The 144179-nt window shown below is 41.5% G+C and overlaps 1 protein-coding gene across 2 annotated transcripts; it reads right to left on the bottom strand.

Moving 5' to 3' along the window:
* Positions 1 to 59705: 59705 nt before the first annotated feature.
* On the bottom strand, positions 59706 to 120915 carry lmo3 (LIM domain only 3). Of its 2 annotated transcripts, none has more exons than XM_041977585.1 (4): positions 120459 to 120915; positions 105607 to 105820; positions 69027 to 69152; positions 59706 to 61202 (listed from the first exon to the last, which is right to left on the bottom strand). In XM_041977585.1, exons 2-4 carry the CDS (start codon positions 105810 to 105812, stop codon positions 61097 to 61099), a joined length of 438 nt encoding a protein of 145 aa, XP_041833519.1. In that variant the 5' UTR covers positions 105813 to 105820; positions 120459 to 120915; the 3' UTR covers positions 59706 to 61096. The 2 variants fall into 2 exon arrangements, with proteins under 2 accessions (XP_041833519.1, XP_041833518.1); XM_041977584.1 differs by lacking the exon at positions 120459 to 120915 and adding an exon at positions 115302 to 115637.
* Between the last annotated feature and the right edge of the window lie 23264 nt (positions 120916 to 144179).

Below are 144179 nucleotides of genomic sequence, written 5' to 3'. Positions count from 1 at the left end.
CTGCTCACTCCATGGGTATATATATACAGAAGGACAATCGAATAAATAATACAATTTACATGTTACCGTTCTTTATAAGGTGCAAGAAGGGCAACCACATTTCTTTAAAGTCCTCAAGTTTCCCCTTAGCTATGTATGTCAGTTTCTCTAGTGCCAGGTTGCTGGACATCAGTTTAATCCACTGGTTTATCTTTGGTCTGTCCATTTCCTTCCAATTCAAAGCGATTACATGTTTTGCCTGTAACAGACAAAAGCTAACAAGCTTTCTTTTCTTTGCAGACCCTTTAAAGCCATTAGGGAAAATGTGGAGCAAACAGAGTTTACCATCAACTGGTATATCGCATTCAATCAAACGAGAAATAAATATTGTAACCTCCTTCCAAAAAATTTGAAGTTCTGTACATTGCCACATACAGTGAAGAAGAGTACCCTTTTCAGCCCCACATCTAACACATTCATCAGGGATATTTGGGTTGAAGTGGTTAAGTTTAACAGGAGTAATATAAGTTCTGAATAACCATTTATACTGTAGCAATCTAAACCTGGTGTTAATAGTTTGCGTTTGCGCCAATAGGCATGAGTTATTCCACTCATCTTCTGAAATTTCTATTTGCAGATCGGTTTTCCATGCTTGTAAATAGGAAAGACTACTTTCTTTTGATGCTAGAAGTAAAAGATTATAAAATTTGGAAAGTAGGCCTCTACTCTTATGATGATGAACGGCTATGGTTTCTATACTAGAGAGTGGGGGTTTTGCAGTAGATTTTAATAGAGTAGTAATAAAACTTCTGACCTGTAAATACTTAAAAAAGTGAACTTTACTTACTTATTGATCATGTCTTTGTCTTTCCTTTGTTTTTTGTGAAATAATACTGCTTCTACATCTCAGGGTGACAAGCTGTAGGATAAAAATCGCTTTTCTTTCTGTTTCCTGCAGCACACACTGAATTATTAGACATGGTACATCACACGTGCTCATCAGAAGACATTTTTAGCTCCTGTATTAGTTAAACTTGGCTCTATCTCCTCATATCATGGAGTGGAGGTTTGAGCTTTAGGAAGATGAAATTCAAAGATAAAACGATTGGTCCTCACTCTGAATTTATATTAATGATGCATATAGAGCAGCTTTGATTACCTCTCTGGCAGAAACAGGTAGTGATAGGTCATACCTGGAGACTTAACTAGTGTCAGTCTGATCCCTCTGATGCTGCACTGACACCCCCCCCCCCCCCCACTCATGCCAGTTTCCCATGGTGCACCTGGTGTGTGAGCGCTGACTTTGCTTGGAGGCTCCCTCGTGGTGAGAGAAGAGAAGGAATACATGTTTGGAAGATCAAAACGAGCCAGGATCACCTGTCTGCACAAACACCTTCAATTCAGTTCAGCTTTATTTCTGTCACACCAGTTCACAACAGTCATCTGAAGAAACTTTCCAAACACAATCTATTCAAGCCAATTCATTATAATCCAATGAAACCAAATCCACCATATGGTCCACATTAGTCCAGTTTATAAAAACTGTGTTCATATAAACCAGTTCATAAAGATAATGATCTAGCTAAGGAAACCAACGGATTGGATCAGACCTTCTCTTTGATTTAGTCCTGCATGAAGAGACGGTGGAGAGCAAAACCCCCATCAGAGCCTCCATGTTTTAGTTGCCTCTTTTACTACTATTTATTTATATAGTGTTTTTATTGTTTCTTAGTATCATGCATTTTTAGGATGTGCCCATGTGTTGTATTTCTTTAGGCTTGTGTTTCTTATGTTTTATCTGCTAAATGTTGACAGTGCACCTTGAGCTCTTTGCAACTGTTTTCCAATGTGGTTTCTTATACTGCAAATGGCAAATAAATTGAATTGAACTGATCAAGGGAGCAGTGTAAAAGCTTCCGGTATTTTCAAAATAAAAGACTCTGTGCAGATTGTACTGCTGAACCATATAAACATGTCTAACCAGTCAGGGGGTCTCGGTGTTTTTTTTTTTTATTTTTTATCATAGACGACGACACGTTTATCCTGGAAGTGGAGAATCACAAAATTCTCCCCTCCTCCTGTGATTTTGTGGTCTCGCGGATCCTGCTAGGTGGACTGCACTCGCAGGCGCTCCACACCTGACACGGTCCTGGTATAGAATGCTGCTCCACGCAGGTTGGAACAAAACCGTGGCTCAGCCATAACGTGCCACACACACACCCGGTATAAAACGGGTTAGCTGCTGCCATAAAACAAAATAAAGCAATTATAGGAGTTGACCCAAAAAATATAGAACATAAGATAAATCTTTATGCTGATGATGTATTACTTTTCCTCCAGAACTAAACGACATCTCTCTCTCAGACAATCACACTCATTAACACATTCTCCTCAATATCTGACTACTCTATTAACTGGTCTAAAACTATAGTTATGCCCATTAACTGTGACCTACAAAACACACCCAATACTACAATACAGTCTGGAAACATTAGATATCTAGACATAAACATTTCCCCCAGGTTATCAGAACTAACAAGCTGCAGTATATCTCCAAATGGCTTAAACCTAGCAGTCTGGATGAATCATGGTTAGATGTAGAGCAAGCATTGTGTGAGGATGTGTTTATCTCTGACCTGCCATTCATCAGCTCAACCATCAAAACACATAAGTGTTTTAAAAGCATTAATATCCTTTCCTCTTTAGTGGCTTGATGGGATTTTCTAAAAATAACCAAATCCTCACTTTTTCCATGTAAGTTTACACCCCTCTGGAACAACCCTGACATCCTGCAAAACAAAAAGTTGATTAACTTCACTCAATGGGAAAATAAAGGAATAAAACAGGTAGAACATATAATGTCATTTAATATTCTCACTTCACAATATGGAATCAGTAGCAAAACATTTTTAGAATATCACCAGCTTAAATCTATTATATGTAAAAAATATACCATTAATCAATTAAACTTACAGCTACCTATTAGGGTGGCAGAATTCATGAATTTCAATGCCCCAAAGCTATTATCAAAAACATATAGACTATTATCCAAACTAGAAGACTCAATCTGTCTTCCAACTTCAAAATGGGAGGGTGAGTTATCCAGTAACTTTAATAAAGATAAATGGTCACAAATATGTTTAAACACCTTTAAAATGACTAAAAATTCAAATATGCAACTAATACAATTCAAAATTCAGCATAGAACTCATTATACAGGACAAAAGATGATCAGGATGGCTCTGTCACAATCAAACATCTGCACACACTACAATGAAAACACACCAGACAACTATCTCCATGCCTTGTGGTCCTGCACACCTGTCCGCAGGTTCTGGCTCCAGGTATGTGAAGACATGTCAACATGGTTTAAATTTAATATTCCTGCAAACCCCACACTGTGTCTACTGGGTGACTTTGGTGACATTAACTTGGTGTTGGGGACCTCTCACACCTCTGTTCCCCCTGTGTGTGGCTGGGGGTGGGCGGGGGGGGGGATGGTTGCCCCGGGGCCGGGTCCCGGGGTGGCTGCGCTGGTGGGCTGCTGGCTCTGTGGGTGTTGGGTCAAGGGGGGGGGGTGCTTGGGGCTCGCTGTCCTCTGGTCCGCCGGGGATGTCCCCCACGGGGCATGGTGGGTGGGTTGTGTGTGGCGTGACTGTGTGGTGGTGAGTGCTTGTGGGTGCGGCGAGGGGGAGGGTGTGAGTGGGGGGTTAAATAGGGTGCAGATTGGAGTAGGGGGAGGGGGCCGATAGCACCCTGGTTCCCGGGGTGTGTGGCTGGAACATCGGGGTGTGTGCTGGCCTACGCCGGGTGGCTGTCTGGGGGGGCCTGGTCCTGCTAGGCATGTTGCGGGCCCTCTGCCTTTGGGGGGTGGGGCGGCCGCCTCTGGGCTCCTGGTGTCCTGGGCCCTTCGCTTGGGCTGCCCAGGGTGGCCGGTCCCTGGCTGCTGATCTTGGCCCACTGGGACCTCTGCCCCGGGACTGTGGGGGGCTCTTGCTGGGGCTCTCCTCTGCCGCCCTTCGGGTGGGGCTGGAGTCGTCTTTGTGGTGGGGTAGCTTGGGTTGGTGCTCCGGGTCTGCTGCTGAGGGCCCGGGCCTCTGGCCCTGGTCTGCCTCTGACCTCCGTGGAGGCGTGGTCGCATTTGCATGATCTCACTCACCTCTCTTCATCACTGATCACTCCTCTTCCTCATCCTCTGCATGCTGACACAGTCACTGAGTTGTCCAGTGGGTTTATATACTAAGAGATAATTCTTCTTTTTATTTTTCCTGTGAGTTAGTATCTGGTCGCTGTTATGTCTTTTTGATTTGGTTATTATTTAAAAACTCCTAGCAGCTCTGTTTTTTTTGTGTGTGTGTTTCTGCTTTTGTAAAAGTTGTAGGAAATTTTCTGGTGTGTTCATGTACAGGTGTAACAGTTTGTTGTCTGGTGATCGTGTGGATTGAAGGGTCGTTTCCTTCTGTCTGTGATCTTTTTGTCTCCTTTCTTCTTTCCCTTTTGCTCTTTTTGCTCTTTTCCATCTTTGTCTGTCCCCTCCGGTCAGGTCCAGCAAGATTACATAGATTCCGTGATTCAAAGTAAATAAATAAATAAATATATCACATTATCAAGAGGAGCTTTACCCATAGACCGCCCCTTGGCAGAGCAAATTTGTTCAGCACGATACAGAAACCAGGTTATCATTTTGCTGCTATGATGCTGGACAGGACAAGTTAAAAAAAAAAAAAAAAAAGAACCTCTAGGAACCTCCAGTAAACCTGCAGTCTGAGAGTGAAGCTCTGATGGGAAAATCTGGACCTCTGAGATCTTTAAGATCCAGAGGGTCCTTGGTCGTTAAGAGTTTTATATGAGAGGAGAAGAATTTTAGATTCTAGAAACCTGGTTTATGTGTGAGTGAAAGGGAAGATCCTGGTCAGAGCCTTCACAGATCAATACCAAAACTGATCAGAAGTGATTGAACACAGAATGAATTAATCCATCTACCAGCTGCTGCATGCACACAGTCTCCATGGAAACGTATTAAGAATAATAAAACACATATCAACCCCTGTTTAGGGATATATGGAAAATGTTCAGTGATGAATTGATACCACAGGGGCAGTAAAGACAGACTTATTGATCAGTTCATTGATTTTTAAGGTATTTAAAATAAATCAGTTTTCATAAATGCTGTTTTATTTATCAATTCAGACTGTAATGAGTTTAGTTAGATCTTGTTTGATTTGATTAGTCAGTCTGTATCACCAGGCTTGTTTTTTTTATCTTCATAGTGTCTGAAACGTGCAGGTTCTGATCACAAAGATGAGTTTATGAAGATGTGCATGCGTACGGTGAGATTAGTCATCTATAGAAGGATTAAGTGTGGACAGCAGGGGACAGTAAAGTCCTGCCACTGTACACGTCACACTGCACGTATCATAGATTCTCACCATTTAGGTTTATTGAGGTCACATGTTTTGCCTCTGAAGGAAGAAGTGTTTTTAATTATTAACTGCATAATTATTCAGTTGCTATTAATAATGAGCCGAATCAACGGGCTGATGGTGTTTCTGTCTTTGTTCCCTGAGAAGAACTTTAATGATGAACTTCTGCAAAAATTCATTTAAACTTGCTGTTAATACGTCCACAAAGTTCAGTGATTTTATTCTAAAAGGAGATTCTTATTTTTACCTCCAGATCATTTAGTGACTTCCAGGCTTCTGTAGATCACTTTTATTCAAGTAGGCTATGTACGCTAGTAAATCATATTGGATTTTATTGGACCTCCTCCAAGTGCTCCTTCACGCTCTGGATGCAGCAGTCTGTCTCTGAAGGAGCTCTGCAGGGCTGTCAGTGTTTGAGGTGGGGCTTACCCATTACTTTCTTCTCTTCCAACACCTCAACTGGTGGGTCCAAGGGGCATCCCAGAGCTGTTCATACTGGGCCTCAGTACAGCAACGGATGCAAGCTCACATAAGATCGAGCAACATCCATCACTGATCAGTACTTCCAATTTTACTTCTATCAAGTCAAAGGCTGAAATTCTGACATCTCTGACTGTTAAGTTTTAGCAATCACTCATTCACATAATTACACATCTACACCATGACCTTAGCCCCTCCTATCAGCTGTCATGGGGACCGTTTTAATCAATGAAATCAGGTGTCACACGTACTTTAGCCCACCTTAATCATCTTGTTATCTCGAGAAAACAAAGTCCTTCTTTTTTGTGATAACGAGATAAATTATCCCGCTAAGTCCTTGTTATGTCAGGATAAAGAGAAAACAAACTCATCTCAAGATAATGATTAAAAAAAGAATAAGAACCGATTACAGCCACTCTCGGCTTCCATACTGCTGAGGAAATAGCCCTATTTTTTTTAAATCAGAGGTTATTATTGTCCCTGGCATCCATGTCCATCCATGTGGTTTACAGAGGACATTCCAGTCTGTGTTCTCAAAGCACCTCTCAGACCGTCTTCAGCTTCATTTGACCAGGTTTTAATAGCCTGTGTGATGGCTGGTTGCTGCTGAACGATGGGCTTGTAGGTGGAGGTGAGAAGAAGATTGTGGTCTGATCTTCCTAAAGGAGGCAGGGGAGAGGAGGTGTGACCGTGTGTGTCATGGTCAGCTCAAAACCATGGCAAATCAAAGAAGGCTGCACATAGAAGGATGGATTTATTTAGAAATGAACACCATCAGATTAATTCAGTTTTCTGTGAGAAGAAAACATGGCTACCAAAAACATCGGTAATGCTTGCATGTCTACATGTGACTGGTGCTGGATGGAACCGAAGCCTAACTGGAAGTGAAGGGAAGCACAGAATTTACTGAACCCATCAGGAAATGGCAGAGGAGGGATTATACTGGGAACACTGGGCCCTTCTTTTCATTTATTTGGTTTATTTGACCATGTACATTATACACAGGGTAAGATGCTCTGTACCAGCTTGTAGTGTTCTTGCTAATTTCCATCTATAGTTGCAGGCAGAAAGAGAATCTCTCTCTCACACACACACACACACCAAGAAAAAAAGAAAAAAAAATCCTATAAAAACAAAACAAAAAACACATCTACACACTAACATGGTCTGATCCCTCAGACTGTTTCCACAGTAAATAACACAGAAATCATGGTTATTCAGAGCACAACAAAATGTGAAAAGCGTGGATCCATCCATCATACAGCTAAATGTCTCTAACCAAACAGAAAGCACCCCCTTTACCTGGTCAGCCTCAAGAAGACCCCCCAAAACCTGTAGAACCATGGATAGTACCTCTGGAGCTGTCCTGATTAAAGATCTACAACAACAAAGAAAAAATAAAACTTACATTTTCTGGACTTGTTGAAGTAAAAAAAATAACGTACCTGCTCAGACTGATCCATGGTTCTACTGGTATCTGATGACTTTACTAAAAATACTGTTATGTTTTGAATCTCTTAGAATAAAGCATTAAATTACTCACCGAAGATCCACATACATGGCTGCAGCCACCATTTTTACTACGGTGTCTTTGAATGCACAAGCAACTCGGAAAAACCAGGTTAGCCAACATGCCTAACTAACCTGATAAAAGGAGATAATTGTTTATTAATTTTGTTCATTTTATTTTATTCGTCAAATGTGGAAAATTCCTAGGCCACTTAAAGGCAGCATCTCATGTATTGAATCAGCTAGCCAAGCAGGTAGCAAACAGTCATCCAACAGCCAGTTTGAGGGCAAGTGCAGTCCAGACTGGGAAGGAACTTCCCGGTTGTGTTTACTTCCTGTTTTGTCTCTGCCGTTGCAGCGAAGAGCACGCACATGAGGGGCATCGAGGAGGAATCCGAGTCCTGGAGTAAGCAGAACTTGTTTTTATGATGGCGAAGCGTTGATGACCGGGGACCGGACCATGCGGATTGTCGACCTTTGAACTCAGACAGATCAGAACCCCTCTGATCTGAAATAACTTGACTTTCACTTTAAAAGCTCTTGAACTGAGAGACAACCTAAGAAAATAAGACTTTTATTTCTTTAAAGGGCCCATTAATTTGTTTTTCATGCAAATGTTATTTCTTTGTAATACATCACAATTTTCTGTTTGCAAACTAAAATTTGTTTAATTAAAAGTGCGGTTAATTAAAATCGGTGCTGTTGATGTGCTTATTGCACTCAAAGCCTTGCTCCGTATGAACCTAGAGAAGTGTGTACATTCCAGGGGTGGGTTATAGGGCCTTTAAAACTGAAGTAGAAGCTTTGTTTTATAGAAGCTAGAGCACCGTCTGGGATAAATAACACATAAAAAGCACCATAGAAGAAGATAGTACACCTGTAGATGCCTGTAGTGCAGTCATCGCTGCACCTGAGGCCGCTGGATCCACTCACACATGAAAACATCTTTATGTGTGGAAGAAGTTTGGCCACTGACGGCCACCACACATACATTTACTGCTGTACTATACCCATCTTTACCACTAGATGTCAGTAATTCTCACACACCGGTCTCTGGTTCTGGTTCTGATGCCCCATCAGATGCTGCAAAGCAGTCTGAACTCTCCACCACAGACTGACAGAAGATCCGAAACATCATGGTTCAGACATTGATGGATCTCAGCTTCTTCCAGAAGCCGAGTCTGCTCCGTCTTTTCTTCTACGTGCTTCTGTGTTGCATTCCCAGTCCAGTTTGATGTCCAGCTGAACTCCAGAGGCCTCATTTATCAAACTGTGTGTAGCAAAGCAAACTACAGGCAGCGTCTGCTGCACAAAAAAGAAATGCTGCTCACTTCTACTTTCTTCTACTTCACGCACGTCCTACACCTGTTTCCGTTCATAAATCAGAATCAACTCTAAAGCAGGAGCTCATGAGGCAACGCCTTCCCACGCCCACATGGTGGCTATAAATGGTCAGGTGGACGCCTGTAATACATATTCATCACATCATTTGCATGATGGCTCGGGAGGGAAAAGGAGTTAAGAATTGTAATTTTTCGGGGTATGAGACAAAGATCCTGATGTACCACATTAATAAATGTAAAAATGTTTAATTGGTGGGCACGGCGTGGTGTGTCAGAAAGGTGTAATAGTGGCAACAGGTGGCAGATGCTGTCATAGCAGCGTCAGAAGGCAAAACACGCCAGTGGATATCTCAGTCGGTAGAGCATCCGTCTGCCATGCAGGAGGCCGAAGTTCGTTTCCCAGTATGGTGAATATCTTTGGAGAAAAGCATCTGCTAAATGACAGTAATGATAGCTGTAATTTGTTTTATTTATAAAATATATATGTACAGATACATCTGAGATTGGTAGCAGTTTATTTAGTGTTGAATAATACTTCTTTCTTACTTGGTACTCTAGCTGGGTGGGCGGTGCTCCAGCTGGGTGGGTTGTGCTCCAGCTGGGTGGGTGGTGCTCCAGCTGGGTGGGCGGTGTTCCAGCTGGGTGGGCGTGGTGCTCCAGCTGGGTGGGCAGTGCTCCAGCTGGGTGGGTGGTGCTCCAGCTGGGTGGGCGGTGCAGAGGGACACAATCACCCCTATTAACCAAGGACAAGGAATTGCGGGAAAAAAAGACCATCTGGACAGAAATTGGGACAATTTAAAAAAAGCATTGTGTAAGAATAAATAAATAAAGGAAATCCTCCTCTTGTGTGTTTCATTAGCGTAGCATCACTTCTAGACCTCCAGCCTCCAGTCTGGTCCCGCTCAGCTGGAATGAAGGACCAAAGCTACTTTCCACACTGACTGCTACATGCTGGCAGCAGACTGGCTCCTTATTTATCTGGATGGGTTTTATAACATGAAGTTTTGTTTCACAATAACAGAACATGTTTTAGTGGTTGAAGTTCTTATTATTATCACCTCCCTATTTATTGAAAATCCTCTTTTTTCCTCTTAGGAGAATTAATCGAATGTATGTCCGGGGGTACTCCGGGAGTATGGAGTGCCGGACTTGCTTGTAAGAGCTGTCCGGTCCCTGTAAGACTGGTGTCAGAGCTTGGTCCGCATTGCCGGCAGTAAATCAGAATCGTTTCCAGTGCGGGTTGGACTCCGCCAAGGCTGTCCTTTGTCACCGATTCTGTTCATAACTTTTATGGACAGAATTTCTAGGCGCAGCCGAGGTGTGGAGGGGATCCGGTTTGGTGGCCTCAGGATTGGGTCTCTGCTCTTTGCGGATGACGTGGTTCTGTTGGCTGCATCCGGACGTGATCTTCAGCTCGCACTGGAGCGATTCGCAGCCGAGTGTGAAGCGGCTGGGATGAGAATCAGCACCTCCAAATCCGAGACCATGGTCCTCAGCCGGAAAAGGGTGGAGTGCTCTCTCCGGGTCTGCGATGGGGTCCTGCCCCAAGTGGAGGAGTTTACATATCTCGGGGTCTTGTTCATGAGTGAGGGAAGGATGGAGCGGGAGATCGACAGGTGGATCGGTGCGGTGTCTGCAGTGATCTGTATCGGTCTGTCGTGGTGAAGAGAGAGCTGAGCCAAAAGGCAAAGCTCTCGATTTACCGGTCGATCTACGTTTCTACCCTCACCTATGGTCATGAGCTGTGGGTAGTGACCGAAAGAACGAGATCTCGAATACAAGCGGCCGAAATGAGTTTCCTCCGCAGGGTGGCCGGGCTCTCCCTTAGAGATAGGGTGAGAAGCTTGGTGATCCGGGAGGGGCTCAGAGTAGAGCCGCTTCTCCTCCACATCGAGAGGAGCCAGATGAGGTGGCTCCGGCATCTGGTTACGATGCCTCCTGGACGCCTCCCTGGTAAAGTGTTCCGGGCACGTCCCACCGGAAGGAGGCCCCGGGGCAGACCCAGGACACGCTGGACAGACAACATCTCTCGGCTGGCCTGGGAACGCCTCGGGATCCCTTCGGATGAGCTAGTGAATGTGGCTGGGGAGAGGGAAGTCTGGGTTTCCCTGCTTAGGCAGCTGCCCCGCGACCCGACTCCGGATAAGCGGAGGAGAATGGATGGATGGATGGATGGATGTCTTTATTTATTTCTGCAAACAGCTTAAATATCTAACATGTGGTGTGAAAGGTAATAGTGGATTGTGCAGAAATGTCTCACATTTCACATCATTTCCTTGATTTTATTCTGGACCGTTGGTGTTGCAGTTTCCTGTTTTACCATTTTCAGTGCATACGTCTGGGTCAGAGTGTGAGTGGACGTTAGGAACATTTTCCTGTCAAGTTTGGTTTTTATTAATCCTAAAAGTTGACTATATTTGGCGTATGCTGGTTTTTGTTCCTACGCAGGCTTAATAAATGAGGCCCCAGGTATCTGTAAAAGGAGAACACAACAGGGTTCACTAATTTTTGGAGGTTTGAGGTGGGGAATAAGCTGATTTATCCAGGTATCACTAACTGCAGGAGATACACTGCAGGTCCAGATACATAATCCATGACCTTTCCCTCCAACAAATAGCCTCAAGTAGGAGGTAGAAGAGAGTGAAATGACTGAGGAACAGCTTCTACCCTGAGGCAGTCAGAATAATAAACATCTCTGAAGGACTACTGCCCGAGAAAATGAAAAATAAAAACAAAAATGTTCCAGTTTAAAATGTATAAAAATAATATAATATTGATAAATATAAATGCAAGTTTGTAAAGTCAACCTTAAATTCAGTATTGAGTTTATAACAAACAAAGACATCTTCAGATGATGAAAAGTGGGGGAGACGGGGGTCACTTGCTCCATTCAGTTAGGACTCATCTAATTCACTCTGCATGGGTTCACTTTAGTCCTTAGTCTGCATGTGAAAAAGTTTTGCTTTGAGACAAACACAGCTAAATTTATGAGGGAAAATCTAATTTTGAGGTAAGAAAGTAATTTTTTTGCCCAAATAATTTTTGTGACTACATAGCTTGGTTTGTTGAACTCATCAAACACCTCATGCGGATCATGTGTCTGCTTATAGCTTTCCTTTAAGCAGGTGGTAATGTTTTAGTTGTTAGCTGGATGGCTAGCTAGCTCATGGATAATGCACTTGGGGACAGCTGTAACACCCTTTCATGGGGTAGGTTGTAACGATTTAGAAAATGTGAACAGAATGACATAATTTTATCAGTGATTAAGATGTTAGCGTAGTTTAAAGACTCACAGCAGAACTTTTGCAATGTTCCTAGTGAAGCGCCTCCCCAAAAGTGGCTAATCCAGCATCCATCTTACATCCTACCTGTACTGTGAGCTCTCTTCAGCCAGCAAAAGACAGTCTTATCTTGACTCTTGTTTTGTCCCCTTCTGTCTTTCTTTTCCTCTCTTCCTCCGATAATGTCTTCTTGCGTTTCTTTGCTGAATCAGCCACGGCGCATATTCAAAAACGTCCGGTGTGTTTGTGTCCGTTTGCTAGCGTGTGAAGCAAAACATGCGGCGTTCCGGATGAAAAAGTTGCACAGTGTGATTTCTCAGCTTTGGGATGCTGCTGGGCAACGACGGCTCCAGAAATTGGTTGGAAACTTACATAATTTGTCTTCTAAGCAGTGGGACCACAGCATTGTTGTTTAAAAGTTTTGAAGACAAAACTTTCAGTATCTTAAGTCACTGTCATTTCATGATGTTACATTTCACCAGAAGGCATGTTACAACCCAGCCTGACTTTGGGGTCAGTTAGATCAAGCCATGCATTTTCTGTTTGTGCTGGACAGGCTATTTCCAGGCCATTCATTACCAGACACCTGACGCTGGTTTGCTTAGCCGTTTGAACACACTGGGTTAAAAGAGCTCAAAGTTAGAGACAGAAATATCATAATTGTTACTCCCCTACCAACCTGGAGATGATAAAAAAAAGTAATGTCAGAGCTTCTGTGGAAATCTGAGCAGCGCAAACAGAGTTTCAAGAAGTGGATCAAGTCTCTAAACTCAGCAACTGCTGCAGGTTTTGTTGCAGCTCAGGATAGATGGTCCGGCTGTTCACTAGCAGATAATACAGGAAATAGTCATTTATTAGAACATTAGAGCATCTATTCTTGGACTTAGTGAGATTAGAGACACATCTTTCTCCACAAACACTGTCAAGGACCACAACGGACAACAAACATCTGGACTCTGTAGACGGATTCAGCTCCAGCAGACTGAGTCACCAGAGATGAGTCGAGCGATGTTGGAGATCAGACAGAGATGTTCAGGTTTAGCATTTTCTTTAGTCATGACTCACAGAAAGCAGTAACACGTCAACAGTAATTCTTCAGCGTCAAAAGGGTTTTGTGAATCTAAGCTGTGTTGATTTGGTGGGAGAGGTGGTAAAAATGTCTCCTGCTTTAGATCTGTAGAGTCTGGTTTGTCCTGGACGTAACGAAAGAAAAGGAGGATGCAGCACATGGAGCAGACAGCAAAGGTCTGAAATCTGATGCAGGAGTTTTTTTCTTTTAGAAAAAGTGAAATTGTTTTCATTTCTCAGCTGATTCCGCGTCCTCGTCTCGCTGTATGGTGTCTCTGGTTGGCTCTGTGTGAACAATCAACACCTTTTTTAACCTAAAAGCCCGTTAAACACAACAGGTGATGAGGACGGAAACAACAGGCTCAGATGACTTCAGTCTCAGGTTCTCACTGGTTCTTCTATGGAGATGAAGCAGACAGGGGAGGTTTGGGCTGAAGAGACAGAATCTAACTTGGTGAGTGACTCACCAAAGGTTTGTTGAGGTCTTTTCAGGATAACCAACCGGATCTGCAAGCAGAGAGCTACAGGACAACAGGAGGAGGAGAGGTGGGAGCTGGAAGACAAGCTGAGGTTAACAGGACATCTTCATCCTCTCTGTTAACCCCTTAAGCCCAACGGACCCACCGGTGGGTCCAACAGGTGTAAACACAAGTTCATGTGTGTAAAAAAGTTACTTTAGTGATGTTAGGATATTTTATTTATAATGTGTCTTAAAGAAGAAAACCTAATGCCACTAAATCAACTCTCCAACTGCATTTAGTCAACAAAGAATTTGTTTAATAACAACTTTAAAATAGGTATGCCACAAACAACAGCGCCACCATAACCAGTAACACCCGAAACAAAATGCAACACAACGCGTCATCCGTTCACTCCACCCCAACATATCGGGTATCAAATGAAACTAGAAAAGCTGCACTTTCATATGATACAAACATAAAAAGATATTCGCCAAGCACCTCACGTCAGTCTCAAAACAAACACAAAGCTAACCTTCACATATTACAGCAGCCTTATCAGACAGCATGTTTATCACCAAATACACTAAATCCCAAACATATTCTCACAAACAGCTATATTTTTTATTTTCTTACCTTTTTGTGGTCATTTTCAGTCTGTCCACACTGTTCTTCGACCAAACCTCACAGCGTAGTAATCCATAATCATGAAGTTGCGTCATGCGCTAACATGTCATTTGCTCTCACTCACAGCCATTTTGTTGTCTTGTTGTGGGCAAGGCCGGCTTTACGCAGGGGCAAGAGGGGGCAGTGCCCCCTCAAACAAACATTCTGCCCCCTCAATCAAATGCGCCGAAATGGGCAAATCTCTCCAAACGCTCTCTCCCCTCTGTACTGAACTCTGTGTGTCGGAGCTTCACAGGATCCATTGTACTGTCTTCAACAAGTCCTTCCCACCACCACAGAAAACAACCAATCAGTGTTTAGTATGCAAATGAGTTGACATACAGCCTGATCTTGCGGTGTCATATTTCTCTCCCTCGTAGAGAGAGCGGCTGCTGAGCTCCAGCGGTAAAACTTATAGAGTAAAGCTCTGTTAAATGTGTTGTAGCGATACTGAATAAATACTTATAATAACAGACGTATTTATTGCATCTATTCTGTCAACTGGGGTTTGTTTCTGTTCTATTTAAACGTGTCTACGCCTGTTAGTAGGAGCAGTGATCAATCACGCACGGGCCATAGATGTGACTGCCTCCTCGGTACAATACAGACTGAGGGAAAACGAGCTGCGCATATGAGACCCCTCAAGCTCCGCCCAGCCTTTAGTTCAGCATGCTAGTTTGAAGAAAAAAATAACAGAAAGTTTCACTCTACATTCCCGCTGCTTTCAGCAGTTCAGCTCAGAGCTTCATGTATGCCTCAGCTTAAACAGACGACAATGTGCATTTCCGATCTTGGAGAGTTGTAGTTAGAAAAAAAAAAAACTCCGGCCACAAAACCCACTTTGGAAAGTTTCATTCAGTCCTCCTGCATGATGCATCCATTTTTTAGAGCTTTTAAAAAAGGTAGTGCTGATTCTTTAATCATTATGGTCTATATACAGACAGAAACAAACACACAGATAGTTGAGTTTATTGTTATTAGTTTCAAATTTATTCAAAATGCTTAGACATCTAATGGCTGTCCAATAGGGCAATTGTTATTTTGTTGGTTGTTAAAGCTTTGATAATGGATCATTCTTTTCTTTTTTCTTACTTCATTTTGTTATTGATATTTTCTGTTCCCCCCCTGAGGGATTGCCACCTTATTGTGGTCAGGGGGTTTGCGTGCCTCAGTGACTCTAAGAGCTATACCAGCAGGAGCTTTGGTTTCAGGTGGGACACCCAAGCTGGACAGGTCTTAGAGTAGAGGCCTGACAAAGTGCAATCCATTTCTTTGAAGTTGGACTCCACTAACAGCACAGTTCCGTTAAAGAAACACTTAAAAAACAACAACAAGAAAATGCTGAAGTATGTACTCATAGTGCCCCCTTCAAATTTATGCCTGCCCCCTCATGTATGCATTCCTAGAACCGGCCCTGGTTGTGGGTCTTGGCAGTGTAAATAAAGTTTGGTCGAATTCTACATCTTACGAGCTTTCCAACGATATTTTACTCTTGAATGAAACTTTATCTGTCAGGTATAAATGCTTGTGCGTAAACAAAGGAGCTACATTGCCATTTTGCTGCAGTTACGCACGTGGGCGCACCGGAAAGAGAGAATATCGAACAGCGTTCATTTCTTTGCTTCATTATAACTTTTTATCCATTTAGAACGAAGGATAAAAGCCATAAACATGTCCAAGAAATTACAAAGAACCAAATACACCGTGTTAGAAGCTCTGGAGGAAATACAGACACAGCATAATTTGGCACAGTTTGGGGATCCAAGTGGCCAAACGGAGAGTCCGCCTGGTCCTATCCACACTAAAACCTGCATAAAAGCTATGAGCTTTGTTCTGTTCTCATTAAAGTCTGTAGAGTTGTAGTCAAGGAGTTGCTGAATGCATGCAGTGGTATCTTTATGCACAGAATGATTTCTGTCATGATGTTTTCATCTGTGTAAAAACAAAACAAAAACAATGAGGCGAGGATAATTTTTTTTATTTTTGCCTATGGTTTATCACAATTTGCGCAGGCATATGAACATTCACAATGTTTCTGACACTGGGTTTATATTCCATAGGGGCTTATCTATCCACTGAGACCAAGGTTATTTATATTGACCTGAAAATTACAGTTATTGTTGATTTAATTTGGGTAGGTCTGTTCAGGCGAACTACACCTCCAAAAACCCCTCGGGTTTAAGAGGTTAAAATCATTTTTAGTAATTTAACTCAGTTCAAATCCAGTCAAATACCAGCAACACAGAGAAAACCGATGATCAGAGGCTAAGAAGAGGAGAGACTGCTGCTTCAGGCAGGACCAACACAGGTGATCAGAACTGGAGCATGAGGCCTTCAGAGGTGGCTTGGAAAACTCAAACTTCATTTAAAGCCTGACACTATTACACCTGGCAAACACAGAAAAACGGATGAGTGAAACTTAATTACAAAGACAAACTGGTGCAACTCTGCCCCCTGGTGGTGGACATTTGACAAATCAGGCTCCAAACATGACAAAGTAGATTTAGATGCTGAATATCCCACAGAAAATATAGAGAACTGATAAACACATAATTCCTATGCCTGCTGACTGCAGGGCATCGGGAACATTAACACACTGATTATTCTCCACGCTCTGCCAGTGTAAACCATCACAGCCAGCCATCAACTTGAATGGGGAAAGTCTGATCAAAAGAAAACCTGACGTCACAGCAACTGACTGCTAAAACGTGTAATAACTCAGTTCAATAAAAGTTCGCTCTGGAATGAGAAATGTTCTCACTGCAGGTTTAAATGTTTATAGATGCAACATCTTCACTGACAGACAGCAGGTTAGGATGCTGGAGGTCAGCTGATACCAGACCTGCCTCATACATAGAGCACGTCAGACAGTCTGCAGCTAAATCTGCTGGTTTCCTCCCGTCTGACCTCACAAAAACCTAAACCACGTGTTTATTTTCAGCGCTGATTTCTAAGTTTCAGTTTATCAGGATATTGCTGCTTAATGGGGCAGCAAGGACTGGGCGATATATCGTATATACTCGATGTATCCCGAGAAGTTTTACATGCCACATATAAAATGTCAGTATCGTGAACATGTAGTACAAAGTGACACGGCAGCGTTTAAAGCGTCAACATGGGATTTTCTTTGTAGTTTCTCTCAGTCACAGCAGACAGGCATGCTCCACCTGCTTCTCCTACTCCACCTGCTTCTCCTACTCCACCGGCTTCTCCTCCACCTTGTCTTCCACCGGCTTCTCCTCCACCTTGTCCTCCACCTTCTTCTCCTCCACCTGCTTCTCATCCTCCACCGGCTTCTCCTCCGCCTAGTCCTGCACCTGCTTCTCCTCCTCCACCGGCTTCTCCTCCACCTCGTCCTCCACCTTCTTCTCCTCCTCCACCGGCTTCTCCTCCACCTTGTCCTCCACCTGCTTCTTCTCCACCTTGTCCTCCACCTTCTTCTCCTCCTCCACCGGCTTCTCCTCCACCTTGTCCTCCATCTGCTTCTTCTACTCCACCTGCTTCTCCTCCACCTTGTTCTCCTCCAGCTGCTTCTCATCCTCCACCTGCTTCTCCTCCACCTTGTCCTCCTCCAGCTGCTTCTCATTCTCCACCTGCTTCTCCTCCACCTTGTCCTCCGCCTGCTTCTCCTCCTCCATCTTCTTCTTCAGCTGCTTCTCCTCCACCTTGTCCTCCTCCAGCTGCTTCTCATCCTCCACCTGCTTCTCCTCCACCTTGTCCTCCACCTGCTTCTCCTCCAGCTGTTCCTCCTCCACCTGCTTCTCATCCTCCACCTGCTTTTCCGCCACCTCGTCCTCCACCTGCTTCTCCTCCTCCACCTGCTTCTCTTCCACCTTGTCCTCCACCTTCTTCTCCTCCTCCAGCTTCTTCTCCTCCACCTGCTTCTCCTCCCCCTTGTCCTCCAGCTTCTTCTCCTCCACCTTCTTCTCCTCCTCCAGCTTCCTCTCCTCCACCTTGTCCTCCACCTGCTTCTCCTCCAGCCGTTCCTCCTCCACCTGCTTCTCCTCCACCTTGTCCTCCACCTGCTTCTCCTCCAGCCATTCCTGCTCCACCTGCTTCTCCTCCACCTTGTCCTCCACCTGCTTCTCCTCCAACTGTTCCTCCTCCACCTGCTTCTCCTCCTCCACCTGCTTCTCTTCCACCTTGTCCTCCACCTGCTTCTCCTCCTCCAGCTTCTTCTCCTTCACCTGCTTCTCCTCCACCTTGTCCTCCACCTGCTTCTCCTCTTCCAGCTTCTTCTCCTCCACCTTGTCCTCCACCTGCTTCTCCTCCAGCTGTTCCTCCTCCACCAGCTCCTCCTCCATCTTATCCTCCACCTGCTTCTCCTCCAGCATCTTATTATTAAATCAGAGCAGATCTTAAACCAGATGTTTCTGTCTGATTTACAGGTGGTTGATGCAACTATTTCCTACGTGCGCTCTCTCTGCTGGTGGGAGTGTAGCTCACCTGTGTGCACGTGGCAGGTAGATGTAATTACATGACAACATGAGAATAAGATCAATAAAACCAGGCTGTTTAGTTTTTTTAATAAAAGGAGCAAATATGAACCTGGTCTAGAGGAAAGGGGGCCTTAGATTGCTTCTGTGGGGATCTGGTGCAAAATAAAATATCCTAAAAAAATAAAACATTTTAATATGAAAATATCTGAATAATAATTTTAATTAAGTAATTATAGAAAATAAAATAAACTTGATCTTATAGGGATGGTGGGAGTTGCTGTTGGGGGTTGGGGCGCCCCTCTAATATAACGGTTGGGAAACACTGGATTTTATTAAATGTTTAAAAATAGGTTCCTGGTTCAGAATAAAAAGTTTGGTGAAAGGGAAAAATCACAAGATAAATTTCTGAGCTTATCATACTGGTGCCTTATACTGATAATGTTAAATTCAGTTTTACACTGTGTTTTAGAGGAGATTTCAAAGCACCGGGATGTATCGGGATAATGACCAAAAAAATCTTGGGACAACAGTTATAGGTCATGTCACCCAGGCCTAACCTGGCAGAGACAAAGTCAAACTAGCTAAAAGCCTCAATGTAAACCCTGCACAGGTGATCACCAGACGTTCATCCCAATAAATGCTTTCATGTGGCCCCATTCTGGAAAATGCAAATGTGTAAAATTTCAGACGACAAGGAGAGTAAACTTATTTTCTGAGTTGAGTCTCTGGTGGGGTGGAGCAGACGGAGGAAAACCATGCTCCAGTTCTGTCACCGTCAGACTCTGACACCAGCATTTCCTCCGCTGCCTCTGTGAAGTCACACAGATCCCAATTCCTCCACATTCATTTTTAAAGGACACGTATTCCTTCTAGAAATGTTGGTTGTTGAATATTCTACAATCCAGGAAGTGATGTCTTTTTTTCTTTCAGCTTCTCTCAGATACACAGCGCTTTACTTTTTACATTACATCACTAATAATTTAAACAGCTTTTTAAAAACAAGTCTGACTCTGAGATTAAAGAAGAAGGAAAAAAGTTTGCAGAAAGTTTCAGAGCAGACTCCAACTTCTGCTCCGGTTTTTTTAAATGATAAAACCTTATTTAAATCACATATAAGTGCATAAAATACAGACGAATGAACAACATTGAGGACAATAACAAAACAAATAAGTAGACATTTTAAATTGATCAGTATTCAATTCATAAACAAACAGACAATAGAAGATAAAATTGAAAATGACAGTAATAGATGAGGCACATATTAATCAGTTCTATTAAAAATATTTTCATAAAAATGAAGAAGTCTGCTATTTTTCTTATCATTTCTAATGAGTTTAAGAGATCTGATAAATGAGTCGACTTCTGTCTGGAATGAGGTAAAAGTGGTTGTTTTAGGTATCTTTGTTTGTGAATGAAGTATTTTGCAATTAAAAGGAAAAAGTTAACCACATGTTCCAGTTTATTTATTAATGGGGTTTTCATAGTAAAAGATTCTATCTATTAGTTTAAAGGAGTAAACTAGATTCAGGTGGTCAAATAGGTAAGTTTTGAGAAGAGTTAAGAAAACTTTGGTTCTCTCACATTCAAAGAATAAATGTGTTAGAGATTCATCTTCTGCCTCACAAAAGAAGCATTTATTATCTATATTCATATATTGAGAGATTACAGCATTAACTGGGTAAATATTTTGAAGGGTCTTAAAATGGATTTCTTTTGTTTTGTTGGGGATGCAGAATTTACCAGGTAGACGCCAGGCTTTCTCCCAGCTGACATCTTGAATCTCCAGAAAAATTTACCACGTAGACTGATGCTTGTTTTTGTATGAAATGTCTGGAGAATATGTTTGTTATTACAGTTTCTATCTGTTATCGTAATACCATCGATAAGTAATGTAGGTTACAGGTATATGAGATCCAAAGGATAAATGATTTTTAATGAGAAGAATTAATCCAGGAGGAACAGCTTTCATTAGGACATTAAAAGTTACAGGAAACCCACAATGTGCAAGAAACTGTTCATAAGTCAGCATACTGCCAGTTACATCTAATAGTGATATATTAGAGATACTGTGGTCAAACTAATGTTGGAAGAGCAGGGATCTATTTTTCACAGTTATTTCCAAATTGTTCCAGATGATCATGTTGTGACGCGAGAAGTTGTGGGAGAAACGTAGTTTGCAGGCAAGGACACACTGTTGATGAAAGAACTATTGCACTTTAAATGTAGGAAAGGTCACCAATCATGTTAAATATGTTATTTGTAATGAAAAACCATAAAGAATTAGGGTTTATAAGACATTTTTAATTCAGTTGACTATAAAAGTATTTACAATATCTACAAAATTAAAAACATCCACCTAGATTTTTGCTGGCTGAGAGGACATCTGTTTTAAGCTTGTAAGGTTTGTTTTTCCAAATAAAGTCTAGAAATAGTTTTTTTTTTTTTTTTTACAATTTTGTCATTAATACATAAAGAGAGGGATAAACAAAATGGGCTTTAGAAAGAATTATTCTACCAACCATACTTAGGTCTCTCTGAAGCCAGGAGTTTATTTTAGATTTAATATCTTTCCAAGGAAGTTGGAAAGATAATTAAATATTTAACTGAATTTTTAACTGGGATGTTTTCTAAATGGGTTTCAATACATTCAAATATTGGTCACATTTGGAAATATTTAATGAAAGGCCAGAAGCCATGGAAAAAATTTAACCACTTTAAGAGTCTGTGCCAACTGAGATCTTAATTTTCCTTTCAAACAAAGAAATCCCTTTAAGTTCAGGTTGATTTAAAATGTGTGGAGCTAAAAATTCTGTAGCAAGCAAAAATAAAATAAAAAGGGAGAGACTGGATAACCCTGTCTACCCCTATGTTTGACCATAAATCTTTGAGATGTTTTATAATTAATTATTACAGAACTGTTAATTCCTTTATAAAGCATCTCAGTTGTGTTAATAAACGGACCAAAACCAAATGATTTAAGAGTTTGTAGAAGGAATGGATGTTCTATGGTGTCAAATGCTTTAAAAAAAGCCAAGAAAAGGATGAGGGCATCAGATTGCACAAAATCAGCGTAATCCAGAGTAATATTGTTAGTTATATGTCGACTCTTAAGAAAGCCTGACTGTGTTTCTGAGATTATACCATCTAAGCCTTTGAACCAGTTTGTAAAAACTAGAGCTAATATTTTGTAGTTGATAGTTAAAAGAGTAAGGGGGCGCCAGTTGTCAGCACATCTTTTTCAGGTTTAAACTTCCGCTCTGATACTGGGGGAAGATCCGCTGCAGGCTTTCGTCCTGCATTCCCAGCGTCTGCCTCCAGCATGTGTCTGTGGAGGACGATGGACAGACTGAAGACTTCTGTCCTGCCACAGATTTACAGCCCGAAGACGGTTCAAATAATCCAGATTCTGTCAGCAGCCAGTGTTTCTGGTGGATTCCTGAAGTTACCAGCTAGTCAGAGTTTCTATTGCACACGGTTTGGGAAAAAGTTCAGCTGAGTTCATTTAATCAGACATTTTTCTTTTAATTCTTTTTTATTGATGTTTTTCATGAAAATACAGAATAACAACAACATCCTCGTTTACAGCAAGGAACCAGGTAACATGAAGCAGCTACTGACCAGCTACTTACCAGCTACTAACCAGCTACCTACCAGCTACTAACCAGCTACTTACCAGCTACTAACAATAGTTATAAGCTACTAACCAGTTACTAACCAGCTACTTACCAGCTACTTACCAGTTACTAACCAGCTACTAACAATAGTTATAAGCTACTAACCAGTTACTAACCAGCTACTTACCAGCTACTAACCAGTTACTAACCAGCTACTAACCAGCTACTTACCAGCTACTAACAATAGTTATAAGCTACTAACCAGCTACTAACCAGCTACTAACCAGCTACTTACCAGCTACTAACAATAGTTATAAGCTACTAACCAGTTACTTACCAGCTACTAACAATACTTATAAGCTACTAACCAGTTACTAACCAGCTACTAACCAGTTACTAACCAGCTACTTACCAGCTACTTACCACTTACTAACCAGCTACTTACCAGCTACTAACAATAGTTATAAGCTACTAACCAGCTACTAACCAGCTACTAACCAGCTACTAACCAGCTACTTACCAGCTACTAACAATAGTTATAAGCTACTAACCAGCTACTAACCAGCTACTTACCAGCTACTAACAATAGTTATAAGCTACTAACCAGTTACTAACCAGCTACTAACCAGCTACTAACCAGTTACTAACCAGCTACTTACCAGCTACTTACCAGCTACTTACCAGATACTAACCAGCTACTAACAATAGTTATAAGCTACTAACCAGTTACTTACCAGCTACTAACCAGCTACTTACCAGCTACTAACAATAGTTATAAGCTACTAACCAGTTACTTACCAGCTACTAACAACACTTATAAGCTACTAACCAGTTACTAACCAGATACTAACCAGCTACTAACCAGTTACTAACCAGCTACTAACCAGCTACTTACCAGCTACTAACAATAGTTATAAGCTACTAACCAGTTACTAACCAGTTACTAACCAGCTACTAACAGTATTTATAAGCTACTAACCAGTTACTAACCAGCTACAAACTAGTTACTAACAGTAATCATTAGGGGGAACACTATAGGGCAGCAGGTTCCTCAGCATGTTGGGACGGAGGCCGCGCAGCGTTCACGCACGTTTAATTATAAGTTTGCTAAAGTTCGCTTCTCCAAAACAGACGTGTGTGGAATCCAGCAGGCGTCGCCTGGCGGCGTGAGCGTCAGTAAACGCTTCTGCTATAGTTGATGATCCTCTTTGCATTTTCATGGTCACTGATGGTGGTTTTGTTCTGTTTTTCTCTTCACTCACTCATTCTTGCAGGAGTCTTATTTTTCCTCTTCACTTTATGGAGGAGCATACTTTGCGTTGTATATTTCATGTGAGGACTTTTTAAATTTGTCCACAGTTGGCTCAAGTTTGGTTCTGAAAATCTTGGTATGTATGATTTAAATTGAACAAAAGTTTTTCATCTCGCTTTTTAAGATGCTGCAGACGGGAAGTTTGAAGGGTTCTTTGCAGTCACACCAAACATGATGATAAAATGATTTTCTTTCTTATTAATCTGTTAATAGGGCTAATTAGTAAATTAGATGGGTGACCTGGGTCTTTAGGATCAGTCTGCAACACTAAAGACATACAGAAAAAGAAATGTCAGTTCTGCTTAAACATTCATGCTTATTCATCCAAACTAAAGAGCTGAATGTGAAGAAAAGCAGCCTGCAAAATCTGTCTGAATATTGAATTTATGAATGAATGAAATACTTAGTTCCTGATTTATGAAAAGTTTGTGTGTATAAAAGCATGTGAAAACTTCATTACATGTGCAAAAACATGTTGTAGTTGGTTTCAGTGGCGTGCAGACATTTTGAGGAGCAGATGCTCAGTTTTGAAAAAACAGCGCGTGGAACAGGCTTCTATGTTTAACTATAGTGTGAAAAAAACATTACAGGCTTTTATGTACTTGCAAACGTATTGAAATATGTTACTGTACATGAACCTGGTACTGATCTGACACTGCTCTCCCCATCTTCCTCACCTTCCATGCTGGTAGATGGTCTACTGTGGGACAGTAGAAAGAATAGAGATGCATCTTTGAGTAAAACTGCTTAGTGAAGTCAGTGCATTACACCACGAAGACTAACACCAGTCTGCAACCGCCATAGTCTGACTTCAATGCCTCACCACTAGCTGTGGTCTGAAGACAAATTCTAACTGGGTATTTATGATGGTCAACATTTTATGGTTGGCTTGTACCAGATTTGGCTGCCAAACCACATTGTGGACACTTTTACATGGTTTAATAAAATTTGTGGACGAGTTCATTTTTAAAAAACCTGACGTCCCCCAATCATTGTAAAGCGCTTTGAGTGTCTAGAAAAGTGTTATAGAAATGTAAGGAATTATTATTAATTATTAAAAGTCCTTAAACAGTTAACATGACTCTGGTCTTGGCTCTGACCTTTCTCCTTCTTCCTCTTCCTCCTCATCCTCCTTGCTGCTTGATGGCTTCATCCAGGCCAGCAGAGAGCAGAGAGCTGCTGGTGTAGCTCCTTTAATGTCTGCTTTCTTAATCTCTCTTTTCTAGGCTGCAGTTGATGAAAGCCGAGGCTAACAGTGTTATAGACTGCTTAGAATAACGCTGCTTGGAATAAAGAAAAGATAATTTTTTAAGCCAACTGCTTTTACTGTTTAGCAAATTCTTTTCCATACTGAAGTCTTTCTGGTGACGTTTAGATTTCTTAGATGAAGCTCAGCAATATTTCTCTTTGCATCTCCATCGGGTCGAATTTCATTTTGCATTGTGATCATCCTGCTCGGATTCTAAACTCTCCATGGCAACACTTAAATAAAGAATTAAAGCAATTAAAGGATATCCTCTTCTGACTGAGTATGCAGCTATATAGAACTTTTTTTAACCTGTCCTGTCCAGCATCATAGCAAACAGAATGATAGTCTAGTTGCTGTATTGTGCCAAACAAATTTGCTTTGCCAAGGAGAGGCTCATGGGAATAAGGCTCCTCTTGATAATCTGATTGATTAATTTATTTATTTACATTGAGGGGACAGGAGAAGAAGGAAGACAGCAAAAAGAAGCAAAAGGGAAAGCAGAAAGAAGAAAGAGGAGACAAAAACACCACAGATAGAAGGCAACGACCCTTCAATCCTGCTACGTTTGTACATAAACACACCAAAAAATATCCTACAGCGTTTACAGAAAAACAGAGCTGCTAGTGATTCTTAAATAATAACCAAACCAAAGAACATATCATAAATGTATCACAACAGCAACCGAAGTACCAGATAAAAACTCACAGAGAAAAAAACAGAAAAATGACCTCTTAGTGTACAAACCCACTGAACAACTCGGTGACTGTGTCAGCCTGCGGAGGATGAGGAATAAGGAGTAATCAGTGATGAAGAGTGGTGATTGAGATCGTCTAAATGCGACCACGCTGCTACGGAGGTCAGAGTCAGACCAGGGCAGCCCAGAGACCCAGGCCCTCAGCAGCAGCCCCGGAGCACCAACCCTATCCACCCCACCCTGACTGAAGGGCCGTTGCTTCTTTCTGTTGTATCTCCTCTTTCTTTTCTCTACCCTCCTTTTAATTTCAGTTCACTCTTCTCCTTTTTCTTCTGTTCCCTCCAGGCAGGTCCAGGAATATTATGTAAATTATGTAATTCAAAACAAATAAATAAACAATAATTTAAATAAAAATCAGATTATAAAGAGGAATCTTATACTGATAAAGCTCTCCTTAGCAAAGCAAATGTGTTCGGCACAATACAGACGATTTCCAGCATCTTGAGGAATGATGCAATGAAAGCCATCTTTTAATGTTGATGAACATTAGTACTGAAAGTACTAATAAAATAATTTTTACTCATTTAAAAAAAAAAAAAAAATCAGTCACTGATAAACTGGTATTTGCAAATATCACAGAAATTCCAAATAAACACTCTCTTCCCAGATTCCTGGTTCCAGGTTCCAGGTTCCAGGTTCCAGGTCCCAGGGTCCTAAAAAATGACTTTAACTGTAAGTATAACACATAATCCAATATTTGTACATTATTTACTTTCTTTCTTAAAGTAAATGATAGTAATAAAATAAAACAAAATAAAATAAAATAAAATATAGAAATATAACTGATTATAATGATTCAGGTGGATGGTGTTATAAATAATATGGAAGACAGAAATGAAGCAAATTCTGGAGTTAATAAGGAGAAAGTTTGAGTTTACTGAACATTTCCAGTATTTAGGGTAAAATCCTCTGTTTATGCTGGACGTGGAACAGTCAGGAAGTGACTGATGAGGAAATGAAAATGTATTTTATATGAGACAGAAGCATTTAGTCTCAGCTGAGCTCCTCTTCATTCGGAGTCCAGAATCCATGAAATGCAAGGACTTAACTTTCAGCCTGACTGAAAACACTTTCACACAATGTAGCTTTGGTTTCTAATAAAGCTCAAGCTGTCCGTCCGGTTTGTGCTGGGAACTAAATATGTGAAGAATGGAAGTGGATTCTCCTTCATTCTATGCAGATTCACTAATGAGCTTAGTCCAGGAAGTGAAGTGCTGTTTCCTGTTAGGAAGTGTCTGCTGCTGCTATGATGAATGTCTCCTTGTGAACATGAAGGTGACTTCCTCCTGCGCAGAGACAGCAGTGAAACCCATGGCTGGGCTCTGTAAATAGCCCAGTGAAATTACCATGAAGGCTGCTGTGGGCAGCTTCTTGTCACCACTGTGTCCTATCCCTGTAAAATAAGAGAGGTTTTATGGGAGCTCATCTGTTCAGGACCCTTGGCCCTCCAGGGCCTCCCTTCGCTTGGACCAGTCAGATGTTTTACAGCTCAGGTGGAAGGGGGTGTGGATGGGGGTTTCTGTAAGCATCCTTTCTAGTGTTGTTCATGTTTTTGATCAGCTGATCTGCTGGATGGATCACCCAACCCTGGTGTTACATCCACCTAGACATGGTCTAAGGATAAAATGGCATGTTTACTTATACATGAAGAGTTCATGAAACCTGTGGGTGAGGAAGGGGCATGAGGTTGTGCCAAATCCATTAAATCATTCTAACGCAAGGCTGCACTGAAAACCAACCAAACAAAAACCCTAACTAACTTATCTAAGAACAGTGGCACCAACCACTGACCTAGTGTGTCTAGACTAAAGAATAAACTACGTACAGAACATGTAACTCATCTGGTCCACAACTTTCCACCATACACTTTTTAACATATCATCAACGTACCTCAGGACAAAGGAGCAGAGACTAGAGGAAGAGGGGATATAGGCTTCCCAGGTGGTCATGGTTCTGATGGAGGTTTTCCTTCCTGGTCCTGGTTCTGATGGAGGTTTTCCTTCATGGTTCTGATGGAGGTTTTCCTTCCTGGTCCTTGTTCTGATGGAGGTTTTCCTTCATGGTTCTGATGGAGGTTTTCCTTCCTGGTCCTGGTTCTGACGGAGGTTTTCCTTCATGGTTCTGATGGAGGTTTTCCTTCCTGGTCCTGGTTCTGACAGAGGTTTTCCTTCATGGTTCTGATGGAGGTTTTCCTTCCTGGTCCTGGTTCTGATGAAGATTTTCCTTCATAGTGCTGATGGCGGTTTTCCTTCCTGGTCCTTGTTCTGATGGAGGTTTTCCTTCATGGTTCTGATGGAGGTTTTCCTTCCTGGTCCTGGTTCTGATGGAGGTTTTCCTTCATGGTTCTGATGGAGGTTTTCCTTCCTGGTCCTGGTTCTGATGGAGGTTTTCCTTCATGGTTCTGATGGAGGTTTTCCTTCCTGGTCCTGGTTCTGATGGAGGTTTTCCTTCATGGTTCTGATGGAGGTTTTCCTTCCTGGTCCTTGTTCTGATGGAGGTTTTCCTTCATGGTTCTGATGAAGATTTTCCTTCATAGTTCTGATGGTGGTTTTCCTTCCTGGTCCTTGTTCTGATGGAGGTTTTCCTTCATGGTTCTGATGGAGGTTTTCATCCTGGTCCTTGTTCTGATGGAGGTTTTCCTTCATGGTTCTGATGGAGGTTTTCCTTCCTGGTCCTTGTTCTGATGGAGGTTTTCCTTCCTGGTCCTGGTTCTGATGGAGGTTTCTCTTCCTGGTCCTTGTTCTGATGGAGGTTTTCCTTCATGGTTCTGATGGAGGTTTTCCTTCCTGGTCCTTGTTCTGATGGAAGTTTTCCTTCATGGTTCTGATGGAGGTTTTCCTTCCTGGTCCTGGTTCTGATGGAGGTTTTCTTTCATGGTTCTGATGGAGGTTTTCCTTCCTGGTCCTGGTTCTGATGGAGGTTTTCTTTCATGGTTCTGATGGAGGTTTTCCTTCCTGGTCCTGGTTCTGATGGAGAAGTTTTCATTTCCATTGTGAATTGAATGACGGAGATTTGATCCAAGTCATTATTTTATAGTTGAATTATTTTGTTCATATGAACACAGTTATTATAAACTGGACTAATGTGCATCATATAATGGATTTGTTAGAAGTGGGTTATATCTGAGCAACAATAAACTGGATTGAATTCGACTGTCTGTAAAAGTGCCTTGAGGTGAATTTGTTGTGAATTGATTCTGTATTGAAAGAATACATACATAGCATTAAACTGAACTGACCATGTCTGCTGTGACCTGCCAGCTCTGCTCTCTTCTAGGACTGGAGAATATTTGCTGTTAGCAGCGCATTTGCGAACGGATCTTGGCTGATCTCGGCTTGGCTGCTCCTAGTGTTTGGCACGTAGGCCACTCATATTGATGCAAGGTAACATGTTGTGTGTGCGAGTTGCAATATTGACTTCAACGCTAGAGACGCTCATGCGAACAAGAGCATGAACACGACAGATCCGATGTAAACACAATGGCGGACAGTTTTGAAGGCCGTCTCTTGGACCTTGTCCACAACTGCCAGCATCTGCATGATTTTTCCTCCCCGGTGCACAATGGTAAACAACTTTAGCCATTTTCTCAGTGATGCGCCCCCTATCAATGGTTAATCCAGCATCCATCTCGCATCCTGCCTTTACTGTGAGCTCTCTCCAGACAGTGTCTCTGGCTCTCTTTTGTTTCCTCTCTTCCTCCAATAATTTCCTCTAAAGTTTCTTTGCTGAATCAGCCATAGTGCATGTTCAAAATGGCCGATTTGTTCATGATGCTAGCATATGAAGCATGCGCAAAGCGAAACTCAGCTGCAATGCAGCTGATGAAAACGTTGCGTAGTGTGATTTGATGTTGTTGGACAACGACGGCTCCAGATAATAGACGTCCCTGAACCATCAAACGAATCCAGAAGGTGGAGTTTTAAGGTCGAAAAGTTACGGTCTTTAATAGTTGGCAACAAATTGCAAATGTTTTGGGGGTTGATGCCCCAGAAATACAGACTGGCCCCGCCCATCTGGGTGTCAGGCCGAACCTTTTCCTTGGTGGTGGGTGGGTGGCTTGCAGGGCCCTGGGTTTTGGCCCTGACTCAGGCGCTCCCTGACCAGGGGGCGGGGAGTGCTCAGGCCTTCCTCTGCCTCCTTCTGTCCGGGCATGGGGCCGTTCCTGCGGTGGGGTGCCTTGGTTCGGTTCTCTGTGGTGCCTTTTCTTTAAATTTCACCTCAAAGTTACCTCTGACTTGTGGTGGGTAGTGAGTGCGATTTGGATTGGTGAGCCTTTAAGATGCTAAAATGACGACTTGATACATACGCATGTTTAAGTGGTTTACAGTCTTTTGTTTTAAAAAAACATACAAGCAATTATCCAAACTTCTACCAAATTGACAGTAATGAAAGCAACCAATGTATGTGTCAGAGCTCCCAGAGTTATCAGGACTTTGTTGATGGTTATCCTTGAGTTGAAAGTCATTTTGTTGACTTTTTGGTAGTTTTCTGGTGGAAGGGGAGACGGAACAAGTGGAAAAGAAGGAGAGCAACAGGAGCAGGTGAAGAGATGAACTGAACTGTATTTGTTTATACTTCAAATGTAATGTTCTAAAACACAAAACATCAGATGTTCAGTCTAACATTAGATGCAACGTTATACATCGTCATGCATTAGATGGAAAATACCACTGTTTTAACATGCATGCATCATTTAGGTACTCTACAGTCTACTACTGTGTGTACCATTGTCTACTATAACACCTTTTTTATATTTGAAAAAATATTTGCTCCTCTTTGAATTTACATCTGGTCAGCTCAGGGACTGCTGAAAGGCTGCGAACGCCCCTGCTGCTGCTGATGGTCTGCTGTGTCTGGAAGCCTTTAGGATGTTTCCTGGTTGCACTTGCTGTGGTTTATTTTCTACCTTTTGGTTTTGTTCTCCCTTTATCTATCTTTACTCTTGCTACTTCTCCGCTACCCACCTTTTTCCTTCTGCTGTTTCTTCAGTCTGGTCCAGAGGGTATAAGCAGAAATGGCAAAAACATATTTTAATATAATAAAGAATAACAATATTAAGATTCAAAGTAAATTTGTTCAGCACAGTACTGCAGCCAGACCACCATTCTGCTGACATGATGCTGGACAGGATCAAACTGAGCTAGAATAGCACATCTTGTCCTGTGGTTTATATACTGAGACTGTATTTATTCACATCTACTTTTCTTTAACTGTTTGATGTTAATTATTTTTGTGACCTGAGGGCAAGTGTGATGATTGACATCAGGTGACATCGTTTGTTTCCATCCATACAGATGCCTTGTGAGAGCCCTCGTTTGTAACCACCAGCCCCGTTAGCTCCTTCAGCGGCTTGTCGAGAAAATGACTCCAAGCTGTCAGACGTGTTGAGAACATAAACATAGATGATGAGGAGGCTGTGTTCGTTCAGACTTTCTCAGTGTTTTTATTGCCACATTATTTCTGCAGATTCATGGCTGAAGAGGAAAAGAACATCTAGACACAAACAGGTGCCATTTAACTTCAGCTTGTTATCTTCTTGGGAACAACCGATTGCCCCAGAAATCATTAAAATAGTGGTCTAAAAGGTAGTAAAAGTTCCTAAATAAGTAGAGTTTTTACATGATGACAACACAGTAAAGGCAGCTGACAGAGTTCCCTGTAGACGTAATAATCTTGTGGTTCAAGGTTGACAAATAAAATGGTTCTCTATATAAATGGATTCACAAAGGAGCTTCCATCTGAATTTTATTTATCACATTTTATTGTTATTATTAAATCTCCTTACAGTTAGTTTCAGTTCCTGTTTGGCTCACTTCAGCCTCCATGCTAGCCTCAAACAGGCCAAAAGAAGTGATGTAACCATGAACGAGCGATCATAAGTCAGTCTGGAACGGTAACAACGAGCGGTGAATAATTTAAAGTCTCACAATCATTTTATTTCTGTTTGTGTGAGACAAAACGTGTTTTTCCTTTTCATTAAAACATATTTTTCTGATAACTCCTCTCTTCAATAGACATCATTAATAATCAACTTTTGCACAAAAAGCACATTAAAAAAAAGCTAATTACACTCTCGGTGTTTTTAGATAATGCATGCAGAGTGTAAATGAAAGACTGGGACTGACAGAAAAACCATGATTCTGGCAGGCTTTTCATTAAAATATTTCCAAATCTTTTTCATATCTTCTTCATTAAACTGAGGCATAATGAAAGACTACATCCAGCCCTTGTACCAATTAATTAATGGAGAAAACCTCCTCCTGGGAGACAGTACATTCTTCATTTTTCATCCTGCACAGCCGGTCCTTACCGGGTCACATTTTTTTGTTTTAATATTTTAATGTTCCAAGTTGAGCTCTGAATTCTCTGCAGGTAGAACACTAGATCATCTTGACATTTCAAAGTAGTAAAACTATTGGAATAAAGTGTTTTTTATTAAATTCAATCAATTTAATTTATACTCGTCAGGAACTCCACCTAAGTGGAGCCTGAGCTGGGGTTTAAAGGAAGACTGAAGTCCCATATTTCATCTTCTGGTCTCCTCAGAATAGGTTGCTAAGACACATGTGACACAGGAGGTGATGATTAGTGCAAAAGAAAAACTGCCCAGAAGTCAGCATCATCCCTCACACATGACACAAACCATAGGGAGTATTTCAGGCGCATTAATATGTAAAGCCGAACAGACACACCACGTCAAAGATTTAATCAAAAACATGTTCAGTTATGACTGTCATCTTTCTTTTTGCCCTCTCTGTCTATGCAGAATTTACCCAAACACCTCGCTCTGCTGGACGAGGAGGTGCAACGGGCATTCGTATTTCTAAAAAGTGGAACTTTACTTCTCTCCGTCCTATGGCTACCTGCTCATCACTTGAGTATCACGCAGTAAAGGTCTCTGCAGCCATCACTGCATACATTCTGGTCATTTACCGTCCTCCAGGTGGAAATATAGATGATTTTGTCTCTGAAATGGACATGATCTTTATTCCTGATGATGGCACGACACTAAATGTCATGGGAGACAACTAAATATAAATATAGCGACTTTGTTGCTATATTTAGCGAGTTTTCAGACCCCTCTAGCGATTTTTAAAAATTTTATTTATTTATTTATTTTTCACAAAAGGGACTAGCGACAAATCTAGTGACTTTTTCTGGTAGGAGACTTTTGGAGACTGACGTGAATGAACATAGTTTACTCTTTTCAATGTGGAGTCAGTGCTCACAGACCCCTCCCCCGTCCAAAAGCACTCAGAAGAGGCTTGTTGCTAGCAGCAGCACACAGCTCTCAGCTTCAGCCACTTGGTGATGGAATTGTGTGTGAAGTTGAATTTATGCTAACTTAAATACGTTTCACTGGTCGGGCAACTATGTTTTCAGTTGGATTGCAAGTTTAATTAAAGCAAACAGAAGTATGAGCTAATCTAGGAGCTGGAAGCGAACTATAGTGAACACAAAACACCTGGGCAGCTACACATGGATACAAACTAAAAACTAAAACGTGCTAAAACAAATAATCTAGATAAAATAAAATAATACACCACACTTAATTCAAAACAACTTTAACCTACATTTTCATACATGAAGTAGCCTAAATGTGGTATAAAAGTAAGTAAAATTGTGTTTTGAATGTCTGGAGTCGCCAGAGTTTTGTGATATCAAAATGGGGTTCCAAGCTAAAAAAGGTTGGGAACCACTGCTCTAGGAGTTTCATCCCACTGTATTTATGTGGTGACATAAAATGCTGTTCTGTTTGTCTTCAGGTTACCATCACAAGGACATTTGATTTGAATTTGCATCAATATTAATATAAATAAATGCATGTAAACATAAAAATGCCTGTAATTATTTCTGCCTAAAATAGGATAGTTATGTTTTAAGTATGAGTTTTAAATGGATTGTTAAATGTAGTTTAACAATGTTAAACTTCATTTAACAATGTTCGACTAACTACTAACAATGTAATATACTACTAACAATGTAATATACTACTAACAATGTAATATACTACTAACAATGTAATATACTACTAACAATGTTCAATATTATCTGCTAACAAAAAAATAAAAGGGTAAAATGTTTGTTCTGACTAAAACTAAAACTAAAATACTGACTGTTTTTGTTGACTAAAACTAGACAAATAAAAATATGTTTTCTTGGACTAAAATAAAGACAAAATGCTCGACTTATAGTAGACGAAAACTTGACTAAATAAAAACGGGATGAGGATGACTAAATGTGATAAAAACTAATAAGTGCGATTGAAACTGGACTAAAACTGAGACTAAATTTAAAAATGGCTGATAAAATTAACACTAGCCACAGCCGACCTGTCCGTCACCCCGCTGCACCTCTCAGACCACTTCCTGGTTAAATTCTTGGTCTTCCTTCCTCATGTCACTCAAGCAGCTCTAAAAATGGTGTCCTACCGCAGAAACTTGAGATCCCTCAGACCTACACAGCTGTTTACTCTACCCTCCCTTCCCACAGAGTTCTTACTGTCTGTTAATGAGGCTACAGAAACACTCTGCTCCTCTCTCGCCTCCTCTCTGGACAAATGTTTGCTTCCTACTTCACTGAAAAGGTTGCTACCATCAGTAACCAATTCACTGAGCCTGACCAACTCAGCCTTACCAAACCAGCTACTGGTGCCTCACTCTGCTCCTTCTGCTCTCTAAATGAGGACCAAGTCTCTAAACTTCTAGTCAACTCAAAACCCACAACCTGTCCTCTTGATCCTGTTCCCTCTGACATCCTGCAGAGCATTTTACCTACAATCAAATCTGCAGTAAACGACATTATCACCTCCTCTCTTAAATCCGGTGTCTTTCCCTCTGCCTTCCAGCAAGCTCTCCAACCGTCTCCATGGTGATAATTTCTGTCCTAAAAGCAGCAGATATGACGACTGAAGTTAAACAGCCAACATTGATGAAGAAACTGATAAAACTGATGCTCTGGATGAAAACAGTTTTTCCTTTTATCATTAAAGTGTGTGTGTTTGTGTAACAGTGATAAAAGTCCTACAGCAGCATCACCCAAAGTAAACACCTGCTGATAAAATACGTCATTGGCTGCTTGTTTTACTAGTTTTTCTGTACTTTTTACATCAGATGATCACTTTAATTTTAATAATCAGTTCAATAAAATCATAAAATCATAAAATTCATAAAATCTAGATCTAAAAGAAGGTCTCATCTGTGCCCCCCATTTCCTGGTCAGTCCCCCTGCCTGGCCCCCCATCAGAACTTTTCTAGACCCGCCCCTGCATAGTTGAAGTATAAACCCGGTCTACCACCGGTCTGTGTTAGAGAAGGTCCTGCCAACAACACCACTTTAGGGTAAATATGTGACGTGTGAACATGAACCGCTAGTTTCCTCCTTCTCAGCTGATCCATAAACACACACAGCAAGTGAGAAAAGCCGATCAGCTGATCACCGACAGCCGTCATGATTCACAGAACAACATGAGAGGAGAGGGAGGAAGCAGCTGCTGCACAAACAGACGAGCAGAGATCCTCTAGAGCAGCCATGTTGGAGCAGAATGCAGGAAAAGTTAAAAGAAAAAAAAAAAAAGGGGGGGGGGGGGGGGGGGGGGGGGGGGGCTCATCTTTTCCATCTTGCCTCTTCACGTCCTGCCGTCATAACAGAAAAATGATGGATGGCTTGTCATACGCTAACTGCATTTAAAATGTTAATACAATTAATTACATAAATTTGTTACTGCTGTTAACACGTTATTTTGACAGCCCTAATATATAAAACCTGGAGGAGAATGAAATGGACGAACTATCATGGGAGGACAAGCCCCTGCATGGGATGTACCACAGACAGATACCTGGAGAACCATCAGACATCTCCATCCAGAAGAGAGCAGTCCTAGGAACAGATTTAACTTCTGAATTATATGTAGAGCTGTAGTCATAGTAACATCCAGTTGCCCGTAGATGGTCTTTTAGCCTTTACCTTTAACATGCTGGTCTATGATTTTTTTCTAATCTCCTGAGTCAAGTCTCTTCTTCGAATTCTCTGGTCCTTTGAAGACATTGTGTCACCAGTGTCAGAGCAGAGAAAGTTAGCTGTGAGAACCTTCCTGTTTAGTGGTGAATGTTGTGCCACACCCTTAGGAATAAACACCACCAGCTCTTCTAGTTCCAGCAGAATCCCATATCTGCTTCACCATTGCTGGGTAAAGTGAAGGGAGCTAAGCCTGAATCTAGCTGCTGCTTCACCCAGGAGAAATCACCTCTCCTCCACCTCCCGACCTCGGTTTGGAGTTGGAAGCAAGAACATTTAACAGCTGTTTCTGTCTGAGTTTTAACAGATAGTGGAGTAAAGAGACCAGATCAGTGCATTTACTAAACCCTCAGAAATGTTGCTTCAGGAGCAAAAAGACTAGATGAAAGGCAAAGAAAATGACTGGTTTTGTTGTTGCTGAATGAACCTGTGTTTAGTTCACCTGGTCAGGGTCAGCCCTGGGCCTGTTGGAAGGGGCACCAAATTGCCATAAAAAAAAAAAAATAAAAATAAATAAATAAAATGCTAATTTGATTTCCATTCTGTTTCCTTGTAAATAATAACTACACCAAACAAATTATAAAAAATTAAAGAAGTTACAATGCTCTATGATAATGGCGACCTCGCCTGACCTGCTGCTGCTGGCAGGTGAGAGTAGAGGGAGGCGAGCAGCGCATCCAGGTTCGTAATGATAATACTGATGGACGACATCACCTTGTCGTGTGTTGCCAACAAGAGAAGCATTAAAAAAGTTTATAATGAAAAGACAATCCAAGCTGTCAGGTGCTGCGCACAGAAAACGTAGGAAGGAGGCAAGACGGGCCCAAAGTAGAGGCATGTCTGAGTTACTGAACATGAACTTTTCATTCTGACATCGACAGCGGGCTAACGCTAGCTAGCATAGACGCACCCTAATAATTAAAGTACCACCAATATTATATAAAAAAAACAACCAAAAAGACAAAATCAAGCATGTCATAACGTCAAATGACATAAAGTAAAGGTTTGATCTGACAAAAATGTTCTAATTGTATTTGCAATACAGTTTATTGTGAGGGTAGGCTACTGCTATTTAATGTTACTGCTATAAAATTGAAAGTAATGTGTTAAATTTGTATTTGTCCAGATGAACTGAGAGAAGTTTTGCAGCCACAACAGGAGCCTGTAGAAGCTGCTAGAGAGGAGGCCTCAGCCTCAGGGTCTTCACCAGAGGCTCTCAGACAGGAATGTAGCTTAATTCAGCAAAGAATGACTGCAGGACATTTTATAATGTGTTTTTATCTAACAATTATTAGATCATATATAATATGATCTATTACCTAATGATTATAGCAGCAGATCTAAATGAAGATGACTGAATCCAGACAGACTGTGTCTGTGTGTCTGGTGGCTGGAAGGACATGAGGGATTATCTTAATAACTAAACTTTGTTTTACAAGTTAAACATGCTTCAAAAACTAAACTTGACTGCTTGATTGATTTTTTGTTTTACACAGTGGCACTGCTTTGTTTTGTTTATCATAAATGTAGCAGTTTTTTATAGTTTGTGTGTGTTTTGATGGCACCATTTTACATTGTTTTAGGATTTGCACCATTTCCTGGACTTTTCCACTAAATGTTATTTATTTTTAACTAAATGTAATTTTTTTGTGCTATTTATAATTTTTGTAGTGGTTTGTTAAGTTCAGTGTTTCAGTGTGACTTTATTTTGTATGTTAATAAAGATACAAGAGTTTGTACATTAGTTACTAAATGTGTGCGACGGAGTGATGTAGCTTTAGTTTAGGTAAACATTTAGCCGTGTAGGATAGGGCAAACCAGGTTCAAACTGCTGTCTTCCTGACACACTTTCTCATCTACCTGCTGAACAACAAAGTTCACTTGACCACACAAAATGTTAAATATATAAGATAAAAAGAAAAACTCACATATGGAACACACGCATCATACAAATAACATCTCACCCGTTTTACACTTTCTCTTTGGAGAATTTTTTTTAAATTTAATTATTGATGATGTCATCATGACATCACAACTATTTTCACATATTTATGATAAATATATGAAAACAAGTATTTACAGTGTGTCAGTTCCTTTTATCTTGCTCACAGTAAATTTTCTGGTCATTTATTATCAATGGTAATATAATGCTGAAATTAACTGTCTGGCTGTTTCTGTCCAACCTGAACTGGAGGTTGTTATGACTTACTGGAGATACTGGAAATTGTTTTTAATTATTATTTTCACTTATAAAAGAAAAAGATGTGTCACCTACGTGCTAACATATAATTTGAATCACGTTTTCCAAACCTGACAAATCCTTTTCTTTCCTATCTAAACCTAATCAGATGAAGGAGAGAAGAAATGAAGGATAGAGGAGGAGGATGTTGAGAATGCTAATGATGCCCTGTAATGATTTCCCCAGAGGAAATCTGATCCATTGCTAAAGGAAAGAAATGGAGAAGAAAAGCCTGGGGGAGGGACAAATGCTTCACCATTTCATGCAGAAGCACCAAAGCCATCAGGGACAGAGGGAGGTGTTGAAGGGGGATATCTGTGGGTGGCTTCTTTCCACATACCGCTCTATATATCCTGTCTTCTACTTCTTTTCCATAAAAAAGAACTGATGACAAAAGGAGGAATGAATTTCAAGCTAAAATGAAACAGTATGACTGAACAAGGTTCAGTTAGAGTGACGTAAAAATTAAATATGGCTGAAACAGGAAGTCAGGAAACAGAGGCAGAATGAATCCCTGCATCATCTACTGATGATGAAAGAAATAAAACCACGATTCATTTATTTTGTGTAACATTTATTAATTAATATGATTGACGATGATTTATTTAAATTTATTCATTAATTACCGATTATGTTGTGATTTTAGAACGACCACTGTTATACTAATATTATACTAATGTTCTACTACTATTCTAAACCTACTAATAATGATGGATTAGATTTCTATAGCGCTTTTCAAGGCACCTAAAGTTCTTTACATTGTATCCTTTATCATTCACTCCTCATTCATACCTGGTGATGCTAAGCTACACGTGTAGCCAAAGCTGATCTTGGACATACTGATTGGAAACGTGGCAGTCGACTCGCGCCTACAGTCTCACTGACCAACATTCATAATGTACTAATGTTATAATACTGTTCTACTACTGTTGTACTACTGCTCTACTACTGTTCTACTGCTGTTCTACCACTGCTCTAATACTGTTCTACTACTGTTCTACTGCTTTTCTACCACTGCTCTACTACTGTTCTACTATTGTTCTACCACTGCTCTAATACTGTTCTACTACTGCTCTACTACTCCTCTATCAGTGTTCTAGTACTGTTCTACTACTGCTCCACTATTGTTCTACCACTGCTCTACTACTGTTCTACTACTGTTCTACTACTGCTCTGTCAGTGTTCTAGCGCTGTTCTACTACTGCTCTGCTGCTGTTCTACCACTGTTCTACTACTTTTCTACTTCTGCTCTATCAGTGTTCTACTACTGTTCCACTACTGCTCCACAACTGTTCTAATACTGCTCCACTACTGTTCTACCACTGCTCTACTACTGTTATACTTCTGTTCTATCAGTGTTCTACTACTGTTCTTCTACTGCTCTACTACTGTTCCACCACTGTTCTAAAACTGTTATACTTCTGCTCTATCAGTGTTCTACTACTGTTCTTCTACTGCTCTACTACTGTTCCACCACTGTTCTAAAACTGTTATACTTCTGCTCTATCAGTGTTCTACTACTGTTCTAAAACTGCTCTACTACTGTTCTACTACTGTTCTACTACTGTTCTACTACTGCTCTATCAGTGTTCTACCACTGCTCTACTACTGTTATACTTATGCTCTATCATTGTTCTACTGCTGTTCTACTACTCCTCTATCAGTGTTCTAGTAGTGTTCTACTACTGCTCTCCTGCTGTTCTACCACTGTTCTACTTCTGCTCTATCAGTGTTCTAGTACTGTTCTACTACTGCTCTACTACTGTTCTAATACTGTACTACTACTGTTCTACTACTGCTCTATCAGTGTTCTACTACTGTTCTACTACTGCTCTGCTGCTGTTCTACCACAGTTCTACTACTGTTCTACTTCTGCTCTATCAGTGTTCTACTACTGTTCCACTACTGCTCTACTACTGTTCTAATACTGCTCCACTACTGTTCTACTTGTGCTCTATCATTGTTCTATTACTGTTCTACTACTGCTCTACTGCTGTTCTAATACTGTTCTACTACTGTTCTACTCCTGCTGTATCAGTGTTCTAGTACTGTTCTACTACTGCTCTGCTGCTGTTCTACCACTGTTCTACTACTGTTCTACTTCTGCTCTATCGGTGTTCTACTACTGTTCCACTACTGCTCTACTACTGTTCTAATACTGCTCCACTACTGTTCTACCACTGCTCTACTACTGTTATACTTCTGCTCTATCAGTGTTCTACTACTGTTCAGCTACTGCTCTACTACTGTTCTAATACTTTTCTACCACTGTTCTACTACTGTTATACTTCTGCTCTATCAGTGTTCTACTACTGTTCTAAAACTGCTCTACTACTGTTCTACTACTGTTGTACTACTGCTATACTACTGCTCTACTACTGTTCTAATACTGTTCTACTACTGTTCTACTACTGCTCTGTCAGTGTTCTAGTACTGTTCTACTACTGCTCTGCTGCTGTTCTACCACAGTTCTACTACTGTTCTACTTCTGCTCTATCAGTGTTCTACTACTGTTCCACTACTGCTCTACTACTGTTCTAATACTGCTCCACTACTGTTCTACTTGTGCTCTATCATTGTTCTATTACTGTTCTACTACTGCTCTACTGCTGTTCTAATACTGTTCTACTACTGTTCTACTACTGCTCTATCAGTGTTCTAGTACTGTTCTACCACTGCTCTACTACTGTTCTAATACTGTTCTACTACTGCTCTATCAGTGTTCTACTACTGTTCCACTACTGCTCTAGTACTGTTCTACTACTGCTCTGCTGCTGTTCTACCACAGTTCTACTACTGTTCTACTTCTGCTCTATCAGTGTTCTACTACTGTTCTACTACTGCTCTACTACTGTTCTAATACTGTTCTACTACTGTTCTACTACTCCTCTATCAGTGTTCTAGTACTGTTCTACTACTGCTCTGCTGCTGTTCCACCACTGTCCTACTACTGTTCTCCTTCTGCTCTATCTGTGTTCTACTAATGTTCTAATACTGCTCTACTACTGTTCCAATACTGTTCTACTACTGTTCTACTACTGCTCTATCAGTGTTCTAGTAGTGTTCTACTACTGCTCTGCTGTTGTTCTACCACTGTTCTACTACTGTTCTACTTCTGCTCTATCAGTGTTCTAGTACTGTTCTACTTCTGCTCTACTACTGCTGTTCCACCACTGTTCTACTACTGCTCTACTTCTGCTCTATCAGTGTTCTACTACTGTTCCACCACTGCTCTACTACTGTTCTACCACTGTTCTACTACTGTTATACTTCTGCTCTATCGGTGTTCTACTACTGTTCCACTCCTGCTCTACTTCTGTTCTAATACTGCTTTACTACTGTTCTACTACTGTTATACTTCTGCTCTATCTGTTTTCTACTACTGTTCTACTACTGCTCTACTACTATTCTACTACTGTTCTACTCCTGCTCTACTACTCCTCTATCAGTCTTCTACTACTGTTCTAATACTGCTCCACTACTGTTCTACCACTGCTCTACTACTGTTATACTTCTGCTCTATCAGTGTTCTACTACTGTTCAGCTACTGCTCTACTACTGTTCTAATACTGTTCTACTACTGTTCTACTACTCCTCTATCAGTGTTCTACTACTGTTCCACTCCTGCTCTACTTCTGTTCTAATACTGCTTTACTACTGTTCTACTACTGTTCTACTACTGTTATACTTCTGCTCTATCTGTTTTCTACTACTGTTCTACTACTGCTCTACTACTATTCTACTACTGTTCTACTCCTGCTCTACTACTCCTCTATCAGTCTTCTAGTACTGTTCTACTACTGCTCTACTACTCTTCTACCACTCTTCTACCACTGTTCTACTTCTGCTCTATCAGTGTTCTACCACTTTTCTACTACTGTTCTACTACTGCTCTACTACTGTTCTAATACTGTTTTACTACTGTTCTACTACTGCTCTATCAGTTTTCTAGTACTGCTCTACTACTACTCTAATACTGCTCTTCTACTGTTCTACTACTGCTCTACTACTGCTCTACTATTGTTCTACCACTGCTCTACTACTGTTCTAATACTGTTCTACTACTTTTCTACTACTCCTCTATCAGTGTTCTAGTACTGTTCTACTACTGCTCCACTACTGTTCTACTACTGTTCTACTTCTGCTCTACCAGTGTTGTAGTACTGTTCTACTACTGCTCTACTACTGCTCTACTACTGTTCTACCACTGCTCTACTATTGTTCTTCTACTGTTATACTACTGTTATACAACTGCTCCACTAATGTTCTACCACTGCTCTACTACTGCTCTACTACTTTTTCTACTACTGTTTCTACTACTGTTGTACTGCTTTTTTCTTGTTGAACAAAGCTTAAACCTTTTCGAGAATAAATGGAACCTGAAATGAATTCCGCTGTGACTCGGGGCTGTATAGAAAGCAAGATCAAAATGAATTAACATCATGTTGTGGTTGTGGTGGTGGGTATCGTAGGGAGGGCACCCTGCCAATATAATGGCAGGGGGAAACAATGAGTTGACAAAGTGTAAGAAGTCTGACATCTAATGCATCTCAGTTCCTCAACACTATGAGTGTTGGGATAATTCTACATATTGAACAAACCTATAGGAATGATGATCAGCTCCATGTGCATGTTGATTTATTGTAGGTGAATTCTTTAGTACCAGAAACCAGAATATCTGATTCTCAGTTTCTGATTTCCTCCGCTTTATATTTGGCATGCTGTACATTTGTATTGGTACAGTTTATAAATGACTACTTTTATGGTGAGTTAGCAAGTCTCTTGTTTCTCTTTCATTGGAAAAAAACAAACACATGCACGTATGAAAGCAAAAGCACAATAAAAACACTAGAAAATTTCAAAGAAATTTTGATGGGTGCCAATGCGCCTGTCGCCCCGCCGCCTCCCAGGCGTGCCGGCTGCGCGGCCGCCGCGAGGGAGCCAGCCAGCGCGAGGGAGACGGCGTGAGACGGAGGCAAACCCGCCCGCGAATGCGATGCCGTTAAATATCCCGTACGGCCACTAGGTGGCGCCGCAGGCGCCGGGCGTGCACGAGCGTGCTCGGATCGGGTGTGAGATGAAAACTGCCAAACGTCAGCGTGATCGGAAAATCTGCAGAAATCAGGCAGCCCCTAGGTGGCGCTGTAGTCATTGTTCATGTGCAGAAATGTTTGCATAGGGACTTTTAATAAAACTGCCAAGTTTTAAGTTCTTTGCTCAACCCAGTCCAGAGTTAGAGTCACTTCATTTTTCCAGGGGGGGGGGGACATCTAGATGTGTCCAGGATGAAAAGTGACAGAGAAAAAAAAAGTTTAATCTCAGCATGATTGCAAAATCTGCAGATTGACAGGTATGAAAGGGATAAACAGTGGCAATCTGCAGAATGACAGCAGCAGAGAGTGCTTCCATGGCAACCGAGCCCCCACCCTTTCCCCCCCGACAGGCAGCAGACAGCCACACATGTAGGGGCTCAGGTTACACATACTCACACAGAGCCAGGCTGCTGTAGAGCACAGGGAAATCACTGTCAGCAAGCCTCCGAACTTCTTGCTGCTGACAGCAAACCGTAATACATATCAAAATAATTCTTTCACCGTTGCGTGCAGGAGGCTTTGAGGAACAAGAGGATATAAGTCTTGTCACTGTACTGCAAACAGAACTTAAATGGCAGCAGTTTGAAAAATGGTTGCATCTCAGCAGAGTCAATGGGGATTTTGCATGGGGAGAGAAAACTTTGGGTCTTTCTGAGCCTCATAGCTCCAAATCTGTACATCCTAGCCCAAAAAGAGCTCCTAATAAATGGAAGCCAACAAAAAAACCTACGTTTTGATGTAAAAATTGTGTCTGTAGAGCAAAAACTCTGGCCGTGAGAGAACTTTGTTTAAGAAAGTCTTGTAGAAGCAAAAGCTACAGTGAGAGGAGAGTGGAGCAGAGGGAGAGGATTTTGGCACTTTTTGCTAAAACTTAAACAGTGATTGTGAACAAACTGTTAGAGATATGAAACTGCCCTTCAGACCAGTTATAGATTTATCTTCCGTGACCCGTTTAAACTTTGAATGGTGTTTGTAGGTGAATGTATGGCTGAGCTGTAGGCTTCGAAAGTGACCTATGTTTTTGGGCTGATCTGACCCAAATCCCATTCATTCCAATGGGACCAAGAACCGCGGTTTATTGCGATTTACTCCAGAACCGCCAGACTTTTGTACGAGAAAAGTCATACCTAACATGTCCCGATCGAGACGCACAGATTGATGTAACTTTTGTGGGGGTAGAGTGAAAGCTGTAGGAGGAGATAGCCGCCAAAGTCCGGGCGGAAACGGAAGAATTATAATAACTAGAAAATTTCAAAGAAATTTTGATGGGTGCCAATGCGCCGGTCGCCCCGCCGCCCCCCTGGCATGCCGGCCGTGCTGCCGCCGCGAGGAAGCCAGCCGGCGCGAGGGAGACGGCGCGAGACGGAGGGAAACCTGCCCGTGAATGTGATGCCATTAAATATTTCGTACGGCCACCAGGTGGCGCCGCAGTCGCCGCACGTGCACGAGCGCGCTCGAATCGGGTGTCAGATGAAAACTGCCAAATATCAGCGTGATCGTAAAATATGCAGAAATCAGGCGGCCAGTAGGTGGCGCTGTAGTCATTGTTCATGTGCAGAAATGTTTACATAGGGACTTTTAATAAAACTGCCAAGTTTGAAGTTCTTTGCTCAACACAGTCCAGAGTTAGAGGCACATCCTGTGTTTGTGTGTGTGTGTGTGTGTGTGTACGGGGGGGGGGGTATGGTGTTGACAACCACTGGACATGCAGATGTGGTCTTTGGTCAACCCAGTCCAGAGTTAGAGTCACATGCTCTGTTTGTGTGTGTGTGTGTGTGGGGGGGGGGGGGGGGGGTATGGTGTTGACAACCACTGGACATGTAGATGTGGTCTTTGCTCAACCCAGTCCAGAGTTAGAGTCACTTCATTTTTCCGGGGGGGGGGGTACATCTAGATGTGTCCAGGATAGAAAAGTGACAGAGAAAAAAAAAGTTTAATCTCTGCATGATTGCAAAATCTGCAGATTGACAGGTATGAAAGGGCTAAACAGTGGTAATCTAGAGAAAAAAAAAAGTTTAATCTCTGCATGATTGCAAAATCTGCAGATTGACAGGTTTAAAAGGGCTAAACAGTGGCTCCTTGCAATGACAGCAGCTGCTTCCATGGCAACCATGCCCCCACCCTTTCCCCCAATCAGCAAACAGGCAGGCTCAGGTTACAGACAGAGACAGAGCACTGTGAAATCACTGTGTGCAAGCCTCCGAACTTCTTGCTGCTGAAAGCAAACTGTAATACATATGAAAATAATTCTTTTACCGTTGCGTGCAGGAGGCTTTGAGGAACAAGAGGATATAAGTCTGGTCACTGTACTGCAAACAGAACTTAAATGGCAGCAGTTTGAAAAATGGTTGCATATCAGCAGAGTCAATGGGGATTTTGCATGGGGAGAGAAAACTTTGTGTCTTTCTGAGCCTCATAGCTCCAAATCTGTACATCCTAGCCCAAAATGAGCTCCTGATAAATGGAAGCCAACAAAAAAACCTACGTTTTGATGTAAAAATTGTGTCTGTAGAGCAAAAACTCTGGCCGTGAGAGAACTTTGTTTAAGCATGTGTTTTTGAAGCAAAAGCTTGAGTGGACCAGAGTGGAGCTGAGGGAGAGGATTTTGGCACATTTTGCTAAAACTTAAACAGAGATTGTGAACAAACTGTTAGAGATATGAAAATGCCCTTCAGACCAATTATAGATTTATCTTTCGTGACCCGTTTAAACTTTGAATGGTGTTTCTAGGTGAATGTATGGCTGAGCTGTAGGCTTCCAAAGTGACCTATGTTTTTGGGCTGATCCGACCCAAATCCCATTCATTCCTATGGGACCAAGAACCGCGGTTTATTGCGATTTACTCCAGAACCGCCAGACTTTTGTACAAGAAAAGTCATACCACACATGTCCCGATCGAGACGCACAGTTTGATGTAACTTTTGTGGGGGTAGAGTGAAAGCTGTAGGAGGAGATAGCCGCCAAAGTTAGGAGCGGAAACGGAAAGCGGAATAATAATAACTAGAAAATGCTGTTATTAGCATAACAGCAAGTGTGAATGCCTTTCATGCTGAAAGATTCTACTATAATGCTGAAAGATGGCTGAAGATGGTTTAAAAAGGCTGAAATGTCTTTTTTGAAGAAGCATTTATTAAGCTGAAGTGAAAAGTTGAAGGATTTAAAGCTCAAACTGGAGTTAAAACCTGCTGAAAGGCTGAAAAGGGGAACTGAAATGTGCTTAAGATTGCTGAAGATGGCTGAAAAGGGCTGAAACATGGTTGTTGAAGAAGCATATATGAAGCCCAAGTCAATAGTTGGAAGGATTTAAAGCTCAAACTGGTGTTTAAATGTAGTTAAAATGGTGTAAAGTTGAAGTAAAATGTGCTTAAGATGGTTCAACATGGCTGAATATGGGTGAAGTGTGCTTGCTGAGGCATCAACTGAAGTAATCATGAAGCTGATGTCAATAGTTAAAGTATTTAAAGCTGAAACTGAATATTAAAGGTGCTGAACAGGTTGAATGTAGCCCAAATCACTGTAAAAGAGCTGAAACAGAGTTTCAGCAATTCTCAACATGATTGGAAAATGTGCAGAATGGCCACTAGATGGCGGTCTAATCCTGCTTAATGGGCAAAAATGTTTACATGGAGACTTTCAATAAAACTGGCAAGCTGGTGTTTAAATGTAGTTAAAATGGTGTAAAGTTGAAGTAAAATGTGCTTAACATAGTTCAACATAGCTGGAAATGGCTGAAGTGTGCTTGCTGAAGCATCAACTGAAGTAATCAGTAAGCTGAAGTCAATAGTTAAAGTAATTAAAGCTGAAATTGAATATTAAAGGCGCTGAACAGGTTGAATGTAGACCAAATCACTGTAAAAGGCAGAAAGTTCTGAAACAGAGGTGAATTGGCAGCCGAACCCCAGTCCATCATGTAAGTGAGCCGCAAAGGACATGATGGGGGGACAGACAGAGGAGGAGAAATAGAGGAGGACATGTGGCCTGTTGTCATGAGAAGGACAAGGAGGAGACAGGAGAAGAGGACAGAAACATACCGGACTCAATAGGAGGACTAAACCTGGTGAGAAGTCCATAATCTGGATCAATTGGACTGAATAAATTAGGTGAAAGTTTAGCTGGCTCCTCCCAGCTGAGAATGCTCAGTGAGTTGTCATGACGACGGCCCCCACCTCAGCTGACGCTCACACAGACTGAGAAAGGAGCAGAGCAGAACTGCCGAATCGCTCTGCGCACCTCCCGAACTCCTCGCTCCTGACATAAAACCATAAGAGTTATGAAAATAATTCTTTCACCGTGAGCGCCAGGAGGGTCTGGGGAACACAGGGATGTAATTAATTTGTCCCTACGTGGAACAGAATTTAAATGATGGCGAGTTTAAAACACATGAAAAAAGCGCTTTCAACCAGAATCCTGCCTCTGATTTATAATGGGAGTCTATGGGGGGAAAAGTAGACTTTTGCTCACTTGGAGAGGCATAGCTCCAAATCTATAAGTCCCAGCTCTGTCATTCTTGGTTCTGCTCGAAGCCAACTTAAATTCCTCCGTTTTGATGTATAATTTATGTCTCTACGATGAAAATTGTAGGAGTTATGAGAATTTGTTTGGAGTAGTGGAACAGGCTAAAAAGTTACAGTGTGCCAGAGCATGAGTGACTTTGGTGAAGATTGTAAAAGTTATGGTTTTTTAAACTGCCATAAATCATAAACCGTAAAACACATCGTCAAATGGAGTCATTTTTAAATAGCCCAATCCTTTGTGAGTTGTTTAAAGTTTGAATGGTGTTTCTAGCTGAAAGTATGCGGAAGTAGTAGGATTTGAAAGAAGGTGAAGTTTTTCAATGAGCTGAAGTGATTTCCCATTCATGTGTATGGCAAAATGTGAATTTTTCATAAATTCATATAAAATACAGTATAACATTGCCACATGCCAAAAGTCATAGCACACATCTCCTGAACGAGCAGGACATTTTGATACCAAAATTGTTGAAATTGGTCAAAAATTGCGGCCTGTGAAAAGTGCCAAAGAAAAAAACAGGAAAACTATAGTGTGAATGCCTCAAGGCATTCACACAACTAGAAAATTTCAAAGAAATTTTGATGGGTGCCAATGCGCCCATTGCCCCGCCGCCCCCCTGGCGTGCCGGCCGTGTGGTTGCCGCGAGGGAGCCAGCCGGCGCCAGGGAGACGGCGCGAGACGGAGGCAAACCCGCCCGTGAATGCGATGCCGTTAAATTTCCCGTACGGCCACCAGGTGGCGCCGAAGTTGCCGTGCGTGCACGAGCGCGCTCGGAATGGGCGTCAGATGAAAACTGCCAAACGTAAGCGTGATCGGAAAATCTGCAGAAATCAGGCGACCACTAGGTGGCGCTGTGGTCATACTCCATGTGCAGAAATGTTTACATAGGGACTTTTAATGAAACTGCCAAGTTTTAAGTTCTTTGGTCAACCCAGTCCAGAGTTAGAGTCACTTCCTGTTTTTGTAGGGGGGGGGGGGGGGGGGGGGGGGTATGGTGTTGACAACACCTGGAAATGTAGATGTGGTCAGGATGAGAAGTGATAGAGAAAAAAAAAGGTTATTCTCAGCATGATTGCAAAATCTGCAGATTGACAGTTTTAAAAGGGCTAAACAGTGGCTCTTTGCAATGACAGCAGCTGCTTCCATGGCAACCGAGCCCCCACCCTTTCCCCCTGACAGTTAGCAGACAGCCACACATGTAGGGGCTCAGGTTACACACACTCACACAGAGCCACACTGCTGTAGAGCACAGGGAAATCACTGTCTGCAAGCCTCCGAACTTCTTGCTGCTGACAGCAAACCGTAATACATATGAAAATAATTCTTTCACCGTTGCGTGCAGGAGGCTTTGAGGAACACGAGGATATAAGTCTTGTCACTGTACTGCAAACAGAACTTAAATGGCAGCAGTTTGAAAAATGGCTGCATCTCAGCAGAGTCAATGGGAATTTTGCATGGGGAGAGAAAACTTTGGGTCTTTCTGAGCCTCATAGCTCCAAATCTGTACGTCCTAGCCCAAAATGAGCTCCTGATAAATTGAAGCCAACAAAAAAACCTACGTTTTGATGTAAAAATTGTGTCTGTAGAGCAAAAACTCTGGCCGTGAGAGAACTTTGTTTAAGCATGTGTTTTTGAAGCAAAAGCTTGAGTGGACCAGAGTGGAGCAGAGGGAGAGGATTTTGGCACTTTTTGCTAAAACTGAAACAGTGATTGTGAACAAACTGTAAGAGATATGAAACTGCCCTTAAGAGCAGTGATAGATTTATCTTTCGTGACCCGTTTAAACTTTGATTGGTGTTTCTAGGTGAATGTATGGCTGAGCTGTAGGCTTCCAAAGTGACCTATGTTTTTGGGCTGATCTGACCCAAATCCCATTCATTCCTATGGGACTGAAAATCGCGGTTTATTGCGATTTACTCGCGAACCGCCAGACTTTTGTACAAGAAAAGTCATACCACACATGTCCCGATCGAGACGCACAGTTTGATGTAACTTTTGTGGGGGTAGAGGCAAAGCTGTAGGAGGAGATAGCCGCCAAAGTCCGGGCAGAAACGGAAGAATTATAAGCGGAATAAATGCAGAGCGATAGTAATATGTTGCCAATGCCTACAGCATTGGCACCCATAACTAGAAAATTTCAAAGAAATTTTGATGGGTGCCAATGCGCCCGTTGCGCCGCCGCCCCCTGGCGTGCCGGCCGTGTGGCCACCGCGAGGGAGACGGCGCGAGACGGAGGCAAACCCGCCCCTGAATGCGACGCCGTTAAACATCCCGTACGGCCACTAGGTGGCGCCGCAGTCGCCGCGCGTGCACGAGCGCGCTCGGATCGGGTGTCAGATGAAAACTGCCAAACGTCAGCGTGATCGGAAAATCTGCAGAAATCAGGCGGCCACTAGGTGGCGCTGTAGTCATTGTTCATGTGCAGAAATGTTTACATAGGGACTTTTAATAAAACTGCCAAGTTTGAAGTTCTTTACTCCACCCAGTCCAGAGTTAGAGGCACATGCTCTGTTTGTGTGTGTGTGTGTGTGGGGGGGGGGGGGGGGGTATGGTGTTGACAACCACTGGACATGTAGATGTGGTCTTTGCTCAACCCAGTCCAGAGTTAGAGTCACTTCATTTTTCCGGGGGGGGGGGACATCTTGATGTGTCCAGGGTGAAAAGTGACAGAGAAAAAAAAAGTGTAATCTCAGCATGATTGCAAAATCTGCAGATTGACAGGTATGAAAGGGCTAAACAGTGGCAATCTGCAGAATGACAGCAGCTGAGAGTGTTTCCATGGTAACGAAGCCCCCACCCTTTCCCCCTGACTGGCAGCAGACAGCCACACATGTAGGGGCTCAGGTTACACACACTCACACAGAGCCAGGCTGCTGTAGAGCACAGGGAAATCACTGTCAGCAAGCCTCCGAACTTCTTGCTGCTGACAGCAAACCGTAATACATATGAAAATAATTATTTCACCGTTGCGTGCAGGAGGCTTTGAGGAACAAGAGGATATAAGTCTTGTCACTGTACTGCAAACAGAACTTAAATGGCAGCAGTTTTAAAACACATGTTTCCATCTGAGTCAGAGTCAATGGGGATTTTGCATGGGGAGAAAAGACTTTCTGACTTTCTGAGCCCCATAGCTCCAAATCTGTACGGCCTAGCCCAAAATGAGCTCCTGATAAATTGAAGCCAACAAAAAAAACTACGTTTTGATGTAAAAATTGTGTCTGTAGAGCAAAAACTCTGGCCGTGAGTGAACTTTGTTTAAGCATGTGTTTTTGAAGCAAAAGCTTGAGTGGACCAGAGTGGAGCTGAGGGAGAGGATTTTGGCACATTTTGCTAAAACTTAAACAGAGATTGTGTACAAACTGTTAGAGATATGAAAATGCCCTTCAGACCAATTATAGATTTATCTTTCGTGACCCGTTTAAACTTTGAATGGTGTTTCTAGGTGAATGTATGGCTGAGCTGTAGGCTTCCAAAGTGACCTATGTTTTTGGGCTGATCCGACCCAAATCCCATTCATTCCTATGGGACCAAGAACCGCGGTTTATTGCGATTTACTCCAGAACCGCCAGACTTTTGTACAAGAAAAGTCATACCACACATGTCCCGATCGAGACGCACAGTTTGATGTAACTTTTGTGGGGGTAGAGTGAAAGCTGTAGGAGGAGATAGCCGCCAAAGTTAGGAGCGGAAATGGAAAGCGGAATAATAATAAAAAGCGGAATAAATGCAGAGCGATAGTAATATGTTGCCAATGCCTACAGCATTGGCACCCATAACTAGAAAATTTCAAAGAAATTTTGATGGGTGCCAATGCGCCGGTCGCCCCGCCGCCCCCCCGGCGTGCCGGCCGCGCTGCCGCCGCGAGGGAGCCAGCCGGCGCGAGGGAGATGGCGTGAGACAGAGGCAGTGAATGTGATGCCCATACGGCCACTAGGTGGCGCTGCAGTCGCCAAGCGTGCACGAGCGCACTCGGATCGGGTGTCAGATGAAAACTGCCAAACATCAGCGTGATCAGAAATACTGCAGAAATCAGGCGACCACTAGGTGGCGCTGTAGTGATTGCTGATGTGCAGAAATGTTTACATAGGGACTTTTAATAAAACTGCCAAGTTCTTTGCTCAACCCAGTCCAGAGTTAGAGTCACTTCATTTTAGAGGTGTGGGGGGGGGGGGGGGGGGATCTAGATGTGTCCAGGATACAGAAGTCATAGAGAAAAAAAAAGTTTAATCTTTGCATGATTGCAAAATCTGCAGATTGACAGGTATGAAAGGGCTAAACAGTGGCTATCTGCAGAATGACAGCAGCTGAGACTGCTTCCATGGCAACCAAGCCCCCACCCTTTCCCCCCGACTGGCAGCAGACAGCCACACATGTAGGGGCTCAGGTTACACACACTCACACAGAGCCACACTGCTGTAGAGCACAGGGAAATCACTGTCTGCAAGCCTCCGAACTTCTTGCTGCTGACAGCAAACCGTAATACATATGAAAATAATTCTTTCACCGTTGCGTGCAGGAGGCTTTGAGGAACACGAGGATATAAGTCTTGTCACTGTACTGCAAACAGAACTTAAATGGCAGCAGTTTTAGAAAGGGTTGCATGTCAGCAGAGTCAATGGGGATTTTGCATGGGGAGAGAAAACTTTGGGTCTTTCTGAGCCTCATAGCTCCAAATCTGTACGTCCTAGCCCAAAATGAGCTCCTGATAAATTGAAGCCAACAAAAAAACCTACGTTTTGATGTAAAAATTGTGTCTGTAGAGCAAGAACTCTGGCGGTGAGAGAACTTTGTTTAAGCATGTGTTTTTGAAGCAAAAGCTTGAGTGGACCAGAGTGGAGCAGAGGGAGAGGATTTTGGCACTTTTTGCTAAAACTGAAACAGTGATTGTGAACAAACTGTAAGAGATATGAAACTGCCCTTAAGAGCAGTGATAGATTTATCTTTCGTGACCCGTTTAAACTTTGATTGGTGTTTCTAGGTGAATGTATGGCTGAGCTGTAGGCTTCCAAAGTGACCTATGTTGTTGGGCTGATCTGACCCAAATCCCATTCATTCCTATGGGACCGAAAATCGCGGTTTATTGCGATTTACTCGCGAACCGCCAGACTTTTGTACAAGAAAAGTCATACCACACATGTCCCGATCGAGACGCACAGTTTGATGTAACTTTTGTGGGGGTAGAGGCAAAGCTGTAGGAGGAGATAGCCGCCAAAGTCCGGGCAGAAACGGAAGAATTATAAGCGGAATAAATGCAGAGCGATAGTAATATGTTGCCAATGCCTACAGCATTGGCACCCATAAAAAGCGGAATAAATGCAGAGCGATAGTAATATGTTGCCAATGCCTACAGCATTGGCACCCATAATAATAATAATAATAAGCGGAATAAACGCAGAGCGATAGTAATATGTTGCCAATGCCTACAGCATTGGCACCCATAATAATAATAATAATAATAATAAGCGGAATAAACGCAGAGCGATAGTAATATGTTGCCAATGCCTTCAGCATTGGCACCCATAATAAGCAGAATAAATACAGAGCGATAGTAATATGTTGCCAATGCCTACAGCATTGGCACCCATAACTAGAGCGATAGTAATATGTTGCCAATGCCTACAGCATTGGCACCCATAACTAGAGCGATAGTAATATGTTACCAATGCCTTACAGCATTGGCACCCATAATAAATGCAGAGCGATAGTAATATGTTGCCAATGCCTACAGCATTGGCACCTATAACTAGAGCGATAGTAATATGTTGCCAATGCCTACAGCATTGGCACCCATAACTAGAAAATTTCAAAGAAATTTTGATGGGTGCCAATGCGCCGGTCACCCCGCCGCCCCCTGGTGTGCCGGCCACGCGGCCGCCGCGAGGGAGCCAGCCGGCGCGAGGGAGACGGCGCGAGACGGAGGCAAACCCGCCGGTGAATGCGATGCCGTTAAATATTCCCGTACGGCCACTAGGTGGCGCCGCAGTCGCCGCGCGTGCACGAGCGTGCTCGGATCGGGTGTCAGATGAAAACTGCCAAACATCAGCGTGATCGGAAAATCTGCAGAAATCAGGCGGCCACTAGGTGGCGCTGTAGTCATTGTTCATGTGCAGAAATGTTTAGATAGGGACTTTCAATAAAACTGGCAAGTTTCAAGTTCTTTGGTCAACCCAGTCCAGAGTTAGAGTCACTTCCTGTTTTTGTGGGGGGGGGGATATCTAGATGTGTACAGGATGAAAAGTGACAGAGAAAATTAAAAGTTTAATCTTTGCATGATTGCAAAATCTGCAGATTGACAGGTATGAAAGGGCTAAACAGTAGCTCTTTGCAATGACAGCAGCTGAGAGTGCTGCCATGGCAACCATGCCCCCACCCTTTCCCCCATAGCAGCAGACAGGCAGGCTCAGGTTACACATACACACACATGGCACTGTGAAGTCACTGTGTGCAAGCCTCCGAACTTCTTGCTGCTGAAAGCAAACCGTAATACATATGAAAATAATTCTTTCACCGTTAGGTGCAGAAGGCTTTGAGGGACACGAGGATATAAGTCTTGTCACTGTACTGCAAACAGAACTTAAATGGCAGCAGTTTTAAAACATGGTTCCATCAATGGGGATTCTGAGTGGGGAGAAAAGACTTTGTGTCTTTCTGAGCCTCATAGCTCCAAATCTGTACGTCCTAGCCCAAAATGAGCTCCTGATAAATTGAAGCCAACAAAAAAACCTACGTTTTGATGTAAAAATTGTGTCTGAAGAGCAAAAACTCTGGCCGTGAGAGAACTTTGTTTAAGCATGTCTTTTTGAAGCAAAAGCTAGAGGGAGGCAGAGGGAGAGGATTTTGGCACTTTTTGCTAAAACTTCAACAGTGATTGTGAACAAACTGTAAGAGACATGAAAATGCCCTTCGGGCCAGTGATAGGTTTATCTTTCGTGACCCGTTTAAACTTTGAATGGTGTTTCTAGGTGAAGATATGGCTGAGCTGTAGGCTTCCAAAGTGACCTATGTTTTTCGGGCTGCTCAGAGCCAAATCCCATTCATTCCTATGGGAAAACAGGTCTCCAAAAAATCGCGGTTTATTGCGATTTACTCGAGAACCGCCAGACTTTTGTACGAGAAAAGTCATACCACACATGTCCCGATCGAGACGCACAGATTGATGTAACTTTTGTGGGGGTAGAGGCAAAGCTGTAGGAGGAGATAGCCGCCAAAGTTTTGAGCGGAGAAAAAAAGGCAATAGCAATATGTTGCCAATGCCTTACAGCATTGGCACCCATAATAAATACAGAGCGATAGTAATATGTTGCCAATGCCTACAGCATTGGCACCCATAATAACTAACTAGAGATTGCTAGTTTGGGTTAGCCACATGTTTACTGCTGATCCCAGTTAAGTACTGAGTTTCTGAGTGTAGTAAAACAGTCTGCACTCTACCGGCTGGAGATTACCAAGCTGGAGCGCAAAAATTTGAACCTGCAACCCTAAACCTGAGGAGCGCATCTATCTGTCTGTCTGTCTGTCTGTCTGTCTCTCTGGCTGGCTGCCTGGCTGAATCAGTATGTCCACATTTTGACCCTGTCAAGATGTTATCCAGGAGGAAGCTCAGCCCCAGGTTGGTTTCATGATGTGGTCTTCAGTGTGTTTAAGTGAATGTTTTAAACTCACTTTACCTGATTAAACTTATTAGTTTACTATTTAAAAGCACACACATACGAGGCGCTGAGCAGCCTCCGTCTGGTCTGTATGAATTACCAGAGGAGAACGATGGCGGCTCGAGGACGACATCTGGTTTGTGATATAGTATGACAGAGCTCAATAGTGTTTGCAAAAAATGGTGTTTGTATAGAAGAAAATGTGCGGTGTGTTTGAAAGTTGAATTGCAGTCATTTTCTCTGGACGGTTGAGCTGGTAAACTGAGGTTAAAAGGCCTAAATGAACATCTGTTAGACTTTACCCTGCTACATGAAAAAGAAGATTTCTGAGATCCAGCAGCGTCCTGGTCTCCTTCATCCTTATCAGTCCTGAATCTTGATGCTTTGAGGTTAATGACGGACACATTGATTTGAACCGAATCCTTGTGCTGGGTTAGTTTGGTCCCAGGCAGGACAGGAGAAAGTTTTAAAGAATGAGAATAAGACAGTTCAAAAGGCACTGCTGCTAGTTCAGCACCTACCATACTTCTTATTACCAATATATTGATAGTAGGAGAAGAAATCATACGAACCATTAGTGGGAGTAGCCTGGACAGACACAGTATTTTCTGAAACTGGGACTGTATCAACACTTAGTCTGAAAAAGACTTTTCAGTTACAAACTCGTCCGGATGAGGTCTGTTTAGGACAAATATAGAGTAACATGAGGAGCGAGGAAATGAGGAAAGAGGAATGAAGAGAAAGGAAATAAGGAGAGAGAGACTGGGGAGAGAGGGAATGAGGAGAGAGGGACTAAGGAGAGAGACTAAGGAGAGAGGGAATGAGGAGAGAGGGACTAAGGAGAGAGGGAATGAGGAGAGAGGGACTAAGGAGAGAGACTAAGGAGAGAGGGAATGAGGAGAGAGGGACTAAGGAGAGAGGGAATGAGGAGAGAGGGACTAAGGAGAGAGACTAAGGAGAGAGGGAATGAGGAGAGAGGGACTAAGGAGAGAGGGAATGAGGAGAGAGGGACTAAGGAGAGAGACTAAGGAGAGAGGGAATGAGGAGAGAGAGACTAAGGAGAGAGGGAATGATGAGGGAATGAGGAAAGCAGGAATGAGGAGAAAGAAACTAAGGAGAGATGGAAAGATAAGAGAGAGGGAATGAGGAAAGAGGAATGAAGAGAGAGGGAATGAGGAGAGAGGAATGAAGAGAAAGGGAATGATGAGGGAATGTGGAGAGAGGGAATTAGGAAAGCAGGAATGAGGAAAGACTAAGGAGAGAGGAATGAGGAGAGAGACTGAGGAGAGAGGGAATGGAGAGAGGGAATGGAGAGAGAGGGACTTAGGAGAGAGATACTAAGGAGAGAGGGAATGATGAGGGAATGAGGAGAGAGGGAATGAAGAAAGAGATTGAGGAGAGAGGGAATGAGAAAAGCAGGAATGAGGAGCGAGACTGAGGAGAGAGGGACTGAGGAGAGAGGGACTGAGGAGAGAGGGACTGAGGAGAGAGGGACTGAGGAGAGAGATACTGAGGAGAAAGGGAATAATGAGGGAATGAGGAGAGAGAGAATGAGAAAAGCAGGAATGATAAGAGAGATACTAAGGAGAGAAGAGTGAGGAGGGACTGAGGAGAGAAGGAATGATGAGGAATGAGGAGACAGGGAAGGAGGAGACAGGGAAGGAGGAGAGAGGGAATGAGGAATGAATAAGGAGAGAGGGATTTCTGAGAAATGGAATGAGAGGGGATGAAAATGATCTTCCAGCAGTTTAAGTTAAATCAAAGATTTTCTTTAACCTTTTTTTCATCATGGGATAAATAAATTACTTACTTTAACAGGACTTAATTCCTGTCTTTCAGTGGATATAGGGTCAGTGTTGGGAGACTTCACCGGTTCCTTAGAAGATGCTCACTAAAGGAAATTAATGTTATGAGATATAAAAAGATCCAACATTAAACAGCTGGAGACGTGAAGTTTGCTGATGGACTTTGTCGCAAAAGAAAAGGTTTGCTGGGAGACTTGCACTGACAGAGACTTTCCTTGTATAAAATAATGCTGGAGCTTCATCTTAAACACACTCATACACTGTAACCAGTTTTTAAAATAGCTGGGAAACTGTGTAAAAGTTGGTAGAGTAGCCAAACGCTGTAGATTTACGTCAAAATAACATTACTCAAGTAGATGTAAAAGGTAATCATCCAAAAATTGCTCAAATGTGAGCAATAAAGTATCTGTTGATAAGATTTCTTCAGAATTGATTAAGTGTTTGATTGTAACGTCTGATTTATTTATATAATTTTAAACAGACGGACAAGTTACCAAAACCATCCTGATCATTACTGATTCATTCTGCTGTATCAAACATCATATGTCTGATCAACTTACCCACAATTTAACAACATGTAGGTTCCTATGAAATCCAGTTTTCTTTTTCATTATTGAAAATAAAAAATCCAGACTGGGTTTTTTCAATTTAACTGTTCATAAATCGCATCAACCTATGAGTCATTTAACCATTTCCTGGAAAATATGAGCACATCTTCATCCATCTGACCACGGAACAGGTTTCCACTTTGCCTCAGAACATTTTAAATGAGCTTTGGTCCAGAGAAGACGGAAGAAGCTGGTTCTGGATCCTGTTCACATCTGGCTTCTTCTCTGCATGATGGAGCTTTAACCTGCATTTGTGGGTTTCAGGGTGAACTGTGTTCACAGACAGTGGTTTCTGGAAGTCTTCCTGAGTCCATGCAGTGGTTTCCAGTAGAGAATCATGTCTGGTTTTAATGCAGAAGATCACCAGCAACCAGCTTTGTCCCAGCACACAGAGATTCCTCCTGATTCTCTGAATCTTCTGGTGATATTACTGTAGATCAGGGGTAGCCAATGTCGGTCCTCGAGGGCACCAATCCGGCAGGTTTTCCAGATTTCTGTGCTCCAACACACCTGACTTAAACTAACAAGTCATTGTGAAGATCCTTATAGGCTGTTGGATCCATTTAATTTGAGTCAGGTGTGCTGGAGCAGGGAAATCTGGAAAACCAGCTGGATTGGTGCCCTCGAGGACCAACGCTGGCTATCCCTGCTGTAGATGGTGGATCTTCAAAGTTTGAGTAACATTTTTCTAAAATTGCTCCAGTTTTATATCTAGTTTGTCTCAGATTGGTGAACCTCTGTTCTAGAGATGTGATATTCATGAACAAATCGATTCTTTTGAACAGCTCTTTTTTTTTTTTTTAACTTGTCCTGTCCAGCATCATAGCAGCAAAATGATAATCTGGTTTCTGTATCGTGCTGAACAAATTTGCTCTGCCAAGGGGAGGCCTATGGGTAAAGCTCCTCTTGATAATGTGATTAATTTATTTATTTATTTACTTTGAATCACGGAATCTATGTAATCTTGCTGGACCTGACCGGAGGGGACAGACAAAGATGGAAAAGAGCAAAAAGAGCAAAAGGGAAAGAAGAAAGGAGACAAAAAGATCACAGACAGAAGGAAACGACCCTTCAATCCACACGATCACCAGACAACAAACTGTTACACCTGTACATGAACACACCAGAAAATTTCCTACAACTTTTACAAAAACAAACACATTAACACAAACAGAAAAAAACTAGTCATTAAGAGTTTTTAAATAATAACCAAATCAAAAAGACATAACAGTGACCAGATACTAACTCACAGGAAAAATAAAAAGAAGAATTATCTCTTAGTATAAAAACCCACTGGACAACTCAGTGACTGTGTCAGCATGCAGAGGATGAGGAAGAGGAGTGATCAGTGATGAAGAGTGGTGAGTGAAATCATGCTAATGTGACCACGCCTCCACGGAGGTCAGAGTCAGACCAGGGCCAGAGGCCCGGGCCCTCAGCAGCAGACCCGAAGCACCAACCCAAGCTACCCCACCACAAAGACGACTCCAACCCCACCCAAAGGGCGGCAGAGGAGAGCCTCAGCAAGAGCCCCCCACGGTCCCGGGGCACAGGTCCCAGTGGGCCAAGAACAGCAGCCGCCACCCAGGGCAGCCCGAGCGAATGGCCCAGGGCCCCAGGAGCCCAGAGGCGGCCGCCCCACCCCCCAAAGGCAGAGGGCCCGCAACATGCCTAGGAGGACCAGGCCCCCCCAAGACAGCCACCCAGCGTAGGCCAGCACACACCCCGATGTTCCAGCCGCACACCCCGGGAACCAGGGCGCCATCGACCCCCTCCCCCGACCTACTCCAATCTGCACCCCATATAATCCCACACTCACACCCTCCTCTGTGCCGTACCCACAAGCACTCACCACCACACACACACGTCACGTCACACATAACCCACCCACCATGCCCCGTGGGGGACAGAGGACAGCGAGCCCCAAGCACTCCAGGTGTTTCTGGTTTGTACCAGGTACTTTTCCAGCCTTTTGTTTCTCCTGTTTCAACTTTTTCCAGACGTGTTGCTGCATCAGATTCACTATCAGCTCATATTTTCCATCAAATGGTAAAATGTCTCAGTTACATCCTCTGACATGTTGGTGATCTTCTACTGGAAATAAAATATGACTTGATGAGATCTGGAAATCATTACATTTTAATTTTAGTTATATTTAAATGAACATTTTCAGCTGAATTAAATGTGTAAAATAAGACACCAAAGTCTTTGGTAACACAATAAAACTTTATTACATTTGTGCTTAAAATGGTTTCAATTATATTATTTACAAGAGTTGTCCTAAAAATAACCATCTCATGCTGGATGACAGAAAAGCAAAATCGTCAAATAGCAAGCAGAAATGAACATTTCTTTTATGTACAGCCACAGTTTAAAAAATGAACTCAGAAATGATGCTAACATGCTGAAGTTTCTCTCCTCCGCAGCCTTTAAATGATCGCTGCCTTTAAAAACCACATTTTTAAAGAAAATAACCTAAAGAGTGAGTCAGAAATCCTCTGATGGATTCAAGTATCAGAACAAGGTATTATATCTGGACAACAGGTGATGAACTTATCAAATAAATAGTGTAGAAAAGGTAAGCAAACATCCTCCCCACACATCTGTACAATGTGTACAACAACCTGCCTCCAACATCATTTTCTCTCTCCTGGTTTCTGCTGCGGAAGCAAAGTTTGGATGACTGGAAATCAACATGCAGCCTCCTTTGGAACCAGACTGCCCAGATATTTGTGACTGCAGCTCTCACAGTTTTATAATGAGCCTTAAAGAGCTCTCCCAGCTCAGTGCTGCTGGTCCAAAATGCTTCCAGCTGACAGGTTTCTGACCCCTTGCAGAACAAACAAGAAGCTTGCCCTCCAAAGGAAATAGTTTTTTCCTTTTTTCTTATAAAATAGCTCAACATCTAGATGAGTATTTTCACATCTGACGGAGAACAGCTTCAGCAGCTGTCTCCTTTTCCACCGAGTCACTTCATCTGGGTCAGCTGATCAGGATCTGAATGGGAACTTTACTGTCGGTAGAAACTGTTCACTTACCTGAAAAAGTTTTTAATTTATTTTTTTAGATATTCAAACAGCCAATCACAGGCTGCAGACGGTGACACCAGAACCGGGTCAACAGGACCACCGCTCAGCGGTCTGGGAGCAGTTTAGGAATCTTAAACATCTGCGAGGTCTTACAGGACAGAGATTTCATGAGAAGGGGATGCGCACACTTTAGTTTCTGAAAGAGACGTGATGAAAGGAAGCATCTGCTGAGCTGTGGAGTCAGATCTGTTCATGAAAGATTAAATGAGACAAGTCTGGTTTTAGGACATTTCTTCCAAACCAGGACCAGCACTTGTTAGAAACTGGTGTGGAACCAGAGCTCACTGGAAGCAGCGTCTGTCTTTAACACTAAATAAACAAACATGTCGTGATCAGTTCCAGGACCTCCCGCCTCGTGGCTGTTCTGTACAGAGTTCCTCTGCGGGGGCGTAGTTATGTACATGTGGAGCTGGACAGGAGGCATTAGTGCATTTTGTTGTGTGATTGCATGCTCTCCTTCAGTCTCTCTTCCTCCCACTCCTCCTCTCCCCCACCTCGGCTGGTGAGGGTCAGCGAACCTGGGGAGCATAGCCCTCCTTCATCAGCCCCTCCTCGTAGTCGGTCTGGCATAGAATCATGTTGTTCTTCAGGAAAAACTTGTCTCCCACACAAAACCTGCAGGACACAAACAAACAGAACGGACGTGTTCACATCAGCATCAGTGTTCACGCCGCAACATAAATGGCAAACATACACTCATCATACATCATTTTATAAACCCCCCAACACAAAATTAAGAAGTAAAAAAAGAAAGACAGAAAGAAAAGGTGGAATAAACAAAACTATAAATAAATAGGCAAAAAAAAAAGAAGAAGAAAAGAAATAAGAGGAGATTTAACTCCAGGGAGGTGGGAGGCAGGTACACCTGGACAGATACACCCCGACAGGTACACCTGGACAGATACATCCAGACAGATACACCCGGACAGATACACCTGGACAGGTACACCTGGACAGATACACCCGGACAGATACACCCAGACAGGTACACCTGGACAGATACACCCAGACAGGTACACCTGGACAGATACACCCAGACAGGTACACCTGGACAGATACATCCAGACAGATACACCCGGACAGGTACACCTGGACAGATACACCCGGACAGATACACCTGGACAGGTACACCCAGACAGGTACACCTGGACAGATACACCCGGACAGATACACCTGGACAGGTACACCCAGACAGGTACACCTGGACAGATACACCCGCACAGATACACCCGGACAGATACACCCGGACAGATACACCTGGACAGATACACCTGGACAAGTACACCTGAACAGGTACACCTGAACAAGTACACCCGGACAGATACACCCAGACAGGTCACCAGTCCATTGCAGGGCCGAAATTCAACTAATAAGTACTTAAATAAAAGAAAGAAAAGAAAGAAAAACGTGGAATAAACCAAGATAAAGTCATTGTAATTATGAAAAATAATTAAATGAATAAAAAAAGAAAAATACTTCATTAATTCCTGAGAGAAATCGTAAATATTAAATAATGATCCAGTAATCATTAATGTGTTCAGATATTTCAGTCTATCCTGCACCACATTAACCTCTGGAGAGCTGAGCTCCATCCATTCATTTTCTATACCACTTTCCATACCACTCCATTTCAGAGTTGCGGGGGAGCTGGGGCCTATCCCAGCAGGTAGCAGGGGAGAGGCAGGTACACCTGGACAGGTAGCCAGTCCATCACAGCCATCTTCTACAATGTATTGTAAAAATTATATTTAAAAAAATTGTCCTTCAACTAAAAGCTTATTGCTTCTAAGGGACTGAACTTCATTGTGCTTCGATCTCATATGCGTGTAGGTTCAGTATCCAGTGAAGAAGAAAACATGTCTCGGATTCAGTGAGGGCAGTTTACTGCTGTGGCCTGAACACCAACTACAGAAAGCAGGATCTAGGGACCTTTTCTTCTGAAAGATGTGATCAGTTCTCATGCACACCAAAAATCAACAACAAGGAGGCGGTCAGAAGATGATGAAAATAAAAACCTTGATGAATTTCATGTTCTCCAGAATGTGGAAGCTTTTCTGTGGGCAATCAGAGCTGCTTTAGGTCCTCCGTTCGGCTGCAGAGCTACTAAACAGCTCAGGATGTGGAAATCCATGACATGAGGGGGGTGCTGGTATGTAGCAAACACATTATGTCTGTTTCAGCTGTTTGCTGGGGAGGGGTTGATTATGCCTGACCTTTCACCAAGTCTAGATTAATCTGAATGCAGAGGGGGGTCCTCTGGTTGTATTGTCCTGAGGGCTGCTTATCTCCCTGCATGTGCAGGTTGGACAAGAGCTGCAGCTGCAGAGCCAATGTTAAACAGAGAGAAGGGAAAGATGGGGGATGGCCTGGCCTCTGTTTGACTTCCCTGGGAGTTGCTAACAGAGAACCTCAGGTATCCGATGAGCCCATTCTGCTGGGCTGGCAGTGTTTAACCAGGACTCCAGGCCACAGAGCATCATTTCTCACATCCATCTGAGGCCAATTACAATGATTCAGCTAAACCTCTGCAGCTCATACAAAATACCAAAACTAACTGGATATTTCTGAGAAAAAAATTAATTTCTAAAAATGAAAGATTTAAGCTATATATATATACAGCATCTCACATAAGTGAGTACACCCCTCATATTTTTGCAAATATTTTAGTATGTCTTTTCTTGAGACAACACTATCTTGCCTTCACCTTTTCTCCAGTTTCTTGCAACCTGCTGTGAGATGCTGGATTGTTTCAGGGGCCTCTGCACAGCCTGCACCTGGGGTCCTGTCTGGTGTGGTGGATCTGGGGTTCTGCCTGGCAGTGGTCATAGCCAGTCTATATATATATATATATATATATATATATATATATATATATATATATACATACATATATATTAGCGCTGTCAAATGATTAAACATTTTTAATCAAATTAATTAATCATGATTAATCACCATTCCCAATGTTTAGTGTTAATTGACCATCCCTGGGGTAAACATCAGATGTCCAAGGATCAGTAAATGCAGCATGTAATGTACTTTATGCAGAATTCATACAGCATCATCTCACCAACCTTATATGTTATCACATGATATATCTGTCATAAAACCGCCAGATGTTGACAAATTAAATAAAACAGCTGATACTGATGAAGAAACTCTGATAAAACTTATGATCTAGAGGAGCTAAAAACACAAAGGTCTCATTTTTGCCCTCCTTTTCCTGGTCAGTGCTCCTGCCTTGTCCCCTATGAGAACTTTTCTAGACCTCTGCATAGCTGAAGTATAAACCCTGTCGACCACCAGCAGCTACTGTGTTAGAGAAGGTCCTGCCAACAACAACAACACTTTGGGGTAAATATGTGATGGTGTGAACCATGAACCACTAGTTTCCTCCTTCTCATCTGAACAAGAAACACACGCTACAAGAGAGAAAAGACGATCAGCTGATCACCACCAGCGTCATGATTCACGGACAACATGAGAATAGAGGAGGAGCAGACACAGAGAAGACCAGAGAGCAACTTGACCAACCATGTTTGTGCTTAACTCAGGAAAATAAAATAAAAAGTGCGGGTGTAAAACCCTCTCAACATTAAAAGATGGGTTGTTTCATCAATGTCCTCTTAATCCTTAAATCCACCCATAGAGCCATCAGGCTCATCTTTTCCATCTCACCTCAGACGCCTCCACGTCCCACTGTCATAACAGAGAAAAGATGGATGTATTGGGCTTGTTATTTTTCCATTTATTTAATGATTAATGTTGTTTTATAGGCATATTTTATTGCGTTAAAAAATATTAATGCAGTTAATTACATAAATTAGTTACCTCCGTTAACGCATTATTTTTGACAGCCCTAAAATATATATACATATATATATACATATATATATATATATATGTATATATATACACACACATACATATATGTGTGTGTGTGTGTGTGTGTGACAGAGAGAGATGCGTGTATCAGTGAGAGATTTTTCTTTTCTTTTTTTTTTTATTTTTACCAGATTTATCCTGGTCCTTCTCCTTCTAAAACTTGTCCCTTTATCAGTGTTGACCCATCATGCTTCCACTGCTCCCTCCTCCTCTTCCTCTAAGCTTCCTCCAGTCATTTCCAGACTGTGGCCTCCAGCTCTTCAGGGAAAATTGGGCTAGCACTGGGTAGATGATGAGGCTGGACAACAGTCTCATCGATTAGCTGTCCCCCAGGGCTGATCTGTGGCTAACTGCTTGTGGGATGGAGTCTAATATCCCCTTCTTTATTCCTCCCTCACCAACATCCACCCTGTCCTCAGAACCGGCTCTGTGTCTTTGGAACACTACAGTGCTACCTTTCCCAGCTCAGGTTGGGAAAATGACAGAGTGACTTGTGGGAAGGTCACAGTGGCAGATTTATGTCCATCTGAACAGAGGGAGGCCACAGCAGGTGCAGACAGATCCAATATATAATCTTGTATTCTTACAGATGGACCAGGATTAGTGTAATACCAGTTTAGACAGAAAGAAAAAAAAAGCTTTTGTTCTGTGGCTGTTCATTTAATTTTATTCTTGATGCTGTTGGCTGGCAGCAGCAGCAGCTGCATTCAGAGCAGGAGATGATCACCTGTTTCATGACCAGGCTGGACATGAAACGTTCAAAGCTGCTGCAGGAGGATCTCGGCTGGCTCACCGTCAGATATTAATGTCTATTAATGAAGAGTGTGGAGGAAAACAAGTGTTTAATGTCGCAGCCTCCTAATTAGAAAACAACCTACACTTAATAAAATTAAACTAGAATAAAAGAAAATATTAACCAAAGAATTTGTTTTATTTTTATTAGTTTTGTTTTTTTAAACATTTTTAGTTTGTCTTTTCATCCATTTTTGACTTTCAAGGTTCAAGGACTTTCGAGGTCAAGGTGGGAAACACCTCCGAAGGTGGTAGAGAATAACCGAGCTAAGATCCTGTGGGACTTCCAGATCCAGACTGACAAAATGGTAACGGCAAACCAGCCGGACATTGTGGTGATGGACAAACAGCAGAGGAAAGCCGTTGTGGTTGACATCGCAATACCAAGCGATTGCAACATCAGGAAAAAGGAACATGAGAAACTGGAGAAATACCAAGGCCTGAACAAAGAACTTGAGAAGGCCTGGAAAGTGAAGGCAACAGTGGTGCCCGTGGTCATCGGAGCACTCGGGGCAGGAACCCCCAAACTGGAAGAGTGGCTACAGCAGATCCCAGGACAAACCTCAGACATCTCGGTCCAGAAGAGAGCAGTCCTAGGAACAGCAAAGATATGGCGCAGAACCCTCAAGCTCCCAGGCCTCTGGTAGAGGACCCGAGCTTGGATGGATGAGAGACCGCCCACGAGGGGACAATTTATATATATATATACATATATATATATATATATATATATATATATATATATATATTGGGGTGGGACTCAATTAAAAAAATAATCTAATTAATTGCAGACTTAGTAATTAATTAATCTCAATTAATCACATTTTAATAGCATTGCAATATTTGCCTCAAACAGCTACATTTTTTAATTTAAAATGATTTTAGTGGGAAACTGAATCAAAGAATAAACATAAACATTAATATTGTAAACTCAGCTGACTAGTAGATTTTTACCGCTGTGATTAGCAAACACCATCTACTAAAAAGTGATATAGGCTGTTCTTCAGCTTCTCAAAGTGACATTATTCCGACTGACATGAGACTGATATATTTAGCTTACTTTAGCTAGCATGTCCAAAAACAATACTTTTGGGTAGATATGTGCCAGCGTGATCCATGAACAGTTTCCTACTTCTCAGCTGAATAATAAAGAAACTAGGGCCCAACCCATTTATTCGGCAGGCCATTTAAATCGGTCAATATTAGCCCTTTTTTTGAAAATGGCCAATATCGGCCGTTTTTTTTGCCGATCATACGCCGATTTATTCTTACTTTCTCATAAAACAGTAAATGCTGTTAAGCTTCTGCAGAATGATGTCCTTGTGACGTTTGTCCACTAGATGCAGCTCTGACTCCCTTCAATCCCACAGTCATCCCCCGTCTTTTAAACAGGGGTGGCTAGTAGCTACAGGCGGGTTACATTAACAGTGGTCTGAGTGGAGCTTCCCCACAGGTAAGTTTATAATAATGTTGTACAATTAATAACTCAGCACGTCTCCAGTTTCAGTTTAACTCTGCTTGCCATTTGTAATGACGAGTGGGGCGTGCCTGTTTTGTCGGTCAGCTTTTATTTACGCTGGATTGCTAAAGTTGTGCTAATTAGCTTTAGGGGCTCATCTTTGTAATGTTTTGGCTAACTGCTGTAAGCGGAACTCTTATTTTGAAGTAAGAAGCACGGGAACAGGATGTCCATGTAAAATGTTAGAGCATTGCAACGTTGACTTGTTGCCATAATAGCACATCAAGAACCAGCTGATGTCGGCAGTTTACACTTAGTTGTTCCTAAAAAACGGCCAGTCGTAACACCCGTCTATGCTAGCAATAACATCGCTGTTATCCCAACCTAGCATAGCATTAGCTAAGTAGCCAGTAACTGCAGAAATAACACAAGTGTATAAAATATCTGAGAGTACAGAATGACCGTTCATCACTCTGTCAGCTGCAGGTCGAGGCATATTTTAGAAGGAGAGATGTGAATGCAGAGGGGAGGAGGTTTATTCACTGCAGCACCGAAAACTTAACATTATTAATATTACAGTCTGTCTTCAACCACAGTCATGCTTTAGTTTTACTTTGTGAGAAAACACTAACGTGAGCGGCTGTAACAGCGACTCACTATGTGTTACAATTAGTGCCAGACAGTTGGTGACCATTATACAACTCTATAAAAGATTACATATTTTTGACATTTGAGAAAAGCATATTTGTTTTTTATTTTGGCTCATATATGATATATGCCATGATATATTTTATGGCAAATAAAATATTGGAGTAAAGAAAATGTAATTTAACATTAAAGAGCATCAGAAGACCGCACAAATAATGTTTAGCTAACTTTACTCATGTTGGTTATATAAGGCATTCACCTTATATATATTTTTCTACCTGTACTTTAACCTACTTCTAATTTGCATCAGCAAGAAGTACAAAACAAGATGTATTTTGTTAATTCATCATTCATTTATACAATTCATTTATAGATCGACATTTTAAGGTTATATATTTTTATTTCCCAGTTATTTAATGCTTTGTTGCATGTTTTTGGAAATTCTTTTCTTCCTATTTATCATATTCCTCAAATTCCTTATATGTTTCCAAACAAATAACAATAATAATAACAATAACATCCTGCAAACATCCAGGTAACATCCTGCTAACATGATGCTAACATCCAGGTAACATTCCGCAAACATCCAGCTAACATCCAGGTAATATTCTGCAAACATCCAGGTAACATTCTGCTAACATGTTGCTAACATCCAGGTAACATTTTGCTAACATCCAGGTAACATCCTGCTAACATCCAGGTAACTTCTGCTAACGTCCAGGTAACATCCTGCTAACATCCAGGTAACTTCTGCTAACGTCCAGGTAACATCCTGCTAACATCCAGGTAACATGCTGCTAACATCCAGGTAACATCCTGCTAACATCCAGGTAACTTCTGCTAACGTCCAGGTAACATCCTGCTAACATCCAGGTAACATGCTGCTAACATCCAGGTAACATCCTGCTAACATCCAGGTAACTTCTGCTAACGTCCAGGTAACATCCTGCTAACATCCAGGTAACATGCTGCTAACATCCAGGTAACGTCCTGCTAACATCCAGGTAACTTCTGCTAACGTCCAGGTAACATCCTGCTAACATCCAGGTAACTTCTGCTAACGTCCAGGTAACATCCTGCTAACATCCAGGTAACTTCTGCTAACGTCCAGGTAACATCCTGCTAACATCCAGGTAACATCCTGCTAACATCCAGGTAACATCCTGCTAACATCCAGGTAACTTCTGCTAACGTCCAGGTAACATCCTGCTAACATCCAGGTAACTTCTGCTAACGTCCAGGTAACATCCTGCTAACATCCAGGTAACTTCTGCTAACGTCCAGGTAACATCCTGCTAACATCCAGGTAACTTCTGCTAACGTCCAGGTAACGTCCTGCTAACACCCTGCTAATATCCAGATAACATCCAGGTGTTTTAGTTAGCTGATACTGTCCCTGAGACTCTGTTGTCTGAAGAGCAATAGAGGATCAGAATCAGCATCAGAATCAAAGCATTTAAAATCTAAATAATAAAATCTAACCCTGAATCTGAAGCCTGGGAGGAGTTTTAAGGCCCTAGATGTGTCGGCATTATAAGTAATACATTCCTTTTGTGAAATCATTCATCGGCTATCAGCAGTGTACCTCTTTCCTGAACCAGCCTACAGCATGGACACATGTCTAAAGGTGGAATGTGCGTTCTGGTCCAACAACTCACCTTTGATTGCAGAGCTGGCATGCGAAGCAGTCCAGGTGATAGACGTTCTCTTTTGCCCTCATGACCATCTCAAACGCTGGAATCAGCTTGCTGCAGGCTGCACAGTTTCCTGTTACACCGAATAGCCTAAGTCACACACAAAAAAGAAAAAGCTGTGTTATTGATCCAAAATGTTAACATCAGAAACAATTACAACATGGAGAGACTGTAATTCAATTTAATTATTCACTTCTTAATGTTTAAAATATGATTTTATTTCACCAGATTAGCAGTTTCCTATTAATCTTGGGCTTTGAGATAAAAGAAGTTGTAGACACACTGATGGATTTCACATTTTAAAAGTTATTACTGTAAATTTTATTTCTGTAAAAATAACATAAGTACAATCCTGATTCCAGAAAAGTTGGGTCTTTATATAAAATGCAAATAAAAACAGAATTCAATGACTTCCACATCTCATCAGGTCATATTTTATTCCCAGTAGAAGATAACCAACAGGTCAGATGATGTAACTGATTTTACCATGTGATGGAAAATATGAGGTGATAGTGAATCTGATTTTACCATCACATGGTAAAATGTCTCAGTTTCATCATCTGATGTTTATCTTCTACTGAGAATAAAATATGATCTGATGAGATTTTGAAATCATTGTATTCTGGTATTTATTTACATGTTACACAGTGTCCTCACTTTTTAGATTTGGTTATATTTTCACACTTTAACAAAGAAAACTAATGAAAATTTTTAAAAATTGCACCACCTCAAAGCAAAGTGACGAATCCTAGAGAACGTTGTTACAAAATATAATTAACAGACTCCATCACCCAAAGGAAATGTTAGTTTATTTCTATTTTGTGTCCACAAATCGTCCACCAAACTAAACACAGTAATGTGAAATGTTGATGTAGAAATAGCATCAGTCACAAAAATGAGAGTGAAGAGTAAACATGGTGGAGGTCACAGCTTCTAGCAGAGAGCGAAATGGAACGCGGCCGTCACTGCAGCCCAGGGAGGAAGCTATTATTTTATCGCTTGCTGCGGGACATTAATGTGAGCATTCATTAGGGATTCAGGCCTGTTACTACACCGCGACCTAGACCAGGGAAAGGGGAAAAATGTCTGATAACAAAATCATATAACAAAATAACCTATTAGCCAGACTTCTTGAGGCACTTTTAGCAGTCGTTGTTAAAATGATAAAACGACATGCCACTCTCTGAGCCTGTAAGAGATCCCAATCTGATAAATGATCTCAGGGCTGGGGATATGCAGGGTTGTTTATTAACCTTCAGAAAGCATGTTTCCCAGAGGCAAAGAAGAAGACAGATTGTACCCTCATAAATTCCTATGAAATAAAGGCCCACTGCCAAAAACCTGAAGACAATGAAGGATATGTTGTACAACGTGGTCGCTGGGTGAAGGAGAAGAGGGCCCAGACACCAGATAAGTGCTGACTTAATTAAAGCAGAAGGAATGTTGATTTGTCTCTTTGCAATGCTGAAGAAAAAATCTTTAAAAAGGAGAGAAAGAGGTGTCAGCTGGCTCAGCTGGTGGACCAGACAGAGGGCCAAATAAATTCCTCAAAAACAAAAAACAAAAAACAAAAACCCAACCAGAAAAAAAACCTGAAAACCAGTCACAAAACGATGGAACGCTCAATATGAAATAGTTCTGTTTAGTCAATAAACCACTGGTATCATATCCTCATGGAAAGCTCTCTAACTACATAAAAAACACACCGGTCACGGACTCATTCCAACAGCTGGGGCATCAGAAAAAAGACAACAAAGGCCAAATTTTAAATTTTCATAGTGAAAATACGGTTTATATCTTCACCTTTACATGGGTTCTCTTGTTTTATTTTAGCTTTTTAATGTTTAATGAGAGATGTTAGCACATATAATAACAATAAAATGAACCATTAATACATTGAAAATGGCAAACACACAAAAATTAGTTTAAAAATGACAAAACTGTTATTAATTGCTTTTATTTGCAGTTTTATGGAATATTCTTGTATTTAGCTAGTGTGTAATGTAAAAAGATGATATATCACCAATGAAACATTTTATTCAATATATACTTTATTGATCCAAGTTGGAAAATTTGTTCCCTGCCTTTAACCATCTCTAGCAATCACTGGGAGCAGTTGTGGGTTAAGTGCCTTGCTCAAGGGTCTTTTCATGTAGGATTAAATTGTCTTTCCTTTTAAAAAATGGAAATTTTATGTATTTACACAGTTACAGTAAAATAATACAGAAAAAACTGTAATATTACAGTTTTTTTCCCAGTGTATTTAATGGACATTAAAACATAAAAAAAAACCTTCCGTACTAGTGTCTGAACTAAAAGAAAATAAACTACAAATTAATAACAATAAATAACAAATAAATGTAAATACATAATTTAAAGTAAACAAAATTTACAAATAAACTGGGTAAGAAATAAAATAAATAAACGAAAAAAAAGACCAGATGTGGTTTTTGTGAATGTGTGGTGTTGTTGAGCTTAACAGAATAAATGAGATAGAAAAATGTGAAGAAGAAATAAAATGCAGTCCCATCGCTGTGTGTCGTTATCAGCGTTTCCCGCTCTGAACATGAAGAAACTTTTCCTCAAGTCTTTTCAGGATCGGATACGCATCCGACAGACGTGAAACAACCGTCACAATTTGTGCAGGAGGACACGGCAACATCGAATCATTTCATTCATCATTCAGCTCCGGCTATAAAAGTACTTATAAATAGATACGCAAACACTTGAAGCAAAACAATAATTATAATAATATTTAAATATTTCAATTTAATTTGATAATAATAATAAACACATAATAAATATTCATATAAATAAAACAAATAAAACGTCAAATATGATTCATTTAATTCATGCATGAAGTGGTTCATTTACATGAAATATATGAAATGACTGCACGCGTCCTCAGCGTGACTCCTGCATCCTTTAAAGCCAGAGATCAACAGATCCACCACGTTCACAAACCAGAAGCAAATAAACCTGGGGAGATGGGAAATATGTTGTAAGTAGTTATTAACCAGATTCTTGCACTGAGGACCAGTCACCTCCTCCACCACCTCCAGTTTTTCAGGATTAATCCCATTAAAGAGCAGATGGCATCCTGATAGCACCAGTCCTTCCAGTTGATGTGGAAAGGAGAAATTCCTCTGGTGGCTTTATGCTCCATTTCCCTTCCCCAGCCCTCCTCCATCTCCCATCCCTCTCACCACATCAACTGCTCTGGCCTCCGCATTCATTCTTCAGCTTCTGGATTAGAATTTGTTTCCTCACAAACCATTGATCATCGGCCTATTACTAGGCAAATGACAGTTAATTACCCACTACATTAACCACCGGGACCCGGGGACCAACTCCCTGTGCCATCAGTCAACATGATGAATGTGGCGAGTTCAGTAATGCATGACCGTTCCCTCGTCCGCCTGCCATGCAGAGAACAACCCCCAGATCTCACTTCGAGGCACCCGGGAAAAATCTATGGCAATCTGCATAATTACAGGCTCAGGGTTAATAACAGACAAATGATTTGTTGCATCTCACAGAGGCGGTTTTTTCTTCACTTGATGAGCAGCTCTGGCTGGAACCGTGCAGGTGTCTACGTGAAAAGGTGAGGCCGAGTCTGGACACAGATAGAATCCCAGCTAGGTTCTGACAGGACCAGAAGAATGCAATCAGAAAGGTGTAGATATCAGCTGTGGAGGGTGGAGGAGGGTAGGCAGTTTCAGACGTAATCAGATTGATCAGACTGATGCATTTTTCAATTTAGCCCCCACCCCCCCAGATATCCCCCAGTGTGTGAGCTTGTCAGTGATTAAACAACTCCAGGGCCAAAATTATTTCAATTACTACAGGCATGGCCTGGGAATTGTCACTGGGATAAGATTTTCCTCCTTGAGTGCCCTTACTTCCCTGCTGCCAGCTCTATCAGCTCTCATCTGCACCTGGACTCTGATATCCAAATGATGGATTATGGCGTTCTCTCTCAGAGCCTGCAGAGCATGTGGAGCAGTGCTCCGCTCAACCGTCAGCCTGTGGAGTCCTGCTTGTGACCTAATTAGTTCCTATAGAATATCCTTAGAAAGCTTGAAGAGCACTCAGTGTTTCATATGTTATTAACGTGTGAGGGGGGAGGAGAGGTAAAACACACTGTTTACACCCACAGCCCACTTCACCAGGCCCACCTTCTGTACCGAGTTGGACCTTCTTTCCCCCCGAACTGTCTCAATTCTTGGTTGACACCAGGATGGTCTGCTAGTCTTGTTGGATTATTAAACAAAGTTAAAAGTAGAAAAGTTTAAAAAGTCATTAAAAGGCAGAATTTGGGGAATAAAAAGAGAAAACTATTGCGACATCGAGCGACATCATCTTAATCATATCCTGCACTGAAACACATGACACTTTGACATTAAATATAAACATTACGCAGGAAGTAAAACAAATAACTCAAATTTCTAGGGTAGAAATCCCAAAAGCTTGAATTCCTGCTGAATATGTATTTCTGCACAGTTGGTACTAAATGATTTGAGCAGGTCTGACTGTCGAGCTGAATAAACCTAATGAATTTGGAATAATTCAAACACTAGTTACAAATGGAAGGAAATTGATTGAGTTGGTTCTACAATTTTCAGACACTAACCAGCAGAATAAAGTAGGATTCATGTAAAAAAGTACTTTAGAAGTACTTTACAGTGTGTGCGGGTGGTGAAGTGGTGTGGCTGCTTTTTTCTGTGTGCAGCCTCACGTCCTCTGATCTGGTCTCTGGAAAGCTTCTAAAGAAATATCTCCTCCCTTCCTCTCTTCAAATCCAGACCCAAAACCTACATGTTCACAGATGCCTGCTCCATGTGACTTCCTTATTTGGTTATTTTTGTGCTTTTTTTTTTATTTTATCCTGATTGCTCTGTGTTATAATTGTACAATGTCCTTATGTGTTTTGAAAGGTGCTTTCAAATAAAATATAATAATAATAATAATAATAATAATCATAATAATAATATTATTATTATCTTCTACATAAAGCAGTCCATCAGCAGACTGTTCAGATGGGACGTTAGAGGATTGTTTCCGAAATTAAACATATACGGAGGATGAAACCATTTCAAGTTCGCCTGCTGTGTTTTTGTTTTTAGCACCATGTGCTCAGGGTGGGACCTCCACCCACTGGTTACTTATTCCTCCAAAGCCAAGTTTGAACTGGATGTCCACTCAATGATAAATCTCTTTTATTGACTTGGCCCGACTGATTCCTTTCAGATTTCATGGTCTTGGCTTAAGGAACATCATGAGACACTGCCTTAAACTTATTCGAAGCTCACCCTGTAATTAGGTCAGAAATATACTGTTCATACTCTACAGTAGGAACCAAACAGGCCATTTCCAGGTGGTGTCAGCCTGAGTCCTGGGTCATCCGATAACAAGCAGACAGCTTTAAGAAACAGGCATTAAACAGGACACCCACATGCAGATGTAGATTTCTGTTTACATGCCAGCAGCATAGTGAAAGCATGACATCAGGTAGCAAAAACAACAATTCATTTTAGATCAGAGAAGAAAAGCTAACTGTATTTTTGCAGATGGAACCCAAAGCAGGAAAAAAGAAAGAAGCCACTGCAGAGGTAGGTGTGGAAATGCTTCAGGGAAACTTAACGAAGTTGTTAATTACTTTGCTGAATGACTTGTTGGTGGACGTGTCCTGGCCGAGAACAAAGCAGCACATAGCATTAGCATTCTGTTATCTTCCTCATGAATAAATCAGGTTAAATTCATTTACATCTCATTTTACGTCAGCGCGGCGCAGCAGCAGGGCTGGCTGAGCGCTCCTCATCATGGTGACCAGATCAGTGCTTATCCTGAAGGAGAGCACACCATCAGACCTGTTCACAAAGCCCTGGACTCAAAAACAAGACCCTGATAAGTGCTCACCCACATGATGGTGTATAAAAAGACTTCTGTGGTATTTTTTCTAAGTCAGAACAAAATAACTTGGTCAGCACTGTTCACTGCAGAGATCTGGCTGTTGAGGTAGCAGCTGGATAAGAGTGGGTGGGTGCACAATAGTGTCTGGCAGTTCCGCTAGGCTGCCCACTAATTGAGAAGTCGCTCAGGGGTTCAGCTCAGGCCTCACAGCTCTGCCTATACCATCCAAATAACAGCTCTAAGTGGGACTGACACCAACCAATCAGCATTTTGAAATCCTGCTTTCCACATAGCTGCCCCCCCCAACCCCTCTGTGCTCTAACAACTGCAGCCAGCTCCACATCTTTCTCTCCTGCACCCCCCACTTCATCTCCATAAAGGCCTCATTAGGCAGAGGGTGCCACAGAAGGCCTGGCAGAGGCCACATCAACACACTTATTACTGGTGAGAGCAGCTGACTGACTGCATCTCCACCTCAGTCGGCAAACATACTTCCACACCTCCATCACAATACTACACACCATCTCCTACACTTCCATTAACAATGAGTCACTCCATCATTTCAACCACCACAGAACAGAGACACACTGTCTCATTATTTAATTTCCTTTTCATCCAAATTCAGACAGATGTAAAACATGAATCCTTTAATAAATGTGTTCAAACAGCTCTTTTCAAACAGACCTTACGCTCCTTTCACATGAGCCGAAACGGTTCACAGAGTGAGCCGTCACGTCTTTCCTCTGAGAGTCACAGTTTACTCACAGCAACATGCAGTTTTTAAACATTCACAGCATCATTTTCTACATGACGAAAGTTGTCACAGGAGCCTACAGAACTTACAGGAGCCTAGGGGAGTCTGCAGAACCTACAGGAGTCTACTGAACTTACAGGAGGCTATTGAACCTATGGGAGTCTACAGAACCCACAGGAGCCTAAGGAAGTCTGCAGGACCCACAGGAGTCTACAGAACTTACAGGAGGAGCCAAAGCTACAGAAGGCTACAGAATCTATAAGAGTCTACTGAACCTACAGGAGTCTACTGAACCTATAGGAACCTATAAACCTACAGGGGTCTACAGAATCTACAGCAGCCTACAGAACCTAAAGGAGGCTACAGAAACTACAGGAGGCTACAGAACCTACAAGAGGTTACATGAGTCTGCAGGATCTACAGAACCTACAGGAGGCTTCAGGACCAACAGGAGACTACATGAGCCTAAGGGACCTACTGAAGTCTACAGGACCTACAGGAGACTAAGGGAGCCTGCAGCACCTACAGGAGTCTACAAGACCTACAGAAGCCTAGACGAGTCTGAAGGACCCACAGGAGTCTACAGGACCTACAGGAGGCTACGGCAGTATGGTTCACATTAAAAACTCTTGGATAAGTTAAGTATGGAAGCAGAGCGTGGTAGTTTTTAAGCTATTATTCTTTTTTGATTAAGGAAGTTATTTTTTTCTTGTTATCTCGAGATAACGAGGACCATTTTTCGTGATAACAAGATATTTTATCTTGTTACCTTGAGAAAATTAACTTAACTCAAAAGTAAATGTGTGACACCTGATTTCAATTATCAAAACTGACCCCATGACAGCTGATGGGAGGGGCTACAGTTATGGTGTAGATGTGTAATTATGTGAATGAGTTATTGGTTAAACTTAACAGTCAAACATGTCGAAATTTCAGCTTTTGTCAGACTTGATAGAAGTAAAATTGGAAGTATTGATCAGTGATGGATGTTGCTCGATCTGATGTCAGCTTGCGTCCGTTGCTGTATTGAGGCATCCCAGTACAGAACAAATCTGTACTCGTATGCCCCAGCTGAGGTGTTGGAAGAGAAGATAACGGCTAAGCTCTCATCCCCACCGCTCTCATCTCCTGGAGCAGAACTCTTCAGAGACAGACTGCTGCATCCAAAGCATGAAGGAGTGCTTGGAGGAGGTCCGTGATTCTCCTAGTAGACCACAAACACACTTAATAAAATCTAACATAATGTACATACTTAATACATACAATAAAATACAATTTTATAATTCTTATACATTAACAACAAGTAGGTTCCTGAGGGGAACCTGTGTGGCGTTTGCATGTTCTCCCCGCGTATGCATGGGTTCTCTCTTGGCTTCCTCCCACAGTCCAAAGACATGAATGTTTGGCTGATTTGAGTCTCTAAATTCTCTCTAGGAGTGACTCCGAGTCTGACTGAATGTTTGTCTCTCTGTGTTGGTTCTGTGATGGACCAGGAGCAGCTCCAGCCCCCTCATACCTCTGCATTTGAATAATCCATTATCTCGAGAAAACAAACTTTGTTGTCTGGAAACAACAAGGTAAATGATCCCGTTATCATGAGGAAACAGTGTTAAAAAAAACATGCGAGCCCGGCCGCTCTCAGCTTCCATAGTTAAGAACATATTTACTAATACTGAATTAATTTTTATGTTCATTTACAGGTTTTGTGAATTCAGTAAAGCAAAGAAATAGTCTAGAGGAGGGACAGAACATTTTTCAGCTTAAACTAAAGATCAGCACTGTTACAAAAATGCTGGTAGATAAAGGTGAGTACGGATTTTAATTTTCTTGGATATTATAATGGCTCTTCTAAGCAGACCAGACAACAGAAGACTTATTGCAACTAAAAGAGGTTGGACTTAGACTTGAGGTCAAAGACTTGAGAAGAAAGATTTGGAGAGACCTCATCCACCCAGGATATTCTCTGTTCACAACCCACCAAAAAATTCTGTTTCATAAACGTCTATCCACCAGTTTAAAACCACAATTTCCTGGAGTTCTTTGAGAGCAGTTTCCTGTCCAAAATCACTGTTTTCTGACCCAGTTATATGGATTTAATTGGATCTCCTTACCATTGAGATGGATGTAACCATGGTGACATTAGCATAATTCTGCTAGATCACATGATTAAAATGAAGATCAATCATAGAAATCAGCTGATTGAGTTATGAGATTTACCCCTCCTAGTTCAGATTAACAGGAGGTATTTACTGCATCGAAGTGTTTCTGCTCAGAACCCCGTTTTCAGGGTTTCCTCCACTTTTTCTTTACTTCTGGATGAAGTAACATCCCAAAAGAAATGCTCCATTACAGAAGAAGAGCTGGAGGTGAGTTTAAAGACAGTGGGACAGAGTTGTGTGTCCCACATTCCTCACTGGATGATGAGAACCTCACTGAAAACCACCTAGCTTTCTCTTTACTAAAACTTCTAGAACTTTGCTCTGTTTCACTTTAGCTCCGTGGATCTTTGACCAGGTAACGTCCACATGCTGATTCGTGCTTTTCTAAATGTTTTTGTCTCCTGCAGTAGATTTTCAAAGCAGTTATATGCTATAATACGCAACAAAAAAGAGAATCTTTCCATTTTTCCTATGTTCCATTCTCATTTACTTTAACACAGTGGGTCCCTGCGGTGATGCTTCCACCTCTGATTAATCTCACCAGTGTTCATTTTTATACCAAGAGGGTTTCCATGGGGTTGAATTACAGAGAAACAATCCATTATTTTGGGGTCATTTTAGTGCAAAAACTCCCAAAAGACCCTTGGGACCTAAGAGGTGTAAAGACCGGTGCTTAACAAACAGATGTTCAATCTCTCGAGGGTGTCATCCTCTTCCATGTTTCGCCCCTCATCTGCTTCATTTTCTCTCTCCATCCTCTTGTTGTTGGGCACTAAGCCAGACCCTCATGTGTCATCTGCTCCAGCAGGACACATTAATCACATATGGTCACATCTGATGCCACACACCACAACACATCTGTTTTTATAGCTGTTTATAATGAATGAATGAATGAATGAATGAATGAATGAATGAGGAGCGGTGCAGGTTCACAGGGAAGGGATGTCTTATGTCCCTCCATCTTTCTTTAGGTGTGTTTTCTCTTTTCTCTTTAGGATTCACTATAAATCCAGAGACTCTAAATGACTTTTAAACATGTGGCTGTGGAACAACAGAGAAGCAGTGTGTGCCAAAGGCTGTGGGGATGGTTGGGGTGGATACTGCAGCTCGCTGGGTGTCAAACAGCAGGGCTGTTATCATCCTCTAACATGCTTGCAAAGTGGAAGTGGCAGCCAATATGTGGTGGTGCTGCAGCCAGTGGTGTGTTCCTGCCAACCATCACAGAGGAACCTTTCCCATGACAACACCTTCGAGCTGTCAGATTATTGTCATTTTTGATTAATGCAAATAATATGAAGTCCTCATCAGGATTACTGGCATCAAGTCCAATATTCAGACGTTAAAATGTCTCATGTTCAATCACAGTCTGTTGGCAGTAGGAAGCATGTCCTTCAGTCATCACTGCCGTCCTCTGACATGTTGTACCACAGCACAGTCGTCTGGATTCCACTTCTGACCAGCTGGTGATGAAAATGACAGTTTTCTTACAACTCGCCTTCTGATCCTGAGAACTACCAAAACTATTTAGAGAAGCTCCTTAGAATAACTTCAGTCAGGAGGTTGAAGCTCCTCCTTTCACTGTACTGGTTTTACAGGATGAAAGACTGGAACGCTCCCAGTTCATCCTCTAGTCAAATCAAATCAAATCAAACTTTATTTATATAGCACCTTTCATAGATACAAATAGCAACTCAAGGTGCTTTACAGATAGTAAAATCCCCCAGAACCCCAACCCAATAGCAGCAAGCCCCCCCCCCCCCCCCCCCCCCCCCCCCCCCGTCAAACACACACACACACACATCACAGAGGGTAAAAGCAAGTTAAAAGGACCAAGTGCTACCAAGTCAGTTAAGTGCTACCTTGACCATTACCACCCAACTTACAAGTTAAATTAAGGTTCATTTCCCTAACAGTCGCCAGGTTACTTGCGCCCCTGGGCACAACAAAGCTTAAGATGAGGGCCCTTCAGCTCAAGGCTTGGTTTTCTTTTGGTTCTGCTCTTTCACTGCCAGGTCCAGTACCTGACCATGCTGCTGTCTGAACTCCAGAACAATACAATGGTTTGGGATGATGACAAGGCTGGCTGCACTCTCACACAGGAAACAGAGATTTTCACTGTTGGTGAATTGATATTACAGATCAGACCTGGGTCTTTTTATGCTCCTCCATGTTGCAGAATCACCTCCATACCAATAATCTTCTTCCCACTGGGTACAGCTGGTCACTAATGTCTGACCATCTCCTCTGCCATCCAGATATCCTTCTCTACCACCAGTTATTGTTTCTTTGACCATGTGTCCGTGCAGGTCCATGCCATTTAACAGTTCACATACTCTCCTGCTTTTCTGTTTCTGGGATGTTTCAGTTCCTTATTATCTACCAAGTTTAAAGCATTTTTGTTAAGCGTTCTGTATTAGCATGGCTGCTAACTCTCTTCCCCTGTCTCCCGTCTTCTCTTGCTCAGTGTGTCAGAAGTTTTGCTACTCCTCTGCCTCCTTTAATGATAAAGGTGTAGCGTGTAACAAATGTAGCTTGTTTATAGCTTTGGAGAGCTCGGCTCTGCGAAGTGGAAGCTCGGCTCCACACTGTGGAAAAGAACCTAGCAGCTAGCCAAGCCCCTGTAGCCGGTGCAGTGGCACTTAGAGAGGCTAACCCACTTAGTCATCCCTTAGCAGCCCCTGTATAGCCGGGGTCCCAGGCCAGTTGGGTGATGGTCAGGAGGAAGCATAGTCTTAAGCCTATAGCTCACCACCAACCTGTCCAAGTTTCTAACAGATTTTCCCCACTCAGCAACACACTGAGGAAAAGAATCCTAGTAATTGGTAGCGCCATAGTCAGAAGTGTGGCAATAGAGATACCAGAGACCATAGTTAAATGCGTTCCAGTGGCCTGAGTGGGTGATCTTATTAAAAATGCTGGCTAAACATAAACGTAAATACAGTAAGATTCTAATTCATGTCGGCGGAAATTACACCCGGTTACACTAATTGGAGGTCAAGTTAAAGTTGCTTAGGTGTGTGACTTTACTAAAACCATGTCGGACTCAGTAGTTTTCTCTAGACCCCTGCCAGACCTGACCAGCGATGACATGTCATCCTTCAGCCACTGGTTGTCTAGGTGGTGTCCAGAAAACAATGTGGGCTTTATAGATAACTGGAAAACTTTCTGGGAAAACTGGTCTTAATATGAGAGATGCCATTCATCCCACTTTGGATAGAGCAGCTCTCATATCTGGAATATTGACAATTTTATTAGTCATTTATGCCTATGACATCTCAGGGTTGAGACTAGGAGATGTAGTCTTCCACATTTCCCTGCAGTCTCCCACCTGCTGCCACCCTCCCAAAAACCCGTAATGTCTGCTCCCCCCACCGCCACCCAGAATGAATAAACCAAAAAGCACATGTGGATTAAATCATGAAAATCTCATAAAAATCAAAACAATAAATTTAACAGAACAAAGAAATAAAACCATGAAATATGATTTGCTGAATATCAGATCTCTTTCGTCTGAGTCTCTGTTAGCCAATGACCTGATCTGTGATCATTATATTGATATATTTTGGCTGCAGCAGGAGGATCATGTTAGTATTAATGAATCTACTCCACCTAATTATTTAAATTTTCATGTCCCTAGAACTACAGGCCGAGGAGGAGGCGTGGAAGCTATCTTCAGCTAATCAGTACTATTGATCAGTCTTAGACCAAAGATTAGCTATAATTTCTTAATAAAATCTCAAGCCCCTCCTGCTAGCAGCAGAGCATTGTTCACCTGGACTTTACTCACAGTATCTGATGTTTCACACCTCTGATCGGACTTAGTGCTGCATACTGATAAAGTCAATGTACTGGGTGACTTTAACATTCATGTGGACGATGAAAATAACAGCTTAACTATTGCTTTTAACTCTATATTAAATTCACTTGGCTTTTCCCTAAATGTCCGCAGACCTCCTCATTCTCATCATCAGACTCCTGATCTTGTTCTGACATGTGGCTTTGATAGTGAAGAACTAACAGTTTTTCCTCATAACCCTGTTCTGTCTGATCATTTCTTAATAACTTCTGAGTTTACTTTACTTGACTACACAATGGCTGAGAAGAAATTTCTTTATAGCAGATGTTTGTCAGATAGTGTTGTTACCAAATTTAATAAATCACTGTCATAAATATTTTCTATGATGCCGAATGTCAACATGACAGAGCTTCTATCCGGGCTCTACTCCGACACAGATTGATCAATTTGTTAACAGAACGACAGCTTTAATGCGTACAACACTAAACAAAGTTGCTCCTCTAGAAAAGAAGATAACCAATCAGAAGAAGCTCGGTGGTTTAATTCATAGCTTTGAGCTTTAAAACAGGCCTCGAGACGATTGGAAAGAAAAGGGCTTCTTCTGCTCTACACAAGTCTGACCTAGTCTGGAAAGAAAGTTTAATAGTAAAACCCTGCATAAGGCTAGAACAGATTATTCATCATTGATAGAAGAGAAGAACAAGCCCAGGTTTCACTTCAGCTCTGTGGCCAGGCTGACTAAGAGCCATACTGCTGCTGAGCCATGTATTCCTTTAAGTTATAATGACTTTATGAGATTTTTCATAAGCAAATTTGTTTCTGTTAGAGAGAAAATCCACCTTTTCATTCCCACTATTGATGATGTCTCATCCACAGCAGCCTTAGAGACGTCTGCATATTTCTGATTGGACCATTTCTGTCCTGTCCAGCTCTCTGAGTTAACCAGCTTAATAGCTTCATCTAAACCTTCAACTTGTATTCTAGACCTTATCCCAACCGGGCTATTTAAGGAAGTATTTTCCTAAGTCAACACATCTGTACTGGATCTGATCAACATATCTCTATTGACAGGATATGTACGTCAATCTTTAAGACTGCTGTAATAAACGACCCAGGAGGGTTAGCTAATTATAGATCTATTTCCAACCTTATGTCTAAAATTCTTGAGAAAGTGCTTTCACCGCAACTACATGCCAATTTGAGCAGAAATAATCTGTTTGGAGAATTTCAGTCAGGATTTAGAGCTCATCTTAACCCAGAGACAGACCTGGTGAAGGTTACCAATGATCTTCTCATGGCCTCAGATAAAGACTCCTGTCTGGACTCATCTTGTTAGATCTCAGTGTTGCATTCGACACCATTGATCACAACATTCTGTCACAGAGGCCTGAACATGTTATTGGAATTAAAGGAACTGCATTAGGCTGGTTTAAGTCATATTTATCTGATAGATTCCAGTTTGAAAATGTAAATGAGTCTTCCTCACACGCCAAAGTAAGTCATGGAGTTCCTCAGGGTTCTGTACTTGGTCCAATATTTTTCTCGTTAACTATGCTTCCCTTTGGTAATATCATTAGACAGCATGATCTAAACTTTCACTGCTATGTGGATGATACTCAGCTTTACTTCTCCATGAAGCCTGATGAAAACAATCAGGTTGTTAGATTACAAAAATGTCCTAAAGACATAAAGACCTGGATGACTGAAGTTTCTCCTTCTAAAGTCAGACAAGTCTGAAGTTGTTGTTCTTTGACCTGAAAAACTCAGGACAAAATTTTCTACCTATGTTTAATAATCTGGATGGCATTAATTTAGCTTCCAGTACTCCAGTGTGGAACCTTGGAGTTACTTTTGACCAGGATTTGTTCCTTGGCTCGCATATAAAACAGGTTTCTAGAACCGCCTTCTTCCACCTACGTAATATTGCTAGAATTAGAGACATCCTGTCTCAGAGTGGTGCAGAAAAACTATCCCACGCTTTCATTACTTCCAGATTAGATTACTGCAGTTCCTTATTGATGTTCTGACCCAAATATGTCCTGAAAAGTCTCCATCTGATACAAAATGCTGCAGCGAGAGTTCTGATGAGATTTAGCAGGAGAGATCATATTTGTTCAGTTTTAGCTTCTTCGGCTTCCTGTTAAATCCAGGAGAGAATTTAAAATTCTTCTCCACACATATAAAGCTCTCCATGACCAGGCTCCATTGTATATCAGAGATCGCATAGTTCCATATCTTCTCTGCAGGTTTGCTTGTGGTTCCAGAGTCTCTAGGAGTAAAATGGGAGGCAGAGCCTTCGGCTATCAGGTCCCTCTCTTATGGAACCAGCTCCCAGTTTGGGTTTGGGAGGCAGACACCCTCTCTACCTTTAAGATCAGGCTTAAAACCTTCCTTCCTGATTAATCTAATAGTTCTAGAGGGTCTAGCCATCCCTTATTTATGATGCCATAGGCTTAGACTGCTGAGGGACGTCCCATGATGCACTGGGCTCTTCTTTTTCATCTCTCTGCTCCGCATCTTCCATGTAGAAACATATGACAGCATTGGCATCATTAACGTATTTCTCCTCTCAGCAGGTCTTCCTGGATAAATGTTGCAGTCTGTTGGTCTCTCTTTCCTGTCCTCTCCAACCCAACAAGTCGTGCAGATGGCTGTCGTCTCCAAGCCAGGTTCTGGTTCTATTTCTAGTTCTGGTTCTGCAGGAGGTTATCACCTCCTGTTAAAAGGAAGTTTTTCCTTTCCACTGTCAACTCTTGCATGCTCAGGATGGGGATTGGACTGATACAATTTGTTGGTTTTCCTTTTATTTATTATGAATTGGCTTGAACTGATTTGTCTGTAAAGTGCCACTATACAAATAAAATAAAGCTAATAAAAAGCCACACTGGTCATAAAGGTCTTAGATGACACATAAACGTCAGAATGTCCTTATGATGAAAGCCTGGGAGAGCCCATGACTACCACTGAGCTCCAGAGGACATGGAGTCTTAAAAATGATAATAATTGTAAGGATGTCCAGCAAGCTGTGTTTACACATTTACCTGCAAAACACTTAATGGCTAACATTGCTCTTTATTTTGAGAATGGGAAAATACTCCCCGCTCCCTTTACTTGGAATTACTAGCATTCCTAGGAATCAATAACTTGAGTTACTTACAGGCAATTCTTGCTCTTGAATATGTATTTTTTATAAACTCCTCTCTGAAGTTCTTGCAACACATCTCCAACAGGTGATGCTGTTATCAGCCCAGGAGGGATTCATGTTCCCATAACACCAGACATCTTTTTAAAGTCATCCACTCACTGAATACCAACATCCTGGAAATAACATGTCTCTCGATGCAGAGAAAACCATTGATAGGGTAAAATGAGAATGGGAAAATACTCCCCGCTCCCTTTACTTGGAATTACTAGCATTCCTAGGAATCAATAACTTGAGTTACTTACAGGCAATTCTTGCTCTTGAATATGTATTTTTTATAAACTCCTCTCTGAAGTTCTTGCAACACATCTCCAACAGGTGATGCTGTTATCAGCCCAGGAGGGATTCATGTTCCCATAACACCAGACATCTTTTTAAAGTCATCCACTCACTGAATACCAACATCCTGGAAATAACATGTCTCTCGATGCAGAGAAAACCATTGATAGGGTAAAATGGAGTTGCCGTTACAAGGAAATGAGCAGGTCTGTCTTTGACAGTGACTATCCACTTGGTGAGGCCTATAGATCCATCCCAGGTGTCTGCCGTTCTACAAACAGCACACTGCGTCTTGTTTATCCTGAGACAAAGTCGTCCCCATTTCTGTTCCAACTTCTTTGGCTAACTGAAGCTATCTGGTTTAGCTCAGAAGAGGGGTTTGAAGGCATTATACACTACATTACAAGAAAAACAAGTTATTATAGATCAACTCCCTGGTTCAGCATCTCCCATCTGTGACGATGTGATAGGTTCATAGGTTGGTGTGCCAAGTGGGTGGTTCCTTTTTACCAGAGCACCTGGCCTTGGCATATCCAGGCTTTAAAAGACTTACCCCTTAGTGTTTCACCCTCCTGCAAGCAGCTGGGCTTTTTTTTTTACCACACTGACTTTCATCCACATTACACCACAAATCCATCCAACTATACGCGCTGCACACATCTTTAGCTCAAACATTTTCATTTTCTCAAATAAAGTATATTCTGCTGATGCTTTGTGTTTCCCTTTCCCATTTTTGTCACAGCTACGTGGGTTGTGACACAACTTCTCTGAAACCAGTTAAGCTATCTGACAATTGTTATTGTAATTGAGCATTCTTGTGTCACCCTCCACACTCTTAGAAATAAAAGTTCCAAAATGGCTCTCCGTGAAGGTAGAGGTTCTACCCAGAACCATTTGTGTCTGAAAATCCCTTTTTCATTGGAAGTGTCTCTTCATTTCACTGATTATAACAAAGTCTTAATTTTCATGTCTTGTCATAGACTAGTTAAATGTATTGCATTTAGCAAAACAGTGTTCCAAGACTGGCTTTTGAACCCTGATCTTCATGACAGACAACTGTGCCAAACAGTCAGGTGAAGAGTTAAACCATGAGGCTGATTTCCAACACCATTTTTACAATAGAGCGAATCAGTAGCCACAGTGTAGATGACACAGGAATGCACAATAAAGCTCGCCCAGGAGGACAGAATTTTAGGGGTTTGCTTCTGCTAGTTAGTCTGCAATTTAGCTGCACTCTTAGCCCAGATTTTATTTGAACATAAACTTTTTAGTATTGATTAATTATCATTTTATGTTTCATTTAAAAAGTGTCTCATTACTAGAAAAAAATGTTATTTCTAATAATTTTCTACATTGTGCAGTGCAATAATGATTACCAAAGAAAACTGAGCATGTCAGATGGGGCGGAGCTACTTTCAAAACTCAACATATCTGGATCACAAAGGCTCATGGGAAATGCAGAGTTTGCTGAAATTTAACCTTTTATGAGTGCTGTGCTTTACATTTGAGTTCTGTGCTTTAATTCCTGTGCTATGTTAACAATTAGACAATGTTAGAAAGTTCTGCCCTATTTGAATTTTAAACTTGGCACCATGAGTAAAACGGACAGTACAGGAAAAGAAACCACTATCAACCACATCCTTTTTTAAATTGTGTCCTGGGTAAAGTGACGATGGTGGCTGATATAACCTATGGTCAGTGCTTCAGTTCTGCAGATAGCTGTTCTGGACCATCTGTTATAAAGCTGCATCTAGAACTTGTTATCTTTGAAAAGTGTATGATAAAGTTCAATGAAAAAATTAAACAATTTGTGTAATGTTCATTTAAGACAGGCGGTTCAAACAGCTGGAAAGTATAAAGAAGGGTGGGTTTGAGTATTGTCTAAAGGTTGATATAACTTGACATGTTTAGTTTCAGCATTTGTAAAAACTAGAAATGGGTTGACATGCAAATTTTTTAACTCAGCTTAACTGGGATTTGAGTGCTGACACTTTCCAGGAGCACCATTTTCCATAATTTTGATTGGTGTAATGTGTTCAACTAAAGTATGTGGTCTGGCATGAGGTTCATTGGGCGTTACCATGTGTTCTACAGTGGGGCTGCCGATTGCTGTCTGAATTTGGTATTAATGGGGATGGAATTTTCACCATGGATGTTTGCAGGTGATCACCTTGTTAGAGAACTGCATGCTATGCAATTAGTACTTAAACATTTTAACATTTGTACATTTGCATTCAAAATTGTAGAGAAATTCGAATTACGTTCACTTGTAAAGGTCCTTGTACATTTTAAGTCGGTTCTGACATAATTCGACAAGTGAAACATCCCTAACTTTTTGCAGGTAGTGTATGCCTCACTACTTATTCCAATGGGATCTAAGCTCCAATCTACTAAACCTTCAACAAACAGGCCCCCAGTTCAACCAAACCAGGGTAAGACAGGCAAACCAGGTGTACCACTGAACCCTCTCACATCCAAAGGCACATATTGAATATAATGCTGAATTTAACCAGTAGGGGTAAAAAAAAAAAAAAAAAAAAGAACCATTAAATTAGGTCAAAAACGTCAAATAATCAAATGTAGGGTCCCTTTGCTACAGACAAAAACTATATTCATAAGGTTGTCTGTCTACTCTAAAATGAATTTTGTATGAGATTAGGTTGCGAGGCATTTTTTTTACTGGGAATCTCTTTTGATATGATTTTTGGGATGTGGGGCCTGGGAGCTGGCTGCCCGGTTGGTTGCCATGTGGGAGCTGAGTGTTGGTTTCCATATTGACAAAACAGGTAACAGGTGTGACATGTGTCAGTGGTGATTATTATTCACTCATGTGATCAGCTGTGTAGGAATTTGGATTAAGAGATGGGTTAAGTGTGACGACATCTGAAACCTCACAGAATCAAGGTAAGTTAAGTCTTATTTTACCGAGCACGACTAGCTAAGGATTTTCATGAGGAAAGGTAAAATATCTTAATATTAACATCTGTTTCTTTTACGTACTTTTTTGTAGATGAATTATCAAGTTTGGACAAAAGACTATGTGTGCCACTGGCTTGAAAAAGAGGGTTTTGGTGACTTTGCAAGTGACTTTTTGGGTGAGATGACATCCCTGTTGTCCTATTAAAACCGCAATGCAAAGAAAATATCTAAAACATACTGCACTATACCATCAAAGTGAAGCCAGTTTTGTTGTTGAATGTGGTGAAAATGGATGCCCAAATAAATATACCAAATATCATCATTTCTTCATCATGTAAGCCAGAAACACAGCAGCACAGTCCAACAGGAAAACACTGGAGTGGACCAGCGTGGACCTTTCATATGTCATGTAACATTTTTGTTTGTGTTACAAACCTGGAATGTGTTTACTGAAAAGACATTCAAATTTACTAACATAAAATAATGTTAAAACTTTGTGAGGTCCTCTAACTTCCATCTGATTGTGTGCCAATGAAGGCTTGAGTTGTAGGAGTTATAAGACAAGCTCCTTCAGTCTGGTCCACTATTACTATGTGCCTATTCTCAGATTATTCTCTCTGGACCATCCGCTACTGTTGGTAGACAGCTAGGTAATTTATGTGGTGTAGTAATTATGTCTTGTATGGATGCTACTTTTTTGTTGTTCCTATCTATGTCACCATTGCTGGAGATGATATTCATCCACCTGACGAGGACATCTTGGGGTGCCTGGTTTGTCTGTAACATTGGTTAATCTACTGGCCTATGCTCTCCTTTATTCCCCACAGGACCAACATAACTTCTCCTCAGAGTATGCCCTCCTTATCTATCACTGTGTAAAGATTCTTGAATAAAAAAGATTTGAATGCAGTTTAATGCTTTTTCAATCTCAACTATTTTGATAGACACAATATACAGTGTGTATGTGTGTTTTTTGTATAACCATTACAAGACAAGGATTCAGTGTGAACCTGTTATTGGGGGTTCTGGGTAGAACCTTTTAATTATGGTTCTGGGTGTAACCCTTTATGAAAGGGTCCAGTCAGAACCCTCTGAAAAGGGTTCAGTTAAAACCCTTACAAAGGGTTCTAATGGGCACCAATAAGGGTTTTCCTATGAGAACAAGCCGAAGAACCTTATATGGTTATAGGCAGAACTTTTTTTTCTAAGAGCGCATACCTTGAAAAGCAATCGTTAATTTCCTAAAAACCTAACCTTGGGTAGCTAATGAGCAGAAACTCGTGTATCTGATGGGTGTCTTACGGTATGCCCAAGTCCCAGCCTGCTGGGGTGCACAAACCCTGTTGTGTCTCCTTCACTGAAACTGTGGAGCCGATTCAGGAAGGTCTTTATTTTTTAAATTCATACTAAATCTTCTTTCATGACTTTTCTAACACGTCTTTGTTTTGCTGTACTGACCTACACTGGGATTCACTTAACCCAATTAAGCTGGTGCTAAATGGAACGAAATCCAAATATATGTTTGCTAATGGCAAAGGGCTCTAAACGGCTCAAGGGACTGAACTGGAACTGGTTTTATCATATAAGTATTTAGGTATTACCATTGATCAGAAGACATGCATTGAACACCTTATACCAAGTAAAAGTAAAGTTGTTTTTTTTAAGAACAAATACAATTTCTCCTTTAAAACAAGACAAAATTTGACATTATCTACTGTTTTTTTTTACCTCTGCTGGATAATGCTGATCTGTTATTTTGTAATGCTGGTAGTCAGTATCTAAAGAAACCTGTGTACCATGTGCTCTGTGTTTCATTGCTGGCTGCGGAAATCCCACCCATCACTGTATTTATACGCTACGGCTAAATGACCGTCCCTCTATGTACGCAGGCTTTCACAATGGCTAATTTTTATATATAAAACTATTCTTGGCCTAGTTCCTTTATATCTCTCTACCTACATGTCCAAGAACCAGACTCTGTGTAGCCTTCACTCTCATCCTGGTCCATAGGTGGTGGTCCCTAGAGGGACAACAGAAGCTTTTAAATATGCTGCTTCTTCCACTCGGAATAACTTTCAAACTCATTTGAAATGATCAAAATTGATCTCTCTGGGGCAGTTGAAGTTGATTCGAAGGGCTCGAGAAGAAAAATCTTGGTAAATGTGGCTGTTTTGAACCATCCTTGTGTTATTCAACCCACGTTGTATTTCATGGACCTAATCTTGGCTGCTGCCTTTGTTTTATGTGTTTTGTTTTACTTGTTGTGTGTTGAAAGTGGATCCATGTTTGTTACGTGGTAAATTGTGTACTTGTGGTTGTGCTGCCTTTCTTGGCCAGGTCACTCTTAAAAAAGAGATTTCTAACCTCAAACAGAGGGTTTGATCTGGATAGATACACCTCCATCTGGAACTGAATTAATAACCTAAATAACCTGCAGAAAGTAAAGAAATAATGAGTTTTAATGGTGGTGCAGCACTTTTACTCTCTGCTTTACCTCACATGATAAAGGCTTTAATTGATGATATGGTTTACCATTAGGTTCTCTAACAGTCTGAGAATATCAGAGGCAAATTAAAATTCCAGCCCTGTCTCATTTCAGTGTTGTCTCATTGAACAATAACAACCATACAATGAACTTAAAGAAGCAGATTTTCCTTCTAAGGAAAATTATCCCTACTTGTGGCACCACAATGGCAGACCAGGAATCACTCAGGATAAATATACGGTGAGAAAATGAGGCTGAAGGATTTCGATTAACATGCCAACACACAGTCCTATAAGAAAACAGACTTTACCTCAACAACTTTCACAAATTGTAAAATATTTAGCCTCTTTGTCAAAGAACTTCCCTAACAGATTAAAAAACAGCTTTACTCAAGACCCAAACCTTTCCTTAATCTGTAAAGCCTTGTGGGTAATTTCCTATGAGAAAAAAGAAGGATGGTAAGCCATTAATATATGCATGGAAATGACCCGCAGCACACCCAATAAAGACTGGGCAGCAAAGGTTAAATAACCTCTAAACCGCACTTGAATTTAATTAAAAACACAAAGAAGAGCATAATTTTAGAGTGGACAGGCACAATTACTTTTCAGTGAGAAGGGCAGCCAGGCTTAGGCTTCTCCAGCAAGCCTGGTTACCCTTCCCATAAGGCACAGCATCATCTCCCATCCCTTTGATCTCAACATGGACCATTTATTAGGGCCATGAAGGTTAATCTGGAAGGAAAGATGATATCAAGGAGTTGGGATGAGAAATAAAAGCCTCATGAAGGGAAGTTGAGCTTAGAGCTAAGCAGGTAAAAGGGTTGACACTTGCAGAAATGGCTGATTATTGCTGTTACCCACATACCTGGACCAGGTCATCAGCACTGTCAATGATTCGCTTCTATACTTTAATTTGCTGATCTTTGTAAAACCATGTAAGGAACAGTTTAAAGAACACTAAAATTAACTGTTTACTGCCCATACTGATGCATTTGGCATACTGAACAGCTTTCTCTAACTAGGTACTCTAAACTGATAGAGAAGACAGAGGTGTGGTATGCTGTTAATCAGACAGTGGACCAGAGCAGCGGCGTTGGCGTTCCCTACCTCCAGACTAGGTACGTGAAAATATGACCTCTCTGCTTCAGAAGTAGCCTGGATGCATGGGAAGTTTGGAAATTCAGGCTATCTGGAACCTGGTTCAGTAGAAACCTCGGGGAAGTCTGTGGCTTGGGAATGTCAGCTGGAATTTTTATTAAATTGTGTTATCTTTTTAGTCTTTCTTTAATTCTTTGTTTTCATTGACATAATTTCTCTGTGAGGATTTTATCAACATTTCTTTAAAGATTACAAACCAGGCTGCACACGTATGTTCCCCACCACCACCCATCACCTGCGTCTACAGCAAACACACTGTCCGACACCCAGTTTTAAACTTCTCATCGGTGTGTGTGAAGCTTTGCAAGGTGGAACAACCTGCACAGTCGAACCTGTGTGATGCCGACAGATAAACACGCTTAGCTATTATTTACAACATATGAGAGCTGGAACAAGCTGTTTATCCATTTTTCCAGCCATTCAATGACCGGGTGAGAAGTTATTTTCATCTACAGATGACCATCGTTTCTGTCACACTTGAACTTGGGCTTGGTTGTTAAACTGATGGTTGTTTCTTGCTCTTTTTGTTTCTATAATGAACAGATCTCTGCAAACAGCCGCCAAAGGTTTTATCCCAAATATATCCAAGTCTTTTCTCAGTATGTTTTCATCCAGGGCAGCTGTTTGCCTGTATGTAGTAAAATAATAAAGAATGAAAACTGTAGCATGCTTTTGACAGGTGTGTAGCAGTTAGCAGCTGATGTTTGAGCAGATTATACATTTACACCACCTCTCACTTTATTTTATAATTATTTTTTTATCCAATTCATTTTTCTAGAATTTCTCTTTGCTTTTGGTCACTCATATTTATGCATTTATTTTATCTTTCTTTATTATATATCATTTTTTATTAACTGCTATTAATTTATTTTATATTTAACGGTACTTTGTTTTATTCCAGCCTTTTTCTTTTTATTCTTTTCCTGAAATTTTCCAGGTTTATTTTCATTTTATAAAATTGAGGAGCAGCTTGTGCCACAGTGCTGCGAATGTGAGAGCTGGATTTGTGATGCACAGAAACTGCGAGAGCCGGAGAGAATCCTGCTGAAAAGGTTAGAGGGAAGGAAGAGCTGGCTCATATCTGACAGAAACGGGAGACTCAGACACTGTTTTCCCTGAAAACCAGGCTGCAAAACTCCTCCCCGCTTTAAAAACAAAACAAGTCTGCATCGTCGTATCTGGAGTCATTTAGGCGACACGTCAAACCTTTATCACCCGCAGTTTTTACCCCTTACAATCTCCGGCGTCTGTGGTTCCCAGCCGACTTTCCTTGAGGACTCCCTTCATGCAAACACCCCAGCCCCACCCCGCGCCGACACCATGCTGGTTTTATGCTTTCATTAGCGAGATTCTCATCATGAATTCAGAATTCTCCATTCCTGTAGCTCCACCTCCTCACTGACTTACCTAACCCCGAACATGGATGAAAACAAGCTGTAAACAAGCACAAGTTGTAGTCTTGTAATTTTTTTTTGAGGATACATGTGTTAAAATGTTGTATAGCCCATTTATTCACTTTGGGATCTGGTTTAAACAGTTTGGGTTCTCAGGCTCCCAAAACACCAGTTCCACGTCCAGATGGATAAAAAGGATATTTGAGCAGACACACTTCAACTTGTCTCTGAGTGGACATGGTTTTCATCTTTAATCACAACGACTTCGAATGTTCAAAGCCTCATAGACCCCCTCTGTCCTTTGACGGACCCCCTTGGGGGGGTCCCAGACCCCATGTTGGGAAGCACTGACTTATATCACCACCAGTTTGTCAGGAACAGTGGTGTGTAACTCTGTGGGGTAAACTGTAATAACTGTCCATTAATAAGTGTAAATAGTAAAAACCTGCTGGAGGAAAAAGTAAAAATGTCTGCGTGTTGACTGGGATTAAAAGGTTCAGCTTCTTCACTCAGTTTTACATCGAAATAAACCAAAAGAAAAAAGAAAAAGCATGAAGCTTCAGTGTTCAGCTAAAACCTGGGGGGATTCCACTGAGAGGAGGGGTTTCATGGTGTTTAGTCATTTCATCAGTGCTCCTCTCCAGCCTGAAGTTAAGCACAACGCAGGGAGGAGAAGTTATTCTGTCTAAGCTCTTTAATTCAGAGCTGGAGACATGATTAAGCTCCAGGTTGTGACATCTTAATTTTTCACAGACAAAAAAATATGGCCGCAGGGCTCTCCCTTTCCCCCCATGCATTATTCTTACTTTAAGCCGAGTCTCCTCTGGCTAACGGAGCGTATTGTTTTACAACAGAACCAGCTGTGGCCTACTTGCCTTATGGGCTCGACACATGGGAGGTGACGTCGCTCCTTCTCCATAATTTTCTATGGAGCCTGCGTATTGAGGCGAAAATCCTCCAGCCAAGCGACAGACGACATCTGTGCATGTGAAATGTTGTGTTCGTTTATGTACACGTGCACACGGGGCTTGTGACGCGACACAAGAAAATAGGAAAATGTTCAGTTTTTGTCGCTGTCGCCTGACACTACAGCCAACCAGCGAGGGGCTTCATGGACGGACCAATGAGAGCAGGCCAGACAGCGCCGTCTGCAAACACACTGAACATGGAAGAATGGATCATTTTAGCTTAATAAAAGGCAGCCGCATGGCGCCAGAGTGAATTAGTCCAAACGTAGGTTCTGGATTAATCTGGATCAGCCTTGAGGTCCATCAAATGATGATATTCACTATGCTGTTTTTATTTTGTAAACTCGGATGAACCCAGGGTTGTCTTTCTTTTATACAGTAAACAGCAAGATTTCTATCAATTCATGCAAAATCTTCTGATCATACTTTGTCACGTCAGGGACTGGTCTGAAAATGTCAAAATCCCCACCAATATCATAACCAATCAAATTTCTTTTAGGAAAGTGATCTTAGAGCGCGATGCGCGGCGCTGCTGCCGTTTGTCGCGTCCCGTGTGTTCGGTTTCACGAAGGTTGGGATGAGTTTCGCCTGTCGCTGTCGTTGGTCGCCTCCCGTGTGTCGAGCCCATGACTCGGGGTTCTGTTCAGGTGCCGTCTGGGACGACCTTGCTCCCACCAGGTTATTCTTATTGGACTAGCTAACGTCATACTGAAAAGTCTCCAAGAAGGTGAGGCAGGTTTGGTGAAATCCTAAATGTAATTCTAATCAGCTGTTCATTTATGGCCTCACTAAAGTGATGAGAGCCTATTCAGCAGCATCAAAGCGGACCAATAGGGTGAGTATTTGTGTGCTTGTGAAAGAGGAAAGAACCAAAAGATGAAGTGGTGATGTTCTCCAGACCGAGTGCTGCATTCTCCACCTTCAAGTTCCATTAAAGCCAAGCAGAAGAGGCCTTTTATACATGCTGAGTGCTCTAATAACAAGCAGCGGAAACAGGGTTCAGTTTAGAACCTGCATGAACAGACACATTCCTGGACAAATCTGCCCCTCCAGTCCTCCAGGGATTCCACAAAACTGAGGAAAATCTCTCTGCTCCAGAGTGGAGACAAAAACACGTTAAAATGTAAAAAAAAAAGTTTGTTTTATTCGAATTAAAGATGAGGGTCCGAGCTGATGTACAGATGATCTTTACATTCGTCACCACGTACATCCGCCATGTTGGGGAACCAGCCTTCTACAGCAGTTCAGCCGCCAGACTGGACATGTCCCAGAGACCAGCGGGAACGTCCCAAAGACCGAACACGTCCCAGAGACGGACATGTCCCAGAGACCGAACATGTCCCAGAGACCAGCAGACACATCCCAGAGACTGGATATGTCCCAGAGACCGGACACATCCCAGAGACCGGCGGACACGTCCCAGACACTAGATATGTCCCAGAGACGGACACATCCCAGAGACCAGCGGACACGTCCCAGAGACCGGACACATCCCAGAGACCAGCGGAAACGTCCCAGAAACAGGATATGTCCTAGAGACCGGATACATCCCAGAAACCGGCGGACACGTCCCAGAGACTGGCGGACATGTCCCAGAGACCGGCCACTTACCAGAGACCAGCAGACTTCTACAGGAACGTCTCCAGCTGATGAGCTTCTGGCTGAGTGGGGGATGGGTACAAAGGACAGTTTATGTAGCAGAAGTAAAGATGGCTGCATTTCCAAGGCTAGATGAACAGGTGAGGGGGTACACCTGAGAATCCAGGTAGAAATGCTTCCTGTTGCAAGAAGGTTTTACATCTGGATGAAATTCTACATACAGATGAGAAAATGACTTTCCTCCACCAGGTTGGGTTGTTTGTTTTCTGGTTAACATGAGTCCCAGTCTGGTTCTGTCACACATTCAGGACTGCAGGACTGGTTTCACAGGTTTTAAACTGGAACTCACATCACACCCAGGTATTTTATACTTTCTTGTGTCTTATTGTTTCATATTTTACTCCTTTAGCTTAAACCAGATGTGTAAAATGATTAAATCCAGTAAGTTTAGACATCTGTCTTTTCCTTCCATTAAAATTCTTCTCCTCACATATGCAGCTCGTAGTGACCGAGCTCCACTGGGACGGGATTAATGAGGGAAAAATAGTTATTGCTGGGAACTGGACTGTGTCTCTGAACGTGCCTTCAGACGACTTTGTTGTAAACTGGTGCTGTATAAAAAAAGCTAAAGTGCAGCTTTTAACAGAGCGGTTGAGCCGTGGACACTCAGGTTTCTTGGCTTTGGAACTTTTTAGAGAACTGCATAGAAACAAATACAAATATCTTTTTTTTTTTTTTTTTTTAGTGATGTCACATCCGCCTCGTAACAGGAAGTGTGTGTGGCCTGAAGATCTGTACGTTTGTGTTGTTTTGGTTCATTAGCACGACAACGTTTCTGGTTTCCGTGTTTTTCAATGTGATGACATCCACACCCAACCAGATGTTTCTGCTGCTGAGAAACATGACTGCATGGTTTATAAATGCTCTGTTTTTTGTGGCTGTACTACCTGAACAAAGCCTTGCCTGCAGCTCAGGAAATGTTGTAGAAGAAAAGTAAATTCTGGCATCATTGACCAATGGCTGGGCCACCAATGTCCTTCTGCCCTTCACTGCTAGCTGAGAGAACAGCTGAACATCTGTGCTACTCATTAGAGAAAGCAGGGCTGGCCTGAATCTTTCAGCCTGCAGAAAATCAGTGAGGGAGGGCTGATGACAAACTACACCCGGCAAATCTCCCGGGGGAACAGCTATTGTCAAGCGGGCAGGATGTTGTGTGGTGGTTACTGTGGAACTGCTTTCAGCTCTTTGCGGGGCTTTTTGTCCTCGATTTCTGCCGCCATGATGACTGACGTAAAAGGAGTCCAAAGCTGCACATTTAGCCTAATATTCCTCCTGAATGTCCCTTTAAATACCTCTTTAATATTTAACAGCAACCAAGTTCTGTTGAGTCATAGTTTCATCACCAAACAGGAAACTTTGGCAACACGGCTGAAAAGAGTAAAGTCTGACTCCACTCTTCATGGTTGTGTCCATTAACCCTCAAAACTCCACCAGGTCTCCCCGAGGTCCATATCTTCCACCACCAGGAGCAGTAGTGTGTAGCTCTGTGGGGTAAACTGTGATGGATATTTAACCCTTTAGGTGATCTACGAAAGTTCTCTACACATTTCTATCCCGTCCAGGAGGTTTACAATCCAGCCACTAAATGTAGTTTTATTCAGAGACTCTATCGGGTAAATCCACAATGATTCATGATAACAGCATTATTTATCACATTTCACCATAAAAATATCACCATCACTACTATGTTGCTAAGAGACCTCTATTTAGACCTGGACATGATGATGAAACCACTTCCTGTCAGACTTTCCACCAATCAGAGAGCTTAGATTGACGGTAACGTCCAATCAGGAGCAGCCAAAGATCAACCAGCGAGCAGAAAGTTCTATGTGTGTGTGAAAAGAAGAAAAATAATGCTCCTCTATGGCTGGAATAAAGTCAAGAAGACGTTTCTGATGCACGGTGGCGCCACAAAGCAGCTGAGCTGGAGTTGGTTTAGTGAGGATAGCAGGTAAATAGTAGCAGGAATAACTGGAAATGAGGAAAAAGTGGAAACATGGAAATAGTTTCTGTTGTGTGTTTGTTTCAATAACAATATTTTTTCTCCTGGAAGCCAAAACTTGAGAGAACGATGAGATGAGAAAAGGTTTGGTCACTGTTGATCTGTGTGTTATTTCTACAAAGTTCTGTTAGTAATAAATTCTGCTTTCTTCTTCTGGTCGACCTTTATGCTGCTACATCTATTCATACATTCATTTTACATCATTTTACCTCCCAGTCTGACAACTGCTACACACTGGTTTATACTGGGATTAAAAGCTGCTACAGACTGGTTTATACTGGGATTAAAAGATGCTACAGACTGGTTTATACTGGGATTAAAAGCTGCTACAGACTGGTTTATACTGGGATTAAAAGCTGCTACAGACTGGTTTATACTGGGATTAAAAGATGCTACAGACTGGTTTATACTGGGATTAAAAGCTGCTACAGACTGGTTTATACTGGGATTAAAAGCTGCTACAGACTGGTTTATACTGGGATTAAAAGCTGCTACAGACTGGTTTATACTGGGATGAAAAGCTGCTACACACTGGTTTATACTGGGATTAAAAGCTGCTACAGACTGGTTTTAATACTGGGATTAAAAGCTGCTACAGACTGGTTTATACTGGGATTAAAAGGTGTTACACACTGGTTTATACTGGGATTAAAAGCTGCTACAGACTGGTTTATACTGGGATTAAAAGCTGCTACAGACTGGTTTATACTGGGATTAAAAGCTGTTACACACTGGTTTATACTGGGATTAAAAGCTGCTACAGACTGGTTTATACTGGGATTAAAAGCTGCTACACACTGGTTTATACTGGGATTAAAAGCTGCTACAGACTGGTTTATACTGGGATTAAAAGCTGCTACAGACTGGTTTATACTGGGATTAAAAGCTGCTACAGACTGGTTTATACTGGGATTAAAAGCTCCAGCTGCTACAGACTGGTTTATACTGGGATTAAAAGCTGCTACAGACTGGTTTATACTGGGATTAAAAGCTGCTACAGACTGGTTTATACTGGGATTAAAAGCTGCTACAGACTGGTTTATACTGGGATTAAAAGCTTCAGCTGCTACAGACTGGTTTATACTGGGATTAAAAGCTGTTGCAGACTGGTTTATACTGGGATTAAAAGCTGTTACAGACTGGTTTATACTGGGATTAAAAGCTCCAGCTGATACAGACTGGTTTATACTGGGATTAAAAGCTCCAGCTGCTACAGACTGGTTTATACTGGGATTAAAAGCTCCAGCTCCTACAGACTGGTTTATACTGGGATTAAAAGCTCCAGCTGTTACAGACTGGTTTATACTGGGATTAAAAGCTCCAGCTGCTACAGACTGGTTTATACTGGGATTAAAAGCTCCAGCTGTTACAGACTGGTTTATACTGGGATTAAAAGCTCCAGCTGCTACAGACTGGTTTATAATGGGATTAAAAGCTCCAGCTGCCACAGACTGGTTTATACTGGGATTAAAAGCTCCAGCTGCTACCGACTGGTTTATACTGGGATTAAAAGCTCCAGCTGCTACAGACTGGTTTATACTGGGATTAAAAGCTCCAGCTGCTACAGACTGGTTTATACTGGGATTAAAAGCTCCAGCTGCCACAGACTGGTTTATACTGGGATTAAAAGCTCCAGCTGCTACAGACTGGTTTATACTGGGATTAAAAGCTCCAGCTGCCACAGACTGGTTTATACTGGGATTAAAAGCTCCAGCTGCTACAGACTGGTTTATACTGGGATTAAAAGCTCCAGTTGCCACAGACTGGTTTATACTGGGATTAAAAGGTCCAGCTGTTACAGACTGGTTTATACTGGGATTAAAAGCTCCAGCTGCTACAGACTGGTTTATACTGGGATTAAAAGCTCCAGCTGCTACAGACTGGTTTATACTGGGATTAAAAGCTCCAGCTGCTACAGACTGGTTTATACTGGGATTAAAAGGTCCAGCTGCTACAGACTGGTTTATACTGGGATTAAAAGCTCCAGCTGTTACAGACTGGTTTATACTGGGATTAAAAGCTCCAGCTGCTACAGACTGGTTTATACTGGGATTAAAAGCTCCAGCAGCTACAGACTGGTTTATACTGGGATTAAAAGCTCCAGCTGCTACAGAGTGGTGTATACTGGGATTAAAAGCTCCAGCTGCCACAGACTGGTTTATACTGGGATTAAAAGCTCCAGCTGCTACAGACTGGTTTATACTGGGATTAAAAGCTCCAGCTGCCACAGACTGGTTTATACTGGGATTAAAAGCTCCAGCTGCTACAGACTGGTTTATACTGGGATTAAAAGCTCCAGCTGTTACAGACTGGTTTATACTGGGATTAAAAGCTCCAGCTGTTACAGACTGGTTTATACTGGAATTAAAAGCTGTTACAGACTGGTTTATACTGGGATTAAAAGCTCCAGCTGCTACAGACTGGTTTATACTGGGATTAAAAGCTCCAGCTGCTACAGACTGGTTTATACTGGGATTAAAAGCTCCAGCTGTTACAGACTGGTTTATACTGGAATTAAAAGCTCCAGCTGTTACAGACTGGTTTATACTGGGATTAAAAGCTCCAGCTGCCACAGACTGGTTTATACTGGGATTAAAAGCTCCAGCTGTTACAGACTGGTTTATACTGGGATTAAAAGCTCCAGCTGCTACAGACTGGTTTATACTGGGATTAAAAGCTCCAGCTGCTACAGACTGGTTTATACTGGGATTAAAAGCTCCAGCTGTTACAGACTGGTTTATACTGGGATTAAAAGCTCCAGCTGCTACAGACTGGTGTATACTGGGATTAAAAGCTCCAGCTGCCACAGACTGGTTTATACTGGGATTAAAAGCTCCAGCTGCTACAGACTGGTTTATACTGGGATTAAAAGCTCCAGCTGCCACAGACTGGTTTATACTGGGATTAAAAGCTCCAGCTGCTACAGACTGGTTTATACTGGGATTAAAAGCTCCAGCTGTTACAGACTGGTTTATACTGGGATTAAAAGCTCCAGCTGTTACAGACTGGTTTATACTGGAATTAAAAGCTGTTACAGACTGGTTTATACTGGGATTAAAAGCTCCAGCTGCTACAGACTGGTTTATACTGGGATTAAAAGCTCCAGCTTCTACAGACTGGTTTATACTGGGATTAAAAGCTCCAGCTGTTACAGACTGGTTTATACTGGAATTAAAAGCTCCAGCTGTTACAGACTGGTTTATACTGGGATTAAAAGCTCCAGTTGCCACAGACTGGTTTATACTGGGATTAAAAGGTCCAGCTGTTACAGACTGGTTTATACTGGGATTAAAAGCTCCAGCTGCTACAGACTGGTTTATACTGGGATTAAAAGCTCCAGCTGCTACAGACTGGTTTAGACTGGGATTAAAAGGTCCAGCTGCTACAGACTGGTTTATACTGGGATTAAAAGCTCCAGCTGCTACAGACTGGTTTATACTGGGATTAAAAGGTCCAGCTGCTACAGACTGGTTTATACTGGGATTAAAAGGTCCAGCTGCTACAGACTGGTTTATACTGGGATTAAAAGGTCCAGCTGCTACAGACTGGTTTATACTGGGATTAAAAGCTCCAGCTGCTACAGACTGGTTTATACTGGGATTAAAAGCTCCAGCTGCTACAGACTGGTTTATACTGGGATTAAAAGCTCCAGCTGCTACAGACTGGTTTATACTGGGATTAAAAGCTCCAGCTGCTACAGACTGGTTTATATTAAAGGAAATAACAGTAGCAACTTTAAGGGTTACAGTTGTTGTTTCTGTGTTTTCTCTGTGGAAGCTAAAGTTATGGCGATGTATGCGTAGATCAAAGTGAGCACATTGACCGCTCAGACAGGTGAACGTGGTGGTCAGCCATGTCTGCTTCAAAGTCCCGCGCTCATATGTGCATACGTCGTTCACGTTGTTGTGGTTGTTATATGATACGCCCACCAGAGGGCAGTGCAGAGTTCACCTCTGGGTTCTGACATCAGTTTTAGACAACAGCAAACATGGTGACGATGGAGGAGATGATGATGATGTTCCTGCTCAGAAGCAGACATAAGAAGAGGCATCGCAACAGGGTCTTAGAGGACGGTAAATACACCACGGCTTCTTCTTAGCAGGAACATCATCATGGTCTCTTTAAAGGATGATAACTGCTGAGAGGGATCACATGACCCATCACATGGCTGCCACATCGCACACCAAGTGGCAGGAAATGCTTCTGTTTGAGGTTTCTGTAGGATAAATTAAAGCTGACTTAAACTTTTGAAAAGTGGATTCTGTGTAGAAAAGTGAGGCAACTGCTCCTTCCGAAGGAAAGGCCGTGATTTGGCAGAGGAAGAGGTCCTGAATGACGGGCAGGTTTAAGGACCAAACTGTGTCTCACACGGGTTTTAGCTTACAGGGTGTCTGTCTCCAGGTCTGCGTTGGGGTTAAATGTCCTCATTAAATCTGGATGAAAGTATCATCCATTTAGGATCAAAATGGTTCAGAAGATGACCGTGGAGAATAAAACGGGTTTGTAAATTCATGCATTAACAGTGAATTCAGTTGACAGATTATCGCCTCATTTATGGCCATAATATGAAATAAACTGAATCTTGGATGTTTCCCAGAGGAAAATGATGTAAATGATATGTTTTAATGTGATGAGCTCTTTCTCTCTTCTTCCTGTCCTAGAGTTTAAGCTTGTTGTCTTTCCTGACGAGGACATGAAAAATAAGAAGAAAAGCCAGATTCATGTTCACGGTGAGAAGGCGGTAACAGATTACAGAGTCGATGCCGGGGAATTACGTTACTACTCTCGGATGTCGGCCGAGTCTCTAAGACTGGATTTCCAAAACGTTAAATCCGACCACGTTAAACTCTCAGTTCTCTTCCATTTACAGCCTCAGTAAAAACTAGTGTAGAGGAAAATTGAAGTTGGATTAAAAAATGACTGAACAGATAGATAAATAAATAAGCCCTCTCCTTATGCTGTCTTTAAAACGATGTGTGGAATTTACAGTTTTCCATTAAGTGATGCCCAACAGCTTTTCCCGGCCTCGGAGCAGTCTTCATTCTCTTTTTTTTCCTGATGTCTTCATTTTCTAAGAAAATTTTAACCTTAACGTGTCGGTTTGACAGCCCTCCTCCCTCGGTACCATGGAAACCACACATCAGCATCAGCAGAGGATTCTGGGTATTAACAGCATCATTAGAGGGAATGTCAACCTCATTTATCCATAGAGTACTTTATTTCTACATGTTAGGAAGAGGAAGTTGCAGGTTTATGAAGAACTATCCTGACAAACATTTCTACATCTTATACACACACACACACACACACACACACACACACACACACACACACACACACACACACACAGTTTCTGCTTTTCTTTTCTTTCTAAGTGCTGTGATGAAAGATTATTTCTCTGTTGGTGGGAGAATGTCGCGTCCTGCTGTTAACCCGGGCGAGGGCACGCCACCCGGCTGAGCAGCTCCGGGTCCGCCCGGCTGAAATAACGGCGGTACGTCATTTAGAAACAAATTACGTCATTCTGCTCAAGCAAAAATAATTACGTACATAATACAAATAATGAAGAGAAAAAGGAACTCGACTTAAACCTCCACGCCACTTTTGTTTGTTTTTGGTTTTTCTGACATTTTCTGGTTTAAATGGAGAGACGACTACATTTCCCTCCCTTCTTGTTTTACTGGACGACACTCGGTTCCTGCATCTGCTGGTTCTGTCTGTACTTCCTGACAGCTGATCACGTGGTGCTGTTGTTCTCAGGTTTTTCATTTAGATTCATTTGACGGCTCACCAGCAGTGAGCAGCTCAAACCAGTTTATTTATATTCGCCAGTCAAACATCTGTCGTGGGTTAGACGGTGAAACCGGTGAGAAACGAGATTCAGCTGCAGCCGTGGCAAAGGAGAAACTCTCCACCCAGACACTCGTCCAGAGCCTCCCGCTCCATTTCTCTATTCATGGTGTACATGGGGAAACTGAACCAGAACCGGAACCAGGAACTACAGCTATAACAGAACCAGAAATCAAGAACCAGAACAAGACAAAGAAACAGAACCAGAACCAAGAACCAAAACCAGAACTAGAAAAAGAAACAGAACCAGAACCAGGAACCAGAACTAGAATAAGAAAAAGAAACAGAACCAGAACCAAGAACCAAAACCAGAACTATGTACTAGGACCAGGACCCAGAAACAGGAACCAGAACTGAAACAAGAACCAGGAACTAGAACTACAAACAGAACCAGAAACCAAAACTGGAACCTGAATCAGAACTAGAAACTAGAACCAGAAGAAAGAAATAAAATTAGAAAATGAACCAGAAACCAACAGCCAGAACCAGGAACTAGAACCAGCAGCCAGAGCCAGGAACTAGGACCAGGAGTGAGAGCCAGGAACTAGAACCATCAGCCAGAGCCAGGAACTAGAACCATCAGCCAGATCCAGGAACTAGAACCAGGAACTAGGCCATCTGCCTCCACAGGAATAGTTGAGAAAGAATTTCTCTGTCTGCAACTAAATGATTAAATGTAAATAAAGTATCCGGAGGTAAACAACAACAACCAAGTCAGCCAGAAGTTGTAGTGAAAAGAAGAGCGAAAACATGAACCAGGAGCAGAACTATTGGACGCAGGATCTCTGAGCTTTCTGCACGTTTGCCAACAGCTAACTGCTGCTCTCCTTCCACTCGTTAGCCTCCAGGATTCCTTCAGAGAGCTCCCAGAACACCATCTACCCATGTCCCTAATCCATCCTTTAACTGTTCACCTGTACCTGCCGGGAACTAAACGGTACAAAATATTTACCTGGTTTGTTAGATGGAAATGGAAATCTTACAATGAGCATCATCTCTGAATCATTCCTTCTATTGTTCCCAAAATCTAATAGAAGATGTTTCTTTGGCTGTAACAGCGTGTTAAATACTTATAAATGAGACGTCGCTCTCCAGTCATGTTACACCTGCTGACAGCAGCATTTCCGTGATTAACCACATAATTAATTTCTCTCCTTTTCTTAATATTTATTTTTAGACCCCCCCCCCCCCCCCTCTCTCTTTCTCTCTGGCCCACCTCGAAAATGAAATCCAGGTAAATGCTGTCCTAAACTCCTTCAGTCCAGATATCCTGGATGGATGGGAAAAACAGAGAATTTTCCTTTTTCTTCAGATAATTATAGACTTAAATAAATAACAAGGCTTTTACATTTTAAATGTAAAAGACAATAAATGACAGAAGCCCACCCCCCTTACAGTGTTTTCTTCCACCAAACATTTAACAACACCTTTGTAATGCGAATCAGGTTGTTTCTAAAAACATAAAACCTTTCTGGTATGCTCATTTACTCCTGCTTGTTGTTCATTTATATTTATTAAATCATTAAAACATTTAAAAACAAGCAGGATCTTATTTCTGAAAAAAAAAAAAAGAAAAAAAAAATCTTGTCTTTGTGGTGAAATTAAAATAAAATGAAAATAAAACACATCCAGCTGTTCTCCTAAAATAAAAAAATCTCCTGTAGTTTCCTATAAAATCTGCTGATTTTCCCCATGGTCATTTATTTGTTCCTAAAAATGTAATAAATCAATCATATGAAGAACCTGCATCAAAGCTATTTAGAGATTTTGAGGCAAAGTCTTAAAAACTTTTTACAAAAAAAGACTTCATTCAAACCAACAATGAAAATAACAACAAAAAAAGAAAGAAGATAAAATAGACACGAATTCAAATCACCCAAAATAAAGAAAAGCTACTTGGTTTTCACTCATTTTGTTCAATGAATAAATAATTATGATCCATTTAATAAGAAAACTGTCAGTAAAATGTGAGGACGGAGACGTGGATGTGGGACAGCGTCTTACCTCAGGTAGTCTCTCCGGCACAGGATGAGGTTGGCTTTGGTGTAGAGCGTGGAGCCCACCTCGCCCAGCCTGCAGTCGCAGCAGGCGCACTTCAGGCAGTCCTCGTGCCAGTACTTATCGAGGGCCTTCAGCAGGTAGCGATCCTTGATCTTCCGGTTGCAGCCGGCACAGCCTTTTGGCTTGGTGTCCGGCTGGACGGAGAGCATTTGTATACCTGGAGACGAGACACATTTAAATAGTGAAACAGAGCAGCAGCCGATCAGGACGAGCTGCTCTAAAATGCACACACTGAAAGAAACGCCAGAAAATAAAGCTGTAGATTATCAACCTTTAAGCTCCGTTTTCTGCTTTATTTTTTTTTCTATAAACCAGTCTGTAGCAGCTTTTAATCCCAGTATAAACCAGTCTGTAGCAGCTTTTAATCCCAGTATAAACCAGTCTGTAGCAGCTTTTAATCCCAGTATAAACCAGTCTGTAGCATCTTTTAATCCCAATATAAACCAGTCTGTAGCAGCTTTTAATCCCAGTATAAACCAGTCTGTAGCAGCTTTTAATCCCAGTATAAACCAGTCTGTAGCAGCTTTTAATCCCAGTATAAACCAGTGTGTAGCAGCTTTTAATCCCAGTATAAACCAGTCTGTAGCAGCTTTTAATCCCAGTATAAACCAGTCTGTAGAAACTTTTAATCCCAGTATAAACCAGTCTGTAGCAGCTTTAAATCCCAGTATAAACCAGTCTGTAGCAGCTTTTAATCCCAGTATAAACCAGTCTGGAGCAGCTTTTAATCCCAGTATAAACCAGTCTGTAGCAGCTTTTAATCCCAGTATAAACCAGTCTGTAGCAGTTTTTAATCCCAGTATAAACCAGTCTGTAGCAGCTTTTAATCCCAGTATAAACCAGTCTGTAGCAGCTTTTAATCCCAGTATAAGCCAGTGTGTAGCAGCTTTTAATCCCAGTATAAGCCAGTCTGTAGCAGCATTTAATCCCAGTATAAACCAGTCTGTAGCCGTTTTTAATCCCAGTATAAACCAGTCTGTAGCAGCTTTTAATCCCAGTATAAGCCAGTGTGTAGCAGCTTTTAATCCCAGTATAAGCCAGTCTGTAGCAGCATTTAATCCCAGTATAAACCAGTCTGTAGCCGTTTTTAATCCCAGTATAAACCAGTCTGTAGCAGCTTTTAATCCCAGTATAAACCAGTCTGTAGGAGCTTTTAATCCCAGTATAAACCAGTGTGTAGCAGCTTTTAATCCCAGTATAAACCAGTCTGTAGCATCTTTTAATCCCAGTATAAACCAGTCTGTAGCAGCTTTTAATCCCAGTATAAACCAGTCTGTAGCAGTTTTTAATCCCAGTATAAACCAGTCTGAAGCAGTTTTTAATCCTAGTATAAGCCAGTGTGTAGCAGCATTTAATCCCAGTATAAACCAGTCTGTAGCAGTTTTTAATCCCAGTATAAACCAGTCTGTAGCAGTTTTTAATCCCAGTATAAACCAGTCTGTAGCAGCTTTTAATCCCAGTATAAGCCAGTCTGTAGCAGCTTTTAATCCCAGTATAAACCAGTCTGTAGCAGTTTTTAATCCCAGTATAAACCAGTCTGTAGCAACTTTTAATCCCAGTATAAACCAGTCTGTAGCAGCTTTTAATCCCAGTATAAACCAGTCTGTAGCAGCTTTTAATCCCAGTATAAACCAGTCTGTAGCAGCTTTTAATCCCAGTATAAGCCAGTCTGTAGCAGCTTTTAATCCCAGTGTAAACCAGTCTGTAGCGGCTTTTAATCCCAGTATAAACCAGTCTGTAGCAGCTTTTAATCCCAGTATAAGCCAGCCTGTAGCAGCTTTTAATCCCAGTATAAACCAGTCTGTAGCAGCTTTTAATCCCAGTATAAGCCAGTCTGTAGCAGCTTTTAATCCCAGTATAAACCAGTGTGTAGCAGTTTTTAATCCCAGTATAAACCAGTGTGTAGCAGCTTTTAATCCCAGTACAAACCAGTCTGTAGCAGCTTTTAATCCCAGTATAAACCAGTCTGTAGCAGTTTTAAATCCCAGTATAAACCAGTCTGTAGCAGTTTTTAATCCCAGTATAAACCAGTGTGTAGCAGCGTTTAATCCCAGTATGAACCAGTCAGCAGCAGCTTTTAATCCCAGTATAAACCAGTCTGTAGCAGCTTTTAATCCCAGTATAAACCAGTCAGTAACAGCTTTTAATCCCAGTATAAACCAGTGTGTAGCAGCTTTTAATCCCAGTATAAACCAGTCTGTAGCAGCTTTTAATCCCAGTATAAACCAGTCTGTAGTAGCTTTTAATCCCAGTATAAACCAGTGTGTAGCAGCGTTTAATCCCAGTATAAACCAGTCTGTAGCAGCTTTTAATCCCAGTATAAACCAGTGTGTAGCAGCTTTTAATCCCAGTATAAACCAGTCTGTAGCAGCTTTTAATCCCAGTATAAACCAGTGTGTAGCAGCTTTTAATCCCAGTATAAACCAGTGTGTAGCAGCTTTTAATCCCAGTATAAACCAGTCTGTAGCAGCTTTTAATCCCAGTATAAACCAGTCTGTAGCAGCTTTTAATCCCAGTATAAACCAGTGTGTAGCAGCGTTTAATCCCAGTATAAACCAGTCTGTAGCAGCTTTTAATCCCAGTATAAACCAGTGTGTAGCAGCTTTTAATCCCAGTATAAGCCAGTCAGTAACAGCTTTTAATCCCAGTATAAACCAGTGTGTAGCAGCTTTTAATCCCAGTATAAACCAGTCTGTAGCAGCTTTTAATCCCAGTATAAACCAGTCTGTAGCAGCTTTTAATCCCAGTATAAACCAGTGTGTAGCAGCGTTTAATCCCAGTATAAACCAGTCTGTAGCAGCTTTTAATCCCAGTATAAACCAGTGTGTAGCAGCTTTTAATCCCAGTATAAACCAGTCTGTAGCAGCTTTTAATCCCAGTATAAACCAGTGTGTAGCAGCTTTTAATCCCAGTATAAACCAGTGTGTAGCAGCTTTTAATCCCAGTATAAACCAGTGTGTAGCAGCTTTTAATCCCAGTATAAACCAGTCTGTAGCAGCTTTTAATCCCAGTATAAACCAGTGTGTAGCAGCGTTTAATCCCAGTATAAACCAGTCTGTAGCAGCTTTTAATCCCAGTATAAACCAGTGTGTAGCAGCTTTTAATCCCAGTATAAACCAGTCTGTAGCAGCTTTTAATCCCAGTATAAACCAGTGTGTAGCAGCTTTTAATCCCAGTATAAACCAGTCTGTAGCAGCTTTTAATCCCAGTATAAACCAGTCTGTAGCAGCTTTTAATCCCAGTATAAACAAGTCTGTAACAGCTTTTAATCCCAGTATAAACCAGTCTGTAGCAGCTTTTAATCCCAGTATAAACCAGTGTGTAGCAGCTTTTAATCCCAGTATAAACCAGTCTGTAGCAGCTTTTAATCCCAGTATAAACCAGTCTGTAACAGCTTTTAATCCCAGTATAAACCAGTCTGTAGCAGCTTTTAATCCCAGTATAAACCAGTCTGTAACAGCTTTTAATCCCAGTATAAACCAGTGTGTAGCAGCTTTTAATCCCAGTATAAACCAGTGTGTAGCAGCTTTTAATCCAAGTATAAACCAGTCTGTAGCAGCTTTTAATCCCAGTATAAACCAGTCTGTAACAGCTTTTAATCCCAGTATAAACCAGTCTGTAGCAGTTTTTCATCCCAGTATAAACCAGTCTGTAGCAGCTTTTAATCCAAGTATAAACCAGTCTGTAGCAGCTTTTAATCCCAGTATAAACCAGTCTGTAACAGCTTTTAATCCCAGTATAAACCAGTCTGTAACAGCTTTTAATCCCAGTATAAACCAGTCTGTAGCAGTTTTTCATCCCAGTATAAACCAGTGTGTAGCAGCTGTCAGACTGGGAGGTAAAATGATGTAAAATGAATGTATGAATAGATGTAGCAGCATAAAGGTCGACCAGAAGAAGAAAGCAGAATTTATTACTAACAGAACTTTGTAGAAATAACACACAGATCAACAGTGACCAAACCTTTCCTCATCTCATCGTTCTCTCAAGTCTTTCAGGAGAAAAAATATTGTTATTGAAACAAACACACAACAGAAACTATTTCCATGTTTCCACTTTTTCCTCATTTCCAGTTATTCCTGCTACTATTTACCTGCTATCCTCACTAAACCAACTCCAGCTCAGCTGCTTTGTGGCGCCACCGTGCATCAGAAACGTCTTCTTGGCTTTATTCCAGCCATAGAGGAGCATTATTTTTCTTCTTTTCATCATTATTTGCAAATAATCAATAATAATCAGAATCAATGTTTGATTATTTGTTTTTGTGTATTTAAGAATTTTAAATAAAATCCAGTCGGTCTGAATGTATTATATTGTAAAATTACCATTAAATAGTGACATTATGTATTTAACTGGCATTGAAATTATTTGTATAATTAAATATTTTGCATTTATGTTGAGAAATGAAGCCAACAGAAAGTTATGACACACTTTGGAAAAAATATGAATCTATAATGTTGAAGCATTATATTGGGAGAGATTTTTGTTCGTGAAAAGTGAAAGGATGGTAAACTGAAGTGGATCTAATAAAGTCATTTCATTAAAGGAGTTGGTATTATTCAATAAATATATATGTTTTACAGTCAGACATGACTGATGAAAACTGATGATGATGGTGGCTGGGCATACATGTTGTGATTTCATGATTTAGTAATTCTTGATTTTTCACACTGAATGTATCTGTAAACTCTGCTGATGTCTTCTAGAATAACATCCCAGAGTATTAAAACACAACTTTTACAAATGATGATAATAAATAATAATAACAATAATGATAATAATAATAATAATAATAATAATAATAATAATAATAATAATAAATTAATAATAATAATAATAATAATAATAATAATAATAATAAATAAATAAAAAATAATAAAAAATAATAATAATAATAAGATTTATTGTATCTGTCAGAGAAGAGAACCCAGCGATTCACATAGATTGTAGCCTGATCACACACAGTGATGGTAAACTGTGTGGAGACCAGTCTGCAGACAATAAGCCACAGTTTCACATTTCTGCTGGCCGCTTCGTTCACGCTGACCTCCTGCGGTTGTAAAGGGGCGTGGCTACAGGCCAGGAGCTTTGTAGCCTGAGCTTTGTTTGTCCTGAGCTGACTGTGGGGGCCCTTTGTTGGCCCTCTGGGTGCCGGGAGGCGGTTGACAATTGAGGCTTCGCAGCAGGCACAAATTAGTATTCTCCTTCCATTCCCTGAGGAGAAGCCTCACTCCCCCCTTTGTCCCTCATTCACCACACACACACTCCATTAGGTGTAGTTTTTTTCTGCCTCCTGTCTGAAATGACATACGCTAAATAAATGAAGTATATCTTCCCAACTACAAGGGCTGTATGTTTAATCTTGGTCTCTACAGCAGGCTGAGGCAGGTGAGATTGCTACAGAAGTGTCAGAATCCATATGAGTTCATGTAAATTCACCTGGAACACAGTAGAAAATGAAAAAGGTTATCTCCTCCTAAAAGGAAACCACAGGATAGCAGCCCAGTTCATCTACACGAGTAAAAAAATCCTGGAAATGAGTAAAGTAATCCTAGGAATGAGTGAAGTAGTCCTAGGAATGAATAAAGTAGTCCTAGGAATAAGTGAAGTAGTTCTAGGAATGAGTAAAGTAGTCCTAGGAATTAGTAAAGTGGTCCTAGGAATTAGTAAAGTAGTCCTAGAAATGGGTAAAGTAGTTACAGGAATCAGTAAAGTAGTTCCAGGAATGAGTAAAGTAGTCCTAGGAATGAGTAAAGTAGTCCTGGGAATTAGTGAAGTAGTCCTAGAAATGAGTAAAGTAGTTCCAGGAATGAGTAAAGTAGTCCTAGGAATGAGTAAAGTAGTCCTAGAAATGAGTAAAGTAGTTACAGGAATGAGTAAAGTAGTCCTAGGAATTAGTAAAGTAGTCCTAGGAATTAGTAAAGTAGTTCCAGGAATGAGTAAAGTAGTCCTAGGAATGAGAAAAGTAGTCCTAGGAATTAGTAAAGTAGTCCTAGAAATGAGTAAAGTAGTTCCAGGAATGAGTAAAGTAGTCCTAGGAATGAGTAAAGTATTCCTAGAAATGAGTAAAGTAGTTACAGGAATGAGTAAAGTAGTCCTGGGAATGAGTAAAGTAGTCCTAGAAATGAGTAAAGTAGTTCCAGGAATGAGTAAAGTAGTCCTATGAATGAGAAAAGTAGTCCTAGGAGTTAGTAAAGTAGTCCTAGAAATGAGTAAAGTAGTTCCAGGAATGAGTAAAGTAGTTCTAGGAATAAGTAAAGTAGTTCTAGGAATTAGTAAAGTAGTCCTAGAAATGAGTAAAGTAGTTCCAGGAATAAGTAAAGTAGTTCTAGGAATAAGTAAAGTAGTTCCAGGAATAAGTAAAGTAGTTCTAGGAATAAGTAAAGTAGTTCTAGGAATTAGTAAAGTAGTCCTAGAAATGAGTAAAATAGTTCTAGGAATGAGTAAAGTAGTCCTAGAAATGGGTAAAGTAGTTACAGGAATGAGTAAAGTAGTTCCAGGAATGAGTAAAGTACCCTAGGAATGAGTAAAGTAGTCCTAGGAATTAGTAAAGTAGTCCTAGAAATGGGTAAAGTAGTTACAGGAATGAGTAAAGTAGTTCCAGGAATGAGTAAAGTAGTTCTAGGAATGAGTAAAGTAGTCCTAGGAATTAGTAAAGTAGTCCTAGAAATGAGTAAAGTAGTTACAGGAATGAGTAAAGTGGTCCCTCTGATGCCCTTTAGGTGGATGCATAGTCATCCAGGTGGCGGGTTTGCTGGGATACGTGCTTTTGGGGGGAGGCTGGTCTCATCGGTGGCCGGGCCCCCTGGGATAGCTCTGATCTTTGTGGTGGCTCAGTCACATCTGCAGAATCACTATTCATTCCTGTTTTTCACTAACCTGCAGGCTGAGTCAGTCACGGTGTCGTGTTGTGGGTTTAATCACCAACAACTACAGTCATGTTCATGTTGTTCTTTCTGTTGCTGATGTTTCTGTTTTAGTGACAGGTTCATTTTTTCTATAGCTTGTCTGTCTTTTCAATGGGTGCTTCTGATGATTGTCAGTTTTGTTTTCTTAAAGGTGTTGCAGGTGTTTCTTGTTGTTGTTTGTTTCCTTACATGTGTATCAGCTGGTTGTCTGGTTTTCTGCTAAGATAGAACAGCTGATGCTGTTACTTTATATCTGGTTTATCCTTGTCTTCTTTTCCTGTTTTTTCTCTTGTCTCTTCGCTCTCTTTTTCTTTCATTTTCTTTCACAGTTTTTAAATGCTTGTCTGTTGCTGCTCTGATTGTAAAATCAAAAAAATAAAATAATAAAAAAATAAAAAAAAAAGAAAATTAACACTGGGATATCATGTCTGGTCCTGTCCCGATCTCAGGATGTTCTGATAAAGCATATTTGTTGTTTTTTTGCTCAGCATTATATTAGCCTGTTAGCCCACATATCAACCTTGTTAAACTCGGTATGCCCCCACAACCTCCTTTACAAGGCTCTTCCAGGTGGAAGGTGGATGCTAAAAGACTAATCTTGATTACACCTTTTATGGTTCACCTTTTCTCACTCCACCTCTGAATTAACACCAATTAGGGCCCAACTAGTCAATCATATCAGAAGATGAGATGTTTGTTTTCTCAATTTTAATTTTCTAACCCTAACCTTCTTCCCGTTTTGCAAATGAAATTAACTGAACTGAACCTGGAAATTTACACTGTTGTTTAAACTGACTGTCGATTAACAATCTGTTGATCTCTGCATTAAACCCATCGCTTTTCTTTGCACGGTCTGTTCTGCCTCTGCTAAGAATGCTTTTATTTTAATATTGTAAATTATTGCATGTTACACACTGCCTGCACTTTGCACTCTAAGTTTTCTGTTTTAAATGAACTCTAAGAAAAATTTCCATAAGAAAACAGAGAATGTCCAAAGTGGAAAATTCTTTACTTTCATTGTCGTTACATTCATGGAATGATACCACACTGAACAAAAGAAGAGAGAATATTTTAACATAATTTAAATATTTACTTAAACTGGTAGCAAGTGAGTGAATTTAGTTGATTCAAGACCATGTATTGAGTTCTTTCCAGCATCATATCAACTCCCAGTAAAACAGATTATTTTTTAGATTTGGTGGCTTTGGCTCAGGACTGTTTCTGCCGTCTACCATTTAATGGTGAAACACATGGCCTAGAGACAGAGCTGGTGGTGGGTGTGACTTCCTGTATGTCCACTCACTCATACCAACTTAACATTCAAACAGAACCGAACATCCCAGCAACAACAGTCCACATGTAAACACAACAGGAAGTAAAACACATCACTCAAATTCAGAGGGAAACAATCACTAAAGGTTCATTTCCCGCTGAATAAGGATTTCCCATGAGCCTTTGCACACTTGCTACTGTGGATCAGTGAATCTGGAGAAACGTGTGTCGTCATCAGCCGAGCAGAACTTTCTTCTTGTCCTGGGGTTCGATAAGAATTGTGTGATTGGCTGGACATTTGAGGTGGGCACATTAAACGTCAGTGAACAGCTGATCGAGGTGGTGAGACAGTAGGAAAACATATAAAGACACAGACGCCACCTCATACACAACCCCGGCCTGTCTGTTTTACATCAAATATAAAATAACTAACTGGCTCAGAGTATTCTTTTATTCTTGTATTCTTTTATGTACTTTTTTGTTATTGTGACTGTATTTTGTTCTGTTGTATTTTTAGTTCTTATTTAAAAAGTTGTATAAATAAAACAAACCAAAAAAAAAAAGACAATAATAATTAAAGGCGTTGAAAATGTCTCTATGTTGTGGTTCGGTCTGCAGGGTTAGAAGGGTTTCTGCTGACGCTAAACTCTGGTTGGAGCTCTGGAATATTCTCCAGATTAAAGATCTGACACATTTTGGTCCATTCAGACAGATTTTTCTGCAGAGCATCAAACAGGTTGGAGGAGGAGGAGGAGGAGGAGGAGGATTTTATCTCATTTGTTCCGGTGCGTCAGGGCTGTTGATTTGTTAATTGGCTGGATTTGGAGAACGGGGCGCGCGCACCCTCCTTAACACTACAAAGTCCCAACTATTCATTAGCAAACCAAAAGAAGAAAGAGTTTAGACCCCCACCCCAATTTCCAGTCAGGAGGCAGAGAGAGAGCGAGGGAGAAAGAGAGAGAGGGAGGGAGGACGGCCGGAAGAAGTTGATGATAACAGCTTCACTTTCCCCAAACACTGATCGGCTTGATCTGCTCCCACCATCCTCCCCTCCTCCTTCTCCGTCTGATGCGCGTGCCCCGCCGCATCTGAGCCCAGAGCGGACACAAAATACACCTTTTTCCACTTGAGATGCTGCCATGTCACCATGGTTATTAATTACTGTTGCCATGACGGCGCGCTTCATGTAAAAACACGTTTATGATCATTTACGGCGGATTTAAGCACCGATCGGTTTCTGCAGCTCGTAGCCGAGACAAGGCGGACGACCTCGGGCACAGACCAGCTGTATGACCGCCAACAAACCTCATTTCACTAACATCTTCATCATTAATATTATGGGGTGAATGATTGTCTGTGAGGATGATGATGGTGCAGGTCGGAGCGGAGGCAGGTCACGTCGCCTCCTCAGCAGAAAAACACCAAACGTCCCTTAGAGATTAAAAAACAGCGTCTTACCAAAACTTTGTTCTCTTTTCTGCATTTGTTGAGCCGCCGAGGCACCACCATGCGAGCGGGGACCACGAGACCGGGGAGCCGCTGTCTGCAGGACCGGGATCTGCACGGGGACCGGGAGCTGCTCGCAGACTGGGAGCTACACGCGGACTGAAAGCAGGCTTTGTTAGAGAGGACGACCCAGCACGGCGACCAGAGAGGAATGAGAGGAGAAAACGCACGCGGAGGAGCAGAAGCGACGTGTCCGCTGCTGTCGGGCGTCACATGGCGACTGAGCGCGCGCTGATCGCCGATTACAGATGAAGCCTGCGCGCGGAGAGATGCTGGCAGCGAATGACAGGATGACAAAGAAATCCCACCCCCCTCCTCGCGACGCAGAGACCATCTGATCCGACTGGCAGCAGAATCACAGCTGCTCCGGCTGCCTCGCGCAAGACGTGCAACCAGTTTTCCTCAGTCCGCGCGCCGCAGCGTCTTTAACCTGCTTATTTGGTCATGACCCAGTTTATATTTATCGTGTTTTATATAGATAGCTGTGTTTAATGACCCCGTGAGCAAGAAAACTTCTCCAAACTGACGCCACGCGCGACATTGACCACAATCCCAACATGTTCCACGCGGTAACAACCTAAGATTTAAATAGAATGTTTACTGGATATAACTTCATTTTAATCTGGTTGTTATTAACACTAATCTGAAAGAAGTGATAAGAAAGCTGGGGGACAAAAGGTTGAATAACTGAACGTACTTAAGTTGAATCAGTGTGAATAAGATGAGTTGGGGAGACCTGATGTGTGCTCTAGCACTTTTTGTTTTAACACCGCGATGAATATTTGAGCTAGAGTTCTCAAACTTTTATTTAAAATATCCACATTTGTTTACTACAAATGGTACCAAAAAACACATGCAGAGGAGAGAGGCAACAGACAAAAGAAGAAAAACTAGAGGCCGCATCATGGAATATGTTTTACTTTGGAATAAAAGAATAATCCAGAACAATTCAGAACAATGTAAGTCTCTGTGACTGACCCCAAATTAAACACACTGTGTTTAATTCAGGAGTGTGTTGTGTACTGATGTAATATAATAACACACAAAGTATGTATATATATATATATATATATATATATAAGAAGTGGTACTTTATTGCGCTATTACGATTAAATAATTACAAAAAATTAACGCGTTAAAAAATTGACGTGGAACGTTTGTCAGTGCACGATTTCCGATACACCGATTAAATTGAGACACACGCCAGAGCGTGGCTACATCAGCGTTGCTAATTTACGTTGGCGCTATATTTAACGAGTTTTCAGACCCATCTAGTGACCCTGTTTCAAAGAAGCGACTAGCGACAGATCTAGAGACTTTTTCTGGTCATATTGGAGACTTTTGGAAACTGAGGTGAAAGAACATTTACTTCTTCTCAATGAGCAGCTTCCGTCAGATTTGAATACCTATTATTGAAGAGCGTGGATGAAAACACAAGTTAAAAATACTGTAACATCTTCATCAGAGATGAACTAAATCTGTTTGAACCAGTTTCCAGCCTTAACAACCACCATGTGAGATTAAGAAAGAAGGGGAAATGATCACATGACTCCTGTCTCATCCCTGAGTGGAGGGAATGGTGGCGTTGCATCTCTCCACATGTTGCAACCACACTGGGTTTCCCGTATAAAACATAAACATAAAAAACAGACATAAAATACAGTTTTCATGTTAGAATGGTGATTGATGATAAAGATGAAGGATCGATAATTAATGTTGGTTACTGTCATCCCTGTGTGTAAAACCATCCATCCATGTATATCAAAAATTTAATTTTCTGACTTGTAAAATGTTCTTGTATTTTCTGACTTGCAGAATGAATCCGTACTTGTATTTTTACCTGTCCATGTAACACTTAAAATATGGACATATGGAGAAAAATGCACCCAAATGGACAGAAATATCCAGAATGTTGGCTGAAAGTTCAGAGAAACAAGTATGAATGCATTGTGTTTCTAGTTGAACTGTGAACATTGATGAGCCTAAAATCTCAGATTGAACGGAGGTCTAACCAAGACTCAGAAAAGTACCTAATAGTAGATTTAGGGATAGAGCGGATTGTCACTGGGCTATTACCCTCGAAGGCATTGCTGTTGTACCATCAGCAGAGTTAAATATAAAATGAGTTAAATCATAGTAAAAATAATAATAAAAATTAATTTAAAAAGCACATATATAAATTTACATATTTCCACCAGCTGCAGGCGATCATTTACTGGAATCTAGTAAACCTTCATGTATAAGAAAACCATTTTTAACCATTTCTTTCTTTCTTCTGTTTTTCCCAACACAGACTATATCCTGATGTTGTACCCGAACATTCAGAAGAAATAGCACATTTTTACTACTTGGGAGCATAAATGTAACTTTTACGTCCGCAGATGGGTTCATATAGTCACCCTGAGGTCCAGCGGTGAGTCCCAGTGGGTACAGAGGACCAGATTGTACCCTGGTGGACAGAAATGTCCTCCTACTCGACTCCCTTTTTCAAACAGCGAAAAACATCTACACAATAATCACTTCAGTATCAGCCAACATTTCTCTCCCTTCTTCATGCATCCCTCATTCATTCCTGTTCTTATATGACCTCTCATCTGCTGCTCCGCATCAATTAGCTGCCCAGTTTGGGCTGGATTTGGCCGGGAGGGGCCTCCCACCCACAACAATAACATCCACCTCGTGGCTCCCTCAAACACAGCCTGGTTATTTTCTTAAATGCAGTGCTGGGGAGAGAAAGGAAGAGGAGGAGGAGGAGGCGTGAGTCAATAGTTGGCATGCAGCTCCAGCCTAAAATGCAACGATAATAAGACGGGTCATAAAATGCTGTGATGAGTGATGAGCTGCATTAAAGCTGACAGGGTATTACCTGCCAGTAATTAGCTTTTGTCATGGATTGAATTATTTCAAGGCTGCCTATCCTGGTAATCACGCCATTTTCTGCAGACTGAGGGGTCTGCGAGACTGCTCCCCCCGTAAGCTTCCACCCTTCATTCACTCGCTGTGTTCCACCAATTAGCCTCCTCATCCTCTGTGTGAGGAAGATGGAAGCAGCAATGAGGATGAAGACTGTTAGAGGAGTATCACCCACCAGAACCAGCAGAAGGACATGGTGGTGGTGGTGGTGTGAGGGGGGGTTCCTCCTTCCTCAAACACAAATAGAAACATGAACAGAACCATAACTTCCAGCCAGTCTGTCGTACGGTGCACCAGAACATTTGAGGTTCATGACGTTACGGACTAGTTGGCCACAGTTTTAGTCTGTTTTCTATAAGTTGCGTTTTGCACCATTTGTTCCTCTGATCCAGATTTTAAACACAAAAATAATTCATCTGATTAACTTGTTTACTCTAAATGTGTCTTGTCTTCTGATGTTTTACTTTCAAATACAAGTTCAGTCTACCACACTCATACATCACTTTAAATTATGGGTGGGACTCAATTAAAAAAATTAATCTAATTAATTAGAGGCTTTGTATTTAATCTTGATTAATCGCATTTTATCCGCATAACAATATTTGCCCCAAAAAGTAACATATTTTAATTTAAATGTATTTTAGTGGACGACTGAATCAAATAATAGACAGACATTTATATTGTAATTGTAATATCCCTGGCCTAAAATGAACAGACCTGATAGTAAAGAGTCATTTTAAGTCCTTTAACCAGCAGCTCCAGCTGTTCTCTGATTAAGAGTCTACAACATGTTACAGAACTTTCACTTTCTAAATGTTTTCCTCCACATTCTTCATTAATAGGCATTATTATGTGACAGTAAGACAGGACGGGATCAGCGAGCAGCAGGTTCCAGTCTGGTCCTGGAGCAGAGGTGGACTCCTGCCCTGCAGCTGGAAGCTGATGGCCGGGGGAGGGGCCTGTGGATGGGGGAGGGGCGGGAGCTGCTCATTGAGATGAAGTAAACGTGCTTTCACCTCAGTTTCCAAAAGTCTCCAATATGACCAGAAAAAGTCTCTAGATCTGTCGCTAGTTGCTTCTTTGAAACAGAGTCAGTAGATGCGTCTGAAAACTTGTTAAATATAAACGTAGCTAAACTAGCATCACTGGTTTAGCCGAGTTCTGACATGTGCATTAATTTAATCAATGTACTGGAAACCGTGCAATAACAAACGTTCTGCGTTTAAATTCTGTTCTGAGGATTAAATGTGTTCGTTTTTTTAATTTTTTTGTAATAAATTAATTAATCGTAATTAACACATTAAAGTCCCACCCCTACTTTAAACATTTAAAAAGTGCACATTAATTTTACTATTTGTCTAGAAAATGGAACCTTAACATCACAGAATGCATACTTAGAATTTGTAATAGTTGAAAGTTGAAATAGTTAAAAGATGTGGGTTTAATGTGACTTAACTTCCTACGACCTGGAGTCCACATGGACGTCACATTTCTGGTCGCCTGCGCCATAAGACTAAATTATGTGTAACTGGAGCCTGTTGTAAGCAAACATGGACACTTATGCTGCCATCTGGTGGTGTTTAGAAGAAAAAATTATTAAAATATTTCTTACTTTTTATTATTTAGATAAATTTATAACATAGAAATTATAATTGTAATTATGTACATATTTTGAAATTCTTTTTATTTGCTCACATATAGGAAATCTAAAATGCTGGCCAAACTAAGACTCCGGTCTTGGTTACAAAGTGAGGATACCAGTGACATCGTGTTATCAAACTGACATTTAAAGGGTTAAAATCCTTAAAATTCTTTTAATGTTTGGTAGTTTTGAGAATGGATTGAAGTTGTTTAAGATTTTTTTGCAGAAAATATGAATCAGTAAAGTTTTTTAGTTGCTCTTTGGAAGAATACGTGTGTGTCTAGAGAATAGTAAATTAAACTGATGCCTGAGGATTAATTGTGAGAACTTAGAAAATAAAGACAACTGAATAGGTAAATATGTGGGGGTCGGGAGGTGGTGTATTGGGGGGCCGCCACTGAGCAGTTGTGCTTAGGGCACCAAGATGGTTAGCAGCGGCCCTGGACTGGAGAACCAGTGAGCGCGAGGACACGTCCTCCACCGCAGCACATGATGAAGACAGTTAGGAGGAAGCTCTAGAAACATCTGATCGGAGGAATGTGTCCTTTACGTACCTTTACGCAGCTCCAGCCAGGATCCCCAGAACTCGGCTTCCTGCCGCTGTTTCTCTTCGCCTGGACTCGAGCTTTCCTCCTGGAAACTTGCTGAAAACTAAACTCCTTATCTTTTGGTCAGAGGATGGAGAATCAGCCTACAGACTTCCCGGGTCCGGATCCGTCCTCCACGCGCTGCCTCTCGCCCTCGTGCTTCCTCACCTTCTCCCTCCCTGTAAGTGTGAATGTCTCTTCGGTTTTCTGACAAGGAAAAACGGCAGGCTCGAGCCTCCTCTTCTATTTAAGCCCCTGTAGCAGGTCCCCAGTCAGCAGCGTACTCCAGCTCATCCAAGAAGCTGACAAGCAGCGCGAGGGAAGGCAGCGCATGTTGCTCTAATGGACCTCATTAAGCACTACTTACAGATGTTCTCTTAACATAATTGATCTGCAGCGAGTTGAGAGGACGGCAGCCTATTCCCCAGTCCCCAATTATGGCCCGGTAATTAGATCCCCAACCTCCTGTTCTCCACATTCACCCTTCTAACATCCCAAAATATCAAAGTATCTCTTTCTCTCAAAGCGAACCCCTCCACCACCACCACCTCACCTCCATGTCTCCTCCCTCCTCCCCCTCCTACCCACAGCATATTATTGACAGTCAGATCGGCTAACCTTTGTGGAGCAGCAGCAGACTGACACAGCTCACTCTCTTCTACTCCTCCTTCCCTCACTCTGCTTTCTTCTCTCCATCGGGACAGAAAGAAAAAGAAGAAGTGGCACCAAAGCAGAGAAGAGAAGAAAGTTGCACATTTCATAAAGTGTTAAAGTGATAAAACCCGAGAAGTGAGAATATTTTTCCTTCCCTGGTATCTTTTATCTTTAGGGAGTCCTCTGATGGTAACAGCACTGGAACAGAAACAATTGGGGGGAGTTGCACTGTAAAAAATAACTAGTTGTCTTTGCTAAAAACATCTGCCTAAATAAGAACTTTTAGTTAACGAGAATGAGTTTATGAACTGGAATGATGTGAGTTCGTAGAAGTTAAATGAAGCTGATAAATCTGAGTTTGCTGTAAGTTCATGAGGTTGTGGAAAAACTTGATAAATTAGAAGCTTCACAAAATATTTATTTTTTCCAGCCTACATGATGATTTCTAGTCCAGCTTCCTTAAAGAAAGTGATGATGTGTAAATAGGTGGAAGGTGGTGTGGACGTAGGATGAACTGATGTCCCTGAACACAGCAGGAAGTGGGTGTGGACACGGTTTTAGCTAAAATAATGTCAGACCACCGACCTCTCTGTTACTCTGCAGCATCTGCCTGGATAGCTGGTTTTAAACAAATAGATGACCAGTAACTGGAGAACAGTCACAAGACACTATAAACATTAAATCCTTTACCTTCATCGTCATCATTCTAACAGTTAAACTGTATTTTATGAACATGTTGTCTAGACACTGAATCTATGGTTAAAAGGTGGATTATTGATGACTTGAGGTAAATATGGAGACCAGAACATGTTTTTCTGAGAACGGGTTTCCTCACACCAGGATATTTGTAGCTAGAGATCAAGAGATGTCCAGTCAGGACCCTTGATTTTCCTTAAGCTTTATTCTTAATCAGTTTGTCCTAGTTTACACATTTGTATTGGTGTCTTTTAGCCCTGCATGATTTTATAAGTGTTAAAGGTGTCATCACCTGGTCTTTTCATGTATCCACTGTCCTCTAAGACTAGGTTCACAGTGCAGAGCATAATGCTCAATTCGGATATTTTTGTGATTAATTAATCAATCAATTGATTAATGTGTTTGCCGTCCAAGGTCGGGAAGAGGCAAAATTGGGACAAAAATCGGGACAAAAATCGTTATGTGTACCAGGCATTATGCGTAGAAGACGCAACGACGTGACAGTGAGCGTGCGTGACGTCTTCGTGTTTGCAGTAACAGCGGAGCGTATGTTGCAGTTTTAAAGTTCTTGTCTAACCGTAGCCAGCACATTTTCAATGGCATCGTTTTAAGGAGGAGATTACCCAAGAGGAGAACCAGATTTTCGGCCATGGCATTTTGTGGAGCAGTGGCATCAACGTGTGTACAGACAAACATGTGTACGGAGTCGCAGCCAGGAGTGGTGGAGGGTGATGTGAGCGCCTTTACAGATAAGAGTTTATATACAGGGTGTGAAGAATTATTAGGCAAGTTGTATTTTTGAGGATTAATTTTATTATAGAACAACAACTATGTTCGCAATGAACACAAAAGACTCATAAATATCAAAGCTGAATATTTTTGGAAGTTGGAGTGGGGCTTTTTTAGTTTTAGTAACTTAGGAGGATATCTGTGTGTGCAGGTGACTATTACTGTGCATAATTATTAGGCAACTTAACAAAAACCAAATATATACCCATTTCACTTATTTATTTTCACCAGGGAAACCAATATAACAACTCAAAATTTACAAATATACATTTCTGGCTTTCAAACACAAAACAAAAACAAATCAGTGACCAATATAACCACCTTTCTTTGCGAGGACACTCAAAAGCCTGCCATCCATAGATTCTGTCAGTGTCTTGATCTGTTCACGATCAACATTGCGTGCAGCAGCAACCACAGCCTCCCAGACCCTGTTCAGAGAGGTGTACTGTTTTCCCTCCCTGTAGATCTCACATTTGATGAGGGACCACAGGTTCTCTATGGGGTTAAGATCAGGTGAACAAAGAGGCCATGTCATTATTTTTTCTTCTTTTAGACCAGGGATCACCAACTCCGGACCTCTTGAGCCAGTGTCCTGCAGGTTTTCACTGCATCCCTGCTGCAACACACCTGGTTCAAATTAAATAGTCAATAGTCAAGGTCTACACCAGCCTCTTAACGACCCATTATTTGAGTCAGGTGTGCTGCAGTATGGAGATATTGAAAACCTGCAGGACACTGGCTCAAGAGGTCCGGAGTTGGTGATCCCTGTTTTAGACCTTTTCTGGCCAGCCACACAGTGGAGTACTTGGATGCGTGTGATGGAGCATTGTCCTGCATGAAAATCATGTTTTTCTTGAACGATGCTGACTTCTTCCTGTACCACTGCTTGAAGAAGGTGTCTTCCAGAAACTGGCAGTAGGACTGGGTGTTGAGCTTGACGCCATCCTCAACCCGAAAAGGTCCCACAAGCTCATCTTTGATGATACCAGCCCATACCAGTATCCTGAGGTGACATGGCAAGAGATCAGATACGTATTGGATTTAGGACTACATATCCAATTGGCCTGGATTGCATTTAAATAAATCAGATCTGTGTCATTCAGACTGTTATGAAAAGATCAGATCTGCTGTGATCTGCGGTTCTGCTGTGAACAAAGGCCCCAGATGAAAAAAACTCGACCGTCCTCAAAAGAAAGGCTTTCAGGGAAGTTAACACTTCGGTCCAACACCAATACCACAGACTGTATATAAAAGATGGACGGAGCCTCCATGACGTCACCCGTAGGCTTCTGAAGAGCAAAAGTGAAGCTCGTTGGGCGTTCCCACCATCGCCATCTTGGCAGCATCATGCTGGGGCGCCAAAAAGGGGGGGAAAAGAGGAAGGATTCTAGGGGCCTATGACTGACAGGGGCCCAGAAGGGCCCTCAATGCAGTTGTAATACTAACAAAATTATCTAATACTCAATGATAAACTTACAATTATGCAAACATTTTAGTTATAATGCATTAGTAACACTAAGTTTCTTTGTTTTGGAAACATTTCTGAACACCCCCCCCCTCTCTAGATTTCCCGTAAATGGTTCAGTCCACTTGCTCCATACAGGGAGTGGATGCTAAGACGGCAGGATGCCTCAAAAATCTGGAAGTTAAAAAAAAAGAAACAAGCTGAGAGTGGAGAGAGAACAGAGGGGTGGACAGTACGTCACCCTGTACTTTCAGAGATGAGGTGGTCAGTTAGTTCGTCTGATGGAAAGTTGTGGAACATCAGCTTGTTGTCTCTTCTAGACTTTCTTCATATAATCTAGCTCACTTTGCTCCATATTAGCTCATATTTCTGAAGAAAACTGGATTTTATTCATTTCACTGTTGTTTTAATCAATTAATCAAGGCAGGCAAACGATTAGCAAACTGCTCTGCTAAAAAAAAAATCACGAACAGACACCAGCAGCCGAAGAAAATGCTGCCAGACCCCCCTCCCCGCCCGTCCCCGCCCCACTTGAACATGTCCAGGTGGCCCCTGAGGAAGGAGGTGAGCAGCTGAGCGTTGAATTAATTGATTATTTTGGAGGAAAAACATTATATAATAGGAAAATAAACGTTCAGAATTAATAATATTAATTAAAAATAGTTTGTATTTATTTTAGAATGATTTAAATGGTAAAGAAAATGCTCAGCTATCAGTGTAATGTAGGTTAGCTCAGTAGTTTGGGACCCATGCTCCTTCTTTGCAGTAGAACAGAGACATTTCTAGTGCAGCAGACTGGGTGACTGCTTTCAATCCAACCAGAGAAATATTTATATTTTCTAGATATCAGAAGATTAACTAGAAACAACCATATAGCACTCCTGGATATGTTATTACACAAAGTTCTACCTTTTAAAATGTGATTATTTAATTTTAAAGACGCTCCCAGCCGTTGTTTGGTTGTAAATCTCCACAGTGGTTTGCTTGTGACCGTATTACATTCAGTTCATATAAAACAATAAACCATATGAGGTCCTGCTAGTTTTTGTTTGTGAGCCTACCTAATTTATTTTACCATTTGCATCTGAATTATTGTTGATAATGCTCGAAATACAATGAATCATAAAATATGAGTGGCCATTTTGTTTTTGATGGTGTTTTAGCTGAGATTTGATTTGTTTCTCCACAGATTATAAATGCATTTCATTTTCATGGAAGAGGTTATTTTGTATTTAGGTTTTGTATTTGTAATTTGTTTTGTAATTATCATGAGATAATTCATTATTTAAGTATTTAAAAAAAGATAGATGGGTGTTTAAATATGAAGTATCCGTCTTGCATCAAATAATTGAATCTAAATTAACTTTATTGTATTTTAGTGCTTCCCCTGCCAAGTATCCTGTCATGTTTTTTTTTCATTTCTTTTAATTTAATTTCTTTTAATGCTATTTTGATGGTCAAAATAGCATTAAAATTGCTACTTCGATGTATTACACTGTCAAAATTTTCTTGGAGCACTTCAGTTTTTGGGGCCCAAAATCTCTAGCAGCGCCCCTGGCGTCACGCCTGCTGTCGCTCTCGGAAAATACAAAACTGGGCAAGGTGGCGAAGTTGAAAGGGGGACTTTGAGCGTGTGGATGGATGACTGACGTCTGTCGAACTCCAAGCTTCCTGTAGCTAAGAGCTAACTGAGCCAACTCGGATCTAACATGAGTTAACCGGCTAATGAAAGTAGGTGGGCTAAAGCTAAGGTGCATTGTTAGCTGGCTAAAAACCGCGGTTGTGCTACACTGACATAAAAGTCAAGACTGTGGGCTCCTACAATAGTAGCTAATGCCAAAACCACGGGCTCCAACATTATTGCTTACGTCAAAACCATGGCCTCCAACATTGGTAGCTAAAGCTAAGACCATGGGCTCCCACGTTAGTAGCTAACGCTAAGACCATGGGCTCCCACATTAGTAGCAAAAGCCAAGACCGTAGGCTCCCACATTAGTAGCTAAAGCCAAAACCATGGCCTCCAACATTGGTAGCTAAAGCTAAGACCATGGGCTCCCACGTTAGTAGCTAACGCTAAGACCATGGGCTCCCACATTAGCAGCTAAAGCTAAGACCATGGGTTCCAACATGAGTAGCTAACGTCAAAATCATGGGCTCCAACATTAGCAGCTAAAGCTAAGACCATGGGTTCCAACATTAGTAGCTAAAACTAAGACCATGGGTTGCCTCATTAGTAGTTACTGACAAGACCATGGGCTCTAGCATTAGTAGCAAAAGCTAAGACCATAGGCTCCCACATTAGTAGCTAAAGCCAAGACTGTGGGCTTCAACATTAGTAGCTAAAACTAAGACCATGGGTTCCCTCATTAGTAGTTACTGACAAGACCATGGGTATGGGCTCAATATTAAGTCATAAAGATTTTGCAGTTGTAAATGAATGCTTGCACATAATCTCAGAGTTTGCGTCTGTAAATCAAGCTTGTCACCCTGTAAAAACAATCTGCCTGAAAAATTCAAGTGTGCAAATATGCAGAAAAGGTGTTTGAGTGGTTGTAAAAAACATTTGTATTTGTGGGGGAAAAAATAAAGTTCTTTTGTGAAAACCCTGTTCATAGATGCAAAGCACCAAACTGCGTGCGAGCCTCTGAAGTTGCGGTTGAGAATTTTGTCTCTGTCTTTACAATTCTATCTGATTGGATGGTGACAAATCAAACTGTCCAATCAGAGCGCAGGGGGCTTCCTGTCCTTCCGTACCGCTGCAGACTCTTAAAGGGGAGTAGAGTTTCAACAATGGACGAAGGCGCGAGTACGTCTGTTACACCGGTGGGTAGGGATGTTATGATCGAGCCGATCTGCTCGATCACGTGTCGAGCATGTGACACGGAAGTGTTGCGAGCATTGTCTCTGAGCATTGATTCAGCATGCCAAAAGTCACGTGATAGACCAAACGAGGCCTCGTTACCTCATCAGCGCGTTTTCAGCAGCAGGCGGGATCTTCAAAGGGACCGGTCTTCAATCAATCTCTCAATGAGAGATTACAAACGCTGAGGAGATCGCGGGTTTTTGAGAGGAGCCATTGTGCGACATTACATTTTGACAACAAAATTAGGGAAAGCATCACATCAGTATTAGTTTATATTGGATCACACTTAACTTTTAGAGATTTTGGGAAACAAACGTCTGCGCGAGACGCCGTTGCCAGGGTTACTGCTGAAGGAGCTCGGAGTGTGAGAGAAGGACGGATCGGGCGGCGCCTTCAACATCACAGGTGAGCTTTATTTCCTTCTCCTTATATAAATGTTTTAATAGCCATGCAAAAAGCAGACTTTTAAAATTCATCAAACTTTAACCAGAAGCATCTGAGGAAACGTCTCAGTCTACAGCTGCAGAGGAAAACTACAACCTGCAGGACCTTAGACACCGAGCTGGTTTCTGATCATCATCAGTAGAGGATTTTAATAATTTTAAAGTTGGTTAATTACAATTTTGTTATTGTGTTTCTTTCAGGTGCAACCTCTCCAAAGCTGGAGAGGTAGTGTACTAGAAGAGGAGCAGACTGAAGCCTGACATTATTGAGAAAATACGTTTTTAAATAAAAAATTACGACAGATCACACAGCTGCCAAAGCATTTTTCTCGTAATACATTTCAAGATTCAATATTCAAAGTGTTTGTCATTTGCACAGTAAGGAAACAAGTTTCCCTGAACAATGAAAATCTTACTTTGCCGTCCAACCTGAATGCCAGAAAACATTATACAATAAATAAACAATTAAAAAAACTAGATAGAAGATAAAGATAACATAAAAAAAACTTGGAGTAAATAATTATGTACATAAATGTGCAGTGTGCTACATTCAACAACAATCAGCTATGCAAAAAAAAGAAAAACAAACTCATGAGGTAGACGATAAGATGCATTTGCAATATTTATTATAAATAATAAGACGCATAAAACAGTTAACAATTTTACTACAACTGTCTAAAATCACTAACACAATCACTATCCCTGTTGCACAAGCACCCTTCCCTCTTATGTTCCTGCTGTGAGTAACTATTGTCATTACAGATTGGTTTACTTAAGTTACACCACAATTCTGTTACCTTTACTAATCTTACCTAATAACCCCTCTTTATCATTTATGAACTACAGAAAATAAATATTCACTCATGGTAGATTACGTATCGTTTATTGAACACGTATTCCAAGTTGAGGCAGGGATGACAGATGTGAGGTGTCAACTGCAACGCTGACCTTCTGATGCAGACGCCCACAGCCAGCAGATGGAGCTCTTTAATATGGTCAAATGATTCAGAACACTAAGCCATTTTCATGCATTTGGGTCAAAGTTGGCTCGATGATTCATGAGGCCTCGGTTTCACCATCCCTAACTGGAGTTAGTAATTGCTGATTTGTCAGCTATCACATCGTGAGGCTAATATAAACCGGAAAAGCTGATCTTCATTTAAGAAAAAATACATATAGGCCGCAATTCTTAACTAAGAAGATACACAAGGACAACTTAGTTGGAGCGACACTAAAACAACTGAATGCTTCAATAAAGTTGTGACATAAAATATGAACTTTTATTCCAGCTATATTTAAAATTAGAACCCACCGGTGTAACAGACGTACTCGCGCCTTCGTCCATTGTTGAAACTCTACTCCCCTTTAAGAGTCTGCAGCGGTACGGAAGGACAGGAAGCCCCCTGCGCTCTGATTGGACAGTTTGATTTGTCACCATCCAATCAGATAGAATTGTAAAGACAGAGACAAAATTCGCAACCGCAACTTCAGAGGCTCGCACGCAGTTTGGTGCTTTGCATCTATGAACAGGGTTTTCACAAAAGAACTTTATTTTTTCCCCCACAAATACAAATGTTTTTTACAACCACGCAAACACCTTTTCTGCATATTTGCACACTTGAATTTTTCAGGCAGATTGTTTTTACAGGGTGACAAGCTTGATTTACAGACGCAAACTCTGAGATTATGTGCAAGCATTCATTTACAACTGCAAAATCTTTATGACTTAATATTGAGCCCATACATGGGCTCTAGCATTAGTAGCAAAAGCTAAGACTGTAGGCTCCCACATTCGTAGCTAACGCAAAGACCGTGGGTTCACTCATTAGTAGTTACTGCCAAGACCGTGGGCTTCCAGCATTAGTAGCAAAAGCTAACACAACAGCTATGTTCAACAAAGAAAAAAACAGGAAGTTATGTCGCTACAAACATACTCTATATACAAATCCAGTAATGAACAGGAAAATGTAGACCTGGATTTTTAAAACCTTACTTTTCAGACCTTATTATTACAGTAATCTCATTACTCCCAGTTATTGATTTTGATGGTCATGTAAAATTTGATTCTTGTTTAGCTTGAGTTTGTAGGGTTGGGCTGGTCAGACTAGTGAAGTAAGTAGTTTTATTTTCTTTTATTTGGTCTGGTAAAGGTCACCTCCTGTTTTGCGCAGGTAGTTTAGTCAGATTTATTTTGGTCCTGGTTCTGCACCCTGAAGTCATCCTGAACTCAATCTACACCTCTCTGATCCTTTTTGTTCTTGTAAATCAAACTATAAACCATTTAATTTTAACAGTGTCTCCGTAGCTGCTGGAGACCTGAGGAAGAGAAATCGTCTTCACGTTGCGTCTCAGCCACTCAGAGATGGAGGTTGCTGGTGCAGATCCCAGCTCGGCCTCTGATGCTTGGGTAGCTGCCGTTTCTACACGTTTCTCTTCACTAACTGCTGTTTCTCCTGGTTTTGACAGAAGTAAGCAGATCACTTTTAAATGTGACCTAACATTGTGACTCCAGTTTGACCACTGGCCAAACATCAGATTTGGATCTGATTTAGGCACAAATATGAAAGTGGTCTGACTCATAAAAACATCAGGTATAGACCACATATGGACAGGAATGTTGGATTTGGGACATGTATACCTGCAACCTATCTGGCAGAAGATAAAGACTGGTAAAACTCCTAATTCCAGCAGTGATATGACTTTGAAATAATCTTGAATAATGTACTTTTTAAACATGTGCAGTTTTGATTTTACTATGTTTTGATAAATATTTTTAAATGAATTTAAATATGTGTATATACTGCTGACTGCACAATATTTGCCCTTTTGTTTATTCTATCTGTAAACCATGTCCATTTCTTTAACCCTCTTATATTTCATCCATCTGTATATCTCACTTGTGTTTGTTTTTTACTGAACTGTAATAACTTGTATGTGAATGTAATGTTTAAATCATGTCTGTCCTCTCAGCAGTCAGTCTTCATGACTAATTTCAGTATCATTATAATTCATAGCGGCTTGTCTGTCATCTGCAGTCCGACACACCCCTCATCACCCGAGACTTGAGATGGACGAAGAGTTAAGTCCAGAGAGCCGTTGAACCATTCTCTTGCATGCTGTGGGAATAAAGACATGCGGTGATACTGTTCATGGGACTGGGAACAGGGACAGAGCAGACTTCTTGAAGACTTTTAACAGGCACCAATAGAATGGAAAACATTATCCTGTCCTGGCTTCACTCCACTGACTGCCTGTGCGGGACTGGTCTGATTCTGTTCTGTTTGGTTCTGGGGACTGATCTGGTTCTGGTTTTGTTTGGTTCTGGGGACTGTTCTGGCTCTGAAGACTGATCTGGTTCTGGGGACTGGTCTGGTTTTGGGGACTAACCTGGTTCCTGACCTATTCCTTATTAGTTCCTTAGTGTGTTTATACACCTTGGTTTTTTCCTTTTCCTTCCTTGCAGTTTTCCTTTGTCAGATCCTTGTTGTGTTTTCCCGTCATGTGTTCCCTGAGTTTTTGGGTCCTCACCTCAGCTGCATCGTGACAGCTTATCATTTATATGAAACAATAACCCAGTGGCACTTATTTTCAGAGAACAATATCAGCAGTCAATCAATAATGTTTCCACAGTTCAATCTGAAATTGATATTCTGTTTGCAGTTAATATCATGTGACTGCGTTGCTACGGCTCTGAGTCTGTGAGGGAATTACCTGGCTAAATAATCAATTGTTATAGTGTCAGTCGCTGCAACACAGCAGATTTCTATCTCCTGGGAGGATGGCTTAATATTGCAGGAAACATTAATATAAGGGGAGGATAACCAAGTACTTGTGGAGAAAAGATGACTGATATCAAGAAGCTAAACGATTTTTCACTAGCACATACGAGCAATCGGAAAGCTTATGCATTCGTAGAAGTTCTGCTTTACTGCTGATTTACATAGAAATTGCCTTATTTTGGACTAAATAAGAACCTCTTTCATTGACTTATCACAGCTCCTTTCCAAGGTTTAGGACGGGATATTGTTTGATTGATGAGTGTTTTTCCATTGGACACATGGAACAATTTCAGCATTTTAGAGGTGGCTTCCCCATTCAATTAACAGTAACGTAAATGCTGCTCTAAAGATTACTGAGTCTGGTTCTGAGTACTTATAGTTGGTGTATTCTGTGTTTGTACCTTTTCACAATGTGTACAATCTGAACAATGTGTATATAAAAGAAAGGAAGACTGTGGAAAAAAGATGTGAATGAAAAGTTTGTTTAAATAAATCATGTTTTTCTACAGACTGGAACCAGTCACAGACTTTGTCCTACAAATATAAAACACAGCAGTTCATGAGTAACTTCGAGACAACAATTTACCACGTCCTCAAGATGATCAGAGATTACAGTTCAATTTAATTATTTTTTTTCAGCAATTAACAAAAAATGACACCGTCCAATTATTCGTTCATTTTCTGTACCGCTTAGTCCAATTCAGGGTTGCAGGGAAGCTGGAGCCTATCCCAGAAATTAGCAGGCGAGAGGTAGGTACACCTGGACAGGTCACCAGTCCATCGCAGCAGTCCAGTTATAATCCAGTTAAAACAAATCCATATGATCCACATAAATCCAGTTTATAATAACTGTTCATATAAACCAGTTCATAAAATAATGACCTAGCTATCAGAACCAGAACCAAGATGAAAAACCTCCATCAGCCCAATCTTTCTGCTGCCTAGTGGACATTAATGGTACTGCAGTAATTTCTCAGTTCACCATGTGCTAGCCATGAGGTCTGCTAGCTACATTTTCCACTGGTTGCATCCATCTGTCAATGTCTGTAAGTGTTGTCATGTTTTATTTGTAACTAGAAGGTCATTTTAGTTCTTCTGAGGACAGGAGGCTTCTTTTGAGTATGTATAAAATTAACTGTAGTATATTGTATTTCTTTATTGGTTATTTCTTTGAAATACCACTTTTTGTGGAGCCACACTGGATAGGAAGACTGGGGAGACTGTGAGTTGGCTAACTTTGCTTAAGTCTCTAATTTTCAGAGAAAACGTTTTTCATGTGTTTCTGACTCATCACCTTCAAATGATACAGGTAAATACATACGCATAAATATGTACGAAAAACTTTCTGAAGTTCAACAAACCTTTCAGCATAAATAACATGACTAAACAGTGGAATCGCATCTTTATGCTTATCCTGCATATCCAATATCATATTCTCCTCTTCCAAACCAGCCATCATTTCAACCTGATGTAAGAAGTAATCTAAGAAACACAACTGTTGACATAAGAACCCTGGATGTCACAAGGCTCAAAGTACAAAAGAGAATAAGCCGTCTGTTTCCCACCGTTCTCCTTTTTTAAGGATTTTGTGTGTTCATCCTGCTGTTCATCGTGAAGATCTCAGGAGAATGTATGCCATTTTCCATGACCGGAGCAACTTGTTGTTTGCAAGAACAGATGCTCCATATACTTTGGGTCTGTGTATGAGAGTGAGAGCCTATGGTTACATGGGCCTATACATTTTTTTAAATCTGTCCTGTCCAGCATTGTAGCAAACAGAATGATGGTCTGGTTGCTGTGTTGTGCCCATAGACTGTATATAAAAGATGATGTCATCCGTAGGTTTCTGAAGAGCAAAAGTGAAGCTCGTTGGGCATTTCCTACCATCGCCATCTTGGCAGCATCACGGCTGCCGTTGATCCAGGAAAATACAAAAATGGGCAAAGATGATTGAGGGATGATTGACGTCTATCAAACTCCGAGCTGCCTGTAGCTAAGAGCTAACCAAGCTAACCCGCTGCTAACGGTAGCAAACCAGCTAGCGGAAGTAAGGGGGCTAAGGCACGTTGTTAGCTGGCTAAAAAACGCATGGTTGCACTCTGCCTTTTTTCCACAGATATTGGATACCTGTCAATCAAAAGGACATGCCCTTAATTATTCCGAAGTTCAAGATTAAATAGCATCCAAATGGATGAGCTAGAAAAAAAATCACTCCCCTCACAGTTGTCATGAGGTTAAACTTGACCTTTTAATCCTAAAATGTATTTTTGTACCAGGCTTTAAACATGTTAATTTCTGCTGTGAAGTTGGTCTTTTTAACATGGGAGTCTACGGGGATTTGCTCTGTTTTGGAGCCCCTAGTGGATGAGAGGTGAACTGCATTTTCTTGCACTTCCGCATGGACTTCACATTTTACCGCCGGAGGTTGCCACCTGGTTTTGCCGCAAGTAGCGTTGCGTCTTTTGTAAACAAACTGGAGAGAGCAGGTTTATAAAAAATGAGAATTTTTCTGTCTGGCAGTAAAAAAAGAAAGATATAAAAAAAATCTTAAAAGCTAAAAATTTTAAATTATAGAATTTATAGGAAAGAAATTTGATATATACTACTAAGGTGCATGGATGGAAGTTATTTTGTGCAGGTGGTGTTTACATTTCATTGTCCATGTCCAGTAGGCTTTATTCTTCTGAAAACTACATATGTACAGAAGTGGACCTTTCAGCTGGTTGCAGGTGGTCAGTGAACTGGCTGCATGGCTGTATGTCAGTTACAGTCGAGCGTAAAGTCCTTATAATGTGTGACCTCGTAATGCATCACGTCGCAGCTTGTTGCTTTCATACACAATATGAGAAAGACATCTTTGTTTTTAACCATTAAAACAAAAACAAATGTCATACACTAAAGGAGCCAGTGCATGAAAATAATTGGTGCCCAAGGGGTGAAATTTGTTCTCTTGAAATAATTATTCTTATGGTCTTTGTGTGCCAGCACTTAGTCACAGAGGGAGAGCTCAATCCACTATTACATGTTTTATTAGGAATCATTTGCAGGATATTTTAGAGGCAGCTGTCTTTCATCCATGTTTACAGTCTCCATGCTTACAGGAATAAAATATCTTCTGATGGGCTGAAGATGGACCATATCACAACTCTGGATTTTAGTCATATTTAAATTTTATACTTATTATTGTAGTTATAAAGTCCCCCTCCACTTGGCTTCACTTCTAACGGTCACCACCATCATCATATGTCCAGACTTCTTCATCTACTTCATCAACAGAGGCGGCCTCAGTTTCTTCAGTTGTTTTGTTTTCTCTGTTTGTGGCTGTAATTAGGGTAAGGTGCAGCAGAAGGTACATCTAAGCCAGGGGTGTCCAGCTCCGGTCCTCGAGGGCCACAATCCTGCAGGTTTTCGAAATCACCTGACTCAAATTAACGAGTCATTGTGCAAAATTTAATAGGCTGTTGGATCTATTTCATATCAGTCAGGTGTGTTGAAGCAGGAAACATTGAAAACCATTGAAAACAGCAGTCCTCAAGGACCCACATTGGACACCCCTGATCTAAGCCGTTCCTAACCTCACAGTCCTGTTTCCCTTCACCTGTTCCATGGTTCACTTTTCAATGTCTAAATCACAGAGACTGTAGGTCTGCGAACATTTACAGAGGAGACCATTGAGTCTAATATAGAATTAAAGGTGATATTAAGGTTGTTGTATGAATGAAAGTCCTCCAAGAGTGACTTTAGACAGAGTCATTATGGAAGGATTCCTGCTTTCACTCGGTGGTGATGTGCAGGTAAATGAGGTTTATTTAAACCAGCTGTATCAACCCTAAAAATGCCGTGTTTGCACCTGAGAGCTTCAGATAGACTCTGTCTAGCTATGGATGGCATTACCTTGGCATCCACTACTACAGCGAGGAACCTGGGACTTATTCTGGACCAGGATCTGTTCTTTAACTCATAAAACAGGTTTCCAAAACCACCTTCTTCTTACGTAGTACTCCCAGAATGTGGAGCATCCTGTCTCAGGAAAACTGGTCCATGGATCTGTTCCTTCCAGACTGGACAACTGTAATTCCAGATTATTGTTCTGAAAAGTGTCCATCTGATCCAAGATGCTGCAGCGAAGGTTCTGTTGAAGACCACCAGAGATCATAATTCTCCAGTTTTATCTTCTTTTCATTGGCTTCCTGTTAAATCCAAAATTTTATTTAAACTTCTTCTCCTCACATATAAAACTGACCGAGATCCACTGGATCTTAAAGATCTCGGAGGTCCAAATTTTCCCATCAGATCTTCACTTCCAGACTGCAGGTTTACTGGAGGTTCCTAGAAGTTCTAGAAGTAGAACAGAAACCAGAACCATCAGTTATCAGACGCCTCTCTGAGAGAATATCTGTTCTCCGTGATTGACCCATTTAATCCTAAATGTCCGACTTCAGCCAACTTTCACACATTCATAAACTAGTATGATCAAAGATAGTAAAGTTTATTCCATCTAATTAGCAACAACATGAAAGGGAGACGGAGTAGCAGCAGACGACTGAGATAAACCCCAAAACTGTACTTTTTCTGTCTGTGAAATGAGTTTTTTACGCAGCACAAACAGAGCATTTGCTTGTTAATGATGAAAGAGCTGCAGAAGTCCCATGTTGATTGACGATCACTGAGATGTATGACACCTCTCAACTTGTCATAGAGGAGTTATTTGTACTCTGCTGCGATCCACTCTGTGAGGAAAGACCAGATGTCCCGTCTTAATTAGGCCGGCAGTGATGTTTTTAATGACTTCTAGCCCATTACAGATGACAGAAGAGTTTTCAGATCTTCCTCCTGTCACTCCTGTGGGCCTCCTGTTTTTTTCTGTCTTCATTCTTGAATATGAGTTTTGACACATTTATATCCTCAAATGACAGAGAGAGAGAAAAGGCATTGGTGTGTGAACACACCAACATGTAGGTGAGCTGGAGACAAAGAGATTTTCAATCCGTTGTTGAAGAACCCTGATGCATTCCCTGTAGTTCGTTTATCAGTCACTTCATTTATGGAGAAGTCGGCACATCTTGTAAAATATATTTAATTCATGGTATGTAAAGTAAAAAACTAGGCCATCGTAGTTGATGCTTTATATGCTGTGTGTGCTTCTTAAATAATAGTGCGAAAGACAGGGAAAAAAAACTCTCGGAGGAATCTGTGCAGTTCTCTCTCTGTTTCCAGTCAGACAACACCTTCTTTTCTCTGTCTTCCCTCCCCTTCTGCTTCTTTTCTTCTGTTTGGTTGTTCTTCAGTTCCTGCGCCTGACTTTTTTCTTTGTCTTTTTTTGGGCAGACAAGACTCCATATTATTCTGAGGGAATGACTTCCTTCTCATCATCTTATATGGATTGTGGCTAAAAAAAGGGAAATACCAGGGAAGGTAACTGATTTCAGACCTGCAGATGAAATATGAATATGATATCCTGTCCTGTGATGTGTCACTGCTGTGCTGCTGGAGTCTGAGATGAACAGACACCACCTTCCTGCCCTACATCTACAGCACACCAGCCACTTCAAGGTGAAGATAGAACTAAGTTTCTGAACAAATGTTATTGCTTGCCATAATGAGGGTATAAAATGTTATTAATATTTTAAAACAAGCCCTACATTTCATCTCTGAAACCCACTGTGGGGCTTCTTTTCAAAGAGTTTCACTCAAAACCCAATGGGAGATTCAATTGACTTTAATCTTGCATTCGTTTGAAAATTTGAGCCCATTAGTTAACTTTGCCTTCTCTGTGCAGTTTTCATTGCATTTCAATGAAGCCTGTTTCCTGTGGTGTTAAAACACTAATAGTTGCTTCAAATAGCAAATGAGAGAGATGGAGTATGAGCATAAGACAGAATAAGCAAGGAAGGAAAAGGAGGTAGAGACATGAGGAAATGGCTGAAACAGCCAAAAATATCATAGCAAAGTACTTTGAATCTGAACCTAAGGGGTCAGAGAAATCCAGTAATGCTGTGATTTACATATAAATGTTTTGCTGTAGTTAAATCTGTTGTTTAAACCCCCATGTGCAACTCCCACCAACCCTACAAGATCAAGTTTATTTTATTTTCTATAATTACTTAATTAAAATTATTATTCAGATATTTTCATATTAAAATGTTTTATTTTTTTAGGATATTTTATTTTGCACCAGATCCCCACAGAAGCAATCTAAGGCCCCCTTTCCTCTAGACCAGGTTCATATTTGTTCCTTTTATTAAAAAAACTAAACAGCCTGGTTTTATTGATCTTATTCTCATGTTGTCATGTAATTACATCTCGTCATGTCTCTACCTGCCACGTGCACACAGGTGAGCTACACTCCCACCAGCAGAGAGAGCGCACGTAGGAAATAGTTGCATCAACCACCTGTAAATCAGACAGAAACATCTGGTTTAAGATCTGCTCTGATTTAATAATAAGATGCTGGAGGAGAAGCAGGTGGAGGATAAGCTGGAGGAGGAGCTGGTGGAGGAGGAACAGCTGGAGGAGAAGCAGGTGGAGGACAAGGTGGAGGAGGAACAGCTGGAGGAGAAGGTGGAGGAGGAACAGCTGGAGGAGAAGCAGGTGGAGGACAAGGTGGAAGAGAAGCAGGTGGAGGAGGAACAGCTGGAGGAGAAGAAGCTGGAGAAGGAGAAGAAGGTGGAGGACAAGGTGGAGGAGAAGAAGTTGGAGGACAAGGTGGAGGAGAAGCAGGTGGAGGAGAAGAAGCTGGAGGAGGAGAAGAAGGTGGAGGACAAGGTGGAAGAGAAGAAGTTGGAGGACAAGGTGGAGGAGAAGCAGGTGGAGGAGAAGAAGCTGGAGGAGGAGAAGAAGGTGGAGGACAAGGTGGAAGAGAAGCAGGTGGAGGAGGAGAAGCAGGTGGAGGACAAGGTGGATGAGAAGCAGGTGGCGAACAAGGTGGAGGAGAAGAAGCTGGAGGAGGAACAGCTGGAGGAGAAGCAGGTGGAGGACAAGGTGGAGGAGAAGCAGGTGGAGGAGGAACAGCTGGAGGAGAAGCAGGTGGAGGACAAGGTGGAGGAGGAGAAGCAGGTGGAGGACAAGGTGGAGGAGAAGCAGGTGGAGGAGGAACAGCTGGAGGAGAAGCAGGTGGAGGACAAGGTGGAGGAGGAGAAGCAGGTGGAGGACAAGGTGGAGGAGAAGCAGGTAAAGGATAAGGTGGAGGATGAGAAGTAGCTGGAGGAGGAACAGCTGGAGGAGGAGAAGCAGGTGGAGGAAAAGCAGCTGGAGGAGAAGCAGGTGGAGGAGAAGCAGCTGGAGGAGGAGAAACAGGAGGTGGAGGAGTTTCCTGCTCATGGCCATCGGGAACACGAACAGCTGAACGTCTCCATTCAGCTTCCATCTCTTAACGATTGTAAACTAGCTAGCTAACTAGCTAACTAGCTAGCTAGGGGGGCTGTCTGTCTGCTGTGACTGTGAGAAGCAAAACTACAAAGAAAATCCCATGTCGATGCTTTAAATGCTGCCGTGTCACTTTGTACAACATGTTCACGATACTGACATTGTATATATGGCATGTAAAACTTCTCGGGATACATCGAGTATATACGATATATCGCCCAGACTTAATTCACATAGAAAAGGTAACTACTGTAGCCATAAATCTACAGTCAGTTTAACAGCTTCCCCTGTTCAGCTTCCTGTTAACACAAGTATCTAAATAATCAATCACTTGGCAGTAACTCACTACATTTCCTGAAGTTCAAACTGAGCATCAGAATGAAAAAAAAAGGGGATTTAAGTAACTTAAATACCATCTCTGAACACACAGTGTGTCCAACCTTGAAGCAGATGGGCTCTAGCAGCAGAAGACACACCGGGTGTCTCCTGTCAGCTAAGAACAGGAAACTGAGGCTACAATTCACACACACTCACCAACACTGGACAATAGAAGATGGAGAAACGTTGCTGGTCTGATGAGTCTCCATTTCAGCTCCACATTCACATACTAGGCTCAGAATCTGCTGGAAACATCATGAAAACATGGATCCATCCTGCCTTGGATCAACGGGACCTCCTTCCCCTATTGTTGCTGACCATGTCCATCCCTTTATGACCACAGTGGAGCATCTTCTCATGCTACTTCCAGCAGGATAATGCTCCATGTGACAAAGCTCAGATCATCTCCACCTGCTTTCTAGAACATGACGATGAGTTCACTGGACTCCAACGGCCTCCACAGCCACCAGATCTCAGTCCAGTAGAGCAGCTTTGGGATGTGGTGGAACGGGAGATTCTCATCATGGATGCAGCCGACAAACCTGGTTGGCTTCTGGGGCATCATACTGGGTGGTCTCCAGAGTTTTTAGAATGCAAAATGTTGTGGTGCCTGTTCCACCGTCCACCACATCGTTCAAAGAGTCAGTGAGGAGGTGGTGGCCATTCGCCATCAGGTCATCCGCCTCCCAAGAACCAGAGCAGATCTGGAAGCAGTGTCTCGTGGGTTTGCATGGCTGGTGTGACACGAAGCTTTTACTTTAAGCTGCAGGTGGTATCAACAGCTGCCACCTCAGTATAAAGGCACCAAGCAGCCCTGATGGTCACTTTTACAGAAACAGGAAATGATTTCCATCAATAATCCTACAGGCTGTCTGTGACCATCAGGGCCGTTTCATTGACACATACGTGGGCTGGCCGGGGTCAGTTCATGACTCCCGGGTCCTCCGGCACAGCCCACTGTACAGGAGGTCACTGTACCCTCCTCCTGGGCACTTGGCTGATGGTGGGTAAGTAAGTAAGTAAGTAAATGTTTATTTATATAGCACCTTTCAAGATAAAATCACAAAGTGCTTAACAACAAGATAAAACACCGAATAACAGTAATACAGAGATAATAAAAACAAATAAAACTAAGTAAGGGTACCCTTGCCATCACCACTCACCCTCATCACACCCCACAAACGACCGCTGCGAGGTGTGGGAGCACAGCGCTTCAATCATCATCACTCCCGGGCACGCTCAATAATGGAGCGTGCTTTTGGGATGATGTAGAGCAGGTTTGGTGCCATCTTCCTGGAAGTGCTGGAAGTGTACGATACCTTTGCACCATACGTGAGTAATCGTAACACTGGATTATTTACTTTTACACCAACTAAACTACACAGGGATTCAGAATGGACTTTATCCTTTAAAGGTCTTTACATCATGTGCCATCCTCCACAACATCTGCCTTGGGGTGGGGGACATTGTGGACCCAGAGGAAGAGCCTGCAGAGGATGAGCCAGAGAATGAGGGGGGATGGAGTTGGAGGTAGCCATTAGTGCCCCCTGACCATGACTATCCATGTTATCCCATTTATTATTGCTGTATTTGCCTTCACCTGGAGGCCCATTTACTCCAGGAGGATTCTGATTGAACAAGGGAACAGAAATGGGACATGCATACAAATTATTATTCAATTCACAGTTGTAGAAACCGGCAGAAAGGAAAAACCAAGATGTTCACAAGTCCTTCAGTCAAGTCTGAAGTCTCTGATCTCAAGTCCAAGTCATGTCTCAAGTCGCTTGTAGTTGTAATAAGTAATCTGCGATGCCTGCCATGTGACCTATTTCCCATCTGAGGAAATGATTAACAATAAAGGAAACACTTGCAGTGAGTAGATCATACAAACTACCCATTACTCGTTTAATGTTGTGTTTAGCAAATGAACTTTCAGGTAAGTGCAGTTCTGTGTTTCATGCATCTTTACTGTCCTTCACAAGGCCAACTGATGCAGCCTTGTTCCAATAATCCATGTGATGGCTGTGGCTGAACACCGTCTGGGCCTACAAACAGCCAGGCTGAGGCAGTCTGTGAGGTGTCTGTCAGAAAGTCGGCTCATCCACTTTGATTTGATTATTTTCATTTGCGAAAATGTCATTTTACAGCGGTCCGTGGATCCAGAGTAGCCTCTCATTGTTAATGCGCATGCTCTGAGAAGAGAAAACTTCTCTCAAAAGTCACTGTTGATCTGACTTTTAGCTCCACATCATCTGCAAATCAACCATTTACACATCAGTTCCACATTCCAGATGTGAAATAGCAAATGTCTGCTGGAATCTGGCTGCCACCTCCTCTATACTCCCACTAAACATCAGACGTCTGATGGACGTATAGATCACGTCTATACTGCGTCCGTCGGTCCATGACCCCACTTGGACGTCTATATGCAGTTTAACATCTGAACGTCAGACTCGGTAATTCTTTTGGAGGTCGTATAGACATCTAACAAAGGAAATGCAGGAAATGGACATGAATACCGGATCTTTTCATTTAAGGCAAATAATATCAAACTTGTTTATTAACACCATTAATTGATTCAACATTATTTGTTAATAGTTTTTTTTTAATTGAGAACAGGATATTTTATTTTACATTCCACTTTTTTCTTTACTGATTTATATTGAGATTTCGGAGGTTGTGGTAACATCTGGCTATAACTGACATCAATATGCTCTGCACCTACTTTTTAAAGACAGCCACAGTTTTTTGCCATTATGTTTTCACAACCACGCCTCCCGGCTGAAGGTTAATATGTGTGAAATTAGTACTGAGTGCTGAGGCAGCACATGTTCATAACTCACCCAGAGCCTTCTGAACTCAACCAGTCAGCAGCAGCCGAACACTGTTAACAACTAGTGACTGTCGCTGTATTTAGTGAGTTTTCAGACCCTTCTAGCAACTTTTTTAAAAAAAGCGACTAACAACAAATCTAGCTACTTTTTCTGGTATTATTGGAGACTTGAACGTAGTTTACTTTTCCCAATGAGGAGCGGGTGCTGCGCAGACCCCTCATACGAGGCCTGACCTTCACCAGGTCTTCATTCAGAGCAGGAGATGATCACCTCTGCCTTGTGAGCAGGCTGAAAATAAAAAGTAGAAAGCTGCTGCTGGAGGATCCTGCGCTGGCTTACCGTCAGAGTAATGTCTGTTAATGAAAAGTGTGGACAAAAATATTTCAAAAGTTAAAAGTGTTGTGGCATGTTGCAGAGCCGTAATTAAGAAACAAACTACACTTAAAAAACTGATCTAAAAAACAAAGAAAATATTGACAGAATTATTTTCATTTTATTTTATTTTATTTTTAATTTATTTATTTTGCTGTTCTAAACATTTTTAGGTTGTCTTTTCATCAGTTGCTGCCTTTCCCATGACATCCCTCTCTAGGCAGCATCCATTACAACAATATGTACTAGGCTGATCATGCAAATTAGATGATGACATCATTCAGCGACTTCCAGCGACAGCCAATAGCTACTTTTCTTACTGAGGTGTTGGCAGCAGTGTGGTCGGCCTGCAGTTCTATGGTTGATGCTTTAGCTGAAGCACCAACTTTTCTCACATCATTCTGATCTGCTCAGAAGTTGAAGGTGAGTTCAGTCAACTTCATTTCATGTGTAACTGGGTATTTATAGTGTCAGGTGTTTTCGCTTTGTTGTCTTAAACTACCTAAAACCTGTTCTGGCTAAAACGGTCATACAGCTCTTCCCTTCAGTGTTAAAACTGAATTGGAATGAAAATGATTGACAAGAGCCTAAAATACATTTACATGTAAACATTTAGCAGCGACCTGGTCGGCAGTTCTTCTCCGTCACCCGGCGGTGATGCTCACGGTCAAAACGTTGGCACCTGAGACCCAAACTTTCAGGCTACTATCAACCTAGTCAGGTAAGGTTTACTGTTGTGCTCCCGTGTGTCAGTAAATCAAATGGAAGAGTTCTGAAAAAATGGACATTGTTGAGACAAGTGTGAAAACGATTTCCAGCTGTCTTGCTGCTATGATGCTGGAAAAAAACAAACAAAAAAAAACAACGGCAAATGTCTACCATGACTATTAACATTTGCTGAGACGGTTTGTATTATACCAGCATTGCTAGTGGATACCACAGCAACATATTTTTGCCTTTTCCATAGTTTTTATCATTTTACTTTTTCTATTCAAGCAGATAGGATCTTTTAAGACTTTAAGACTTTATAAGGAAGCAAACATCTGAGCATCTGAAGCACCACAAAGTGGAGGTGGAGGATATCCAGCCATCACTCAGGACTAACGGCTGCAAATATCATCATTTTTGTCCCTCCCTGTTATAGTTGTTCGAGCGGGTTTTGAGATAAAACCCAGTTTAACTTTAATTTTTATATTTTTTTGTTGACCTACAAACACAAAAAAGTTGGGCTGTGTAATTTTTTCTCTTACAACCAGTGTGGACCACCACTTTACCACCGCTGTCAACTTGTTCTGCTGTTTATTAACAAAAATAAGAATAAAGCAGCTGCAGTGGGAGGCTGCAGGACACAGGTTCACGAGATCTTTGTTCTTCGGCCACTAGACTGTAGAACAGTGATTTCCAACATGTTCCTTGTTACCTAAAATGGGAAACTAATATATCTTAATCTTTAGTGATTCTATTGTTTTATTTTAATTACCTTATGATAGAATTTGTCACTTTGGGATGAATATTGCACAGAGCTCAGAAGTAGTAAAAAAGGTCTAAAATAAGTTAAAATATGGCGTAGAAAAGACGTCCACAATGACCACATTTTGACTACAAGTAGGTCCAATACAGACGTCCCATGGACGTCAATACTTGACGTTATTTAGACGTTGGAAAAAAGACGTCTTCTGGCGTCAGTCTGCACGTTGTGGGGACTGAACCTGGACATCTGATATGACTTGGTAAAGACGTCGCCTTGTTTGGTGGGTTAACAGGCAGAACTGAGACAGATGCAGCAGCATCTTCCATGCTGTCACCGACTGAACTCTGCTGCCAGTTTATGCAGGTGTACACCACACTGCTCAGGGCGAAAATCATGCTTGTCTTTGTAACATTTTCTCCTGGCTGGGAAAGTGTGCCAGCCTTCCTTCTTTGAGATGTGTGGTCCAGACTGAGCTGTGCTTATCATATGGGGAAGGTGTCAGTCTTTTCTGTGGAGCTCACTGTTGAGTGAGTTCAGTTTTCTCCGTTAGGTCTGTCAGAAACCCCAGGTCCAGTAGCC

Source organism: Melanotaenia boesemani, chromosome 23 (assembly GCF_017639745.1).
Source record: "Melanotaenia boesemani isolate fMelBoe1 chromosome 23, fMelBoe1.pri, whole genome shotgun sequence".
Classification (NCBI taxonomy): Eukaryota; Metazoa; Chordata; class Actinopteri; order Atheriniformes; family Melanotaeniidae; genus Melanotaenia; species Melanotaenia boesemani.
This window is presented reverse-complemented; position numbering and strand designations above follow the sequence as displayed.

Coding starts and splice junctions, on each gene's coding strand:
- lmo3 (XM_041977584.1), bottom strand. CDS start 115,326: ATGCAGAAAAGAGAACAAAGTTTTG. Junction 105,821..115,301: donor GAAAAGAGAACAAAGTTTTG/GTAAGACGCTGT, acceptor TCTCGTCTCCAG/GTATACAAATGCTCTCCGTC. Junction 61,203..69,026: donor TGCCAGCTCTGCAATCAAAG/GTGAGTTGTTGG, acceptor TGTGTCCTGCAG/GTTTTGTGTGGGAGACAAGT.